The following is a 143,639-nucleotide window of genomic DNA, read 5'->3' as shown; positions in this document are numbered from 1 at the left end:
AACCATCACTGAAGGAGAAACAAAATCTAAACCATAAAACCTTCCTGATATCAACCTGACCACTGGCAATATAACATTGGTTTTTCGGGGGAAGAATTTTACTGGAAGATAAACACAGACTTGAAGTGCCAGTTTTCTTTGGGGTGTTCACATTAAGTCTCACAGAAATCAGTTTGCTGAATGATTCTTCACACCTCTGAAAAAGGAGCATTTTTCTTTTGTCTTTGGATTCTTTCCATTGCTATATTTTCACAGTAATTCTGCATATCTTTTTGCATCTGTTCCCACAAACTTCCAATGAAAATTCCCTTGCAGAGTCTTTTATGCAAACTGGTACTCTTTAGAAGGAAGGGAATAAACAAGGTGCAATACTTTCTTTTAACTAAGAAGAAAGTCATGACTGCCCTCACTCATACTGCTGTTACTTCATCTGTTGTTAACCACAATACATGCATGAAAACCTGTCTGCATTTTCTGTTTGTTGTACAGGAAGGTAATCGGGGGGGAAAAAAAAAAAGGAAAAAAATTACAATTTAAGTCAAGTCTCATTCCTCTGTGACTGCATTAGAGTAGCTACTGATTATACAATTTGCTCTGTTTCCTTTATTTCTCTCAGTTTCTATTCTAAACTTTTGATCTGTTTTGCCAACCAAGCTGCCCCTTTAAAGCACAGCTTTACAGTGAGCTTCCACCTTTTTACCATTCATTATTGCAGGTAAAGTATCCCAGCCAGGGCAACTTCACAATCAATGAGCGGTGGAAGAGCACATTTTAAAACTTTTTCTCTCCTTGAGAGCTTGCCAAGGAGACATTTCCACCATTTCATTTGGAAATTAATTGCAACCCTAAATAGAGCTTGACAACTAGTTCTTCCCTGAAGTAAGCAAATAGCCCAGCGTTCACAGAAGTTCTCTGAAAGACAGACAGGCACAACCAATCTGTGTGCTGCGCTCAAGGTGGAAATAACAGATGAGTGTATCCTAAGATTTTCCTCAGCTTGTGGGACAAACATTAGTAACAAGAAACATACCTGTAGTAGCTGCATCCATTGAGAAGTTGTGTTGTTCTGTGGACCCTTACAGAGGTTTTGAGGGAAGCCATTCCAGGGACCAGACCTGCCAGCTGGTCTGAAAGATGTGCCAGTTTGTACGTTACCTAGGACTCTCATCATAAAAGCTGTTTTGTTTCTGGTTTGGCAGTTACACTTATTTCCTGAGATTAGGTCATGATTTTTGGGCTTTAAGTGCAAACAATTCATCTATTATTTCAGGGAAAATGTAGTGAGTTCACCTCATGTGCAAGTTCACCTGGTACCACATTTTGGAGCTAAACAAAATGCTAAGGTCTGAAAGCAAGGACAAGTTCTTCATCTGTCACTGCTGACAAAGAAAATGTCCCTAGTTTTATTCTGCATGATCCCATTCTGCTGTTTTCATTAGTGGCTTCACCTGAAGGATGATGTGTTCAATGATAGATGAGCTAGTGATGTCTATGGTTCTGGATCAGGTCCTGTATTTTCCCTCCTGGTTGGCATGTGGAGAGTGCACATCAAGTATCTGATTGTCTAGGAGTTTGTATGACCAGTGATAATATTTGGACTCTTTTCTGCTCTGGCCCTTCTAAATCCTTCCATTTCTTTAACATCCTTTTTTTCCCTAGGCAATATGCCCTTAACAGGTTCAAGGACACGGTGGCAATGTGCTTTGTCAATAGTTCATTAAAAATGAGTGTAGAATTAACAGACACTTTGGAAAGCAGTAATCCTACCAATGGACTAAAGAACATAATCAAAAAAATCCAAGAAATCACTGGACTATTACAGTTTTTTTCCAGGATACTTCATCCCTCTAACAATGTTAAACGTTCTGAGAAATTCTCATTTATTAAACTAGAAAATAATAGGAACAGGATTGCAGATTGTGTCCACTACACAACAACTGCCATAGTTGTATAGTATTTCCTGCCATACTGAAAAGCTTTGATGTCACTGTGATTACATACTTACATCCTTTCCACAGGAGACCTGTTTCATTCTGTGCACCTTATGGGTGCATGTGAGAATCAGTTGTTTAGCTTCCAACCTACACAGCATTACTGTCATCTATCTGGGCAGGTTGTAAATACCTTATAGAAAATGAGGTTTCAGGTTCACTGATACAAATCTATCCCAAAACCATAATTCACTCCAATTTTACAGAAGTGTCTACAATAGAAAGTGAGAAAGAGAACAAAAGGTCTTACTTCTGCAGCTCCTGAAATTAAGTGTCTTATCAGGGAACGTGCTAGTGTCCTGTTGTTTACTCTATGAATAAAATTGAGGAATTAAGACCTGAAGAAGAGGAAACATCTTCTCAAGAACTTCTCTGATTCCTCCTCTGCCTGGAAGAGTAAGAAAAACAGAGGCTGATGGGAATTAAGCTATACAAGATACAGGCAAAAAGAAGCAGGACAGATCTGATCTGATTTATCACTCCTTCAGTGAGATATAACAGATATGTATAGTAAGACTGGTATACTTAGTGAATATTATAACTAATCAGATTTAAATGCTGTTGTTTACTTTAATAACTTCATTTTCCTGTTCAAATGATTTGAAGGTGAGAAGGGCAGAGAGATCTGTAAGCAAACTGTACTATGGGTACATGAAAAGGCAGGTGTTATGGTTCTCAGTTCACAGAAAGTTACTTTGCTGGACAAACATCTTTCAGGACCCAGGCACACTCTTCAACGCCAAAAGCAGCCAAGATGGTGTGGAGGTGCAGCCCCCGGGCCACCGTGAGATCCCAGGATAAGCCCTATTGTGCTGTATCTTGGTCACAAATGCAGTGACTCGGGCGCCAGGCAGTCTCTGTCCACACCTGGGCCATCTGCTCCCTGAATTGTGTATCAGAATGACTCAGCACAAATTGTGGCCGGAATGTAAAATACTGACCCAAGTCAATCATCTCGAGATCCTATAAATAGCAATCCAAAAGAGGAAGGTTTTTGAGCTCTCCAGGACTGCAGGGGGCTGTGTGACCCAGTATCTCCCCCAGAGCTGGGATGCCTCTCAGGGTAGATTTGGCGAGGGTTGAAGGATCATCCGTCGATGATTTTGCAAGGACTCAAAGGCTTGATTTCACAAGGTTCACTGACCGTCTGTTGATGAATGCCAGCACGTAAAAATGAGTAATTCATGAAACTCATGAAAAAGGAAATTTTAAACACAGGTTAACCTCAGGGTGTGGGGGTGTGTGTGTAATTTGACCCAGAACAGTTTGTCTCTGGGTATGTGTGTGCACGATTTGATTTAGAGTTGTTTGTCAGTCTGTGTGTGATTTGATTTAAACCCCATCTGTGTGTGCAACCCTGCCGTAAGTTTCATTTGACCCTTGCCATTCCTGAATCTTTAACTAAGTCGCTATTTTGATTGCAACAAATTCCATCAAATTGCTCTTTTAAATTGGCTGATGCTTAAGTGTTTTTAAGAATTACACAACTAATTCTGTGATCTCTCTCAAAAATATTAATAAATCTTAAATCGCTGCTAAACCAAAGCCATATAAAAAATCATGTTCATGACAGATGGCAGAAAAGGTTTGGGCTTACTCACTTCGGAGCCTGCTAACATGGGCAGTTGTAGATCTCCATGCCTGGGCAGTGCGCAACTGACTGTGTCAGCACCACGCTGTGTGTGCTCACATTGTTGAAAGCAGCTGGAAAGAGAGCGTTCAGACTCTGCAGCCAGAGGGCAAGGGGGACTGCATACCTTCCTGGGACCAGGGCACGAGCACAGACAACCGACATAGTATTGATTTGGTACACTCAGGGCATCTGCATGCGTGAAGAAACTTTTCCTGGTCTGTGCATTGAATTCACCCAGCCCAGAAAAATGTGTACCTGTCAAGTGAAAAAGTTGTGGAAGCTGGTTACATTGTTTTTTTACAGATCTATAGGAAATGATGCTGGCTAGTAAAAAGCTAGGAATGGCTGTTATGAAGTCCAGAGCACCAGGCTTATTCTTCTGTGCAGGGCAGTAACCCGAAGCAATAAGCAGAAAATAGTAGCGTGGCTTGAAACAACGGTACCTGACCTATACCTGAGCCAGAAGGTAGACTCATGTATTCACCTACCTTTGTGGTTGTGCCCTCTAAAAATGCCTATATGAAAAATGTGTGACAGAAATGAGTGAAAATTATGTGAATGAAGTGATAAAGTGGGTGACCTTCTATTCTGACCTATTTGTCTCCCTGTAGAAAACCAATGGCTGTGGTTACGCTTTTCCCCATTATATTACAGAAGTAGAGGGTCAGGAAATGAGAAAGACGTAGGCAGCATTTCTACACCCTGCCGCATGAGCAGTTCACAAGAGCTTAATAAGGAAACCAATAGTCAAAGTACAAAGGCGAGGTCACAGCTTCCATCAGTTTTGTGCCCCATTACTGTAACTGCCAAAGGAAAACAGGTTTTCAAGGAGCAGGTAGGTTTACTTTTCTCTTTGTCTGTTGTCTACTTTTACTCCAAAGAAGGTAGGCAAAGAAATAATGCATTTTGTTACTTGTGCTAGTTTTAATGTTAAAATAACTGTGAGGGGTAGATAGATACTAGCTGCAAATGCATGCTTTTGTCTGATGAATGTCTTAGCAAAAAATTTTGATGGTGTATTTTTTCTACAGTCTGAAACTAATTATATAAAAACATTTTAAAATTAGCAGAATTTCCAGTGTTACTGGCCTCGTCTACATAGCAGAATTTTGCTTGTTAAATTAAAACCTGCAATTTGGCATTGAAGAGTGCCTGTGTCACTTTCTGTATTCTCTTGAAATCACAAGAGCTGGCTCCCAGCCAGCATGGGTTCATGAAAGGCAGGTCCTGCTTGACCAACATCATCTCCTTCTACGACCTGGTGACCAGCCTAGTGGATGAGGGAAAGGCTGTAGATGTCACTTACCTTGACTTCAGTAAAGCCTTTAACACCGTCTCCCATAGCATTCTCCTAAGGAAGCTGGAGGGTCATGGCTTAGGCAGGTGTACTCTTTGCAGGGTAAAAAAACTGTCTGGGTGGCCGAGTCCAGAGAGTTGTGATGAATGGAGTTAAATCCAGGTGGCGACCTGTCACAAGTTGTATTCCCCAGGGCTGTTTTGGGGCCAGTCTTGTTTAATATCTTTATCACCCATCTGGATGAAGGGATTGAGTGCACTCTCAGTAAGTTTGCAGATGACACCAAACTGGGTGGGAGTGTCGATTTGCTGGAGGGTAGGATGGCCCTGCAGAGGGATCTGGACAGGCTCAATTGATAGGCTGAGGCCAATTGTATGGGGTTCAACAAGGCCAAGTGCTGGGTCCTGCACTTGGGTCACAACAACCCCATGCAACGCTACAGGCTTGGGGAAGAGTGGCTGGAAAGCTGCCTGGCCGAAAAGGACCTGGGGGTGTTGGTTGACAGCCAGCTGAACATGAGCCAGCAGTGTGCCCAGGTGGCCAAGAAGGTCAACAGCATCCTGGCTTGTATCAGGAAGAGTGTGGCCAGCAGGAGCAGAGAAGCGATCATCCCCCTGTACTCAGCGCTGGTGAGGCCGCACCTGGAATACTGTGTTCAGTTTTGGGCCCCTCAGTACAAGGAAGACATTGAGGTGCTGGAGCGTGTCCAGAGAAGGGCAACAAAGCTGGTGAAGGGTCTGGAGCACAGGCCTTCTGAGGAGCGGCTGAGGGAACTGGGATTGTTTGGCCTAGAGAAGAGGAGGCTGAGGGAAGACCTTATTGCTCTCTACAACTCCTTGAAAGGAGGTTGTAGTGAGGTGGGTGTTGGGCTCTTCTCCGAAGTAGTTAGCAATAGGATGAGAGGAAATGACCTCAAGCTGTGTCAGGGGAGGTTTAGGCTGGATATTAGGAAAAATTTCTTTACTGAAAGAGTAGTCAAGCATTGGACCAGGCTGCCCAGAGAGGTGGTGGAGTCACCATCCCTGGAGGTGTTCAAAAAACGGGTAGATGCAGCACTTTGGGACGTGGTTTAGTAGGCATGATGGTGTTGGGTTGACGGTTGGACTGATGATCTTAGAGATCCTTTCCAACCTTAATGATTCCTCATTTTTACTTTCATTAAAAATAATCCAGGCACCAAGCCAGGAAACATGAAATTATTACTCTACCCTTAACTGGTTTAGTGGTGGACTTGGTAGTGGTAGGTTAATGTTTGGAGTTGATCTTAAAGGTCTTTTCCGATCTAAATTATTCTATGATTATACTCTAAGAAACACACAAGGAATTCATTCCTCATGTGAATACACCTGAATAGTCTTTTCATTTAAGCAAGCTGTCAACTTCTGCTTCAGTTTTGTCTTGGTTTTACACTAATTACATGGATATCCGGCCTGCTTCTATCAAGTTCAGTGCAAACAAAATCCCGCCTATCCTTGAATCCAAAGTGCCAGAACAGATTATCAACCATTTTCAATTCAAGATTGTCATTCTCTCTTCAAAATCATGACACTTCTGCAGGGGCTAGCTTCAGGAAGCAGTCTCAGGGTTAGGTTGTAATCACAGAGCTTTTACACAGAAGAAAGTGGTGGACAGCTGATTTTAAATCCTTAGTCCTTTGTAAAGTCAACCAAGGGTCAGAGTGCTTAAGACAAACACAGCAGAGCGAACTTGCCTTCCTCATCATTGTCGAATTTATATTCCACTCTAGACTGGACCTTAGATAAACAGGGGATCTAAACAAAGGACGCAACAGTGACTGTTATTAGCTTCTGCTACATCACTGTGCCTGAGTTGATTAAACAGTTGATTAAATCCTAGTCACATCTTCAGCACCTGTAACAATGGTAGATTATCCTCATGGCTCAACACAAATAAAATCATTGCTATCTTAAAGTAAGCGTGTAACTGCAGGACCCAAACAATATGTAGCTGGATTTACTAATCAGGTGGCTAAAAATTACTAAATGAGCTTGCAGAGATCTGCATGGTTTGAGCAGTTTTACCGTTGCAGAGTGGACAAGTGGACATGAGATATTCTTCCTGTGTTTGCAGTCATGAGTGGGACAGCTATTGAAAATTTTGCCTGCATAATTTTTAATGTTTCCTTCATGAACTGCACTTGGCATGTGAGCTGGACTGCTTCAGGAGATACCCAATATTTCCTCTACTGGAAGACCTCAAAGTAAGTAGGTCTGCTTGAATCTAGAGAATTTTGATTTCTGGTCTGATATGTGACATTGTCAATATTTAACTGATGCAATATGTCATCTAAAGGAAAGAAAATTTCACAGAATGCCAGAATTACATCAAAGATAATCATGGAAGGCACACAGGATGTAGATTCCAAAATGTGACAATAGAAAATAAGAGAGCTTCTTTCCTGGTAAAAGGGCATAGAAGTGGACAAAACATTCAGTTGTATGAGAAGACAATTTCTCTGTATGAAATTGGTAAGGATTTTTTTTTTTTTTCAACTTTATTTCCAGTTTTATGCTAAAGGAATGAAGAATTCATCTCTGGAAAAAAAAAGGACATTTTAAAAATACTGTTCCTCAGAACAGTTAGTTATTTTTCCCAGCCTTGGTGGCTGAAAAGACAAAAGTATAAGAATGAACAAAGACGAATGCAGAGACAATCTGAAATCATAGGTCGGAGAATTGTGGACATTCCAGTCAAATATTTATTCTGTGAAAGAAAGGTGTCATGTTCTGGGATTAAGTAGCTAAGGATGCCTGAGCGGGACTATCTAGATGTTGGTCTTATATAATTACCTCATAATTATGTTCATTCACATAATACAAAAGAACCAATTACCTTAACACTGTGAGCAAAACCTTTCATTTTTTTAATGGAAGAATGTTGTTAACAAAAAAAAAACCAAAATTATTTCTGTTTAATATGAATAGAGTATTAAAAAAAAAAAAAAAAAGAAAAAAAACAACCCTGCACAGATTATATGCTGAAACCAGTTAAATCTAACAAATGGTTTGTGTTTTTTAATTTTACCTACTGTTGCTGCTGATACTCCAGGGTCCTCAACTGGAGTGTTAAATCAGGGAGTCGTGCTTCAGAATACAGGGTGAATATAGCAGCTCAGGTAAAGCTGCATTACATCTTTTTAGACAGGTTCCTTGAACATCTACCTATATTTTAAAAAGGCAGAGTGAAGAGAACTGATTATTAATCAACAGTATTTCTGATTATATTATAGAAAAACTCACCCCTCCATTAAATGTCACTGTGAACTGTACAGAAGCTTCTCATGGTTGTGAAATTCGGTGGCAACCACCTCACACAAGTCATGTGAAAAAACATGATTGTTTCAAATACCAAATTGTCATAGAAAACAAGGTAAGAATAATTATGACTCTTTATAGCATTTTTTATGCTCATATTTCCACACATACTACCATACATCCAATACCTTGTTTTCTTTCCCTGTTTAACTAAACTCTCCTTTTTGATATGTAGTGCCCCTCTTGCATGTGAGCTGAGGACTGCTGTCACTCACAAATAGGGGCAGCAAATTGAGGGAATGTTTTCAGTCCACTGTCCACCTGGTCCTTTAAAGAAACTGGGCAAGTGATCCCCTACACCGAGGGTGAATAGCTTTTCTAGCACATACAGGGGGATGGACCATATTACCTGCCAACTTTATTATGTACAGTTATAGGATACATCAAATGACTCTAGATATACTACAAAAAAAGCAAAGCTACTGTTAAATTGGATACAACCAATTTTATGTGTCCCTGTAAGGCAGTTTGGGTCCCAGTGTAATCTTTCAGTCCTACTGCTGGTTTTTGATGAAGTTAGGTCAGGGCATTCTGTTCTGTGTTTTTTCCTCTCTGTAGTCCTCTATCCCATCAGTCACTTTTTATCATGTCTTTCACAAACTCACTTTGCATTTGTTCCTACTTCTTGTAGTCATCATTACTGATCAGTCAGGTGTATGGTATTACTGAATTAGGTCCAAAGAAGTACCACATGCTTTATTACAAAGGCACACCTGTAAGTTACGATGTGCTGCAAGACCACTTAGGGATCTCCACCTGGACCCCTGTTACCTTCATGTATCCAACAATTGTGTATCCAACCTGCCCTTTGTGTATCCAACCTCGCCGCCTTCTCCTATTGCCTCCATTTACTGACACCAGCATGGTGTTGCTGAAGGAGTTTAGGTTTATCTAAAGTAGGTCTGCAACATATACAATCAGGATGGTTGCACCATGGCTGTCACAATCAGATGTAAGGGGCAGTAATACAGCATCTGTTATTGTGGGGTTTTATTAAGTTCTGTGTCCTTTCTTTTTAACTTAAAGTGGAAAGAGCCATCCATGTCTTTGAATAAAAACAAATATTCTGTCAGGTTATTGGAACAGAATATCCAGGTTTTCCACATCTTAACTGTATATGGTTGTTATTACACATTTCAGTAACTGCAAGTATTTTGAAGACTGGGATGAATATGGAAAGTAGTATAATATCCATAAAAAACAAAGTTTGAAATATTTGCAGAAATATTTGTGAGTTAGTTGTTCCAACAGCAAAAAATAATAATAATAAAAAAAAAGAGACATAATGTAGCTAAATTAAATGTTTAAGAATGTAAAAACTACACAGACAAAAGTTTCAATGAAAAAACCATTGTCCCAGTTTACCAGTACTTTTTAGATACTTTGTTTGGTACAGGTAAAACATACAATTTTAATTGGTGGGCAACCTGAGCCTTTTTTTGTTTAGTTCTTTGATATTCAGTTCTGTAATCATATTTAAAGGGTACAGTGTTTCAGAGCACCAGTGATGAGGAAAAATGTTGTAGTGGAAGAACAGTGTGGTGGGTTGACCCTGGCTGGACTCCAGGTGCCCATCAAAGCTGCTCTATTACTCCCTTTCTCAACTGAACAGGGGAGAGAAAATATAAGGAAAGACTCGTGGGTCAAGATAAGGACAAGGAGAGATGGCTCACCAGTTACCATCACTAGCAAAACAGACATGGCTTGGGAAAAAAAATTAATTTAATTTATTACCAATCAAATGAGAGTAGGATAATAAGAAATAAAACTTGAATCTTAGAACACCTTCCCCCCACGCCTCCCTTCTTCCCTTACTTAACTTTACTCCCAATTTTCTCTACCTCCTCCCCGCAAGCAGCACAGGGGTATGGGGAATGGGGGTTGATGTCAGTTCATCCCATGATGTCTCTGCCGCTCCTTCCTCCTCAGGGGACGACTCCTCACACTCTTCCCCTGCTCCACCATGGGGTCCCACCCACATGAGACAGTCCTTCACGAACTTCTCCAATGTGGGTCCCTCCCACAGGCTGCAGTTTTTCATGAACTGCTCCAGCGTGGGTCCCTTCCACGGGGTGCAGTCCTTCAGGAGCAGACTGCTCCAGCGTGGGTCCCCCATGGGGTCACAAATCCTGGCAGCAAACCTGCTCCAGCCTGGGCTCCTCTCTCCATGGCTGCTCCACTGTGGACCTCCATGGGCTGCAGGGGTACAGCCTGCCTCATGATGGTCTTCACCACGGGCTGCAGGGGAATCTCTTCTCCAGCACCTGGAGCACCTCCTCCCCCTCCTTCTTCACTGACCTTGGTGCCTGCAGGGTTGTTCCTCTCACATATTCTCACTCCTCTCTCCGGCTACAGTCATGCAGGTTTCTTTTTTTCCCCCTCTTAACTATGTTATCCCAGAGGTGCTACCACCGTCGCTGATTGACTCAGCCTTGGCCAGCAGCAGGTCCATATTGGAGCCGGCTGGCATTGGCTCTACTGGACATGGGGGAAGCTTCTAGCAGCTTCTCACAGAAGCCTCCCCTGTAGTCCCTCCGCTATCAAAACCTTGCCGCTCAAACCCAATACAAACAGCTTAACTTCATACTCTTTATAAGAACACATTTAAATTATTAAATGTACTCCTTTTTTCCTGAAAGTCAAACATTCATAAGGCAGGATCCCTCATTATGTAGTAACAAAATGAATAATCATAAAATTTGAAATTTTCTCTTGTTGCTAGGCTGATCCTGAGAAAAACATCAAAACCACATCTAAAACTGTAAGTCTTTATTACTGTATTAATCTAATGTTTATGATGGGTTGAAATGTCACTGAATCACTGAATGTCACCTATATTCAACCAAATTGTTTTGGTTTCACAGTACCAGTTTATACTATGTATGGTCTTTATTGACAATTTTCCTGAACTCAAAGTTTTAGACTGTTATTTATAAAACATAGTACAAAAAAATACCTGCACATATGGAACTCTATATTACTTCTATGCAAGCCACAAAATCCTCCATTTTACAGTCTTTTGTACTTCCTAACAAATTCATATATATGTATAAATACGGATCATAATTCCACATTACACTTAGGCACACAAAATTTGGAGAATTTCTTTCTTTCTTAATGGTCACTGGAAGGGGTTGAGATGCAGGATGCAAGAAACTATAACAGAAAGATTAAGCCAGTATAAAGGAAGAAGACAAAAAGAAAACAGGTTTTCAAGAAGGCTCAATATTCTTCTGAGAAGGATTTCAATATATGTCAACTTTTTCCCCTCTGTATAATCTGGCCGTTAAACTCTGCTTCAATTTTGAAAACATCCATGGTAAGGGAATGCCAGATCTTTAAAAAATTACCTTAGAGAACAATAAAACATTTAGAGACTGAAAATAAACTATTGATTTTTTTCCCCTCAAAGTCCCATTTTTTAGCAGAGGTTAAGGAGCCAGGGAAGAATACTGCAAAATTCATCTTCATATCACCAATAACAAAAATGTTCAAACAAAAGGAATTAGGATGGAACAAGATAATTTATTAAGAGATAATTTTCTATTTGTTATTTCACTCCAGTCTGTTCACAGAAGTACATGTAAAATTTTCTTTTGTAATTGTTTGCCTCATTAAATGAACCTGATGCATTCTTAACATATGTACATCTAGTGAATAAAAAGTTCTCAGTCCAGTTGTTTTGTATTTAGGAAAGAAACATCATAGGAAACTCTTACATATTTGAGAGCTTCAGTGCAGGAAAAAGGTACAGCATCAAAATCAGAGCAACTGACAATGACTGTTTAGTGAGTGCAAGCTGGGGAGAGTGGAGTACACCTGTGGAATTTGGTAAGAATGAAAATCACCTCCTTGACTTAGTTTTCCCTCAGTTACTATTTATCTGCCTCATTTGTTACTTCATACTTACAGATGGAAAAACATTGATATTTGCACATTAATTTGCTAGGATAAAAAGGAGCTAAGACCTCCTTAATAGGAAGGAGGTCTTCGAGCATTCTGGTGTGACAGTGGATGCTTCTAGCAAGGAGACAGTGAATAAAGTAGGACATGGTTTAATAGGCATGTTGGTGGTGGGCTGATGGTTGAACTGATAATCTTAGAGATCCTTTCCAACCTTAATGATTCCTAATTTTTACTTTCATTGAAAAATAATCCAGGCACCAAGCCAGGAAATATGAAATTACTACTCTACCCTTAATTGGTTTAGTGGTGGACTTGGTAGTGTTAGGTTAATGGTCGGACTGGATGATCTTAAAGGTCTTTTCCAACCTAAATGATTCTATGATTCTATGATTCTAAAGCAGTTCTTTCTGAAGTCTGTTGCCAGCCCTTTTCCTTCTTTCATTTCTACTTACAGCTTTATAAATTTCTCTTTTCCCCTGTTACTATCTGCCACCTTGGATTTTGGAGTACTCTCGAGGCCTCAGTGCCTCGCAAAATGCTCGGTGAGGTCTCAAGTTACTGTATACAGTCCACATACTGTCATCCACCCTGTTCCTTCACATGTTACAGGGAAACAAGGTACTAAGCTAAAGAAGAAGCTACTTCATACCCGTGCCTGACGCTGTCATGCAAAGCAGATTGCACATAGCTGTGTAATGATTCCTGTTCTGTGATACTAATCCACACTTTGATGATTGCTTGTCTTTCAGGAGAAGAAGAGCTTAGAGCTACTTCACCATGGATATTATTTCTAATACCTGTGCTGGCAGCAAGTCTCATACTTTTTCTCTGCAGAGTGTAAGCCTTATTTCTTGGGCAAAATTTTTATTCTGTAGTTGAAATAACACTTCTTTCCCCAACAGAAATTTTCTGGCCTCCTTTTAAAGGAGAGGAGGGAGGGGGTAAATCGACACTGAACTATAGTAGGAATCATGGCCTGCTGGATGTTCCTCAATATTTCTGGTTCCCAACCTTCCCACCCACTTGATCAATATAACACAATGCTTTCCAATACTGGGTCAAGGCCTTAATCAGTGCTGCTTTCCTGCCACCAAACCCTGCAATGCGGATGGGTAGTACATGAAATTGTTTCCTTGTTTTGAGGATATTTCCCTTTCAGATACTTAAAAAAGCAACTTCCTATGATTCTTTAACAAGTCATAAAACACATCATTATCATCCAAATTCTGAACAATGAACTGATACAATTGTATACAGCCTATGCAATTTTTAGTTACTCTTTCACTACTTTTGGCTTAGAGGAATAAAATAATACCTCAGGAGTATTATTATATAGTACGTGTTCATATGTTTGCATACTGTCTTTTCTTCACCAACCCTTTTTGTCATTGTAGAAGCATTTATTTAAAAAAAAAATCTGCTACTGTACCACAGCCAAGAGACCTATTCCATGAGATCTCTCCAACAGATTTCCAGGTATATTTTCTTTCCATTTCCCTAAAATTTGTGGTAAACAAGGATCCACTACAGTCTCAAAGGTATGACCTAAGTGTCAGAAAGATGCACAGAAGCAAGGATAAATTTTCTTTCTTTTTCTTGTTCTTGGGGTATTGAAAGAGAAGGTCCATATGCAATAATTCTTCTGTTTTTCCTTTTCTATTCTGAAACACTTGTCATCTGTCTACATGGAGCATTGGAAAAAATATACAGTTTCACCCTGCTCTCCCTATAAGCCATATGCTATCACTAGAATAGTGCTGAGCCTAAGCTTCTCAGCCCAATAATAATGCAGAATCAGACTGTTGGTCAGCTGTGGGGAGAGAAGGGGCAAAGAAATCTACTGCTGGCCAAAAATAGTAGTGCAATTTGCTGAAAGTCTTTAAGTTGGCTACAGCCAGGTCCGGAAGCAAGAATGTGTCTGCAAGGACACACTGGATCACTGGTGAGCCTTTATAAATACTTTTACTTTCTGTTCCTTTGTCATGTTAATTTTCCTATGTTTAAAAAGATGAATTTTCTGGCTTTTGAGTTGAAAAGTCTTTTGTTCCTCTTTGGGGAGCTCGTCATGGAGGGAAGACCTAGACATGTCTACTTCAGTCCTCTCATTGACAGAGTCCCACTACAGCTTCTATGTAATAAATAATAACTCTCTGAATAACAGGAGATTCATAAATTGTAAACTCATGGTTAATCTCATGCATGAAACACTAATGAAATGTTTTATTCTTCCTTTAATAGGCAGAATATAAGAATCAATTAACACATGAAACTGAAGAAATAATAATTATTGAAGAAGTTGCATAATAACATGCAAGTGAAACAAGCAACTTGAATTTTTTCCAACATATATATCTTCTTGGCAGTAGTTTACAGGTTTTTCGTATTCTCTCCCTCTTGCAAGCAGAGAAAATAGCATTGCCTGTAGAAAAAAAGTTCCCCCAAAAGCTGTCTTTAAAAAGCTTCTTTGTATATGATTGCGTATTACATAAATAATTTCAGTGGTTTGGAATATTTTTTTTTCTTATGATGATGAATATTCTTGCAATGTTTAAGCAAAAATATTTCAGTAGTGCTTTGGAAAGTATTATATTGTTTTTCAACACCATGCAAAAGATTAAAATAAGAACAACCAAACTTAAGGGTTTTGTACAAGATCTCCAGTGATCCAGTGACTTGGAAAAGGTAAAGCTATATTGAGATTGTGATCAAGAATAAAAATTTGTTATCTCTGTGAAAACCCAATGAAAACTGGCCAAGATTAAACCCCTTTGAATTCGGTTTGCGTGGCAAGGTTTCGGTAGTGGGGGGATGTCCTGGTTTCGGCTGGGACAGAGTTAATTTTCTTCCCAGTAGCTGGCATAGTGCTGTGGTTTGGATTTAGTATGAGAAGAATGTTGATAACACACTGATGATTTAGTTGTTGCTAAGTACTGCTTATGCTAGTCAAGGACTTTTCAGCTTCCCATGCTCTGCCAGGTGCACAAGAAACTGGGAGGGGGCACAACCAGAATAGTTGATCCAAACTGACCAGAGGGCTATTCCATACCATATGATGTCATGCTCAGTATGTAAACTGGGGGGAGTTGGCCGGGGAGCAGCGATCACTGCTCTGGGACTAGCTGGACATCAGTTGGTGGGTGGTGAGCAATTGCATTGTGTATCACTTGCTTTGTATATTATTATTACTATTATTATTATATTGTTATTATTATTATTTTACTTTATTTTATTTCAATTGTTAAACTGTTCTTATCTCAACCCAGAAGTTTTCTCACTTTTACTCCTCTGATTCTCTCCCCCATCCCACCGGGGGCAGGGGGAGTGAGCGGGCAGCTATGTCGTGCTTAGTTGCTGGCTGGGGTTAAACCACAACAGCCCTTTCTGGTGCCCAACGTGGGGCACGGAGGATTTCAGATAATAACAGATTAACCACAGTGTATTAAGGTTTTTGTTAACAGTTGCCGGTCACAATATTAGTTCATCTGATCTGCACCATGCTCCTGTTTTTGCTGTACATGTTAAACATTGGTGTTATTTTGTGCAGTCTGCTGTGCTCTGCAGTGATTAGTGATGTTTTTCCTGGGAGATTTATTATTAAAACACTGACCTTGAGCATTTTTTGGTATCTGGGGTTTGTACTGAAGCCAACACTGTACTTCGGGTACCACCTCATGGAGAGAGTTAGCAATTATACCTCCTCCTCTGAGAGGTTTGTTGTGGAGGAAGTACAGAATGACACCTTTGCTACCTTCTTCTATAATGTTTCCTCCTTCATTACAATAACTTCAGTATCTTGAACACCCCTGGGCAGTTAAGATACTTCTATTGATACTTCTTGGGAATATTGTTTCAGTTTTGATAAAGGTTAGTAAGCAATTTAAGAATATCATCCAGAGATCTGCCCCAAGGCTGGATAGTTATGAGTGGGATATGTGGGATAGTATGGGCAAGTACCTAGGGCAGTGGGCACCTCCAGTGTTTTGGAACTTCACCCCTGAACAAGTGCAGAATCCTGCAGAACTAGTAAAGTATTTGGAAAGAGTATGCTGTCACCCTGGCAACTCCAGAGAGACACAACTCATTGCAACATGCTGGGGGCTGTCCCATGCCTATCAAGCCCTGTTCAACACTATTCAGTACCCTCAAGGGAAAGAGAAGGTCTCTGGATCTGATGACAAGACATCAAACACTGTGGCCACTCCAACCCCAGTGACAGGCACCATGGCTAAATGAGAGAATCATGCTGGTATTAGTTGCCCCTATACAAAAGAAAAAATACACAAGAAAATCAGCTCGTTTAGTAAGACATGAAGATGAATCAGAGCCATCACAGGAACAGGAGGAGGAAGAGGCAGAACCTATAAATGAGATGGTGACCACCCAATTCCTATCCCTGAGTGAGCTGTGAGATATGCGAAAAGATTTCAGTCATCGTCCAGGCGAGCACATCATCACCTGGCTGCTCCGATACTGGGATAACGGGCCCAGTAGCCTAGAATTAGAGTGTAGGGAAGCTAAGCAGCTGGGATCCCTTTCTAGGGAAGGGGGCATTGACAAAACGATTGGAAAAGGGGCACAAACCCTCAACCTCTGGAGGCAACCTCTGTCAAGCATGAAGGAAAGTTATCCCTTCAAGGAAGATGTTATGTATAGCCCAGGCAAATGCACCACCATAGAGAGAGGTATCCAGTACCTGAGGGAATTAGCTGTGCTGGAGGTGATTTATAGTGACCTGAACAATAAGCAGTTACCCAAAGATCCAGATGAAGTCAGGTGCACATGACCCATGTGGCAGAAGGTGGTACAGAGTGTACCAGCATCGTATGCCAACTCATTGGCAATACTGGCCTGGAAAGATGAAGAGGCACCAAAGGTTGATGAAGTGGCCAGCCAACTCCAGGAATATGAAGAAAATATCTCTTCCTCCCTACAGGTCTGTGTCTTGGCTGTGGAAAAACTGTCCCAGGAGGTTCAGCAACAGAAAGAGGATAGGTCCTACACCCCATCTGTGCGAACCAGTATCTCAGCCATTGGGAGTCAACGTCCTTCTGCTCAAGAGAGAGGATATAGAGGATACACATCATGGGGCACCCTGTGGTTTTACCTGTGTGACCATGGAGAGGACATGAGGAAGTGGGATGGAAAACCTACCTTGACCCTAGAGGCACAGGTGTGTGAGTTGCAAGGAAAAACTATTACAAAGGGCAGTTCTTCCAGGAAAATTGCAGCTCTGGTTTCCAGTGAGCAGTTCTCCAGACAGTGTAAGAAGGCTAATTTTATTTCCAATCTTAATCAAGGGACTCTTGATTCACATTTACAAGAAGTGAACAACAATTACTATGACCAGGACTAGAGCGGTCCTGCGTCCAGCCAGGTGGAGGAAAGGGACAACTGGGTTTACTGGACTGTGTGGATTCGATGGCCTGGCACATCAGATCCACAGGAGTATAAGGCTCTAGTGGACACCGGTACACAGTGTACCTTAACACCATCATGCTATAAAAGGACAGAACCCATCTGTGTTTCTGGAGGGACGGGGGATCCCAACAGCTAACTGTATTGGAGGCCAAAGTGAGCCTAACTGGGAAGGAGTGGCAGAAGCACCCTACTGTGACTGGCCCAGACACTCTGTGCATCCTTGGCATAGACTACCTCAGGAGAGGGTATTTCAAGGAGCCAAAAGGGTACTGGTGGGCTTTTGGTATAGTTGCCTTGGAGACAGAGGAAATTAAACAGCTGTCCACGTTGCCTGGTCTCTCAGAGGACCCTTCTGTTGTGGGGTTGCTGAGGGTTGAAGATCAACACGTGCCAATCGCTACCACAGTGTTGCACCAGCAGCAATATCGCACCAACCGAGACTCCCTGATTCCCATCCATAGCTGATTCATCGACTGGAGAGCCAGGGAGTGATCAGCAAGACTTGCTCACCCTTTAACCATCCCTATGGCCAGTAAGAAAGTCTAATGGGGAGTGGAGACCAACAGTAGACTATAGTGTCCTGAACGAAGTTACACTGCCACTGAGTGCTGCCATGCCACACATGCTAGAACTTCAATACGAACTGGAGTCAAAAGCAGCCAAGTGGTATGCCACAATTCATATTGCTAATGCATTTTTTTCCATCCCTCTGGCAACAGAGTGCAGGCTGCAGTTTGCTTTCACTTGAAGGGGTGTTCAGGACACCTGGAACTGACTGCCCCAGGGGTAGAAACACAGCCCCACCATTTGCCATGGACTGGTCCAGACGGCACTGGAACAGGGTGAAGCTCCAGAACCCCTGCAGTATATTGATGGCATCATCATGTGGGGCACTATACAGCGGAAGAAGTTTTTGAGAAACAGAAGAAAACTGTCCAAATCCTTCTGAAGGCTGGTTTTGCCATAAAACAAAGTAAGGTCCAGGGACCTGCACAGGAGATCCAGTTCTTAGGAATAAAATGGCAAGATGGATGTTGTCAGATGCCAATGGGTGTGATCAACAAAATAACAGCTATGTCCCCACCAACTAGCAAAAAGGAAACACAAGCTTTCTTAGGCGTTGTGGGTTTTTGGAGAATGCATATTCCAAATTACAGTCAGATCAAGCTGCCTGGCCGAAAAGGACCTGGGGGTGTTGATAGACAGCCGGCTGAACATGAGCCAGCAGTGTGCCCAGGTGGCCAAGAAGGCCAACAGCATCCTGGCTTGTATCAGGAAGAGTGTGGCCAGCAGGAGCAGGGAAGTGATTGTGCCCCTATACTTGGCACTGTTGAGGCCGCACCTGTAATACTGTGTCCAGTTTTGGGCCCCTCAATACAAGAAAGACATTGAGGTGCTGGAGTGTGTTCAGAGAACGGCAACGAAGCTGGTGAAGGGTCTGGAGCACAGGCCTTATGAGGAGCGGCTGAGGGAACTGAAAGGAGGTGGTAGTGAGGTGGGTGTTGGTCTCTTCTCCCAAGTAGTTAGCGATAGGACAAGAGGAAATGGGCTCAAGCTGCGCCAGAGGAGATTTAGGTTTGATATTAAGAAAAATTTCTTCACAGAAAGGGTAGTCAAGCATTGGAAGAGGCTGCCCAGAGAGGTGGTGGAGTCACCATCCCTGGAAGTGTTCAAAAAATGGGTAGATGTGGCAGTTCAGGACATGGTTTAGTCTAGTCTACCCTGGATTGGTTTAGTGTAGACTTGTTAGTGTAGGTTAATGGTTGGACTGGATGATCCTGAACCTGGTTGTAAAAGTACATCACGTAGATGCTCATGTACCCAGGAGTTAGGCCACTGAAGAACATCAAAACAACCAGCAGGTGGATCAGGCTGCTAAGATTGAAGTGGCTCAAGTGGATCTGGACTGACAACATAAAGGTGAATTATTTACAGCTCAGTGGGCCCATGACGCCTCAGGCCATCAAGGAAGGGATGCAACACATAGATGGGTTTGTGATCGAGGGATGGACTTTAACCATGGACAGTATTGCACAGGTTATCCATGAATGTGAAACATGTGCTGCAATCAAGCAAGCCAAGCAGTTCAAGCCTCTCTGGTATGGTGGGCGATGGCTGAAATACAGATATGGGGAGGCCCATCAGATTGATTATATCACACTCCCACAAACCCGCCAAGGCAAGTGCTATGTGCTCACCATGGTGGAAGCAACCACTGGATGGTTGGAAACATATCCCGTGCCCCATGCCACTGCCCAGAACACCATCCTGGGCCTTGAAAAGCAAGTCCTGTGGCGGCATGGCACCCCAGAAAGAACTGAGTGAGACTCATTTCTGAAGCAACCTCATAGACACCTGTGCCAAAGAGCACAGCATTGAGTGGGTACATCACATCCCTTATCATGCACTAGCCTCTGGGAAAATCAAATGATACAATGGAGTGTTAAAGACTACCCTGAGAGCAATGGGTGCTGGGACATTCAAACATTGGGATGCACTTTTAGCAAAAGCCACCTGGTTAGTCAACACCAGGGGATCTGCCAATCGAGCTGGCCCTGCCCAATCAAACCTGTACTGTAGAGGTACAGTAGTACTGTAGAGGGAGATAAAGTCCCAGAAGTGCATATAAAAAATATGCTGGGGAAGACAGTCTGGGTTACTTCCCCCTCTGGCAAAGGCAAACCCATTCGTGGGATTGCTTTTGCTCAAGGACCTGGGTGCATTTGGTGGGTAATGCGAAAGGATGGGGAAGTCCGATGTGTACCTCAAGGGGATTTGGTTTTGGGTGAAAATAGCCAATGAACTGAATGGTATGATGTTAATTGCTATATAATACTGTATGTCATCTCTTTGATGGTTGCTATATGTCACATCAATGGTATTACAGTAAGAATTACCCAGATTAATGAAGAATGAACTTTGATGAAACCGAGCAAAGTGCAGTAGTGTTGGAACCAGAACTGGCTTCAGCATGCAACAGTTCAACACCGCACACCATCTCTCCTGCTTTGAAAAGACTGTGATGACAGGTGGAACCCAAAGTCATGGACTAAATGAACTCAATGGACATTTTAGAGGGATGGCCGATAAAAGGAATGGTATCTCTGTGTATATATCAAGAGAGGGAAAGTGGTCATGATTAATTACAATGCATTGGAAAAGGTAGGACTTGTGCATGACATAGATGGTATAGAGTAAGGGGTGGACACTGTCCTGGTTTTGGCTGGGATGGAGTTAATTTTCATCCTAGTAGCTGGTATAGTGCTGTGTTTTGGATTTAGTATGAGAACAATGCTGATAACACACTGATGCTTTAGTTGTTGCTAAGTACTGCTTATGCTAGTCAAGGACTTTTCAGCTTCCCATGCTCTGCCAGGTGCACAAGAAACTGGGAGGGGGCACAGCCAGGACAGCTGACCCAAACTGGCCAAAGGGCTATTCCATACCATATTGACATCATGCTCAGTATATAAACTGGGGGATGTTGGCTGGGGAGCAGTGATAGCTGCTTGGGAACTGGCTGGACATCGGTTGGCAGGTGGTGAGAAATTGCATTGTGGATCACTTATTTTGTATATTCTTTTATAGTTATTGTTATTATTATTTTGTCTTCCTCTGCTGTCCTGTTAAACTGCCTTTATCTCAACCCACAGGTTTTACATTTTTTTTTTCTTCTTCCAGATTCTCTCCCCCATCCTGCTGTGGGCAGAGGGTGAGCAAGCGTCTGTGTGGTGCTGGCTGGGATTAAACCACAACAACTTCTTATCTGTGGTAGATAAAAAAGTAGCTTAAAATGTGACTGCTAATAAGTAGCAGATAATTATGTGTATATGTGTGGGGTGGGAAATGTTGGAAATTGAACTTCTGAACTCTCCAACAGAAGCCTGCCACTTGCTAGCTGCAAATAGTACAGGCTGGTTGTGTGGTTTCATAACACGTGGACAAAACATAAGTGGCACATCCTGAATCCTCCAGTTAGTAAGGAAAGATGAGACAAAGCCACCAATTTGGAGGCTAATCACACATTGTGCTTCTGTGGATGGATTATTTAGATTGGGAAAACCAGGGGTTAGAGGCCATTTATAGCCATGAAGTCCCCAGCGCCATGCCTGTGTCCCACCTCTTATCCAGCCCCATGCTTCTACGCCTCTGTGCCATGTCCTTGTGTCTCCACTTCTAAAGGCCTCAGCCATCATCTAGACCTACACTGCATCAGTGCATTAGAGTTGTAAAACCTTCATGGTACCATACAAAGACAAACAAAGGTAAAACAAATTAGCCATGGACACCTGGTCAAACAAAACTACAAACAGGTCAAGAAAAGTTCAAGCAGAGCAAGCCTGACAAACTTCAGCCCTGAGGCTTTGCAAACTCATTAGAAAGCTTATGGCCTGTTACTGGCAATGCAATACAATATTACAGGGGTACATGTTTACAACAACTAAGTTCAACTAATACTGCTGGTACAAATTATCTGTTTTTTCCTCACGTCAGCATTACTTGGAGAGTGTCTCTACAGAATAAACACTACAGATCACCCATGCCAACTAGGCAATTCTGTTCCTGACTGGCTTTTCCAAAGCTCTGCCTTAAGATGCTAAAATTACTACTGAAATTGGTTTGATCTTTGTTTCTGCATTTCTGCCAGAAAAAAAACCAGAACAGACTCTATCACAGGGGAATATCTCAAGTGATTTGCATGTTCTGGTAAATTGAATCTCTGCAAAACAGAAGAGATGGTGCCGAGGTTAAGAAAAGACTATGCCAGATGAAAAAAAACTTTAGTATGGTAGCCCTTAAACCAAGAAGCTGATGCTGATGTAGTTGCCAAGTAGGGCTGATGTAGTTGCCAAGCCACTCTCCATGATATTTGAAAAGTCATGGCAGTCAGGTGAAGTCCCTGCTGACTGGAAAAAGGGGAATGTTGTGCCCATTTTTAAAAAGGGAAGAAAGGAGGACCCTGGGAACTACCGCCCTGTCAGCTTCACCTCTGTGCTTGGGAAGATCATGGAGCAGATCCTCCTAGAAGATATGCTCAGGCACATGGAGGACAGGGAGGTGATTCGAGACAGCCAGCACGGCTTCACCAAGGGCAAGTCCTGCCTGACCAACCTAATGGCTTTCTATGAAGGAGTGAGTGCATCAGTGGACAAGGGAAAAGCAATGGATGTCATCTACTTGGACTTCTGTAAAGCCTTCGACACAGTCCCTTACAACATCCTGCTCTCTAAATTGGAGAGATATGGGTTTGATGGGTGGACTGTTCGATGGATAAGGAATTGGCTGGATGGTCACATCCAGAGGGTCATGGTCAATGGCTTGATGTCAACATGGAGACCTGTGACAAGTGGAGTCCCTCAGGGGTCCATACTGGGACCGGTGTTATTTAACATCTTCCTCAATGACATAGACAATGGGATCGAATGCACCCTCAGCAAGTTTGCGGACGACACCAAGCTGAGCAGTGTGGTTGACACGCGAGGAGGACGAGATGTCATCCAAAGGGACCTGGACAAGCTAGAGAGGTGGGCCTGTGTAAACCTCACAAGGTTCAACAAGGCCAAGTGCAAGGTCCTGCACCTGGGACAGGGCAACCCCCAATATCAGTACAGGCTGGGAGATGAAGGGATTGAGAGCAGCCCTGCAGAGAAGGACTTGGGGGTACTGGTGGATGAAAAGCTGGATGTGAGCCAACAATGTGCGCTTGCAGCCCAGAAAGCCAACCATATCCTGGGCTGCATCAAAAGCAGCGTGCCCAGCAGGTCGAGGGAGGTGATCCTGCCCCTCTACTCTGCTCTGGTGAGACCTCATCTGGAGCACTGCATCCAGTTCTGGAGCCCTCAGCACAAGAAGGACATGGACCTGTTGGAGCGGCTCCAGAGGACGGCCACAAAAATGATCTGAGGGCTGGAGCACCTCTCCTATGAGGCCAGGCTGAGAGAGTTGGGGTTGTTCAGCCTGGAGAAGAGAAGGCTCCAAGGAGACCTTATTGCGACCTTCCAGTACTTAAAGGGGGCCTATGGGAAGGATGGGGGCACTCTTTTTAGCAAGGCCTGTTGTGACAGGACATAGAATAATTGATTTAACTTGAAGAAGAATAGATTTAGACGAGACATAAGAAAGAAATTTTTTACAATGAGGGTGGTGAAGCACTGGAACAGGTTGCCCAGAGAGGTAGTGGAGGCCCCATTCCTAGAAACATTGAAGGTCAGATTGGACGGGGCTCTGAGCAACCTGATCTGGTTAAAGCTGTCCCTGCTCACTGCAGGGCAGTTGGGTATTCTATGATTCTAAGCTGGAGTTAGCTGTCCTCATCAAAACAGAGCTTCCTATGGGATTTTCTCTTCTGTCTGGAGCAGAGCCCTGGCTGGAGGGAGGCATACCTTGAGCCATCCCATACTGTGAACTGAGCTGCAGCAGACAAGACACCAAGGGAGGTCCTGCAGCAAAGGAAATGCACAAGGTCAGGAGGAAGCAAGTGGAGGCAGAGGACACAGAGACCTGGATCTGTGAGGTATGCAAGAACACCTCTGGCATATTAGATTGTGTGCCAGGGCAAAGGTGGAACACGTCATGAGCTGTTTAGAGAGGTTACTTGGGACTGCAAGGGATGAGCTGTGGTCCATGTGATGGTATCCAAGACATAGGAAAAAACAGAAAGGATGTGCTGGAGGCTAAACCCAAGCTGCTGGCAGGAGACTTCAGTCCGGCACATCCATAGTGGGAGTCTCTGAATCACTGCCAGTCTCTAAGTTAAGGGCTGAGAGATGGGCAGAGCAGTGGATCTCAGGTCGTATCCTGCCCTGAGCAAGCTGAAGTCTGCTCTCATGATATCCAACATACATAATATGCTATTTGACTTCCTCCTTTCTCTCAAGAGCTTAAAGTCCACCACATCATGATCCTCGCAGTCAAGAGTGTCAATTACTGTCACATCTATGATCAGTTCTTTGATGACTTGCAGAACTGGCTGACTACCTCTTGTAGTTGTCTTGTCCAGCATCTGTAGCAAAATATTGTTCCTGATGATCTCTATAATTCTCCTGGCTTGCTTTTACCCTGCCATTTTGCCCTTTCAGAGGTCTCAGGATGGTTAAAGTCATCTCAGGTAGCTGAAATTTACTCATGGTAGATAAAGTTCTCTCAGGGTCATAAAATTCCACTAGAACAGATGACCTCCAAGAGGCCACTTTTGAAACCATTTTTTTCTGTGATTCTGTGTTTCTAAATAAGCTTTCATTAACAATTTGTTTTGAATAGTTTTTTAAAATACAGCCAAAGAAGGAGCCTTCTGTTTAATTTATAACTGCCAAGAGATAAGAGCACCTTCATCAGAAGTGGCCAACTAAAACCAAAGCTTTAATCTAAATGGAATGAAACAGATAGGGTCTACTGGATCCTCTCCATCCTGCTTTCACTCACAATCGATCATGGCCATTGGTGCACCCCTTACATCCCCACTGCTTCCACTACAAAAGCTGCTGAGGATGCAAAGCCATCCAGAAAACAGGGATTCACTACTAGCACTTTGATGAGAACAACAGAAATCCTGTCCATGAGGTAGTGAAGGTGGGAGTTGGAGTTGAGTGAAGGTATCCCTTTCCCATCCCTGGGCAAAGGCCCAATATAACCCTCATTGGGAAAGGATGGTCAGGCTACATAACCTTCTACTCAAGTGGTTCAGGTATTCACACAGACACAAGTCCTGTATTCTGGTCTCCTGTGGCTGTTCCTCTGTTCTGTGGAGAAAGACATTTGCTAAAAACTAGAAAGTTCTTGCTGCAAGGACCAAAGAGAAAGCCTTGTCTCACATTTTTTTTTGTGTGGTCTACACAAAAGCTGTAAGACACCGGCATAGCAAAATGCCCAGACAGTTCTTGTGAGCACTCCTGTTGTTGTTGGAGTAATAAATTATTCTTCAAGCTTTTGGGACTCTTAAGAAAGGTTGGTTTTAATCACTTTCCTGCAGTGACTCTACTCCTTGTAGAGCCAAAAGTTGGAAAACAGACCTAGTGTCTCTGCGCAGCTTTCTCTTCTCTTTCTTTTCTTCTTTCTCTTTCTTTTCTTCTTCTCATTTCTCTTCCAATTCCTGGCAAGGTCATTCAACACTAGTTTTCTGGCCTGTAAAAGGTAAGAGACTATGGTAGCACTAGCATTGCTTGGGGTTTTTAATTTTTTTTAAATTTGTTTGCATTTTTGAAACCCTTAGGGCAGGATTTGCCCTAAATATAAACAAGCAAAGAAATCCCCTGGGTAGGAGAGTTTCTTGGTCTGTGGTAAGATCACTGTCTTTGTGGGCTGTTTGGATTGTTCTGCTGCAGTGTATTTGAGTTTAAAAACAAAAAGTACCCAAACCCCAAAACCCAAAATCCCAGACTTCCTCATTTTGCTACAGAGGTGCATAATCTGAGGGAGCACCAGAGAGCATGCTGCTCCTCTGCTGCCCGCTATACAGGCTTGGAAATGCTTCAGAGTGGAACATGGGGCTTTGCCTGGGGTCCATAAGTAGTCACAGAGTTGACAGTTCAACTGGAGAAAGAGAACCCAACACTGGACAGATATGTTTGTCCTTGTCCATCCATTGCAAGATGTGTAATTAGGATGACACAAAGGTTGGAAGTTGATGGCACTTCCCAGGACCAGATTTAAGCACAGAAAAAACACACAGTTGCCCAGGGCAGTCAATGTCCCACTGCATCAATGCTAAAGTGTGATGAAAAGCTGTCTCAGATACAGACACTGCCCAGCAATCCAGCAACAGCCATCAATGGGCACAGCCTTGTGGTCCAACTACTTCTGCCAACCAATCTCCATGGGAGTGTGGAGCTACACCCCTCTCACAGCAACAGCTGCATTAAAGACCATCCCTCTGGTGCAGGATCAGCAAATGCAATTTTGGTGCAATTGATCCTAGCCTTCCTCCTCCCCAGCCCAACGTCTGGGTTGCATGGCTCACCTCAACTCCCTTCCTTCTCTGCCTCTGCAGTGTGAAGTGCCAGAGGGTGAGAAGAGCTCCTGGTTTGGATGTGTCTGCTGCAAGAGTGGGTAGGAGACTGCCTAACACTCTGGGAACTGACCTGTTGGAGGAGGGAGACCAAGGGAGGTGAAAGGCTGGGGGAAAGGAGAGAGAAAGGAAGATGCATGGAAACTGTCTTCCTTCATTTCCCAGCACTCCATATGATTCTCTGTGACATTTCCTACAGTTCTGATTTTATTACCCTGGGCACTTACCCATCCCCCCCGCCCTTCTCCATGAAATGCAATCTGTTACCACCACAAAATCCAGTGCTTTGCTTTCAAAGATGAGGACATGATGAAGTGTGTGGGTTTTTTAATTCTTTGTGATCAGAAGTCCTTTCTTCCACCTTTACAGCACAGTGTTAAAAAAATATCTATATGGATAACTATGGAATTTCTTTAATCTGGAAGTGCAGTGAAACTTCTGGCAATGGACTATTTTTTCCTCTGAATGACTATCATGAGCCCAGACCTGAAGTCTAAACTTTCAGTTGCTTTGTCTGTCAACCCTTTAATGCGATAAGGATAGTGATTCTTATAAAAAGAGCTGCTTCTGTGACTAAATCTACTTTTTGGTAGAATATCCACCTGTTCTTATTTGTTCCTCATTCCCACTGTTTGCTTCACAACTATGCTTCAGAAAAACTTTGTCACATTTTTATTTGTTCCTGGCACATGAAGAAATTGAATTCCCATGAATTTGTCCTTATAAAGCCACCATTGCCTTAGACCTTTCCCTTTGAAACCACAAAAGACCAGGCCAAGCTCTGTTGATTCTCTCATGATTACTGTTTCTAGGGATAACTGGAGCTTTTTTAAGTTCTGGATGCTCAAGGTGAGTTGTTCGTCTTCTCAATCAATACCGAGTTACTGACAGGCATGATCAAATGCATGAACACATCATAGGGTGTCACTTCATACACTGCTTTTCAGTTCAGGCTTTGCTCTATGCTTCTAGTACTGCCTGTGAGCAGAAGTGGAGTTCGTTCAATTTTTATTTTTCTACAAAATATTTCTGCAGTCAAAAAGTTGCTAATATCATGAGTACACTTGCTGTGCTACACCTGTTCCCTTTATATGGTGTGAGCTGCGGAGGAGAAAGCAGGTTGGATGTCCACCTTGGGGCGTTGGCTGGTCTCAGTGACAACTCTTTATCATTCATGTTTATAATCAGGCCCAGCCAGCATGGGTTCATGAAAGGCAGGTCCTGCTTGACCAGCATCATCTCCTTCTATGACAAGGTGACCAGCCTAATGGATGAGGGAAAGGCTGTGGATGTCACCTACTTGGACTTCAGTAAAGCCTTTAACACCATCTCCCATAGCATTCTCTTAATGAAGCTGGTGGCTCACGGCTTAGGCAGGTGTACTCTTTGCTGGGTAAAAAAAACTGTCTGGATGGCAGAGCCCAGAGCGTTGTGGTGAACAGAGTTAAATCCAATTGGCGACCTGTCACAAGTTATATTCTCCAGGGCTGTTTTGGGGCCACTCCTGTTTAATATTTTTATCAACAATCTGGATGAGGGGATTGAGTGCGTCCTCACTAAGTTTGCAGATGATACCAAGTTGGTCGGGAGTGTCGATCTGCTCGAGGGTAGGAAGGCCCAGCAAAGGGATCTGGACAGGCTGAATTGATGGGCTGAGGCCAACTGTTTGAGCTTCAACAAGGCCAAGTGCCGGGTCCTGAACTTCAATCACAACAACCCCATGCAACGCTACACGCTTGGGGAAGAGTGGCTGGAAAGCTGCCTGGCTGAAAAGGACCTGGGGGTGTTGGTTGACAGCCAGCTGAACATGAGCCATCAGTGTGCCCAGGTGGCCAAGAAGGCCAACAGCATCCTGGCTTGTATCAGGAAGAGTGTGGCCAGCAGGAGCAGAGAAGCGATCATCCCCCTGTACTCAGCGCTGGTGAGGCCGCACCTGGAATACTGTGTTCAGTTTTGGGCCCCTCAGTACAAGAAGGACATTGAGGTGCTGGAGCGTGTCCAGAGAAGAGCAACAAAGTTGGTGAAGGGTCTGGAGAACAAATCCTATGAGGAGTAGCTGAATGAACTGGCGCTGTTTAGTGTTGGCATGGTTTAGCCCCAGCCAGCAACTAAGCACCACGCAGCTGCTTGCTCACTCCCCCTACCCCGATGGGATGGGGGAGAGAATCGGAGTAAGAGTGAGAAAACTTCTGGGTTGAGATAAGAACAGTTTAATAATTGAAATAAAGTAAAAGAGTAATGATGATAATAACAATATAATAATGATGATAATAATAATAGTATACAAAGCAAGTGATGCACAATGCAATTGCTCACCACCCACCGATCGATACCCAGACAGTTCCGGAGCTGCTCCCTGGCCACCCCCCCCCCCCCCCCCCCCAGTTTATATACTGAGCATGATGTCATATGGTATGGAATAGCCCTCTGGTCAGTTTGGATCAGCTATTCTGGCTGTGCCCCCTCCCAGTTTCTTGTGCACCTGGCAGAGCATGGGAAGCTGAAAAGTCCTTGACTAGCATAAGCAGTACTTAGCAACAACTAGAACATCAGTGTGTTATCAACATTCTTCTCATACTAAATCTAAAAAACAGCACTGTGCCAGCTACTAGGAAGAAAATTAACTCTATCCCAGCCAAAACCAGTACAAGCGTGGAGAAGAGGAGGCTGAGGGAAGACCTTATTGCTCTCTGCAACTGCCTGAAAGGAGGTTGCAGTGAGGTGGGTGTTGGGCTCTTCTCCTAAGTAACTAGCGATAGGACAAGAGGAAATGGCCTCAAGCTGTGTCAGGGGACATTTAGATTAGGTATTAAGAAAAATTTTTTTACTGAAGGAGTGGTCAAGCATTGGAGCAGGCTGCCCAGGGAGCTGGTGGAGTCACCATCCCTGGAGGTGTTAAAAAAATGTGTAGATGTGGCACTGTGGGACATGGTTTAGTGGGCATGGTGGTGCTGGGTTGACAGTTGGACTGATGATCTTAGAGGTCCTTTCCAACCTTAACGATTCTATCCTAGGTTTACTTTCATTAAAAAATAATCCAGGCTCCAAGCCAGGAAACATGAAATTAACTATTACTCTACCGTTAATTGGTTTAGTGGTGGACTTGGTCATGTTACGTTAATGGTTGGACTGGGTGATCTCAAAGGTCTTTTCCAACCTAAACGATTCTATGATTCTATAAACAAGGTAAGAGAATGAACCTGGAAAATGACAGCACGCTTATAGCTCATCAGTCATCAATCTCACACTCTAGCAGAAATCTAGGAAGCAGAAATTCTCATGAGCCTAGGCATTGCTGAGTCTCTAGAAATTAAGCTGTCTTTGTCCTCAAAGGTGATCAGCACTACACTGTCTTTGGTTTTCTCTTTTGTAAATAACTATAACTTGGTTATATATGAATAGCTGATATATAAGCTACTGCTGATATGGTTATATCACTCCATATATCAATAAAGAAGCAGTAGGATAGGAATCACCTTGGGATTTTGATAAGGGCCCTGCCATGACCTACCGTGGGGAGCCCGCACTGCTCCCATCCCCCAGAGATGGTTTGTATTGCAAGATGTTTTGTACTACTCAATATTATTTAGAGCTAGAGAGAAATACCTGTAAAAGAAAAGATTTTTATGCACTTGACAGATTCTGAAGCAGCAGTGGAATCTGTACAACAGAAAGGAAAATGTAACCAGCTAACTGCTTGTTCATTTTATATGAAATCGTGAGTTGTGCAATTACGTGAATTTGGTAAGAATCAGGAGGGAAGTGATGAACATCATATCTTGCAACACTTCCGATGGTAAGATAGTTCCCCAAAACACAAGCGGCAAGGGAGACAGCCCTATTTATAGCTATATAGCCATTTGAAATATGAGTCTGTCCATCTTCTCTGAGCCTGAAGACTATGATAGAAAGATAAACGAGATAAAGACGTTTTGAAATAGAAGGTAGGTCCATCTTTGTCTTTCTGACTATCTGAGGTACTCACTGAGACTCTAGGAAGTCCAGGACTGGAGGGGTGATGTCCCAGGCAAAATCTAAAAAGCTGTCAGAGGAATACATGGAGCTAAATTGAATGAAATTTTTGCAAGTAAAGTACCTACTGCCTGCTAAGAAAAGTCCTAAGCACAATTTTGATTTTCTTACTGGGTTTGGTACTGACTTTGTAGAAGTTAGACACTGCTCCTAGATCCACTTTTAAGCATATACTCAAAAATATCCTTGAAAGTACATGTACTAATGACCTCAACAAACTTACCATATTCACCATTGGGTAAGTTGAGCTGATTGATACTGCTGTGACCCATTCTGATATTTTCTGTTTGCATCTGTTTACGCACTTGCTTGATGTATATTCATCCTAACTTCTGTATATAGCAGATAGACAAATAGTCTTTAGACCTTAAGATAGTAGTCATCAAATGTATGTATGTAATGTTTTTACAGAGCTCCCAAGATCACCAGCTTTATGAATCATCACACAAATTGTTTTGTTACAGAAAAGGACAATTTCTTTAACTTTGTTACTGTTTATTTGAACATTTCTCTGCCTGCTTGAGAAGTCCATCTAATCTTTCCTCCCAGCAGAACTGAGAGATGGTCAGATCGTGTAGAAGCAGGCATATGAACAGATCAGACTAGACAAATTCGGAGGAGAGTGGTTCACGCTGGCATCTTTCACCTTGAGCAAGCTTCACTGTTCTCTGTCTCCAGAGAGGAAGAGATGGTTGCTCCTCTTGCACTCATCTTCATGACCCAGTGGATGCTGCTGATCACCCACTTGTGCGTCGGCTGGCACTGCACAGGCTGTGAGTAAAACACTTCCATGCGGCAATCCTATGAGGTGGAGTGGAACATGCTTCTCATTATGGGTAGTTGTTCTTAAGTTGCCTTCTGTCTTAGATGTGCCAGGTAGTAAAGTCTGTACCCAGAAATCTGGGAATCAGTCCTGCACCTTACTGATCCCATTATGTAACACTTGCAGTGGAGCTGCCAGACTCACCTATTAGAAATTTGATGTTGAATCAGTGGAATATGGAACTGAGTTGGATGAGCAGCAGGAATTTCACTGAGGACTGGTGTTCAGTGACTGCAGGAGATTTTACCAAGACTATAATGGTAAATTTGTTATGTACAGTTTTAACCAAGATAAATCATTACACTTACTTCTTTTTCTTTCATATCCTTAAGTAACTGAAAAAAGTATCCTTGGTAGGAACAAGATAGTTTCTGTTTTAGCAGTCTTTCCTAGGTTTATTTGAGACCTGTCGTGGTACTGAGGCATATCTGTCTGCTCTGGCTATTCTTGTGAAATTCTTGCCTTCAGAGGACTCTTGTGGAATCAGGGCCTTGATGGTACTGAAGTGTAAGATTGTCTCTTTGCCTGCTTTCAAAGGAACTTTGGTGAGAGGCATCTCATACTGTGCAGATGAGAATTTTTAGGTACAAAGGACAGACTGAATTAAATACAAGGTTCCTTACTGACTTACCTAAAAACAAGACATAAGCATTCAGGGAGATTGGTGTTGCAGTGATGTGCTTACTCAGGGCTGATTGGTGGGACACAAAAGCCTGCGAAGACACAATATGTCTGGATTGGCTCCTGAGAGCCAATCATACATAGAACAATCATACATAGTACAATCATAGAATGGTTTAGGTTGGAAGGGACATTTAAAGATCATTTAGTCCAATATCCCTGCTATGGGCAGGGACATGTTTCACTAGATCACATTGCTCAAAGACCCATCCAACTTCACCTTCCACACTTCCAATGATGAGGCATTGTCATGACCCAAACTGGGCTGCCCAGAGAGGATGCTGGATGTTCTGTGATTCTGTTGGGCTAAATTAAGATGAAATAACACCAAACGATCAATTCAATACTTTATTGATGGTAAACACCAACCTGAACTTGGAAAGCGGTAGGCAACCCGAACCAGGAAAGCACAACGATAGGCAACATGGGTTCTAACTGAAATACTTACAAGAGGAAAGGAAAAGGAAGGAAGAAATATGGGAGAGAGAGAGAGAGATCACCACCGTTGGCTCCAGTGATGTCGATGGGAAACGTGGCAGTCCTCCAGTGGTGGGTGCATTGCTCTTGGGGCACACGGCCTCTGGCTATGCTGGCAGTGGGTGGGGGAGGAAGATCCAGAGCAGAAGCAGCGTAGAGTCTTCTGATGGTGGGGGTGCGCATGTGGCTCCTCGAAGTTGTGTCTTTTATAAGCTAGTCTTGTCCCCCTTGAGGCTTGTTCCAGAATGTTCTTCGTCTTCTGTGCAGGTGCCACGGGGGGGGAGGGGGTGGTTGCGAGGGGTCTTTTGGGTGGTTGTGAGCCCCTTCCTCAAATGAACTCCGCATGACCTTCGGCCATCAGAAGGCGAAACTGCACATCTTCCAACAGGCCCCCTGGCTCCGCGCCAATCGGCTTCTCACCTGTGGCTCAGTGGCATTATTCAGACCTTAATTTATCACTATGGAGACCTTAACTTGTCTCTATGCAGACCTTAACTTGCCTCACCATAACGTTTGAGACATTAACTCTTTCAGTCTCTCACAGGCATCCATAAATTCTCTGGGCATCCTGTTCAAGTCTCTCACCATCCTCACATAAACAATTTCTTCCTTATGTCCAATATAAATCTACCCTCTGTCAGTTTAAAACCATTGCCCCTTGTGTTGTCACTACAGGCCCTGGTAAAAAGTCTCTCTCCATCTTTCTTATAAGCCCCCTTTATGTATTGAAAGGCCACAATAAAGTCTCCACAGAGCCTGCTCTTGTGCAGGCTGAACAGCGTAACTCCCTTGGCCTTTCTTCAGAGGAGAGGTGTTCCAGCTCTCTGATCATTCTTGTGGTCCTCCTCTGGACCCATTCCAGCAGGTCCATCTGTTACTTGTGCTGGGAACCCCAGAGTTGGAATGCAGTACTCCAGGTGGGGTCTCATGAGAGTGGAGTGGAGGGAAAGAATCTCCTCTCTCGACCTGCTGGCCATGCTTCTTTTGATGCAGCCCAGATGTGATTGCCTTTCTGGGCTGCAAGCTCACACTGCTAGCTCATATCCAATTTTTCATCCACCAATATCCTCAAGTCCTTCTCTGCGGGGCTGCTTTCAATCTGTTCATCCCCGAGTCTGTGTTGATACTGGGGATTACCCTGACCCAGGTGCAGGTCCTTGCACTTGGCCTTATTGAACTTCACAAGGTTCACATGGGCCCACTGCTCAAGCCTGTCAAGGTCCCTCTGGATGGCATCCCTTCCCTTTAGCAAATCAGCTGCCTTACTCAGCTTGGTGTCATCTGCACACTTGCTGAGGCCAATTCCTTATCATCTAAAAGTCCATCTGTCAAACTCATCTCTCCATTTTAGAGGCAAGAATGTTGGGGAGGACCATGCCAAAAGTCTTACAGAAATGCAAGCAGATTACACTGTTTCTCTTCCCTTATTGACTGATGCAGTCACTCCATTGTAGAGGAGCACTAGATTACTCAGGCGTGATTTGCCCTTGGTGATGCCATGTTGGCTTCCTCTAATCACCTCCCTGTCTTCTATATGCTCCCACGTAACTTCCAGGGGGATCTGCTGCATGACTTTACCAGGCATGGAGGTGAGGCTGAGCGGTCGGTAGCTCCCAGGATGCTCCTTATGACCCTTTTTAAAAATGGGTGCGATATTCACTTTTCTGTAGTGACTGGGGACTTTGCCTGGCTGCCATGACTTTTTAAATATGATAGAGAGTGGCTTGGCCTCTGCATCAGCCAATTCCCTCAGGACACTAGGATGTGTCTGGTTGGGTCCCGTGGACTTACGTATGCTCAGAGTCTTCACGTGGTCTCAAACCTGATCCTCTCTTATGATGGGAGAGGCTTTGTTCCTCCAGTCCCTGCCTTGAGATTCAGGCACTTGACAGATATAGGAAGAGTGATTTCCAGTGAACACTGAGGCAAAAATTTATTGAGTACCTCAGCCTTCTCCATGTCAGTTGTTTCTACTTTTCTTGTCTTACTTACCAGGGGCAGTACACTTTCTTCAATCTTTCTTTTCTGACCAGCGTACCTACAGAAGACCTTATGATTATTATTTTTCACATTCCTTGCCAAATTCAGCTCCAGATAAGATCCAAACTTCAGCTCCAACTCATATCCACACTTCTGATAGCAGACAGGAGGTCTAGAGGTCAGTTCTTGTATAAATGGATTACTTGAGAAGCGTCATGACTTTATGAAAAGGCAACTTCTGCTTCTAATTTAGTCTTTTTTCAGTGGTTATGCAGAGGAGACAGCAAGCTAAGCATTTCCTATTTTGCAACTACTGTGTTCAGCAAAATAGTTTTTTCTTTCACTGGCCGCTACAAGCTGCACAGACACGTCAAAGCAAGTCATGAAGTTGTCCTCTTAGGATTTTTCTTTTCCCTCTACGTGTATTACTCCTGTCTTAGCTGAGTTCTCTTCCTCTAGAGCCCAAAGCTGTCTGCATCCATTTGGCCAATATTTCTTGTGCATCTGGTTGGGTAGGTAATGTCCAAAACAAAGTTGTTTCAGGAACAGGACCTCTAACAGGAAAGTATTGGTTTTGACAGTCTATTTTGCATGAATAGAGAGGAGAATTTTACGCTACACTACTGTGTCAAGCAAGATGTATACCACGTCTATGGTAAAAAATGTTTCTATAGGCAGTTTCTAGAAAATTCTGACATTTGAGGACTCCTCTGATACTCCATGCAGTTATATCTTCTGTATCAGTAATCACAGATTTGAATAGATTCATGTCACCCTCACTTCAACTATTTAAGCATGGAAATTATAGTCTTCTAAGCTCTGACAGGAGCTAATAGAGAGGTACAGCCCCTGCCTCAAGGCAGTGTATCTCATGCATCTGATATGCCACTGTGTGTCTTCCTTCACCGCTGCATAGACAAGGCACCTATATGACTTTCCCAAACTAGGTGCTAGTTTTTAGAAAGCTAATGTTAGTGGAGATGAAACTCAAGCCAGCTCCTTGCCCAGGCAGTCATTTGTGGCATATCTCCCTTTGTCTTTCAAAGGAGTGTAAAGCATGTTATAGCCATCATATGCTCTATTTTGAGGCAGTTCAACTGATTTGATGGACTATTGTGGACTATGGGTAGAAGGAGGGGAGGAACCTGTATTCCTAACACTGCCACGAGCTTTTCTGGAGGGGACCACTGAACTCTTCACCTCGCACTGGTAAAGGTTCATTACCCAAAACTTTTGGGAAGAGAGGTCTCGAGCCTGGAAAGACATCAGTACCCACTTCTCTTATTGTAGTGGTCCCACTGTTATAAATCAAGCACAAGCTTAAGCCCTTTCTACAGGGAGTAGCACAGTGTAAACCAGTATATGAAAAACTAAAAAGTAAACCTTCTGCATGACATTTTTCAGACAGAGAATATGAAATGCATGTTTGGAAATACAGTACCTCCTCTGCACAATGGGGCAAGCTTTTCTGTTACAGCAGTGAACACGAATGGCAAATATTCAAGCATATGCAGATATATTCCTCAAGGTAATATGCTAGGAAAGGATTTGCCTACTTCCAGTGGCCTGGGGGTAAAAGGAAAACTGAAACCCTTCATTCTTTAACTCATTTGTTTCCTGTAGGATGAACAAGTTCTTGTTCACAGCCTTGTGACATTGTGTGAAAAGAAAAGGAGTTTCCTACAACTAGCTCAGCAATTTTTTAGTCCTCAGTTGCCACTTTTCTTGGTGCCTTCTTTTTAGTTGTCAATTCCCTATTAATTGTTTGTGCTAATGTTTTATTGACTGTATTTGAATGTCTTTAAAATGTTATTAAAAATCCAAGTGAAACAGGCTTCAGGCTGTAGTTTTAAAATTCTTCCTTGAGAAACCTGTGACAACTTGAATTTTGTCATGGAGTAACTCATGGTGTAATGCCCAAAACTTTGCAGTGTCCCATCCACAGTAATGAAAGGCCTGACAGAATTTACTCCTCTTTGTATGAGAGGGGTAATACATATGAGACTGTTAAAAGAAAGAGGTACAAGTTCTGTTCATTTAAGCAACATGGAATTGGCATATACAAAACAGCACTATTTCCTGCCTCATCAAACTCAAAGTACTTCTTGATTCCTTATAAAAGGATGGATAACTAGTCCTTCCTTTTAAAAGGTATGTTTATTCTCCTTATTGGGTTTTGTTGGGGGTGGGGGCTAAGGAGAACATTGATATAGAATCACAGGATCTTTTATGTTGGAAAAGACCTTTAAGATCATCAAGTGCAACCACTAACCTAACACTACCAAGTCCACCACTAAACCAATTAAGGGTAGAGTAATAATTCCATGTTTCCTGGCTTGGTGCCTGGATTATTTTTTAATGAAAGTAAAAACGAGGAATCATTAAGGTTGGAAAGGATCTCTAAGATCATCAGTCCAACCATCAACCCAACACCATCATGTCCCAAAGTGCCATGTCTACCCGTTTTTTGAACACTTCCAGGGATGATGACTCCACCACCTCTCTGGGCAGCCTGTTCCAATGTTTGACCACTCCTTCAGTAAAGAAATTTTTCCTAATATCCAATCTAAACCTCCCCTGACGCAGCTTGAGGCCATTTCCTCTTGTCCTATCACTAGTTACTTGAGAGAAGAGACCAACACCCACCTCACTACTACCCAACATCCTTTCAGGCAGTTGTAGAGAGCAATAAGGTCTTCCCTCAGCCTCCTCTTCTCCACGCTAAAAAACACCAGTTCCTTCAGCAACTCCTCATAGGATTTGTTCTCCAGACCCTTCACCAACTTTGTTGCCCTTCTCTGGACATGCTCCAGCACCTCAATGTCCTTCTTGTACTGAGGGGCCCAAAACTGAACACAGTATTCCAGGTGCAGCCTCACCAGTGCCGAGTACAGGGGGATGATCGCTTCTCTGCTCCTGCTGGCCACACTCTTCCTGATACAAGCCAGGATGCTGTTGGCCTTCTTGGTCACCTGGGCATGCTGCTGACTCATGTTCATCTGTCTGTCAACCAACACCCCCAGGTCCTTTTCAGCCAGGCAGCTTTCTAGCCACTCTTCCCCAAGCGTGTAGCGTTGCATGGGGTTGTTGTGACCCAAGTGCAGGACCCGGCACTTGGCCTTGTTAAACCTCATACAGTTGGCCTCGGCCCATTGATCCAGCCTGTCCAGGTCCCTCTGCAGGGCCATCCTACCCTCCAGCAGATCGACACTCCCGACCAACTTGGTATCATCTGCAAACTTACTGAGGACACACTTAATCCCTTCATCCAGGTCATTGATAAAGACATTAAACAAGACTGGCCCCAAAACAGAGCCCTGGGGAACACAACTTGTGACAGGTTGCCAACTGGATTTAACTCTGCTCACCACAACTCTCTGGGCTCTGCCATCCAGACAGTTTTTTTTACCCAGCAAAGAGTACACCTGCCTAAGCCATGAGCCACCAGCTTCATTAAGAGAATGCTGTGGGAAATGGTGTTAAAGGCTTTACTGAAGTCCAGGTAGATGACATCCACAGCCTTTCCTTCATCCACCAGGTGGGTCACCTTGTCATAGAAGGAGATGATGTTGGTCAAGCAGGACCTGCCTTTCATGAACCCATGCTGGCTGGGCCTGGTCCCCTGGTTGACTTGTTCATGCCTGTTGAGCATACTCAAGATGAACCGCTCCTAATCTTCCCTGGTGCAGGCCTATAGTTCCCCAGATCCTCCTTCTGGCCCTTCTTGTAGATGGGTGTCACATTGGCAAGCCTCCAGTCATCTGGGACCTTCCCTGTTAACCAGGACTGCTGATAAATGATGGAGAGTGGCTTGGCAAGCTCCCTCTGTACTCTCTCGGGTGGATCCCATCCAGCCCCATAGACTTGTGAGCATCCAGGTGGCATAGCAGGTCATTAACTGCTTCCTCCTGGATTATGGGAAGATCAGGAGAATTTTCCTCATGTTAATCCCAGGTATCACTGCGGAGCACAAATACCTCATAAGTTTGCATCTACATCTCCCTGAAGTCTTGAAAAAATTACAGCTATGCACTTTGGTTTTTCACCCTCTCTGGAGTCCACAGGGAAGCTCCTCATGGTCTCAACTCAATTGACAGGGTGTTGAAGAACATCCTTCAAATAGAAATGCTACAACAGAGTACTGAAGGATGACACACAAATGTTTCAGTTTGTGGCATTGTGGCATCAGTGTCTCCTTTTGAATAGGAACAATTCAAAGCACAGGGGTAGCCACTTCAGGTGTCAGCTTATACTAGATCATTGTAGGCTCCCCTGAGGCTTATTCTAGCAGCCGAAGCTATAATCATATCTTTGGAGGATTTATCCATGACAAATTCTTCATTGAATCTGTCAGTGCAAATATCTTCCAGTATTACTACCTAAAATGAAGCAAGTCATTCCTAACCCAAGCAATAACCAGCTGGAGTTGCAGGTGTCTAACATTTCTAAGCATGTGCCAAGATCCTCCAGTTTGGAGCAGTCACACAATTTTTCCTCATCACAGATACTCCTGTGTTTGCAGGCACGACTGGGTCGGCCATTGAAAATTTCTCCTGTGTGATTTATAACGTTTCCCTCATGAACTGCACTTGGCAGGCAGGCAGAGATGCTCCAGAAGATACCCAATATTTTCTCTACTGGCAGAACTCGAGGTAAGTAGGTCTGCTGGAGTCTAGGGAAATCTGAATTCTCATTTGACACATCACACGGCCCACGTTTAACCAAAATACCTTGCTATATACAGAGACGACGACCAGGTGGAATGTGAGCTTTACATGAAAGGTGAAAATGGCAGAAACGTGGGATGTAGATTCAAAAATGTGAGGATAGAGATTGAAAAAGCCTACTTCCTGGTGAACGGGTCTAGCAAAGACTCCCTGATCGAGTTCTATGATGAGTACATTGATCTGTATAAAATTGGTAAGTAAATAATTGCTTTCTGCTTTATTTTCATTGTTACATGAGAGTAGTAGAGCATCTGTCCCTGAGAAGGAACCAAGTACCCTGTCTCACCTAAAGCTGAAAGTAAGAGACTGTGACCTCTTCAAGAAAACCTATTCCCCAAGCAAAAGAGAAATGAGGAACATTAAGCAACAAAGCTCCACAGCTGCAGCCTGCCTCAGATTCTTTAGCAATCTACCCTTATTGTTTTTAGGTGTTTCTCCAGCAAGGTCCACAGAACTAAAGAAATTGTACTTCCCCCTTCTATCATTTCAATGATGGTCACAGACCTTTCAACAGAGGAGACTTTTCAGGCAAAATTTATGAGCACTGATTTCTCCTTCTCATTGCCCGTGGGGAAGGCATACACTGACATCATACCCATGATTAAAGAAATTAATATGTATACAAACGTATTGAGATTGCATAGCAAGGTTTTGGTAGTGGGGGGGCTACAGGGGTAGCTTCTGTGAGAAGCTCCTAGAAGCTTTCCCTATGTCCAATAGAGCCAATGCCAGCTGGCTCCAAGATGGACCCACTGCTGGCCAAGGCCGAGCCCATCAGCGACAGTGGTAGCACCTCTGGGATAACATATTTAAGAAGGGTGGAAAAAAACCCAAAGGGACAAAAAACTGCAGCTGGAGTGAGGAGTGAGAATATATGAGAGCAACGACTCTGCAGACACCAAAGTTAGTGAAGAAGGAGGAGGAGGAGGTGCTCCAGGCACCACAGCAGGGATTCCCCTGCAGCCCCTGGTGAAGACCATGGTGAGGCAGCTGTGCCCCTGCAGCCCATGGGGGTCCACAGTGGAGCAGATATCCACCTGCAGCCCTTGGAGGACCCCACGCCAGAGCAGGTGGATGTGCCCAAAGCAGGCTGTGACCCCTTTGTAGGAAGCCCACATTGGAGCAGGTTCCTGGCAGGACCTGTGGACCCATGGGGAGAGAGAAGCCCACGCTGGAGCAGGTTTACTGGCAGGACTTGTGACCCCATGGAAAGGACCCACACTGGGGCAGTTCATGAAGAACTGTAGCCCGTGGGAAGAACCCACATTGGAGAAGTTCATGAAGGACTGTCTCATGTGGGTGGGACCCCATGCTGGAACAGGGGAAGAGTGTGAGGAGTCCTCCCTCTGAGGAGGAAGGAGCGGCAGAGATGATGTGATGAACTGACTGCAACCCCCATTCCCCATCCCCCTGGGCTGCTTGAGGGGAGGAGGTAGAGAAATCGGGAATGAAGTTGAGGCCGGGAAGAAGGGAGGGGTGCGGGGAAGGTGTTTTAAGGTTTAGTTTTTATTTCTCATTATCCTACTTAGTTTTGACTGGTAACAAATTAAACTGATTTTCTGTCTGTTTTGCCAGTGACAGTAATTGCTGAGTGACCTCTCCTTGTCCTTATCTCGACCCACGAGCTTTTCGTTGTTTTTTCTCTCCCCTGCCCACTTAGAAGGGAAGTGATAGAGCGGCTTTGGTGGGTGCTAGGCATCCAGCCAGAGTCAACCCACCACAACAAATTGTCCCAGGTTTTCATGCACTCTTTCATATGTGGTGCTCTACTTGGAAGCATCCTGTGCAATTACTTTTACTGTGGCAAAGCCTTTTTAACAAATTCCCACTATTTTTGGTATTGCCTCCAAAAAATGGATAAATAAGGCTCCATTCTATAATGAGAAGGAATTGAGCTGTAATATCACTTATGGCAGATGAAACCAAGACTGTTCTTTGACCAAACAGCCCATCACAAACAGGCCAGCCCTATCTCTAAATATTGATGTAAAGTAGCAGTCTAGCTGAAACTAAGGTTTCCTCTATCAGCCTTTTATCAACCTTTCTGTCATGAGTGGCTGTCTTTTGCTGCTACAATAATCAAGTCCTTGGTGATGACCAAAATATAAAGGTCCTCAAATGTTTGCTCACATCTGTGAACTTAGGGAAGATATGTGAAGAAGTTGGCTGGATTCTTAAAACTGAATTGTCATTCTTAAATTTGTATGGGTAATTTTTTGGAAGGGGGGGATAAACTGCATAGTTCACAACACCAAGCAAGCAACACCTTCATGTTACAGAAGCATCATGTGAGGAGGCTTGAAGAAAGAAATGACCTTTGGACTTCTTACATTAGGGTTAGCATCAGCTTGTTCTTCTGCTAAGTTCTTCTTCTCCTTATAAAAAGAAGACAAGACTCTACCTTATTCATCCAGAAAAGTAGATGGAGGGGGTTTGTATCTTTGTATGCTCCTAAGTCATGTTTCCTGGCTTAGTCCCTGTTTTTTCTGATCCTGGGGACAGGATTTAAAGAACTTTGGTCTTTCAATTATTTCTAATACAGTTCCTTAGAAAAATAGATACAAATGAGTACCTTTCTTCATAGACATGTTACTTGCAATTGCACTCTCTTTTATCAAAGCAAAAAGAGATCAAGTGATTTTAATTATTTGGATTCTTGGTTATATCCTTTCAGAAAAGCTCACGCCTCCATCAAATATCACTGTCAACTGTGATGAAATGAAAAATGATTGCATAATTCAGTGGCAACGACCCCAAATAAGTCATTCTAACAAAGACAAGTGTTTTAAATATGAAATCAACATAAATTATAAGGTAAGAGGAATTTCTTCACCTACCTTTAATATTAATACATGTGTTTGCAGTTACCAATACACATGGATAGAAAGAAAATCAATCTTTCTTGTACGGTGTAGCCTTCTTCATATGTAGCACTATATTCCTTTGTGCTTGTGCCTTTCAGGCACCCTGTTATGCCATACTGCCCCATTTTTTTATCCCCGTTCCCCTGTGTGAGATATTGCTGGAGATACACTGGCTGACTGTGTGTGAGAGTAAGAGGAGAAATGCGATTAATCAAGACTTGAACTTATCACAGCTTTTGCTGTGACAAAACTCAGAAAAGGCACTTCTTTCACTAGACCTGTTGGAGCTGTCCTGGACTACGGTCCTTCCAGTGATGACTGCATCTCTGTGAAAGGGCAGAGCCCAGCTGTAAATACTGGACAGAGAAATGTGCATCCACTTAACAAATATGAGCTGATAGAGGTGAATGAAATTTCTATATATATGAAATGTAAATAGCTTATCTAGATGTCATATAAAAGCAACACACCTGTTGGTCCAAGAGTTGAAGATATATAATATTAAATAAAAGGAAAATAAATGTGAGAGAAAGCAGAAAGGCAGTGTGAATAAGCAGAGGTTACTGAGGGAATCATTTAAGCTACTGAAAGTCAAACTCAGACCTTGGCTTTACAAGTCTTTTTGCAGTAATAGGGAAGGAGATTGCTGTGTTCCGCTACGAGAGTAGACCTAAACTACTGTAGCTGTGGCAGCAATTGCGCCAAATGACCACAGGGTGGCAGATAGTGACTACAAAGGGAAAACCTGCCTGTACTACAACCAGCCTTGGCCACTTAGTGGCTGATTTAAGGCATTCCATAGATTTCTGTTATTTGGAACTTCTTCGTATGGATCGAGCTTGCTATTTCATAGATGAGTTTTTTTACAAGTCCAACTAACTGCTACAAAACTGCATTACTTCTCCGAATCCCTTGGCCTTTGCAGCAAAGAAAGCTTATAGAGAACTCTGTGTGACATTGGAATAAAAGTATATTCCAGTAAAGCAATACATGCTTCTTAAAGTCTTCTAATATGCCTAATAGTCAGTTTATAAAGAATATTCAGTTCAAAAGTGGTCTGAATTGCTTAGCATTTTTTAAATTATCATTAGAAGTTTTCGTGTTACTAATTATGTCAAGGTCCAGCAATTACTGTATTGCAAAATTTATTGCTTTACCACTGCCACGTATAAACTTGTATTGTTTTACTAATACACTGTGACCAACATATATTGGATTACAGTTAGCCTTTAAATTTTGTTTTCACAATTGGCAATTACTTGCATTGGGAGCAAACAAAAAGGATAACACCATAACATAATTTCAATCACATTTTTTCATGTCTGACACCAGTAAACTGAACTTGCTGAGAATCTTGGATTCTTCTTCAGTGATGTTTTAAGTTAACGCTTTATAGATCAGGACATCTGGGAAACCTGAAGGCAAACCTTACCAGTGAAAACTGAGCTAAAAATGCGCCAAATACCTCAGCCTTTCCCATGTCCCTTGTCACTAGGTTTCCCCAACTCAGTGAGCAACAGGACTGCATTCTCCTTAACCTCCCTTTTGCTGCCAGTGTACTCATAAAAACCTTTCTTGTGTTCACCCCCCTCACTAGTCTCAACTCCAGCTGAGCTTTGGCTTTCCTGACTCCATTCCTACATGAGCAGATGACACCTCCCAAATCCCTTCTTCTACCCTCTGCATACTTCCTTTTTGTCTCTGAGTTCAGACTCAAGCTGCATGTCCTGCCGTGCTCACCTGGCACACTTGCTTGATTTTCTGCACACCGGAATGGACCATTCTTGTGCTCTGAGAAGGCTGTCTTTTTAAATCAATGAGCAACTTTGCCCTCCAGGACAATTTCCCTTGAGTACCAAGGGCTGTGGCTGTGAGGCTTTCTCAAGCTGCCTGAAAAGCATCTCATCTGCTTCCTTTTCTTGATCAGGAGATCTGGAACAAACACCTACTACATTGTCACCTGTGTTTGTCTGTCCTTTGATGCCTACTCACAAGCTCTCCTACTCTCTCGTTCATCATTTGTCCCAAGACAGAGCTCTGTGTACTCAAGGCACTCTTTTACATAGAGCACAAGGACCAGGACAATGGTTCTTGCCTGTTTGCAAGGACATTCTCACCCCACTTGGTGATGTGCATCCTATGCCTGCTCAGTAGCCTCTGTTTCTCAAAAAGGGTCCCAAGGCTGTAGAAGCCAAAGCCCTGCCTGTGACACCAGCCACTCAGACAGGTGTTGACCTGCTGGATGAGTTCAATTCTACTCAAGCCTTTCCCTGTCACTGGAAGGGCTGAGGAGACACCATCTGGGCTTCCTGCCCTTCACCATCCCCCCAGTGTTCTACAATCACCCTTGAAACCATCCAGGTTACCCCTGGCTGTATCATTGGTGCCCACACAGAAGAGCAGGAAGGGGTAATAGTTCAATGGCCAGACAAGTCCGGCAGTCCTTCTGCAGCATCCTGGATCCTGGCCCCTGGCAAGCAACAGACCTCCATCAGGTCAGGTCAGTAGATTGGTGCCACCATCCTCTGCAGAAGGGAGTTTCTTTTAACTAACATACACATTTTCTCCTTCATTTTTTTGAACACAGTGCCCTTTAATACATCTCTTCTTCCAAAATTTTTAAAAGACCAGCTGTCCTTCTGGAACTCCACTTTCTGAAGTCTTCCATGACCTAATTGTTTTCATTTCTCATATATTATTTTAGTTTAAACACAAAAAAAGGGAGACTATGTTGTTGTACTTTCTCCTAGATTGATCCCTGTGCTTAAGCTAGCTTGTTTACAGGTTCTAGGAGCCGTCCTGTACAGCAACATACCTTGCAAACTCATGTTCAGGTGCCACATGAGCATGCATGCAGTTATTTGATAAAACAAGTTTGGACTAATATAATTTTGTTTTAAAATGGAATAATACAGAATGCAAAATAATTAAAAAAATACATAACTGGCAGGCTAATGGACATGGTATAGTCTGCAGTCATTAGTTGTATGTGGTCACTACATCACATGGTAGTCATTATGGCTATTCAGAAGAGAAGAGTGAATTTTGTTCCAGCTATCAAAAATGTAGTTGGAGGGCAGCCTAAAATATCTGACAATCCATGTCAGTCCTGAATATTTTAATCTGAGGGAAAAGGAAACAATATTTACCTAGTATTTGCAATTAAATATAGTGACATTTATTGTAAAATATAAACACTAGATGTAAACTAAAAAGTTTATTTCACAGATTTTTATCTTTTTTTTTTTTCTTTTCCTGGTGTTTGTAAGAATAAAGTTACAGTTTTCATTCAGGTCTGGTTTGCTTGTGTTTCTGTTTAATCACCAATCTGAAATAAAATTTATTTCTCAACTCTGGTAATAAGGAAAACAAATACTTTTCCATAGAAGAATTAGTTACTACATAAGCCTGGCATTGTAGAAGAACTACATATTAGATACTAAATGTTAGACAAATTACTAGTTCTTTTGAAAAAATGTTGAGTAGATAAGAGTGATGCAGAAAAAGGGGACACTAGATAAAAATTACTTATAGTCTAAACACAAAACAAGCAATCATAAAAATAAAAGGTTTTTTTCTCAATTTACAGGATAATGCTGAGGGAAGAACCAAATATACTTCTATACAAGTAAGTCTGCTTGTTCTATTAATCAGCAATATGTGTTAGTTTCATAGTCATTTCTGAAAAGTAAATAGTGTGCAAATGCCTTTAAATCAGTGTGTGTTCAGTGTTCTATGCTTTATGGGATCCTAATTTATAAATTTCATGAATGTGTCAAACTGCTAAATCACCATGACATACAACATTTATTCTACAGTCAAGGCAGAACTTTATTACTATTCTCTAAGTATTTTGAAAACCCTTCCATTTTACATTATATTTTCCACTCTCCCCCTCAAATATTTGGATCAGAATTTGAAGTTACACATCAGTGACAGCAGAGAAAAGAGACACAAAGAAAAACACCTCCCAGGAATTTAATTTTGTTCATTAAAAACAAAGACTGCAAAAGTCCTTTGGGATCCTTTGGGATGCTTTAGGATGAAGGCTGTCCTCCAGGGATGCAGCACCTCTTTCTAATCGCTTGCACGTCCCACCTCTATCCTGAAAGTACCCAAGAGCAAGCATGTTTTGGCAAACTGTAGTACCACTAAGTATTGCAGTCTTCTGCTTGTTTTACAGGTTTGGCTGGAAAGTTATTCTTTTCCTGAAAAGTCATAGTGCAAAGACTGAGGAAGGTGAAGTGCATGCAGACAGTTTATTCCTCAAATCACTCAATTCTAGCAGTATTGAAATGAGACAATTCAAGATATTTTTCTGCCTCTGTCAATGTACCAAGGGAAATTATCAATAGATCAGACTATATTGTAAGAAATTACAGGATATATTTTAAAAGACGAAAACCTTCTAAACACAAAATGTTTACTGAGTGACAGGTTATTTTTTAAAGGAGATACACAGAAACATACATAGTATATACATAACAAACATGCATATGTTTATTTTTTGCTTTGTAACAGCAGGTGTCTTTAACAAGCAGTGCTCTCCTAGCCTTGTAAAGGTTTTGCTGGTAAATGGCACTTGCATATTATGAACACCTAGACATGCAACAAAGAAAAACAACTCAGTTTTGCTTTGTTTTTAGGAAGGGGGGAGTAGTCACACATTTCCAAGACCCAATACAAGAAAGAAGTACCTCTTGAAAATGAGAACAGCTGGCAGTGCCTGCTTCGTGAGCCCAGCCTGGGGGGAGTGGAGTGCGCCTGTAGAGTTTGGTAAGAATGCAAATCCGTGCCTTGGGCTACTCTTCCCCCAGTGATGTCCTGTCTACCTCTCTCATTGCTGCTCATCTGCAGACACACACATATATAAAGGCTTGGCAAACATTTTGTTTCCCTCCACGTTACCGAGAAGAAGAGGACGAAGAGAATTAATACATCCCTTAGCACTCTGACACTGGAAATAAATATAAAAAGTTACACATCTGCAGCTGAAGTGCATACCTGCTTACTGCATGGAATGGGCAAACAGGCTCAATGTTAATCCCTCTGAGCAGACATTACTGCTAAATTGGTAAATTAAAGAGCTGATTTTTATTCTGAGACAAACCTTTCAGACTGACATTCACCAGTTGGTCACCAGAGTAAATGTTTGACCCAGCTGTGCATCTATTCCTCTTTATTAAAAATAATACTTTATGACTGTTTCTCTTTCAGGGAATGAAGAAATTATTTCTTCTTCAGTATGGACTTTACCTGTGGTAGCAGTTACAACACTCTTAGTGGCAATTGTCACAGTTTTGTTCTGCAAAAGGTAAACTTAATTTTTGCATTTATTTTATTTTGTGTGGGTGTGTGAAAAATCTGCAGTTCTTAAACAAATAAGGTAGACGTGTCTGTGTAGTATAGATAAAACATTTTCACTCACACTGTAGTAGAAATTAACCCAAATGAATGATCCTGAGGCAGGTACTATAATGGTGATGCCCAGAGTCCCTCCCCAGCTGATCCACACAACTTTTTCCAGGGCCTCTTCTGTCAACATGGCAAGGAGAGGAATTACATGCAATTACTCCTACAGCTGCTCTGAATTTTTGCAATGTAGACTGTCTATGCCATAGGTTTTCTGATTTCTTGAACTGCTGAATTTATTACAAACACACAGGTTGACTGTACTTACTAGTAAGGATTTTGCAACATTCACTAGAATTGCCCTAGCGAACTAAATGTATCCGAAAGCACATAAGCGAAGCAGCTTGTTTCTTGAAATAAACTATGGAAGTGAAACAGGAAGAAAAAGGATATTCTGCCATATCATACACTTTGTGTAGAAATATACAGTAATTCAGAGCAGATACTGTTCTTCCAACTTGTAAAAATTTTTACATCCACTTTTCACTGGTTGTAGTGACTTAAAGAGCACAATTGGGAGTTGCTTTTCCTTTTAAAAAGGAAATAACTACTAGTGAAACTTTAATCAAAAATGAAACTATTACCGTCCAATTTGTGTTTTCCTGATATGTGTTCATTCTGTGCTGAGATGATATATATTTTTCATTTCTCTTCTATCCTGGAAGACAAAGGTAAGAGATGGTTCATGGGTGCAATGGTTTTGACACAGACAGTTATTTAATTTTTATTTTCTATTCCATCCTTTTGATCTCCAGGACTGGCTGTTGGAAAACAGCATTTCCACAAATCCCAGAACCAAAAAATGCATTTCATGGACTGCATGATACAAATCCAGAGGTATGTTCTCTTTCTATTTTATACTAAATGTGTGAAATGCATACAACACCCTACTGCAAGTATTTTGTTAAAACGATAAGGAACTTAACACAGAGAATAACTCATCTCTTTGCCATACTTTGAGGAATTACAAGAGAAAATCAGCAGGCAAGTTTTTTAAGGGAAGTTAAATGCAGTGCTCTTCCAGAATCAGGGGGTTTCTCCCATTTCAGGCTCACAGATGCGGGCGCTGATGCTCCCATTGGTAGGTCCAGACAGCAACAAGGGCTGTATGTTTTCCCAACACGTGGCACACGCAGGTACAAAGACAGACACACAGGACACTAATACAGCCAGCCACAGAGACCAGAGCAGGTGCCTTTGTTGGCACCAGATCAACACCACCAGCAGTCACATAAATAGGGTCACACACATCCCAGTCCTCCTGCTCCTCTCCAGCTGAGCAGGGCTGAAGTTTGCCAGTGAGATGTGCATACACCCTCACTCTCTTCATTCACAACAACCATAAATTCGCAAGTTCCTCACATCTGATCTCTGTGTCCGGACCCCGGGTGCCCCCACCAGCTCACCAGCTCTCACCTTCTGTCTCTCCAGGTACACGTCTCTCCTACTCACCCACTTGTCCACCTTCAATGAAGTTTGCTAGCAAGTTAGACATACAGGATAGAAAGCGAGGTGACACAGAAAACATACAGACTGTGGTGGTCACACACAGCATTTGACCAGACCAGCATAGCAAACATCAGCTTGCTTGCACCCTTTTCTTTTCCAGCAGTTTATCATGATATGCCTAGTAATTTCTCAGGGTCTGTTCAATTAGCTAAACTTCAGACTAATGTGTATTCATCTGCTTTCACACCTTAGCAAACTTAATCCTTTTGTATTAATTCGACATGAGTTTTGGTAATGTGTGTGGTGCATTGGAGAAAAGCACCTGTTCGCCCTGTCCATTTCCAGGCCAGTCAAAAATCATCTGTCAGCATTACAAAGTTACTGAAGTTTTACTGTTATGTCCACCTAAGGAAAGCTTATCAGCTAAGAAACAAAACAGGGAAATATTTCTATAAAATATGCAACAAAAGTTGAAATTCTCTCAGACTTGTTCATAAGTAAGTAGAGGCTAACCTAGCCTTATGTATAAAACTAATGGAAGTATATATTTTCCTTTCAGCTGATGGAGAGCAAAATTCAGTCAATAACATCTGAAAATGAAGAGATAATATTAGTTGCTGACATAGTGAAATAACCACGAAAAACTGAGGAATGTGAAAGTGTATTTCTTAGCTCAAGCAACTGTATATTCCTGTGGAAAGTCTGGAGAAATATATAGGCATTCTACATTTCTTCCTTTTCTGGGCAAAATCAGTGGTGCAGCCATGATACTTCACATGTAAACTTTTTAAATGCCATTGTATTCACTTTTAATTTTGACTAACTTTAATTGTTTGTGTAACTTGTAATTATTGGATATTGACCATTTTGTGAATATGATTGAAATACTCCAGAAAACAACTTCTAGTTAAATTTTAATTTGTTTAAGGAAAAATAATGGGTTTGTCTCATATCAAAAAGAATAAGAATGAATTTATTGAGACAAATTGTCTTGGGTTTGCATGGCAAGGTTTTGGTAGCAGAGGGTCTACAGGGGTGGCTTCTGTGAGAAGCTGCTAGAAGATTAGAACAACCCTACAGACAGCAAGGTCAGTGAAGCAGGAGGGGGAAGAGGTGCTCCAGGCACCACAGCAGGGATTCCCCTGCAGCCCCTGGTGAAGACCATGGTGAGGCAGCTGTGCCCCTGCAGCCCATGGGGGTCCACGGTGGAGCAGATATCCACCTGCAGCCCTTGGAGGACCCCACGCCAGAGCAGGTGGATGTGCCCAAAGGAGGCTGTGACCCCTTTGTGGGAAGCCCACGCTGGAGCAGGCTCCTGCCAGGACCTGTGGCCCCGTGGGGAGAGGAACCCACGCTGGAGCAGGTTTGCTGTCAGGACTTGTGACCCCATGGGGGACCCATGCTGGAGCAGTTCATGAAGAACTGTAGCCCGTGGGAAGGATCCACGCTGGAGAAGTTCATGAAGGACTGTCTCGTGTGGGTGGGACCCCACACTGGAGCCGGGGAAGAGTGTGAGGAGTCCTCCCTCTGAGGAGGAAGGAGCGGCAGAGACAACATGTGATGAACTGAACACAACCCCCGTTCCCCGTCCCCCTGCACTGCTTGGGGGGAGGAAGCAGAGAAATCGGGAATGAAGTTGAGGCCGGGAAGAAGGGAGGGGTATGGGGAAGGTGTTGTAAGGTTTGGGTTTATTTCTCATTGCTCTACAGATGTTCTCACTCCTCTCTCCTACTCAGTTTTGATTGGTAATAAATTAAACTGATTTTCCCCAAGTCAAGTCTGTTTTGCCAGAGATGGTAGTTTCTGAGTGATCTCCCTGTCCTTACCTAAGCCCACGAGGTTTTTCACTAAATTTTCTCTCCCTGTCCAGTTGAGAAGGGGAGTGATAGAGCGGCTTTGGTGGGCACTTGGCATCCAGCCATGGCCAAACTGCCACACAAATAAAAATGTCTTGTGCCTGAATGCCATTGTTCTACTGTCAAGAACAGGCCTATTCACACTTGAAGTTTCTTGAGATCTCTTAAAGTACACATGGGCAACTAGAAAATTAAGAATAGGATTGAAAACAGGCTGACATATTGAGTGGTGGCCTGGAATCAACAGGAATCTCAAAGGACAGGAGTATGTCTAAAACACTAACTAATCGTAGAGCTGAAGTGTGTTACTTACAAGTTAAGAGATCAGCCACCACTAACTTGATATCAGCCCAGAATTTACTTCTGTCGGTATCTAGCTCTTGGTGTTCTTACTGCTCACTTGCCTTTTTACTACTTTCATTTCTCTTTAACTTCTTAGTATTTTAGAATATTGAGTGAATGACTCAATCTGTGTGTCCCTTTGTCCAAACAGAGGCCTTTACTACTCAGCTGGACAATAATTTTTCACGGCCATAGGGTTAGGACAAGGTATTAGGAAAACAGCCCACGCTGTTGTTGAATGCAATGACCGGTTATGAGCGATGCTCCTCAAGGATCAGTGCTGAGACTCATAGTGTAACTTGGACAACGGGATGAAATGCGGTCTTAGCAAGACTACGGATGACAGCAAACTGAGGGCACTGCCTGATACACTGGAGGGCAGGCCTGCTATTCAGAGGGCTCTTGACAGGCTGAAGAAATGGGTTGATAGGAGCCTCCTGAAGCAAATGCAAAGCCAAATACCTGGCCAAAACTAACTGCGTGTATCCTAGAGAGTGACTGACTGTCAAATCTGCAAAAAAGGCTCTGAGGTCCTGGTGGGCAGCAAACCGAACACAAATCAGAAGTGCTTCTTTATGGCAATGAAAACTAGACACATACTAGGCTATACTGGGAGGCATGGACCCAGCAGGTCAAGGGCAGTGATTAGTCCCTCTGCTCAGCACTCAGGAGTCTGCAGGTGCAGTTTCATGTCCAGATTTCAGCCTCCTAGGACAAGGAAGTTATTCACAAACTGGGTAAGTTCAGCAGTAGGGCACCAAGATGATTACGGGGGTCTGAAGGAACTGGGATTTTTCAGCCTGTAGAATATAAGCTAAGGAGATAAAATCACTAATATTGTTATTTTTATTGTTATTATTTTATTTCAATTGTTAAACTGTTCTTATCTCAACCTACAGGTTTTCTTACTTTTGCCCTTCTGATTCTCTCTCCCATCCCACCGGGGGGAGAGTGAGCGAGCGGCTGTGTGTTTCTTGGTTTAGCCCCTTGCCGACAGGGGCTAAACGACAGCAGTCCTTTTTGGTACCCAACACGGGGCTACAAAGGGTTTGAAGTCATAACAGGTTAACCAGAACTTACTGAGGAATTTGTATCTGTCAGTAGTTGTGGGTCACAATATTGATTCACCTGTTCTCGATCTTAGTTTACCTGATCGGCACCATGCTCCTTTTTTGGGCTCTACATGTTAAAGATTGGTGTTGGTTTTTGCAGTTTGCTGTGCTCTGCAGTGATTAGTGATGTTTTGCCTGGGAGATTTGTTATTAAAAGCCTGTAGAATATAAGCTAAGCGGATAGAATCATAGAATCGTTTAGGTTGGAAAAGAACATTAAGATCATCAAGTCCAACCATTAACCTAACACCGCCAAGTCCACCACTAAACCATATGCCTAAGAGCCACATCCACATGGCTTTTAAATACCTCCAGGGATGGTGACTCTACCACTTCCCTGGGCAGCCTCTTCCAGTGCTTGATAACCCTTTCAGTGAAGAAATTTTTCCTACTATCCAATCTAAACCTCCCCTGACGCAGCTTGAGCCCATTTCCTCTTGTCCTATCGCTACCTACTTGGGAGAAGAGACCAACACCCACCTCACTACAACCTCCTTTCAGGTAGTTGTAGAGAGCAATAAGGTCTCCCCTCAGCCTCCCCTTCTCCACACTAAACAATCCCAGTTCCCTCAGCCACTCATCATAAGACCTGTTCTCTACACGCTTCACCAGCTTCATAGCCCTTCTCTGGACATGCTCCAGCACCTCAATGTCTTTCTTGTACTGAGGGGCACAAAACCGAATTACAGTATTGGAGATGTGGCCTCACCAGTGCCGAGTACAGGGGGACAATCACTTCCCTGCTCCTGCAGGCCACGCTATTTCTGATACAAGCCAGGATGCTGTTGGCCTTCTTGGTCACCTGGTGCACACTGCTGGCTCATGTTCAGCTGGCTGTCGACCAACACCCCCAGGTCCTTTTCCTCTGGGCAGTTTTCCAGCCACACTTCCTCAAGACTTTAGCGTTGCATGGGGTTGTTGTGATCAAAGTGCAGGACCCAGCACTTGGCCTTGTTGAACCTCACACAGTTGGCCTCAGCCCATCGGTCCAGTCTGTCGAGTTCCTTCTGTAGAGCCTTTCTACCCTCAAGCAGATCGACACTCCCACCCAACTCAATCGCCTTGTCAAGATCATTGATAAAGATATTAAATAGAACCAGCCCCAGAACTGAGCCTTGGTGGGCACCACTTGTGACCGGCCACCAGCCGGATTTTAACTCCATTCACCATAGCTCCTTGGGCCCAGCCATCCAGCCAGTTTTTTACACAGTGAAAGGTATGCCCATCCAAGCCATGAGCAGCCAGTTTCTCCAGGAGAATGCTGTGGGAGATGGTGTCAAAGGCTTTACTAAAGTCTAGGTAGACAACATCCACAGCCTTTCCCTCGTCCACTAAGCGGGTCACCAGGTCATAGAAGGAGATCATGTTGGTCAAGCAGGACCTGCCTTTCATGAACCCACACTGACTGGGCCTGTTCACCTCGTTGTCCTGTATGTGCCACGTGATGACACTCAGGATGATCTGCTCCATAACCTTCCCTCGCACCGAGGTCAGACTGACAGGCCTGTAGTTCCCCGGATCCTCCTCCCAGCCCTTCTTGTAGATGGGCGTCACATTTGCTAACCTGCATTCAACTGGGACCTCCCTGTTTAGCCAGGACTGCTGATAAAGGATTGGAAGTGGTTTGGTGAGCGCCTCTGGCAGCTCCCTCGGTACCCTTGGGTGGATCCCATCCAGCCCCATAGACTTGTGTGTGTCTAAGTGGTGTAACAGGTTGCTAACCATTTCCCCTTGGATTATGGGTCTTCATTCTGCTCCCTGTCCCTGTTTTCCAGTTCAGGGGACTGGGTACGCCAAGAACAACCGGTCTTTCTATTAAAGACTATGGCAAAGAAGGCATCTAGCACTGTCTTTCACTGTGTGTAATGGAGACAGAACAGACTTGTCTGGGAGTTGCACAGTGTGAGGATGAGAGGGAGCAGTCACAAGTCGCAGAAAGAGAAAGTCCAATTTGATATAAGGAAAAAAAATCACCTATACATGGGAGTGGTTGGTTGGTCTCTGGAACGGGTGTCCAGAGGGGCTGTGAAATCTCCATCCTTGGATATATTCAAAACACAACTGGACAGGCAATTGGATCTGACATTGAAGTTGGCTCTGCTTTAAGTGGGAGGTTGGACCCAGTGACCTTCAGAGGTACATTCCAACCTGAATATTTCTCTAAATATTTCTCTAAATGGCTCTTGTCTAAATAGCTCTAAATGGCTGGTCAGCCTTTCTAAGTCCCTGTTGTGAAACAACAGTACTCATTTGTACACTTAAAGCAACTGGGAGAGCTGGATTCGTACCATGTACTGGTACAGTTGCCTAGAGAACTACTGCATAGCACATGCCTCTTCCACTTGGGAATGGGGCTTGACTCAGAAGGATCCTGTTTCTTTTCAGTGCTGAGTTGTCAGTTTGAGCCAGCATGTCTTTTTCTTTTTCATTTCTGGATGCATTCTCCACCTAATACAAAGCCTCAGGATTAGGGCTTGGGGAAGCATAGGAGAGACGAGTATTGGAAAAGATGAGGAGCTCAGGCAACTCATGTGTTTTGGTGGTCCCTCTGAGGCAGGAAAAGGAATAATGTCCTTCAAAGACAGTTCTTCATTTTCTGTTTCATTGACTGGAAGGGCCCTTTGTCTCTCATGAATCCTGAAAGGACTACTAGTTTTTGTAGTCAGAAAGCATCATAAATTGTGATACTTATTCAAAGCAGAAAGCACTGAGGTGTAGTAGCCAAAGCGGGGTCCTTAGGTCTTCTTATTGTGGAGGAATGTAACCCATTTTGATAATATGCTCAATTTATATAGATGTAGGAACATTTGGCCATGGATGTCTGATGTGGCCTTACCTTGCCATAAATTCATTTGTATGGATGGAGCACTTTTGAAAGGACTAGTAACAGCCTTTTCAGGTAAGTGATAAACATAAGAGAACCATTTCTAAAGAGATGTGAATGGGGATATCTTCTGGGATATTGTTCTTGATGTAGGCTCTGTTAGGCCATTTTTAGAGAAGCCTGGGAGACCAAAGGTTTACTTTGATATATTTAAAATTTGAGATTGTGTTCTGCAGGAGAGGCCCCGCTTTAATGTTGCTGGGTAGAATACTATAAAAGCCCTATTGCCTGTTTCCTCTGCTTAGAGCAGCAGTATCTAAATGCAGCGGGCTTGAGAGGTTTTGCCACTAAATGTTGGATTTAGTTGACCATTGCAGCCAATCTCTCTAAGTGAGCCTTAGAAAACTGTTATCATTTCAGCCCTTAATGTTCTGCTCTCTTCCTAATAACACTGGGCCGGGTTCTGCTAACACTTTTATTAACTCACAAGTGGTTACTCTTTCCAACGTTAGATTGCTGGGTTTCTTCACATTCTCGCTTTGCTGGATCCCTGCACTGAACTGCTCGTGCAATTTATCAGCACAAGTGGTTTCAGAAGAGATTCTGTCCTGCTGGTGGTGTCTTCCTTGTTCTAGAGGACAGACGGAGTTCTGTCATGTTCAGATGACGCAACCTCCCAAGTCAAGCAGTTTTAAACCAGACAGAAAAATCTTTGGAAATTTATCGTATAGCAACAGCAATATACAGGGGCATAAAGGCCATACCACATCACAGTAAAATGTCTGGCCAGCCAATCCATTGCATCAGCATATTAGGATTTTTCTTCATCTTCTGTGCAAATTTACATTTTTGTACACTGTACATGGAATTGGCATTTAAACTGCCAATTTAGCATTCAGTCACTCATTGTTATCAGGTTATTGAACTTCCTCACAGTTATCTTTGGCTTCTATTATCTCAAACTACTTGTAATTATTTATCCATGTGAGGATCCTACTCTTATCTCAGGGCAGCTTAGGCTTTTCTGATGATCTAACAATGAGATGTTGATTTTTTTCTCTAAGCCCTTTGACTGGCACTTCACTTTGAGCCTGATCTTCCTTTGGGTTCCTCTGGAAGAAAAGGGCTAGCATGACAACATTCTTTAGGGCGTTGGTAGTACCAAATTCTCACTGATACTTTCTGCTGTCACCTTACCTCCTTTAACAAATCTTTTAATTTACCTTAATCATCTATTTGCTCATTGGTTTCTGACAAGATTACTTTTTTGGGAAATGATTTATTATTAGATTTCTTTTATTCCTTTTACAGGTTTTGCCGTAAAAAACATTTATGGCCTGACTTATCTTGCTCCTGCATTTATCCTGTCAGTATTCACATGCTTTTCTGTTTTCCTTCTGTGGCAAGGGCTCCAAGTTTTTGACAAATGCCTTCTTATTTTGTACAGCCTCTCTCACCCTTTTACTTTGCTAAGCCAGGATCCAGGAGATTTTTCTTTTTAAAGAGGCAAACCCCCCTACTGCTTGACCTGTTTCTATTATGAATGGGACCCAAAGAATACATTTCAACGTTTGGCTTAACTGTGTGGGAAGATTCCAGAGTGGGCATAGCCATGTCTTTATCATGTACTGCCATAGTGGATCCACGTGTGAAGGCTTTGTAGAAGCAGAGAATATTAGGTAACATTTCTACAGAATAACAGTATTATTAGCACTTGGCAAAAACCTAATTTCTGCATCCCTTACGAAGTGTCGCAATGGGCAATGTAAGCCCTTGTAAGTCCTTGTTAGAGCTAAGTAGTCAGTAGAGACCATGAGGTCAGCACAGAAGACAAGAAGCAAATGCCCTCACCTGATGGTGTGTCTCCTGATAGCCTTGACAGAGATCAGGAGCACAGCAACAAACTTTATTTTACCGATATAATTTGATTTCTGGGTTCCTTTCTTTGGGAAAGAAGCATATTCCAGCAAGGAAGTCAGAATTTGAGCAGGTAATAGCAGAGCACAGACAAAACTTCCATCTTCAGTTAAAGTCTAATTCCACACAAGGCTCAGCCTTCATCTGGAGTTATACCAAAAGAGCCTTATCATCTCAGTCCCCAGTTTGGATGGCTGGCTGGTGAACCATCTACTTGCTCCTACCTGAGGATGTAATGCTGGAAGCTCACCATGACTTCTAAAACGGTCTTAAGACTCAAAGAGAAAAGGCTCGGCAATTCACCCCCTTAACAGAATTAGCCTCCGAGAACCTTCATTCACAAGAAAAAGAACTTCATCCTCTGAGTAGCCCCACTAATTTTGATAACTCATATATCTTGCTGCTCCTTTTGGTCTCTGAGATTCAGGTTCTGGGGGCCTCACAATGTTTTCCATAATTGGGTGACGAATCACTGACATATCAAGTTTACGCTTTGGTGTACAATTGCTTTTCATTTTGAGACTCAAAGGCTCAGATTTCTATACTAGACATTTGAACATAACTATCTGATTATTAGACTAGTCTTATAATGATACTAGCCGTTTGATTATTAGACTAAAGACTCCCAGGACTACTTTCTTGCACTGAGACCAATTGCCATGTAAGAGGCCAGATACATTTTGCTAAACCTTTAAATAAGGTGGACACATGCAAACTGCCTTTAGAAATTAGCCCTGACCTGAGCTAACCTCTGGACTACGTCCAGGAGTTATTCAGGGCATTGCTTCCAAATCCTGGCCAAACCAGTGCTGGGAACAGTTGTTCCAGACATGTTCCAGGGCTGGGGATCCTTCCAGTTACCAGTGCAGTCAGGGACGATCCCCCACACTGTCCAGCTTCTACTGTAGCTTGATGCAAACAGCTCTTGGCACACCTACTGTCTTTGACAAAGTTAATGATTGCCTTTTAGTCAAAGACTCACCTGAAGCTTTTTGCAGCGGATCAGAACAACAAGGACAACTTCTTAATGAGGCTGAGTTCAAGCTGGACACACATGCAAACCATCTTTGTATTTCTCTCAGTACGCAGCAGTGGCCAGAGCTGAAATGCTCACAATCACTTGCTAGGAGAGTGATGGGCTTGTACTAGACTACGCTACTCTATACAACCTTTCACAACATCTTTCCTCTTGGGCAAAATTGCCGGAGTGAAGCACAGCTTGGCTCTAATCCACCAAAACCTAGCCATGAGCTATGAACCATTCATTGGCTCTCTGTAGGGAAGGAAATAGGAAAGTTTAATAGAGACAATATTGAGACACTCAGGAGATGGCATTATGGTCTTGTTAAACAGACGCTATATAAACTCCTCATTTGTTTCCTGTTTTCTCCTGGAAAGGGATAACATACTTCAACTTATTCAGGAAAGGTGTTACACCCATGTTCAAAAAAAGGCCAAAAGTTCAACCCAGAGAACTGCAGGCCTATCAACCTGGGAAACTCATGGCATGAGTCCTCTTGGAGCACATTTCCAGGCACTTTAAGGAGAAGAAGGTCACTGGAAACAGTCAGTATGATTTTACCAAGGGCAAATGCCTGTGACAAGTGGGGTACCACAGGGGTCTATCCTGGGACCTATCTGGTTTAACGTCTTTATCAATGACCTGGAGGAGGTGATGGAGTGCATTGTCATCATGTTTGCAGGTGGCATCAGGTTGGGGTGACCAGCTGATTTTTCTCAAGAAGAGGCCTGCCATCCAGAGGGACACAGACAGGCTGAAGAAATGGTTCAAAAGGAACCTTGAAATCATCCACTACTCACTTGAAATCACATTGTTCAGAGGAAAAGGTAAAAAATATAACATTATTTTAAAACAGCTTTTTCAAAAACAGTGTTTTGACAAATTGTGCTGTGCATTTCCTAAAACTCTGTGCATTACACCAGCCCTTGTTAATCTGTTACGAAAGAGCTTCATACAACATTTGGCAACTTCTTGAAGTTGGACACGATTCTTGTTTGAAATTGGACACAATTGTCCCATCTACTCCTTTCTTATGAAAGGCTGGTAACATTTCTGAAGCTTCTATTAGCCTGGTGTTTTTCTTACAGCTCCTCCTAATGGTGCAAATGTTAATGCTAAACTGAGACACCATTATTAACAGATTTTTCAGACCATGTAAAGTGAATTTTCTGTCTTTCATTTATGACAAGGTATTTGTGAATTGGCTAGCAACATCTACATCAACAGTGTGGAGCACAACCTGCAGGAGGTCCCAGCAGACCACCCTACACCTGTGGACCAAGAGGTCTGGTGCTGGAAGGGGCTGTCTTGGGAGAACTGGAGAGCTCTCTGCCCATCCCTGACTACTCTTGGGGGAGTCTCAGTTACTCACATTGTAAATACTGAACTAGAATAAACCACAGAAAAGCACAGTAAAGAAAACCGCAATTGTTCCTGACATGAACACCAGGCTGTGGGCTGTGGCAGTTCACAAGCTGTTGAGATGACAGTTCCCAGGAGAAGGTGGGGCCTGTTGAAGGGGGACACAAAAGATTTCACATGTCCAGAAGGAAGCTGGTTCTAAAGAGATTCAGAGTCCTTGCCTTGTCCAGGACCTGAGGGCAGCCACGGTGCCAGCAGGGCCGTGCCCTCCCCGACCAGGGCCCATCCCACACCACCCAGTCAGGGAGCACGGGCAGCCAGAACCCAAGGAGAGGGCAAGGCTGGCTGCATAACTTGGTGCACACAGAGCCCTGATGAATTAATCCAGACTACAGTTTAAAATGGATCGGTTAAACTAATTCAACCACTGTTTGGGCAGCCTGAAGGTACTGGTCAGATGACACTGTAAGACCACCCTCAGGTCACTCAGAACCTGTCCAAACATGCCATCGCAAGGGGATGCAAATCCCTTCAACAAAACGAACCAGGCATACTGACACACACTTTGCATCACAAATATGTGTGGCACAGGAGGATGGTGCTATCAGAAAGTTAAGCAAGGTGGTAGTGGTCACTGAGGTGGCTGGCAGTACCTGAGTAGAGCATATTTGATGAACAGGCAATTCCAGACCACACTGACACATGCACCAGCTGTGTTCTTCTTAGGCTACATAAAATAAGCAAATTAAATCCTTTAGTGAGTAGAAGATTTCAAACATGCCAGTCCTGTTCCCAAGGTACTGAGAAAGCTGGCAAGGACTGCATCAACGCTAGGTATGTGGTTCTAGAGACCAAGCTCTGCAGCTGAGCCACAGCCTCACATGTGCTCTGCCTTCAGTATTACTTGCTTAACTTATCTGTAGTTTTTTCATCCATAACTTCAATGTTTTAAAATGGAAAATATTATTAACATGCCCTTCTGATGGGAATCACTGGGTAAAGGTGGGCAAGACTGATGTCCTGGTTTTGGCTGGGATAGAGTTAATTTTCTTCCCAGTAGCTGGCATAGTGCTGTGTGTTGGAGTTAGTAGGAGAAGAATGTTGATAACACGCTGATGTTTTTAGTTGTTGCTAAGTAGTGCTTATGCTAGGCAAGGACTTTGCAGCTTCCCATGCTCTGCCAGGTGCACAAGAAACTGGGAGGGGGCACAGCCAGGACAGCTGACCCAAACTGACCAAAGGGCTATTCCATACCGTATGATGTCATGCTCAGGATATAAACTGGGGGGGGGGGGGGGTGGCCAGGGAGCAGCGATCGCTACTCGGGAACTGTCTGGTTATCGGTCGGCGGGTGGTGAGCAGTTGCATCCCTTGGGTTTTTTTCCCCAGCTTTTGATTCTCTCTCTCGTTGTTCTCCTTTTCATTACAATTTACAATCACTATGATTATTACTTTTATTGTTATTATTTTATTTCAATTGTTAAACTGTTCTTATCTCAACCTATGAGTTTTCTTACTTTTTCCCTCTAATTCTCTCTCCCATCCCACTGCGGGGAGGGTGAGCGAGCAGCTGTGTGCTTCTTGGTTGCCGACAGGGGCTAAACCATAACAACTGAGCAGTGTGAATGGAAAAGCAGAAACATTTAAAATTTGAAATGTCTGTGAAGTACTGTTGGTGGATCTGACCACATACACGAGCAAAAAAAAAAAAAAAAAGGAAACATTTTGGTTCAAGGAAAGCAGGGTTAAGAATAGTTCTTCCTCTAACAGACTAACTAGTAAGGATCCTGTCTTACTCCTAAGAAGCCTGGGGAGTTCTTCACCTTCCTGCTATTGTGCCTGTGTTGGGAGTGGAAGGTAGGGGGTAATTGCAATCACTCTTGCTACAAATGTTTGAGAACAGCAAGAAATACAAAGAATTTGTTACATGAAGATTACATATCTGCATGCCAGATATCATGTAAAACAAACTAGGAAGTGGCTAACACTCAGCATGACCCAGAGACACATCTAAAGTTGCTGGAAATTCAAGCAAACATTGTGGGTTAGACTCTCGTATTTATATGACTGCAAAGTCTTTTAGAGTGACCAAAGACCTGGGCTGGTGCAGAGGTCACAAATGATGTATACAGGCAGTCAGGTCCTGACAGAATTAAGTGTCCATGCTGTAAGCACTTTAAACATGGACTAACCACACAACGCTGATGTTATTTCCAGAATATATTATTTATGAAAATGTGTTTATTTGTAGGAGACATATTTGTATGAGCATATTCATGTACTATGACTACTGAGCATTCATGTATTTTTGTATAATGAGTTTGCATTTTGTGACTATTAATGCTTAGTTCATCCAACATAACAGGAAGGGTTAGTTGCGTGATCAGTTCGTGTGAAATCATTAAGATCTGCAAATTAGGAAATTTAAGGAAGTTTGAAAGCAGCAGGGGAAATGATAAACTGAGTCACTTTCTTACTTGCAGCATTTGCTGCTTAATACTGGCTTGCAGCAAAAAAAGTTAACTGGCAGAGCAAAGCGCTTACTGATGCCTGCATGACCAGAGCTACAGGTTCAAGTGTCCTTGCTGCTGTGATCCAAAATCAAACAAGATAAAGGAGGAGGGTTTTCTCAAGAGGAGGTATGTCTCTCTTTGTTGTCTGTTGATTTTCTTGTGCCACAGAAGATTTTGTGCAGAATACAAAGTTTGCCAAGGATTAAGTTAGGTACAGTTATACTAGCAAATGTACAAAACCTGGAATACTTCCTGCTTAAGAAAGTGCAGGCAAAATTTTGGTGATGCTTTAGCCTATTTCATTAAAAATGTAAATCTGTGTAGATATAAAATTTCTAAAGATTTCTGCAAGATTCAAGGAAGACTATGAAATGTCTGTGACATCTGTTGCGCTATTTGGCATTTGTTACCTGACATCTATTTTGCAATAACTGAAAGAAATGCCATTTTCTGTACCCTTCCTATAAATTAATCTAACTAGAAATATGTGGATTTCTATTTCCTGAAAAAAAGTAACTCACAGAATCTTGTGATGGTTGAGGCTGGAAGGCACTTCTGGAGATTGTCCTGTCCCACCCCTTGCTCAGAGCAAGGTCAGCTACAGCAGGTTGCCCAGGGCTTTGTCTAATCAGGTTTGATTATCTCCAACATTGGAGACTCCACAACGTCCCTGGAAAACCTGTTCCAGTGGTTGACTACCCTCACAGTAAAAAGTGTTTTCTTGTGTTTAAATTTAATTTCCATTATTTCAGTTTTTGCCCGTTGCCTCTTGTCTGGTCACTGGGCACCAGTGAGATGGGTCTGGCTCCATCTTCCTTACTCCCTACAGCTGGGTATTTATACACATGGTTAAGATCAACCTGAGCCTTCATCTCTCCAGGCTGAACAGTCCCAGCTTTCTCAGCCTCTTCTCATATGTCAGAGCCCTTAATCATCTTTGTGGCTCTTTGCTGGACTGTCTCCAGTAGCTCTGTATCTTTCTTGTACTGGGGATCCCAGAACTGGACCCAGCACTCCAGGTCTGGCTTCACCAGTGCTGAGCAGAGGGGAAGGGTCACCTCCCTCAACCTGCTGGCAATGGCCTGCCTAATGCAGTCCAGTATGCCATTGGCCTTCTTTTCTGCAAGGGCACATTGCTGGCTCATGGTCAGCTTGTTGTCCTCCAGGACCCCCAGGGCCTTCTCCGCAAAGTTGCTTTCCAGCAGGTCGTCCTCAGCCTGTGCTGGGGCAGGGGGTAGTTCCTCCCCAGGTACAGGACTCGGCACTTCCCTTTGCTGAATTTCATGAGATTCTTGTCAGCCCATGTCTCCAGCCTGCCCAGGTCCCTCTGAAGCAAAATAGTGGTATATCAACCACTTCTCCCAGTTTTGTGTCATCTACAGAAATCAAAATAGTGATTTTGACTGAACTGATTCTGGGAAAGTTGCATTTAGGCAGCAAATTGAATGGAATATTTCACTGCCTGGTATGCATTGTAAGGTTTTTGTTCCTATTTTTATGCCTCCTGGTATGCTTAGCAAGTGTATGGTACTCTCCATATGTCTGCAATGTGTAAGCATCAGTTTGTCTGCAATGTATAAGCATCATTTTATCCTCACATTACCCTATGACTAAAATTCAGATTTTCATTTCTGGAAGTGTGTCATGAGCAGGTGTAACTTTCCCAGAGCCACTCAAGAAAATAAAGTCACTGGCAAAGCTGGGAATTAGAATCAAGGAACCTTAGTCTCAGGTGACATTTTCTGGTTGCATCCTGCACTCACAGCCTATGAGCAAAGACAATAAACTGTACAGGAAACAAGGGTAAGAATTGAAATTGCTTAAGTCAGTATTTAATGGATGTTTTCTGTAAAAACTACTATAGGCATACCACAGCTTTTAAATGTGACTGTTTTTTCCATCTGACACATTGATACTGAGATCATTCTAGAGCAGATTGATTTTGATCATGCCTTGCTACAAAAGACCAAATGGACTCATGTTTGCTAGCATCCAACTTACCAAGGATATGATCACTACTGCTAAGACACATCATACATCTGGTAACATTAGATAATAAGCTTAGCAATGTTTTCCTTGATAAGATTTTGCTAGTGAAAAACTTAAACATACAGGCTCTGCATCTACCTCTAAATAAAAGAAAGCTCCAAGGTCAAGTGTCACCAGTGGGCTGATATTCATACAGCCTAGGTGGATAGATTAGGTTTATAGCAAACCTGTCTTGGAGAGAGGTAGGGAGTGAGCTAAGAATTGAGGAGTGTAGAAACCAGGTGCTTGAGTCCTCTCTGGAGCCCTCCCCTATGCAGCAGCGTAGACACACGCTGAGAGGTCAAGACACTTGCGAGGCTGGCCAGGAGAGAAAAAGGAAAGAAGCAAAGCAAAAGTAAGCATAGAGTTAAGGATGAAGGTTTTCATCCTGATAGATCATATATTATCTCTTATATTAATGAAAGATGAGGAAATACCACTTACACAAGAATATATGTATGTTTCTTCTGGTCTGATCCTCCAGATAACACTCCCAACCAGTCTGGCATAAGTATGTGTTCCTTCTGACACCTTCAGTACTGAGGTCTGTTCAGAGCAGAGGGAGTTTTACCACACCTGTCTGCAAAAGACCAGTCTGGGAGAGGGTGGAGGTCCTGGAGGCACAAAGCCCCTACAGATGTGGTGCTGGAGCCATTTGCCTGGCCACTGGGCAGAAGGTATGGATGGGTCAGGCAAAGGGCTTAGAGCTCACTATAGCTCCTATGTCTCTTATCCTGCCTGCAGGCCAGAGGAAAGCCAGGGGACCTGGCTACATGTTGGCACCTTCAGCTGGGGCAATAGAGAGCATGTAGGCACAACCGAACACTAATCCCTTCTGGTGTAATTTGTTTGAAAAGTCAGTCAACCATGAAACACAAATCCTTTGAGAAGCAAACCCCCTCAGTGCTGTGGTCAATAGAAATGGTCATTTCTTATGAGGAAAGTGAACACCTACAGGCCCTGCTATTCCCACTGCAAGCCCAATGACACGTCCAGGGCCTGGAGGCAGTGGTGCCAAGGAAGCAATCCTCTAAGCAGGCAGAGCTGCACATGACTCCTTTGGCAGTGCTCCAGACAAGCATTTCCATGAAAAAAACATGGAGAGTGCTTGCAGCATAGGGCTGCTGTCATGCATAGGAAACCTGAGGGAGATTGTGAAAGCAGAGGAGTCATGAGAGCAGAGGGAGATGACAAGAAGAAAGAAGCTAAGACTGTAAAGGAAAGGTGAGCAGACAGCTGCCAGAGAATGAGAAAATAAATGCCTAAAAAGGAACATAGGATGAGGAAAGGAAGGAGAAAAGGTTAAGAATGACTAAACAGATGGCACAAAATGGAGAGAAACATGGTTGTATGAAAAGGGGCAGACTAGAAGGACAAGAGATCTCGAGGTTGCTATGTGCATTACTGGAGAGATCACCGAGAGCATGGGAGAGTGGAAATAACTGTTGAGACCAATCTCTCACATAACATTTCACAGCCAGTCCTCCACACTGTTTGTACTTAAGATTCTTCAGTATCACTTTCCAGCAGCTGTGGCCACATCCTTATTGTAGCATGATGATTTACAAAGAAAAGATTGATGCTGCAAGAGATAAGCAGAGAAGAACCAGGCTACAGTGAAGAGTCTCTGTTGCAACCCTGGCATGGGGTCCTGTCCTGGCTTGATTCCTGGAGACCATGATGGACAGGTCACATCAAGCCAATTTCCATGAAATGTGAGGTGCCTTCTGGAGATATTCAACACTCCAGCTTGCTTGGAGGGTCTGGCTGGGTTTTTGCTTTCACCACAAACGGAGTCAGTCTGGAATCAGCACTCTGAAATTACCATAAAAATTAATATAGAAGGACAGACAAGTAACAAGCTATCATCATGTTCCTCTTTTTCTTGAGTTTGTAAGGATTTACCTCACAGTCTTAGAATTAACCTTAAAAATAACTGCAATCAAGAAAATTGCTACTAGGAAGTTACACTACTAGGAAATACTAATAAAACCCCCATTAAACCAGTGTTGCTTCCTCACATAGAAAAAAACAGAAAAACAAATGCTGGGAATACAGAAGTCTCTTCCAAAGAGTTTTAACTTCCTCTGAGAAAAGCAAAATGGTACCTAAGCTACAGATATGCTTGACAAGAGCTGATGCCAGTGTTTGACTAGCTCTGCTCAGACCTCCACGCCACATGAATGAATGTGGAGTCACCCTTTGCAGGTACTCACACTTCCTTAGTAATTTAAATTTCCTACAGTGATCTGTAACACCTGACTCCTTGGTTTCTGACACAGCAAGAAACAAAACTATGAAGTAGACTGTTCTGGGGTGAGGGATGTAAACCTCTAAGAACAGAGAGAGTTAACTGGGTTTGAAAAGTGGAGAGCCATTTATGATAGCAAACAGGAAAAAAAATCCTGTGGTAGCTTGACCTTGGCTGGCTGCCGGCTGCCCACCAAGCCGCTCCCTCACTCGCCCTCTTCTTTATTCTCTACTTGCCATCAGCAGGCAATATCCAGCTGGGAAGAAGGGCCTCAGTACACACAGCAGTTGTTTTGGAAGACAAATGCCTTAAAACCAAATGCCTCCTCCCACCCCCTCCTCCTTTCTCTCACCTTTTATTGCTGAGCACGATGTCATATGGTATGGAATAGCCCTTTGGTCAGTTTGGGTCAGCTGTCCCAGTTGTGTCCCCTCCCAGCCTCTTGCCCACCCTGAGACTACTGGCCTTTGTGGGGTGGGTGGGGTGGGGTGGGGTGGGGAAGGAGAGATAGCCTTGATGCTGTGCAAGCACTGCTCAGCAATAGCCAAAACGCTGATGTGTTATCAACACCGCTCTAGCTACAAATACAAAGCACAGCACTATATGAGCTGCTCTGGTGAAAGTTAACTCCATCCCAGCCAGACCCAATGCAATCTCCAGCCCTTATTCCATACCATTTGTGTCAGGCTCACGTCCCACATACATTGATACATTTACATGGCTTCTGACCATCCCATTGTACCAGTTTCTTGCTCCTGAAATCCCCTCTTACCAACACTCACAACTTATACTACATACTTAAAGCATCTTTATGTCCAACATACAGTTTTATACATTCTCATTAATTAATATCCCCTGACCCCTAACAAAAAGCTAGATATTATTTCCCTATTCCATGGGCCTCTGTCCCTCCCCAAAATGTCCATAAAAACAGGCTTTGACTTTGGCCCATCTGTCAAAGTCGTTGCTCAGGACAGGGGAAGAAGCATGTTTGATTGGTGGGCTCCAACATCAGCTTGGTTTGGGTCATTGCTGCACTCAGTGGTTCCTTGCGAAGCTCACTCTTTGTCATTTCAGGGAGTTCCCGCTACAGTACTTCCTACAGCATACAATTCACATCATGGATTATGTTTCCCAGAGGTTAAATCTCCTTGAGGTACACACTGGGTCTCCCCATCCTTCTGCATTACCCACCAAGTACACCCAGGCCCTGGAGAAAAGACAGTCTTACAAATGGGCTTAATTTTTCCTAAGGAGGAAGAACACACACCGCCTTCCCCAACAACTTCCCTATGTGCACTATGGGGACCTTGTCTCCTCCCACAGTATGCAGGGACTTTGTCTGGGCAGGATCAGGAGGGTTAGCAGATCCTCTGCTGGCTTCTGCTAAATCGAAATCCCAGTGCTTTCATGCCCCAGTGCCCAATGTTCTCAGCATAGTCTTTAACAGCCCATTACATCACCCAATTTTTCCAGAGCCTTGTGGGTGCTAGAGGGTGTGATACACCCAATCAATTCTGTGTTTCTCAGCCAAGGAGTCTTTGAGGTTATTTTGGAAATGAGTCCCATTGGCTGACTCAATTCTTTCCGGGCTACCGTGTTGCCATAAAACTTGCCTTTCATGGCCCAAGATGGTGTGTCAGGCAGCGGCATGGTTTACAGGTATGTTTCTAGCCACCTGGTAGTTGCTTCCACCATGGTGAGTATGTCGCGCTTGCCTTGGCGGGTTCGTGGCAGTGGCCCCACGTAGCCAATTTGACAGGCCTCACCATATCAAAACCCCAGCCACCACCATCTATTCCAGGGAGACTTTACTCCCATGGCTCACTTGACTGTGGCAAATTTTTCACATTCATGGGTGACCTGCATGGTGGTCACCATGGTCATGTCCACCCCTTGGTCACAAGCCCATCTGTATGTTGCAACTCTCCCTAGATGTCCCAGCGTTTCATGGGCCCATCAAGCTACAAATAGCTCATCGTTATGCTCCCAGTCCACATCCACCTGAGCCACTTTAATTTTGGCAGCCTTGTCTACTTGCTTGATGTTTTGATGTTCTTAGCGTTGTGGTTCTTGGGGACATGAGCAGCTACATGACATAGCTTTAGAGCAATGTTTTCTACCCAGGCAGCGATGTCTTGCCACAATGTGGCAGCCCAGATGGGTTTATGTCTGTGCTGCCAATTGGTCTGCTTCCACTGCTGTAGCCACCCCCATAGGGCATTTGCCACCATCCATGAGACAATATAGAGATAGCATACTGGCCGCTTTTCTTGTTCAGCAATCTCTAGGGCCAGCGGGATGGCTTTCACTTCTGCAAACTGACTTGACTCATCTTCTCCTTCAATGGCTTGTTGTGCATGACTCCACACAGCAGCTTTCCACTTCTGATGGTTTCCTACAACGCAATGGGATCCATTGGTAAACAGGTGAAACATAATGCCTTTCAACTTCTGATAACTTATATGGTGGTGGCTCTTGGGCACGAGTCACCTCCTCAGGCTATGCTGCAAAATCTCTGCCTTCTGGCCAGTCCATGATCTCCTCCAGAATTCCTGGGTGGCTGGGATTCTGCATTTGAGCCCATTGTGTGATCAACACTAGCCACTTACTCCATACTGCATCGGTTGTGTGATGTGTAAAGGGGATGTTTCTTTTAAACATCCAGTGTAGTACAGGCAAGTGTGGTGCCAAGGGGAGCTGTGCTTTTGTACTGATGACTTCTGAAGTAGCTCAAACCCCCTCATATGCTGCTAGTATCTCTTTTCCAGTCAGGGTGTCATGGGTTTCCAGTCCTCAATACCCCCAGCTCCAAACCCCTAGAGGTCAACCTGGAGTTTCACCTGGTGTTTTCTGCCAGAGGCTCCAGGCGACACCATGCTCCCCAGCTGCAGTGTAGAGCACATTTTGCACAGCTGACCCTGTACAGAATGGCCCAACAGCTACCACACAAGCTATCTCCTGTTTGATCTGCTCAAAGGCTTGCTCTTGCTCAAGGCTCCACTCAAAATAGTTCTTCATCCGGGTCACTTGATGGAGAGGGCTCACAAGCTGACTATAACTTGGAATATGCAGTTGATTCCAGGTGTATTGGACACCCCTCGATGTGAAAGCAAACTGCGGGCCTGCACTTTGCTGCCAAAGAATTGTGAAAAATGCATTGGCAATATCAGTTGTAGCGTACCACTTGGCTGCCTCTAACTCCAGTTCATATTGGAGTTCCAGCATATCTGGTATGGCAGCACTCAGTGGTGGCATGACTTCATTCAGGCCATAATAGGCCACTGTTAACCTCTGCCCTCCATCACTTTTGCACTGGCTGTATGGGAATATTACCGCCCAAGGGTGAGTGAGTCTGCCTGATCACTCCTTGGTTCTCCAACTGATGAGTCAGCTCATAGATGCAAACCAGGGAGTCTCGACTGGTGCGATATTGCCACCGGTGCACCATCACGGTAGCAAGTAGCACATGTTGTTCTTCAACCCGCAGCAAACCCACAATAGAGGGATCGCCCAAGAAGCCATGTAAGGTAGACAGCAGTCTAATCTTCTCTGTATTCACCGTGGTGACACCAAAAGCCCACCGGTACCCTTTTGGGTCCTTGACGTACCCTTTCCTGAGGTTGTCTATGTCAAGGATACACAGGGCCTCCGGGCTGGGAACAGTAGGGTGCTTTTGCCACTTGACCCTGCTAAGCTCACCTCAGCCTCCAGTACAGACCAGCTGGGATAGCCCTGTCAATCCAGGTGCATTCTGTGCCCTTAAATCCTGATGGCATCAGGGTATACTGTATGCTGGTGTCTACCAAAGCCTCATACTTCTGTGGATCTGATGTGTCAGGCCATTGAATCCTCACAGTCCAATAAACCCAGTCGTCCCTTTCCTCCTCCTGGCCAAAGGAAGCGTCCCTCTGCTACTGGTTGGAGTATTCACTGTCTGACCTTTAGAGTGCCAGGCCAGAAGTCCCTTCACCAGAATCAAGGGAAGCAATTTCAGTCAGCCAAAGCGTTGGTGTATTAGCAACACCATTCTAGCTACCAATACAAAGCACAGCACTATATGGACTGCTCTGGGGAAAGCTAACTCCAGCCCAACCACAATCAAGTGTTTCTTCAGCTAGAGAAAGACAACACATGAAAGCACAGGCGTGAACCACCTTCTGGAATCAGTCAGCAGTGCCAACCCTCTCCTACACTCACACAGCCTGGAAGGGGAGGCATAGCCTCCTACACGTGGTCTATACGCTGCTTCACCAGAGACAATCTTCACACTCGCTGTGAGACACAAGAAAAGAAAAAAGTAGCCGATTCTTTTGACCAGGTGTAAGATTTGGTTGCTGCTTAAAAAAAAATGCCTTTAGGACAAAGAATTCCAGATCAAATAAACTCAGCAGCAGGAAACAGAAAATCAAATGTATGAAAAATAGGAAGATACTAAAAAGGTTAATAAGACTTCTATATAGCAATAGTCCAAGGCTTTAAAACAAGTAGTGAGAAATTATTTATGAGTACCACAAGCAGGGAATGGAATTCTACCAGATCTCCATTGACTATAACGGGAGCTTAAACAACTTGTGCTTATGTAAATACTGACTTGTAGTTACTTTTAGTTGTCTTAATATCAAAATTCATCCCACACAGGATATCTGCAGGTATGCTAACAGGTCTGTCTCATTACCAAGGCATAATGGAGGCGAGGCAAGAGGGGAAAGGAACACTGAAAAATATCTCATCTTTTGTAGCATTCCTTGTTGAAAAGGTTCGTTAGCATACACTATCTCATTGTGGGAAATTGGACCGAAAACCACACAAAGACTGAAGTCTGTTCTAGGAAATGTTGACAGCTTACAGGAAGAAAGTTGTAGGTGCAGAGGACCAGAATACCAAGAATGAAGGTGTACACTGTTTGTAATTATGTAAATCTTTGCTCAAATGAACTGTACATGAAGACCTGAGACTCACATTCTCTAAAATAGCTCTAAGCAGGTTCAGGACTGTTCCCTATCTCCTCAAGTATATCTTATAGCCCAAGTTCAATTGTGCATCACTGTGGTTACATTAGTTTAAAATTATTATGGACGCATTCTATGAGCTAGCACCATATTTTGATTACAGAGCAGACATCCGCAAAGTTTAATAATGTCCACAGTAAGATTCAACAATTTCTGGGCCCAAAATAAATAATAACAAAGAAAGCACTAAAAGAAAAAAAAAAAAAGATATCTTATTTAATAGTAAGATACAGTAAACTACAGCTAACAACTGGGATTCTTTAGTATATTCAGTTTTCCATAAAAAGAGGTGAGAAGTGAGAGACCACGTATAAAACCAGAAAACTCATTCAGGTTAGTAGGGAACTGACAGAAGTGTCATCAAGTTTATGGTGAATGCTGCTATTTGGGATACTCAGCACAATGGTAAAGCAGCTGAATCCAGGGCTATCCAGTGCCAAATGGCCTTTGGAAAGGCCTGTCAAAATTCCAGCTCCTAAGGTACTTTTCTGAATGGAAAGCTGTTCTTAGCTGATCTGTGGTCAGAAAAGAAAAGAAGAAAAGATGATGGAAAATAGCACTGAAACTGATAGATAACATGCATAAAACCAATGGTCTGCCTGCAGTCATCTTTGAACCTTGCCTCCAGCAAAAGAATGGGAAGTGATTCAGGACATTGCTCTAAACACTGTTTTAAAGGCTATTAAGACCTTACTACATGAAATCTTGAAATCAGCCCCAACAGCCTTTCAAGAAAGACTGTAGATTTGCCGTAGTCAAAAAAAGGTAAGCAGGTCAGCATTTAATTCCTGCTAAAACCTGACGAGGTTGAGACCTTTCTCTTCCTGCTTTGCTTAGGCAGTTCAGACCTCAGGGATGTTTTCCATGCACTTCTAAGACATGCTGGCAGGAGCAGGTGCAGGCTCTGAACATGCCTGGTGATGATGCTGGCTTTAACAAAGCACTCATGGAGAAGTGAGTCATCCACACCGTGACAAAACCAAAAGTCAAACCATCCACTTCCCAAAAAGTGCCTTCAACAAGTGGTTGAAAGCCAGTCTAAATGATCACTTTGCAGCAGAAGCTGGAACACTGCATAGGAAAATCTGCAGTGATGTTCACAGGACCAGAAAGCAAGAAAACCTCACTTTCTGACGGTATGGTTAGGATAGATATGTGCGACGACAGTAATCCTAAGGACTGCTCTCTGCACCGAATACAGTGAGCGTATGTGTCATAATGAGTGGCCTCTCTATCTCAGGCCACTGTGGTGTTGTAATAGACAACAGTGAGCCTACGCAGGTCTTTCAAAGAAGAGGTGCCTGCCAGAAGTCCTGAAGCACACCCTCTGCTTGGCTTTTCTAAAAAAGATTGTCTAGGGGTGAATTAGACAGCATCTTTGACTCTTCCCATGAAAAAAAAATGAAGCTTTGCAGAAAACAAAGTACCCTTGCACATCACTTTTCTTTTTTTCCTTTTCTTTTTTTTTTTTTTTTTTCCTGAAGCCTTCATTGTCTCTTTCCAGAGAAGAAAAGATGTTTGACATTCTTGGACTCATCTGCATGATTTGGTGGTGTATGATGCTATTTCATCCCTTGCATGCTGAAATCCAGTGTATGGGGTGTAAGTATGTTTTTGCAGGTATAATCTGAGAAACAGGGCTTAATGCTTCATTTATCAGAGAAATTTGCAATTAATCTGGCAATTGCCATCTTAAGCCTGACGGATACTATCCTCTGCATTCACCAAAACCAATAGCATGTCCTTACTGAACTTGGTCTGTAACCCTTCCAGCAAAAGCACAAGAATCACCTATTACGAATGTGAAAATGAATTGGATTAAAAGGGAACTGTCCTGGGAGAGCAGCAAGAATTTCTCTAAGTACAGATGTACCATCATGGACAGCAGAAGGGCAAGTCTACAGAAAGAGGTAAACTTGCTATTCTTTGAGATAAACAATTGCACCTTTTTCTTTACCTTTTATCAGTTTCACTTACTTTGAAAAAATGAATCAGTTGCAGGTAAAATCTGGTCAGTGATTGTTTGCAGTCTACAGCTTGATCTGTCAGGGGTTGTGGAAAGCTGCCATGAATGCCAGGGTGCCTTTGGTGCAGGAGGAGCATCCCTCCCATGCTGTCATGGTTTAACCCCAGTAGGCAACTAAGCACCACACAGCCGCTCGCTCACCCTCCCCGCTACCCTGCTGGGATGGGGGAAAGAATCGGAAAAAAAAGTGAAACTTGTGGGTTGAGATAAAGGCAGTTTAATAGGACAGCAGAGGAAGAGAAAATAATAATAATAACAACAACAACAACAATAAAGGAATATACAAAAGAAGTGGTGCACAAAATTACATTGCTCACCACCTGCTGACCAATGCCCGCCCAGTTCCCAAGCAGCAATCGCTGCCCCCTGGCCAACTCCCCCCAGTTTCTATACTGAGCATGACACCATGTGGTATGGAATAGCCCTTTGGCCAGTTTGGATCAACTATCTTGGCTTTGCCCCCTCCCAGTTTCTTGTGCACTTGGCAGAGCCTGGGAAGCTGAAAAAGCCCTTGACTGGTGTAAGTACTACCTAGCAACAACTAAGACATCAGTGTTATCAGCATTGTTCTCCTACTAACTCCAAAACACAGCACTATGCCAGCTACTGGGAAGAAAATTAACTCTATCCCAGCCAAAACCAGGACACATGCATACCACATAATTGAAGTTCTGGCACCAAAGTGGAAGGGAGGCAAGAGCCTGAACTGTGCTCACGCTGAATCGTGAATAGGGATGTAGCTGCTGAAAAAAAGGGACTGTGAGACTAAGAGAATTTAGAGAGACAGAGCAAGAGAGCCTTCAAATAAAAAGTGAATTCCCCAAACACAGCCATGGATATTCATTATCTCAAGGTCTTCACTTGTTTACCTGTAAATTGGATCATGCCTCTAGCACAGGTTATTTTATAACTATTCAAAGAGAAAAGTAGGAAGCTTGACAGACAGAGATGGCTTATTTAGCCTAGCAAAGCAGATGCCTTAATTAGAAATACATATCACAAAAACACATGACATCTTTATTGAAGATTATAAGTATAATGTCATAGACAACTTTCTGACCAGTGGGGAGGTCAGACAAGGACTTCTATTTTGCTTAATCCTTTGATTAAATTCCATTGTGGTTCCCCCATTTATTAACCATCTTCTGCTGTGCCACTGGGGTAGCATTAGCCTTCTCTAATGGTTGCACACTAGTGTAGAATCCAACTCCTGAGCTGCAAAGCTTTTTGTGTAGTTATGCTTTTGATCACTCAGCTCCATTCTACATCACCCTCAAGTGGTAAAGGAGAGAGTTAGCTCTTGAACCTAAAACACATACATATACACACAAGATTCTGGCCCTGCAAATTGAGCTTCTGAGCTGCATTTCCATAGCCAGCATCATCTAACACCAACAGAGGAAAAACAGAGAAATAAAATATCCACATGTTCTTTTTCAGGTGTATAGTCCACTATGCACGTTTCCAGTGGAAGTATACATGCCTCTGCACAAAGGGATAACCTTTATCATTGAAGTGCCAAACACAAACATCTCAGAAAAATGCACCTTTAACCCTGGAGGTAATGTCTATGGTCTGGGTAAGGTCTTCTCCATTTGTAATCTTTTAAAGGTAAACATTGCCAGAGAAAACAATTCCTTATGCAGTAGATAACTGCTTTATTTTCTATTAAAAATGCTTTTTGCAGATCTGCTAAATTATTTGCTCTGTAATGAATGTTTCCACAATTCTGCAAGAGATGCAGTACTACAGATGTATCAGTGATTGCATTATTCTCTTTCATACTAGGGCTCCAAAAAGCCACTAAATTACGGTGGTTTCAGGGTGGATTCAGATAACTCTTCTGGCTGTTACAAATCAAGATGTTAGTGCCTATTTCTTTATTTAACGCTTTTCTGCTGGGCTGTTGGTGAGTTTGTCAGGAGCCAGACCACAGAGCTAGCTAAAGTCACAGTCTGGGGATCAGCAAAACCCATAAAATGGGAGGAGGAGAGGAAAGGAAATGCTGGTGATAAGCAGCTAGGGGCAAACTGAACGTAGCAATCTCCTAATCGGGCCCTGGCGCGCACATGCACGTGCAGACACACACACGCACACACACCAGTTCCCTTGGCTGCTGTGCACCCACTGAGCTGAGGAAACTGTTTACAAAGATATTCCGAGCCTGCCCCATGTGGGAGTTAATCACAGTGGCATTTAGACAGATCCTAGGTTCACAATTCCAAACCTGAAGTTTTCACAGCCCTTTTCGCCCTTCCTTCTGAACTCAGAGTTCTCCACTACAATTGCCCAGTCGCCACTGCTCCTGCAGCTGCGCGTAACTGTGGTATTTCAGACTTGACAGAGGTGATGAAATCAGTAGCTTACTCGCATCCGAGCAGAGAAAGTAATCCCTACTCATCTCTGCCTGGGGACTTGGCAGAGGAAGCACTCTCACGGTGACCCTCAAAATACAAGCCAGGACACGCTGCCTCCTAAAACCTCTTGCTTTTGGTGTTCCACCCCACCTGACACTAGCCTCCAAGCATGCAGGATCCCTGGGGGAATCTCCCCCTAATTCCACAAGGGTGCCCTCAATACTGCGTGCTGGAGGGGGCTGGAGGCAGCAGGAGAGGAAGCTTCCACTACTTCTCTCTGTAGCACCAAGGATGATGTTAAAAGGATGATGTGTTTAAAGGATGATGTGCCTTCCTTTGCCTGTGTGAATGCTCTACTCGCTCCCAGGTTTCACAGTTCAGAGGCAGTCAAAACCGGGTGAGGGTCCAGCTTTCTCTCAGTTGTCATTCCCAACCCAAGCAATATCCAGCTGGAGTTGCAGGTGTCTAACATTTCTAAGCATGTGCCAAGATCCTCCAGTTTGGAGCAGTCACACAAATCTTCCTCATCGCGGATACTCCTGTGTTTGCAGGCACGACTGGGTCGGCCATTGCAAATTTCTCCTGTGTGATTTATAACGTTTCCCTCATGAACTGCACTTGGCAGGCAGGCAGAGATGCTCCAGAAGATACCCAATATTATCTCTACTGGCAGAACTCGAGGTAAGTAGGTCTACTGGAGTCTAGGGAAATCTGAATTCTCATTTGACACATCACACTGCCCACGTTTAACCAAAATACCTTGCTATATACAGAGACGACGACCAGGTGGAATGTGAGATTTACATTAAAGGTGAAAATGGCAGAAACGTGGGATGTAGATTCAAAAATGTGAGGATAGAGATTGAAAAAGCCTACTTCCTGGTGAACGGGTCTAGCAAAGACTCCCTGATCGAGTTCTATGATGAGTACATTGATCTGTATAAAATTGGTAAGTAAGAGAACTTTTTTATTTTATTACTGTTTTATAAAATAAGGAAGTGGGGAATTTTTCTCTGAAGAGAAAAGAAGAATAAAACAAAGCCTGTAGCCATTATAGGGTCCTGCACTGCAGGACGGACTTCACTCCTGATAGCTGACAGAATATAGTTCCAAAAATTGACTGAAACAAGAAAAGGCAGAGGCAGCCTGAAATAATGGCTCGGAGTAGTGGTGTGAACACATCTATGGAATCCAACGAATGAAATGCAATAGTTAGAATTTCAAGGCCACCTTTCCGATGGGCTCATTTGCCATCCCTTACTTCCATACTTCTCTGAGAGCCACAGCAGCTACATGTCCTAAAACCAGAGGGAGGGTTCAACTTGTAAATCAGGACTGCGTTAGTTAAATATGTGGGTACCTATGTGTGAGCCAGGCACTTAAGCTCTGATAAAGATCTAGGACAGGATTCACTTGCCTAAAAACATGCCTCTAGCGCCATTTGAGACACCCTCAGACGCTTGAGGCAGCTGCAAGGCTTGCAGATATGGCCCAGGACTGTGAGAGACCAGGGTCTTCCTGGGTGTCCTACGTGGTCTGAAAGGCACAGCATGAGACTGACTCCTGCCGGCAGCCGATGCAGGCTGTAAAGCCCAGAGCTATTCAGCCGAGCATGCCTGCTCCATGCTATGCCAAACAGCTCTGCAGACATCTTGGGCACTACTGGTGAGGTCTCCACTGACTCTAGCAGACACTTAGGTCACACCTCATCAACTATATTGCAGGCACCCAAACTGCAATGACTTGGTCTTCCACCTGAACACTACCACACGCACAAAACCTTCATCTTTTTTTCCCATGGAGACTTGCATTGTTGTCCTGTTTTTGGCTGGGATAGAGTTAATTTTCTTCCTAGTAGCAGCCATAGTGCTGTGTTTTGGATTTAGTAGGAGAAGAATGCTGATAACACACTGATGTTTTTAGTTGTTGCTAAGTACTGCTTATGCTAGGCAAGGACTTTTCAGCTTCCCATGCTCTGCCAGGTACACAAGAAACTGGGAGGGGGCACAGCCAGAATAGTTGATCCAAACTGACCAAAGGGCTATTCCATACCATATTGACATCATGCTCAGTATAGAAACTGGGGGGGGGTTGGCTGGGGAGCAGCGATCGCTGCTTGGGAACTGTCTGGGTATCGGTCAGCGGGTGGTGAGCAATTGCATTGCATTGTGCATCACTTGCTTTGTATATTATCATTATTATATTGTTATGATTATCATTACCATTTTAGTTTATTTCCATTATTAAACTGTTCTTATCTCAACCCAGGAGTGTTTCTCACTCTTACTCCTCTGATTCTCTCCCCCATCCCATCGGGGTAGGGGGAGTGAGCGAGCGGCTGCGTGGTGCTTAGTTGCTGGCTGGGGCTAAACCACAAAAATTGTCAATGTGAAAATTAGATGTAGAAGAAAATGGCACTGTGCTGATTGTACTACTGAATTACACAAAATTCTTTGTAGCTTTTTTTACATAAACTTCTATTACTTCAGATGTCCAACAACTGAAGTGCTATGTTCCCAAGGTTTGCTACTGTATTTTACTCCTGTTTACCAGATACCATGTGTTAACACCCGTAGCACGCAGCTGTACATCAGTTGCCTCAACTTCACATGTATTTTGCTATGAACATGAGTTGTAGCTGATTACTGACCATGTCTGCCTTTATTATTTCTTTTCTTTCCAGAAATACTCACTCCTCCATTAAATGTCACTGTCAATTGTACTGGAGGTCCAGCGAGTTGCAGAATTACATGGCAACCACCCCGTACAAATCATGTGGGAAAAGCAGGCTGTTTTCAGTTTCAAATTAACATACAAAATAAGGTAAAGACAGTTTCTCGGTTTGTATTTGGCACCATACCTACGTACATGCGTATCTATAACATGCAAACTCCTATTTATTAACTTCTCTCCCACAAGTGGTGGTGTCCTCCTGCTCCAGGCCTGCTTATGACCTTATTTCGAACTAACGAGAGGTGCAAAGCACAAAAACAGAGGAGAGCAGGGAAATGCTATGAGGGGTCTCTGTCCAAAGACTGGGAGAGCACCTGAGATGCCCTCCTGCATGAGCATGTCTCACAGGGGATGACCGTGTGACGGCAGCCTGTGATCTGCAGCGAGGGCGCTGCCTGGGCGACAGCTTCCAGCCCAGACCAGGGCCCCTTATGCTCGCCCTCCTCCCCAGGGCACCTTGGCTTCAGCCACCCTGACAGCATTTTGCAGATGATGGAAAGCTCACAGCTGCCCCTCTGTTTCAGCATGTGGGACTGTTTTGCCCCCCTCAGCCTCCGCACCTCTCCCCCACCACCTCTCCCACCGTCTGTTGCCCTTTGGCAGCCATCCCTCAGATGCCGTCCTTCCCCTTGAGCCTGGTTGAGCCAACCTCACCCCACCTGTCTATGCAGTGTCCACCAAAACTTCTGGTCTGAAACCAGTGCTGAAATAGAAACCACTCTTCTGAAAAATTGGGTACCAGCAACTCAGGGGAAAGTTCACGCGGGCTCAGGGTACACGTCGGCAATGGACGCGTTTGCTTTTCAGTGAGTTACACCTGCAGTCAGATGTGGTGTTACCCATCTCCTCCCAAGGTAGATGACAGACAAATCATGTCCTTAAAGTCCTTCTTTCTTTCCATTGGCTATAAGAGAGGAACCTAAGAAGGCTATCTCAGATGTAAACATGTAAGTACCCAAAGTGAGCTGGGATTTCTCCTACGCTACATGCACAGCACTACCAATTTACCACAGTGGCCACAGGAAAAGCGCAGGACAACACAGAGCATGCCATTTCAACTTGTATTGAAGTTGAGGTATGTCACACAGCTGAGATATGTCTGGTTTCCACCAAGTACAACGGAGCAGAGAGGCTGACGTATCAAATCCTCCTCCACAAATCTCAGTCCCCAAAGGACCTGATTTTAACACCCCTAAGGACAAAGGGCATGAAAATTCTTGGAGCCCACGAATTTGACAAGGAGGCAAGAGACCATAGAATCATAGAATCGTTGAGGTTGGAAAAGACCTTTAAGATCATCCAGCCCAACCATTAACCTAACATTACCAAGTCCACCACTAAACCAATTAAGGGGAGAGTAGCAATTTCATGTTTCCTGGCTTGGTGCCTGGATTATTTTTAATGAAAGCAAAAACTAGGAATCATGAAGGTTGGAAAGGATCTCTAAGATCATCAGTCCAACCATCAACCCAACACCACCATGCCCACTAAACCATGTCCCAGACTGCCATGTCTACCCATTTTTTGAACACTTCCAGGGATGGTGACTCCACCACCTCTCTGGGCAGCCTCTTCCAATGCTTGACTGCCCTTTCCATGAAGACATTTTTCCTAATATCTAATCTAAACCTCCCCTGGCGCAGCTTGAGCCCATTTCCTCTTGTCTTATCGCTAGCTACTTGGGAGAAGAACCCAACACCCACCTCACTACAACCTCCTTTCAGGTAGTTGTACAGAGCGATAAGGGCTCCCCTCAGCCTCCTCTTCTCCAGACTAAACAACCCCAGTTCCCTCAGCCGCTCCTCATAAGACCTGTGCTCCAGACCCTTCACCAGCTTCGTTGACCTTCTCTGAACACGCTCCAGTTAGCACTTTTCCTCCCCATCCCTGGAATACCTGTTTCACCATTACATGATTTCCACACGTGGATAACCTCTGCGCCGTGACAGATTAGGACTCCCTACCTACCCCATTTGCCAGCCACAGCTCAGAAGCTTACCGCAGTGGCAATTCCTCAGGCATTTGTAACACAAGACCATTACAGGAAAGATCAGCTAAGGGTTAAACATAAATATACAACTGCAATAAAGCAATACATCATTAAAACTCATTAATTTGTTCAAAACAAGGCCTGCAGCTTGCATGCTGTTTGGATTGGCTGGATTTTGGATCTTGCATGCATTAATGGTATCTACCTTGATAGCTCTTTCAAGGAGCAACTGCAGTACATGTAGCTTTCCAGCTGGCTGGTAGAATTTGACAGTACTAGGTCCTGTGTGAAGTACTTAGAATATTTTACATAAAGATAAAGGTTACAACGTAGGACTAAAGCAACATTATCAAAATGTTTCTTTTAAAGAAATACACGTTACCTCTTCTTTCCCGCGCGGCAGTCAGAACGGGTAGGGTTCAGTAGATTCCCACACGTGGGTGTGACATTCATCTCACAGACTGAGACACCTTAATGTAGGTGCACAGATATCCCATAACGCTCAATGCAGATCTAGGGCTCCCTGCAGCTGAGCAGTAGCTGCCTCATGCCCCTTTAGGTGCTATAGGTACTGCAGGTACCAGAGGTACCTAATGCAGAGATGGCAGCTATAACTCACACCTTTCGGGAGGGGCCATCAGAGGCAAGGCAGGATACCTAGCTGCAGGATACGTAGCAGCTAAAATGGCACTATACATCTAAGTTTAGGCAGCTCAGTTGCACCCTCCCTGTTCACAGCAAAGGCTGATGACTTCCATCACGTCCTAAATTGAAAGAGCTCAGCTGCCAGTGAGTAATGGGGAGATACAAGTCTAGGGGGGTTGGGCTAGATGATCTCTCAAGGTCCCTTCCAACCCAAAGCATTCTATGATTCTATGATTCTACTTTATAACGTGACATACATGGCAGGCATCTTTTCTGAAATGAGGCATTCCATAGCATCTTTCTGACTTCTCTGTAATGCCAGCTATCCTTCTGACATTACGTGCGATAGATGTTTCCAGCACCTCAGCTTTTCAGTTTTCTGGGATCCTGGCTAAAATCACTGCTGCTGATTTTGTTCACTCATTTTTGAATCCCTCCTTTTTTCAAAATTTTCAGCTTCTTTGACCCAGGTCAGTGCTTGATTCTAGTTAGTTAAATTTTGCTTGTATATGCCCTTGTGGAAGTTCTGTTGTGGGGATTATACATGAGTTGAATGTTAGGTCTTTGAAGTCTGTGTATTCCTAAGTTCAGTACCATTGGTGTCCGATGGCTTTTAGAGTCAGGTCAGGTTCATCAATTTTGTCTATTATGTACAGGATCTGTCAGGGTGGTAGGGCAAGCAGGATAAGAATGATGGCTGGGAGGATTGTTCAGATCAGTTCTACTTCTTGAGCATCAACAGTGTTTCAGGATACGTAAGTAGCTCTTCACAGTACTTTGGGGAAAGCCCCAGAGTATGGATCACTCCGATGTCTAACAGAGACTTTGCCTGGAAGGAGGGTAAATTTGCTGTTCACATCGGTTTTACGCCCCACATTATCAAACTGTTGAGGAATCACAGCTTCCAGACGTGCTCTGTTTGGAGGATGATTTGAGTGCTTGCGCAATTTGAATATACTGCTGCTGCAGGAGAATGCACAGTGAAAATACACCCTTAGAGGCAAATATAGTTTCTCACAACCACTGATAAATAATTAATGATTCCTTCCTTTTCTCAAATGGCATGGAGGAAGCCAAAACTGAATAAAGTGCTATATTCTGGGACATGACTAGAGCAGAAGAGCCAATTGATTTTCCAGTTTAAAATTACTTATGATCTTTATAAGTAAGAAAATGAGAACAAAAGAGGGAGATATATTTGATTACTTGACAAGAAAATAATAAAAATGAAGATTTGTCTTTGGTTTGCAGGATGACCCCACAGAAAAGAAAAAGAATCTGACTGTACAAGTAAGTATTCTTGTCCTCTATAAATTTGTGCTTTTGCCCACTTAAGCGTATAGATACCATTATATAGAACACAGTTACTTCTAGAATTATAGTTTTTGTATCAATAGAGCAATAAGAATTCAGGAAGGTATGTTCCTGTGGTATCTTTATGTGGAAACTTCTTAATATATCCCTTTTGGATAGGGTAGCTTACACTAGGCAAAATGTTCCACGAATTTCACAAAACTTCATACTTCCCATTTATCACACAAATAGATTTTGATTAAGACAGATGTGACATTTTGCTTAATACAAATTGGAAAAATTGTCTGTCTTCTATCTCTTGGTGGAAAAATACTACCGTAGTTCAGGACAGCTAGATAAAGGGAATGCTGAGATCTTCAAAACCTGTGGAAGTTAACTGGGATTCCAATACACACCGTCTGTCAGCCTTCCCCTGACAAATGAGTGGCCCTTTCAGCCCTGGAAGCGTCTTAGGCTTGGCAGGTTCCAGACTTTGTATAAAGTGTCATGAGGCCAGATGATACAAATCTGTTATTGGATTCTCTCAGAAACATTGTCTGTTTAGCAATCCAGGGAGTATTTGCATGAGTAGTCCCCGTAAAGGTTGCAAGGTGAATTTACAGGGTGTTTCTCCAGTTTCAGCTTTCTGTCCTTCCGGTTCTTTTAGGATCCATAAACAAGGACATGGAAAAAAGTGCCCTTAAAGCATCATAAATTAAATTAAATTAAAGACCAAATAAACTTCAAAATCCAACTTTAAGCTTCAAAAACCAGAAAGATTCGGTGGCAGGATGAACCAATTTTTCACAGTTTAAAATCTGGGGAGAAGAACATTTAACTGCTACATACTTACAGAATCTTACAAATTAGTTTCTTATACAAACCATATCAAGAAACTAACCACCAAATTTTATTAGTATTTCCCTATGGGGTAAAATGTATAGTCTGATTGCTTTGATTTTAGGTGCGGGACACCACATACGAATTCCAAAATTACAATGAGAAAAAGAAATACATTCTGAAAATCAGAGCACGTGGAAAATACTGTCCTGTAAGCTCAAACTGGGGGGAATGGAGTGAACCCATTGAGTTTGGTAAGACTGAAATACTATTTTAACATGGGTTTTTTTTTTTTTAGTATTACCATGCTTGCCTCCCTTTCTCCCTCACACTCACAGATATGAATAAAATCTTAATTCTTACCCAATGACATGGAAGGAACTGGGTGGAAATTATTAATGTGGAGGAGATACTTGAGTACTACAGCAACAGAGGCTGATACCAGCTTTTGATTAGTTGGGATTGTGAAAGCAGCAGTTTCTCAGATGCCAGGGCTACAGGAACAGGCTGAGAAAGACCCACTCTTGTCTTCAGTCCAGAGTGCTAAGGCTACCTTTCAGTTCTTTCAATTTTTGGCATGAATATCATCCTCTTCCTCCCACATCTTCCTTTTCACCGTTCCTCAACACTCTTTTTACAGTTCCACCACTTGTACTCTGTTTTTCATTGTGACACTGTTTCTCCTTCTCTGGATTTTTTTTTTTTTTTTTAATTCTCTACATTTAAAATGTTTGAAACTGTTTAAAATGCATCAAGTCCTTCAGTTTATTTGAAAAGGGGTGAAATTTGCATTCATTATTGACAGTCACCAAGGTCACTTTTTGGCATGCTAAGATATCTCTCTTTCTTGGATGTTTCAGGTCAAGAGAAAGATCACTTTATTTTTGTGATTTTATTTCTGATAGCACTTGGAACAATCTCAGTGACACTGCTCCAATATTGTCTTTTCAAAAGGTAAGTCAACCTTGTTGATATGGAAACTATTGATACAGTATTATTTCTATGAAACACATTCCTCCTATCTCCTACCTTCCTACCTTCAAACTTTAATTTTATTATTAATGTTAAAGCATTATTACCAGTATTGTTGTGGATGCCACTTCAACATGTAAAATTACTACAAGTGAAAAAAAGGGGGAAAGGATGTTAGTGATTGATTCCACTAGATCCTGCAAAAAACATTTCTGTTCTTACTTTTAAGCATTTAACATCCACATTACTTTGAAGCCACTGGCTTCATACAGTAGCAGACAAGAGGGGATGAGGACAAATGAACATGTCATTATTTTGATAAGACTTCTCACTTAGTGGTGGAAGCAAGTTATGTTGTGTGATTTATTGAAAGCCATTGTTTAATAAAGTATTTACTGTGACTCATCAGAAAATAAATTTTGGTTACCCAAGTGATAAGATAGTTACCCACCAGTCTACATGCAAAATGTTTTCCTTCTCACTTAGTGATTTGTAGAGCAATAGCTATTCAATCTTGAAAGTAAAAAATGTCCTTAAGGTAAAACACAAAATGTTTCTTTAAGTTATATTACGAGCATTTTTAATTTCTTCACAATCCTATTTTCTACGCAAAGGTATTGTAGCTTCAAAAGCATATTTTCTCCCGTTCCACAACCAAGAGACAAATTTAATGTATCAACTGATGAAGATATCCAGGTATGTTTTCTTTTCAATTCAGTCAAATTTTTTAACTATAAACCACAATAGGCCAAAGACTAGAACAATTGGCATATAAAGACAAATGTTAAATCTGGTCCATTAAAAACTAATTTGCTCCCATGCAGAGTATGCTGTTTTGAAACTAGAAATGCTCTATTGCCAGTGCTGAGACTAGTGATTATCCTGTACATATTTGCAGCCATACTTCAAGACCAGAGTTATCACTTTTAGTAAGACCAGTAATTTCTACGTGTACCAGTTTTGCTAGGTTGGTGTCCATACTTTGAAAATAACCTAAATGACAAAGCATTTGCCATTAGCATTTTCAAATATCAATGATGATAATACAATGTGAATATATACATTTTATAAGTCTGACCCATACCCATGTAAAAAAACCTGTTGCATTGAATCATGAAAAGCAGGGCTGGAAAGTCTCACCAGCTTAACCAGCCTTCCTCTCTGCTTCAGCATAGGATGAAGACAATTTTGATGTTTTGTGCAAATTGTGTTCCAATGATATTCTATAGCATCCCTATGCAGTCTATTCTAATGTTTAATTATCTTCACTTTTAGAGAGCTTTTTTAATAGCCTGTTTTACTGCACTTAAACATTACATCCTATCCTTACTCCTTTCCCGTTTACAGCATCTTACACACTTGCACACTGTCAGCAGCAACTAACTCTTCCAGTCTTTCTTCACATCATGACAACCAGTCTTCAAAGCCTTCATGCTTCTCTTCTCATTCGTTCATTTGAAGAGTGGTTTGCACGGTGCCTGCATAGTGAGGGAATGTTTTGTATCAGCTGGCTAAAGCAAAGATGTGCTTGTAAGTCAGTCAATGAGGCTAGTTGTTTATTGCCTGCAATGTTTCAGTGGGCAACACCACCCTTTTCAATGAGGCTTTCAAAAGTAACACAGAAATTTTCTATCAATCCTTTACAAAGAATCCTCAAGGCTATTACTACTACAACTTTCCAGTTTTGGAAACTATATACCAGCACACTGCCCTAACTTTTCTTGGGTCCTGCCATCCTAGGCTTTAATAGAAAGGCAGGTAGTGATGTAGCTTGGATCAGTTTCCTCATACATCTCAAGTCACGAATACATGACACCTCACTTCATATCAGGCTGCCAGAGCTAAGGCTACAGAACAGCAGTCTGTAGTCCATCAAATTATTAAATAGTAATTGCTAGTAAAGTAGCAAGCAGTCCTTCAAAACCTGCAGACCTTCCAGATTGCTTGCTTTTACTAAATTTGAGGGGCTTCCAAATTCCTGTACATACAGTACCAGAATTACTCAAGTCACTCCACTACAACCCAGAAGCCTTTGTGGATGTGGTTTTGTAGACTGTGGCACAGGCACTTCCATGCAGGCAGCAACTTATCAGCAGTAACTGTCAGAGTTCAAGTGAAGCCCTCAGCTCAGGTTGCCTCATGCCTGCCAACAGGCACTGCAAAGGTAATTCATAAGTCTCTGACGTGTCTGAACACCTTCTAGACTTTTCTTTGCCTATCTTAATCTAATCTTAAAGCCTATTTTACCTCTTTTCTCCACACTCGGGTATCAAACACAGATTGAATGCTGTAATTCTTCAAAGCGGGTAATAAAGCACAAATAGGTTATCTGAGGAGAGCTCTCCTCCTCCACTGAATACCAGGACTCGCTCTTCCTGGCATTCAGCACTCATGTATTTGTGAGCTATGTTGAACCTGTAACAGCCTTTAATCACACCTTTTTAAAGCTTGCATTCCTTAATTTTGTCCCTGCTTTACTACCTTTCACATTTTCTCATTATTTGTCCTGTTTCACAATACAACTTTTCCTTAGATCACCAAAACCCCTCATGATTTACAACCCTAACCTTTCTGCACTGAGTTTGCACTTGTATCCTTAACACTCATGCTAAAGAGCTGCCAGTTTTCCTATTTGCTGTGGGTAAGATCCTACCAACAAATTCACTCAGTTCATCAGACACCTTGCATTCCTCTACACCCCCCCCCTTTTTTTTTTTTACTCATCTTCCTTCACTTTTCAGTCATTGTCACCCAAAATGCTTTCTTCACCCTCACTCAGAATTAAACTTTTAATACTTGGTTTTCATCTTTTCCTGCATCAAATACATTCCAAGAACTTGCGAGACACACAGTTTACAGATGCATTGCTTTCCTCAGTGAATGGCCAAGAAGCATAAAACACCATGACCATGAAGCTCTGCACTGTTTACCACTCCCACAGATTTCCTAGACAAAATTCCCCTCCAAGACATCCTGGTTTGATGTTCTGTAACATACCCTCAATACGACAGCAAGATTGGTTTTCCCTTGCCTTTCTCCCCTGCCTCCCTTTTTTTTTCCTAGTACTATCCTTCCTACTTTTTTTAAAATAAAAATTATCTCCCCTTTGTATTTTAAGCCCCAAGTCCTGTACCAGGACTATGATCTTACCTAGCAACTTCCACTCTCACAGAACTCTGGGTTAACCAACATAAAACCATATGATAGAAACCAAAATGTTCTCTCTGTAAGTCTAGTTAATGCCTACATATGGCAAACTCAGGCAATACTCACTGAATAAATTTCTTCTATTGCCTCAGTTGAGATTGTCCAGCATTTCAATCAACCTTTATTCCTTTTCCTTCAGCTGACATACAGCTAGCACTGATCATACATGTTAAAAATCAAACAATCCTCAACTGTCCTTGAACTGTTTTCTCCTGCTTTGCAAGCATTTCTTAAGTATTAAAATAGCAAGACGAGGTGCCTCTGGTACTGGTGTGTCTAACATTTAGAAATGTTCTCTGATCATCAAGTGACTTTGTAGTTTATTGCATGTCACAAAATTTTCTCTTTAGACAGAACACATAATTCCACCAAAAAAAAGTTGTACAGAGGAAATAACTACAGTTGAAGAGATGACCTAACTTTCCAAAACCAAAACACACTTGGATTCCCCAATGTGAAAGAAAATCATGGATCCTCCTGATAACTAAGGAGTACTTCAGAGCATGGACTAAATTTAGAGTATCATCACCTAGAACTTTATCTGTTCCCTTTGTTCAAAACCACACCTGGCAGCTAAGCTTTTCTGCAAACACCTACTGTGAAGACTTGCTTAAACCCTGCTGAAATTTTCTTCACAGTGAGAGACAAGGCCTCGCATCCACAACACAGAAGCAGCTTATCATTTCCTGTCTTCATTGCTGTGATGCTCTTTCCTCAGAATATAGTATTTTCCTATATGGTAATAGGACTGCTCAAGAATGCCACAGTAATTAGTTTTCCCAGCTTATCATTTTTATATACCCAGAATATTTTCTGAAGGGGAAACTAGGTATTCAAAGTGTATTTAAAATTGCCCTTCAACCTTCAAACCAGCAGTACCAAACCATCTCAGTACATTCAATAAACTTTATGCAAAACAGAAAATAGGAAATAGATGAAACTTGCCAGAAGTAACTATTAATGCTGGGCTGCCAGTCAGCCATTTCATTAGTTCAGTACTTCCAATGCAAATGTGAACCTCTGCAATATTAATATGAACTCACATACTGTATTTAAGTCTTCAAAAAATCCAGTAAGTTGTGAGAATTGGAATAAAATCTATAATAAGATTTAATAACTGGATGTTAAATGTAAAGATTTCTTCACACCAGTGCATTTTATTTATTCCCTTCAAAGTGTGCAAGCCCTATTTCCAATGCCTTTTAAAAATAATATAGGCTTTAGATGCCAGTCTTATGAATTCCAGATATTGTCCTGTTAAAAATATTTTTCAAAATACATACATTTCATCAAATGTTTCAATAAGGCAGAAAACAAATGCTTTTTTTAAAAGTCTCATTTATTGTTTGCCTCTTGTGTTCCCACACTGCGTAATCACACACTGAAAATTGCTGCTGCACAACTAAGGGAAGCTATATACTAAAAAAATGAACACCAAGTAGTACATGCTGAACGCACAGCACAGGTAAAATGCAGTTCCACTTAAATAACCCCACACTTCCATTGATTCCTTTTCCTATGTCTTCTGGTTAAAACCTAGTTCTGGAGGGGAGGGATGAGGTGGGGTGAAACATCCCCTCCCCCTTTCAGGGATTGCTCAAATAATTGTCATGTTTGGTTCTTCCTCACGAAGCTGGGGCCACCACACACTCACAGTGAGGTTACGGGAGGTATTCTATCATTATCTCTACTTTCAAGCCACTAATACAGAAAATAAACCTAAGCAATGTATTTATATAAACAAAAACTCTCCCCCTGTCCCCCGAAATCAATATAATTACAACTGAAACAGCAGGTTGATTGGCAAGGCCAACACCGAATGACCTGCCCACACCATGAGAGCTACCATTACCGAACAGGATAAAAACACTTGCAATAGGTACACAAAGTTTGCTATTAGTCTGTGTACAAAGTAGCTGTGTAACATACTTACATTCACATACAGATGTTGAAAGCAGTGCTGCTGCACAGTGAAAGGAAAAAGGTAAATTATGTTTGAGAGGAAGGTAATAATCAGCCAAAGCAAATTAATTTAGTTAATTTAAATACTTCATCTTGAACAGCAACCTCAGAAGGCACACAAAAGAACTCAAGACAGCTCAGTCAGCCTTCAATGACTCATACAATGACACACTGTCTCCTTCTCAAGATATAGGGAGAACTCTTAAAAACATGATTGGAAGATGAACATCTTGTTTTCCTTTACTGGTCCCCCTACCATGTCTTTGCAGATTACAAAGTACAAAACTAAGATTATATACATAGGAAGAATGGCACATAGGTATTACATTATGTCAATAGCAGTATGAGAAATTATTCTATCTAATTTTGGTCTTCCAACAATCCCCAGAACTACACATCAATCAGTTAATATTGAAGGCTGACCTACCTTGATCTATATTTTACAGCTACACTGAAGTATACATATTCCCTCCCACACACCCCATCAACTTCACCTCTTAGAATGAGCCTCATTTCAGATTAAATTCACTTTCCACAGAGGTATGGACCACTGCTACAGATTAGGCCAAACAATACCCTGAATGGCACAATCAGCATTTCCAAATAGCAGCAACAATACAATACATAGGTTACTCAGAAGTTGAAGGCATTTACTAGGCTCCTGGGTTTTTGCATGAATGCCATGTTGCTTTCATTCATTTTGAAAAAAAAAATTCATTTTAAGCTGCTTTACCAAGGGCAAGAGGGTTACTTTTTCACTGTCCTTGGGACTCTGGGTTCTCCTAGCGCTACAACAGAAAAAAACCCATTTGTTATTGTACAAAAAGTTGCAAATCATTTTTTAAGAATCATGCAAAAAGCCACTTGCAGCAGCCCATCATACACTATCAGGCACAAAGAATGGGAGTGGTTTCTATTAGTTTAGCCCATGCTTCCCCCACAAAGTTCTCACATTCAATTATTTCTTAAAAAAAAAATCAAGCTTATTCTGTTACAGAGTGCAGTGTAAATGTATCAGAGGAACCATTATCTGAAACAAGTTTTCAAACAAAAGAGGCTTTCCCAAAGCTTTTATGTAATAATTTCAACACAGACAGAGTAAGTATGTTTATTGTTTTACAGCAGAATGCCCCAATTTAAGAACAAAATTGCTAGATGTTCAGCTGTGCAAAATGGTACATAGTGCTTCAGTACAAATGGAAAAGAACATGATTTGTTAGCAAGTACTTTCAAATACAATTTTATGGTCCTAGAAGATAGGACTTGAAACCGGGGACTGATCCACAGGCGAACAGTTTTTTCTGCCTAAATTGGACCCAGAACCAACACCACTTATTCCTCATTGCTGGAAAAGAAAAAAATCACCACACTGAATTGCCAGGTTCAGTGTCTTCATGCACATTACTGAGAAATGGATCAGTCCTCTATGTCAGTTTCTAGCCCCATCTACAAACATCATCTGGCTCCGATAAATAAGACTCACAGGAATTTCTTGAAGGTCAATGGTCCATAATGGTAGTTATTCTACATGATCTGCTCAACTTGATTTCCAACTCTAGTTAGGCTGCTTAAATGATTTTCTTGAATTCGTCGTACAGCACAAGCACAAAAGCACCCCCCATGCCTCTGAGAACATTAGACCATGCACCCTTGAAGAAGGCCTTTCCTCCCTCATCCCTTGCAATCTTCCGCCAGCAGTCAATTGTTCCAGAGTACATGATATCAGCTGTAGAAAAAGAGCAAAGAATCATTTTTAACTCCTATAATTGTATCCAAGATGTTTTTACCAACTGCCCTGTTTCGCTTCTCTAGCTACTTTGCGATGTCCCAAACCACATTTCAAGACAGTAACACAATACTAGCTCAGGCAATAGAAAAGCCTCCTATCTGCTTGCCTAGTTATTAAAAGCTAAGTCACAAAATAAAAATGTTAAGCGTTCTTTTTGGCAATTGTACTGTGTCCTAATTGCTTTCATTTAATCTGTCATTGCAAACAGGCAGTCCCATTTGCTCATTTCATATTCTATAAAGAAAAGTCCTCAGCATAATTCCTGACAAATGCTGCAAGTTATGACACTACTGCATTTCCCCATATCATTTAAATGTAACATAACTGAACTCTTAAGTGCTGAGGGATGACTATGAGGAAAAAAGCACTCCATTTGGTTGTGTAGGTTAATGGTTGGACTGGATGATCTTAAAGGTCTTTTCCAACCCAAACGATTCTATGATTCTATGATTTTCTTAATGCTGCTTCAACAACTGCACAAGTTAACAGCCTACCTCCTTTGCGTCCTGACTGCATCATCATCCTACGTCGCACTGTATCAAAAGGATAGGAGACCACGCCAGCCACAGCAGTCACCGTCTGGGCAATCATCCAACTGATAACAATATGAGTATTTCTGGGATCCGGGAGCATGCCTGCGATAAAAAAGTAATTAGCTTTTTACCTTGTACCTCCTCCTCCAGTTCACTCACTGCATGACACCTACTTTACTTAATGAGGTATTATGAAACACTGTAAAGCCATACTTTGAAGTTGCACCAAGACACCTGATTGAATTTAAACATACTGAAGCAATATTAAAAGAAAAAAAAAATCAAGTAAGTTCATAGGATTTTCTTCTCAATAATCAAAACAGGTAACATTCGGGCACCAGGATTCTTTTCAGACTGGCATAAGAGATCGAATATTCCCTACTCTTTTTAGAAATAAATGTCACTAAAATAAGTCATTGTCCCTTTGAATTACATTAAACTATATGCTAGCATCAACAGCCTCTACGCCCAAATGTCAAGCTTAACAAGCGCCTTCTAAAAGCGCCGCTTAATCCCATTCTGCTAGACACTCCTGAATTTATTTAATATAACTACAGTAATACACTGAACAAAAAAGAACTTGTAATTGCATACTGTTACCAACATGCTTTGCTGGCATTAGGAAAAACTCCTTTTAAGGAGAAGTACAAACCCAGGAATATTTGAAAGTACCCTGCGGCCATCAATACATGCCCAAGTTCTGCCTTGAACACTGCAAATGTCACTGATGTTGGCACCGATAACCCCCTTCCACCTCCAGTCACATAAATCATAGTTACTACAGACAGACACAGAGTAACATCCAAGAACAGACATGAAGAGAGAATACAATGCCGAAAACAGGTTTATCAGATCCTCTCTGAAATTTTACCTTTCGCTGTATCATAGATCCCAAAGTAGGCAGCTCTATAGATGATGATGCCTTGGACAGAGACATTGAACCCTTGATACAAGCCACGCAGACCATCAGACTTGGTAATTTTGACTAGACAGTCCCCTAGACCCGTGAATTCTCTGTCAGCACCAGCTTTTCCAACATCAGCAGCCAAACGGGTTCTTGCAAAATCCAAGGGGTAGACAAAGCAGAGGGAAGTGGCTCCAGCTGCACCACCAGAAGCCAGGTTACCAGCGAAATACCTCCAGAACTGAGTGTGCTTGTCTACACCTCCCAAGAACACCTGCTTATATTTATCCTTGAAGGCAAAGTTAAGAGCTTGAGTTGGGAAGTATCTGATGACATTTGCCAAGTTTCCTCGCCAGAAAGACAGCACTCCTTGTTCCTTTGGAATACGCACTACACAATCAATGATGCCCTTGTACTGCTTATCAGCGGCAATTTGTTTACTCGCATGTTGTACCTGCAAATAAAAAAAATATGCATTTTGACTATATGCCTTGGCAGGCCTGCACTACAGTTGGGCTTAGTCTGCTTATGCTGTAAAACAAAGAGCTGTTAAGCTTGAATGCTTGTTGGCAGTTGTACACAAAGAGTGAGCCTCTGTTTACCATGATAAACCAGCTGTGACAGCGAACTTCCAAGAAGCAAAAGCTCCTGGGTCAGCCTGAATCTTAAAACTAAGATGAAGTGACATTTACTTGTCTTTTGATGAAGACCAAAGAACTTGCGGATTAACTTCATTCTCAAGCATTAAAAGCTTAGATTGTACGCATGCACAGAAAAAAGAGAAGGTCTGTGAAGAGAGAGCCATAGATACAGGAGGTCTCGTACAAACCTAGGTAGCATAAAGAGGCTTTAGCATTGCTTCCCGGCTTCCTCAGAGCCAGGGACTTGCCGAACAAGCAAGGGCCAGCCGTGGGGAAGACAGGCAAGCGCAAGGCAAGTGCGTGAAGGCTGCGACCACCGAGAGCCCGTGCGGACGGAGGCGGCCTGCGGGCGGAATTCCAGCCAGCGGGGGGAGCGGGGGGAGGCCGGGGCCGGGGCCCGCTCCCGCCGGCGACCGCCGCGAAGGTCAGGGGAGTCACCTTGGGGCGCCGCCCCGCCCCGCCCCGCCCGCGGGGGTCACACGAGGCCCCGCGCGCCGGTCGCAGCCCCGGCCCCGCCCCGCCGGCGGGCCAATCGGCTGCCCGGCCGCGCCGTCACGTGAAGGTCACCAAGATGGCGGCGCGCTGCCGCCCTTCCCCTCCCGCCCCCCTCGCCCTCTGCGCGCTGGGCGCCAGGCGCGGGACGGGAGGAAGTGACACCGGGAGCCGCCCCCTCGCCCCTCCCCCCCCCGGCCGCGGCCCGCCCCCGCCGCAATGCCGCGCATAGCGGAACCGGCTTCCCCGACTCCGCGGGCGCCCGCCGCCCACGTGACCTCCCGGACAGCCGCCGCCGCCGCCTCGCGCGCCCTTTGTTCCGCGGGGGGCAGCGCGCGCGCCCGCCCGCCCTCATCGCCCCCACTCCCCCCGGCCCGGCCCGGCCCGCGCGAGCCTCGGCGGGCGCCTTCCCGCGGGGGAAGGTGAGGGGCTGCCCCCGCTCCCGCCGGGCTCGGCCGCGCCGCTGACCTGGAGCAAGAGCTTGACCCGCTCGATGGGCGCCACCGCGGTCTTGCTGATGGCGGCGGCGACGCCGCCCGCCAGAAAGTCCTTGAGGAAGGAGATGGCCTGGTCCGCCATGTTCGCGCCGCGCCGGAGCCGCTGGGAATGAGACGCCGCTGCCGCTCAGGCCGAAAAGGCGGGACCGCCGCCGCGCATGAGCTAAATGCCGGGCGCCGCCGGCCCCGCCCCCGGCGCCCCATTGGCCACACCGCCCCGGGGGCGGGGCCTCGGCGCCCAGGGCGGGAGGGGCCAGGTCGCCTCAGGACGGCGGTTCCGGCGGGCGGCGGGGCGCGCCTCCCCCCCCGCCCCTGCGGCGCCAGTGGCGCAGCGCCGCGTCGGCCGGGGAGCCCCGGGCCTGCCGCCCCCTCCGCCACCCGTGAAGGGCGAGAGGCCTCGCCTCCGCCCGAGCCCGGCCCCCGCGGGGCGGTGCGGCAGAGCCGCCACCGCAGCGGCGTCCGCACGGCCCGGCCCGGCCCGGCGCGGCTTCGCCCCGGCCGCGGCAGGATGTGAAGATCACCGCGGATCACGCGATTTTGTCCACGACGGCGGCTTTCTGACGCGTTCTCTGCCTTTGTGCCGCTCTCGGCAGAGCACGCGGGCAGCTGCACAGTTTAGCAGGGCTCATCCCGCGGGCGCGGCGTGCCCCGCACGGCCGGAGGCGGGGCGGAGGGCGAGGCGGTGCAGCACCGCATTTGGGGTGCGGGTTTGTGAGCCCGGCCAGCCAACGAGGCTGGGGCTGCCAAGCGAACCGGGGGGCCCGTTTGGCGGCAACTGGTGGAAGCCGGCGTAGGATGGAGGCGCTGCCTTCCGCGCCGGGCCCTGGGCCGCAGCGGCCGCCGGCGTAGGAGGAGGGGAGCGGATTTGGGGCGCTGTCGGGGCGCCGGCGGGTTTTGCTCCGTGCTCGCCACCCCCAGGGTGACGCTGATCGAAGGCATCTCCTCGTTTCCGGGTTCTGGTCCCATCTGCTCCTCCTCAGTGCCAAGTGTCACGTTGCCCGGCTTTGCCGTCAGCCACTGCACTGATCCAAGGCAATGAAATGCCAAAGAACTTAACCACGGCTTCTTAGAGGGACGATGGGGAAGGGTGGTCCCGGCTTCTTGTTTGGGTGCTCAAAGCCAGATGCTGTGAAAATCCCTTCTGCAGGTTGCCGGGGGAGGCACTCGGGGCAGGGCCTCCACCCCTACCAAGGCAGGCCTGGTCTCCGTCAGTAATTTCTGCTAGTTTTATGGCATGGTGAAAGCGAAATTTTACCCCTCACGGCCAAACTTCTGTCTGAAATTACACCTATTCTTTCTAAAAGTAAGTCTTGAAGTTGTTCTAGCTGGAGGGCATTCGTTCACACGCACCTTTTGTTATTGCTTTCAGTTTTAATGGATGTTTCCTACAAAAGTAAATAAAGCCAAACATTTTTTTTTAATAGATGACTGGTGAACCACAAAGTTGCAGCAGCTGAGGTGTCTGAAACCACTGCTTACACATGGATGTACTTTTCAGGATTTCAAAATGAGAGCATGTCTCTCGGAGGGCATGTTGTGAGAACAGGATGTGCCAAGCACAGCCTTTTCCTCTGCTGTAGTATGACAGACCATGTACTTAATACGTCACTACACCTTTTTTTTTTTTTCACATCAAAAGATACAAAGTTGTGTGCTATTTTGTATTCTAAATCATAGTACAGATACAGTGAAGTGACTCCTGTGCCCACACAGGGTTAGGCACATACAGCGTTACAAGACCGTATTTTAGATATAATTAATGAAAGGCTGTGGTGCATATTCTCAGGCAGGCACACACAGCTTAGTGTGGTATTTTTCTTTTAAAAAAAGCTCATAACTGAACATTAATACTCTCATAGCACAACACAATGTGTGCAAGGCTGGGATTTTTCTCCCCATAAAGTTTTCTGTTGACTGAAAAAGAATTTATACTCAGGGACTTTGAAGTGTTGTCGGTTTGAAAAATGAAGGTAAAACGTATGTAACTTTTTTGATATGAAACTGTTCAGTCAATGGTTGTCCTGTCCCGTTCACCTTGGGAGCTCAGATGCATCTGACTGGGGGAAATCCTTTTCTCTTTAGCACCACACTTTCCCTTCTGTTTCTGCACTTTTTTTCTTTTCTGTTCTTTATCTAATCTCATATTCTGCTATCCACTTTTCTCAGAGCTCACAAATTGAGTAGGGCTAAAAAGGAGGAGGAGGATGTTCTTGAACCAATGTAGTGCCCCCACATTTCATCTCCAGTTATAATCACAGGTGAAACTTGCGCTTTTATACAACTGCCTTCTCCAGAAACCTCACAGAAGGCAGCAGAGTCTGTCTTGACTCACTTGAGAAGCTGCTGCTCCAGTTCTCTTTCCCATCTTGACTATGCCATTGCAGTAGCAGTTTTCAGACTTCATTAAACAATGGTTCTTTGTTTACAGTAGAGAGTGTAACATAAAATGGTATTAAAATGGATGGTGATGGAGTACTGAAATGGTACCTGCATTAACCTCCTGAAACAGGGACAAAGCAATGTGTGCTGATCTAAAAACTGGGCTATTCTAATTGCACCAAATCTGAAGAAACTGATTTCTCAGCAACGTGAATATTGCTGTAGGGCTGCCAACACCATTTGTGGTTGGGGACTTGTTTCTGAGGGTACTACAAGTAGTGTGCACCCACAGTATCACTGCCATCAAACAATGCCAGAATCTTCTGGCATCATTTTACTCAAGTTCAAAATAAATGCAATCAATCTCTCCTCCTTTTTAAAAGTAACTTTGGAAAGCTGACATAACATTTCTTGTTTATGATATTGATGGGAAACTGAGAATGTATTTGCATAATTACAAAACATCAAATATGACTACAGACATCCAGATTTTACTAAATCCATTTTTTCTAGGTCTTAATGCAGAGAACAACATCTAACAAATTTCCTGTCAATCTGATTTTGACATTTGTGAATCCATGTTGTTCCAGTAAGCCTTGATATTCAGAGCCACTTCTCTCCTTTCCCTCTGTCTGCACAAGCATGTTCAAAGACTGCAGCAGAGCTGTGCTCCTGTTCTTCTTCTCATCATCCAATACCATTTCAGCCAGCAAAATCCCACAGCCTAATTTAAAAACAAATGCATGCAACAGTACTAATCCATTATCAGGCAAGAGAATTTCTGCTACCATATATAGGGTTGCAAACTACAAGACACAGGTGATTTCATTTACCATTTATGGATTTGCTCTGATATTAAATGTCTAATCCACTATTAAATGTATAACTCACTCCTCTCACAAAACCCAGGAAATTCCCTTCCACACTATGGAGGGATCAAACACAAGTCAAGTCACATCTCTGTTTTCAGGGGAAGAGGGGATGACTTCTGTAGACTTGGCATGAGGATTATGGAAAACAGTAAGACAGGAATAGTAGTTACATGTCCTTGGCATATATTGCTGCTTCACATTCCTACTGAGATGGTGCCAAGCAGACAAAACGGTGGATGGCGAGCATTATAGAAGCGGAGAAGATGACAACATTGTGTATTATTTCTGTAGGAACTGAGGTCTTTGTGGTGGGACTGACCTAGGGATGCGAGCAGAACTTAAATGATCCTGTTTACACACAGCCTCTTCCTCCGTCTTCAGACTCATGAGGGGAAACGGAAGACAAAGAGTGGGCTACTGATAAAATGAGCATTGTTTTACTCATTGTCTTTTGGCCTTGCACCTTATGTGGTGGTTTCTCTTGGCACAGTGGGTGTAGGAGGCCACCAACTCAGACCAAAATAGTAGCATTTTAAAGTGATTTCAGTACTACTAAGTGCTGCATAACATTCATATCTTTCTGACCCTTAAGACAAGATTTAGTAATGTAATTGAAATTTCTTCCTGAGAGGGACTGAAACAGAGCTAACTTTCAACTCTTTCAGGAAGCATAGTTTGATAAAGAAATTTTGGCCATGGCTTTATAGGAGATAAAAATTAATGGTCATAACAGTCTTTTCTGAATTAGCAAGTCATTTAATCCAGATTAACTGTTCTTTAGCAGGGACAAAATTTCCAGCCAAAAGATTGGGGGGGGGAAGTAAAGTGCCAACCCTCCAAAAACTTTTTTTAAAACAAAACAAAAACCCACATTAAATACTTCCACTATCCAGGAGTCAGCTAACGCATCCAAAACTTAACTAAGAGCTCACACAGAGGGGCTTAGCCATTAAACAGCTCTTCCTAAGCTTTTGTGCTGGGTAGCTCAGATGACATAATACCCTTTGCTTCTGTCCCATTACTTTTCCAGGCACTATTACTGTTAATAGCTGTAACAAGGTCAAAAATTGATATAAAAATGATTGAGCTAGGACAGCCGACCAAGCTGTGTCTCTTCTTTCTTACAAACTTCTCTTTCTATCTTCCTCAAGGATTCTTACCTCAGCATTCAGTGAGCAAGTGCTGAAGTTCTTGTTTCTATTACTCATCTATCACTCTTAAATCCCCCCATCCTCCACTTCAAAACACTGTTTTCTGTGTATCACATTTCCTCTAAACTGCTGTTAAGGCAGAATGTGGGTAAAAGACAGCATCCTCAAGAAGGCGTAGCTGAACGTCACTTCCCAAGGAGCAACACAAAACCTACAGGCTTTATTGGTGGAAGTTCATTTGGCTTTTAAAACTTCGCCCTCTCATTCTTCATGTCTTGATTAGTGAACAGGCCCAAATTTTCCTCAGTTATGCCTACTGCGTAGGAAGTCTTTTCAGTGTAACACCATTAAATCCATCCCTTCTACCACTTGGCAAAAGATACCAGCTTTCTCCAGAGCAACTGAAAAACTCAATTTGGACATTAATGAGAGAAGACAAGTTTATCATTTCTCAGGTGACTGGGCTACATCAAATGATTATAAAAGAGCTTAGGCTGAAATGGACCACAGGAGATCTCTATTCCAACCTTCCACTCAAAGCGGGGCAGCTCTACAGTCAGCTCAGCTTGTTCAGGGCTTTGTTCTCAGATCTTGAAACCTCCAAGGACAGAGATTCCACAACCCCTCTGGGCAACCTGCTCCAACGCTTAATTATCCTGAGAGTGCAAAGCTGCGGTGCATTACCACAGACACCAAGCCCAAGGGACTAATGCTTAGTGTGTATAGTGTTGTGCTTTAATCACAGAGTACATTGAGGTTGTGTGGTAGTCAAGCACATTCTATTTAAATTTTACAGTCAGATACATAGTACTTAGAGGCACAGTTTTAAAGTCTGTGACAGTTACAGGGGGTGTGCCAAATTTTCTGACTCAAACAGCTTATAGCAGCTTAAAGAACAGCATTATGAACAACTATGAAACGGGAAACGTCTTGATTGCTGAAATGAGTCTCTCTCAAAATACAAACCTGTTAAGCATAATGGCAAGGTCAATATGGGAAAGAAACATTTTAAATTTATTCAGTTGTTGAATATTTTGCCTCATCTCTTTAAATGTCTGTACAGATGAGATGAGTCAAATTTCCATTCATAAAAAATCTGCTAAGAATTAAAAACCCAATGTGGTAAAAGTCTGATGTTTCCCTGATTTTGTGTGGCTGAAATGCTCTGTAATAAGCATGTTTCTCATGATGAATTGAATCACTGTGGCACTTTTGCTTTACTCAGTGCTCAAAGAGCAAAGTAACTTCTGATTAAGTAACATAAGACAGAGTCTACCAGGCAGATGCAACTCTTGACCTTGCTCATCAACTCTCTTTGATTTGCTGAGGTTGGTGACTCAGCATAGGCACAGCCTCTTTCACACTGGCTTATTGGGATTATTGCTGTAGAAGTGTGACAGGCAAGAAACTCACAACTGATAGAAGAAAGCTAGTTTGAAAGTGCAACTTTAATCTCCAGGAAGGCTTCCACTACAAAGTCCACTTCAAATAGCAAAAAAAAAAAAAAATCAATGAAGTATCAGGAAAAAATAAACTTTTGGAGAGGTGATATTAGAGACAAATGAGAAGACTTGAAGAGATGGGATACAGTATGTACTTCTCCAATTAAAGACTGGAACATGAAATAACTTCTATTTTTAATTTTCATAAGAGAATTTATCCATAAATCCTAAAACTCATCTCAAGTAATGAGACAGAAAGCATATATATGGCCATATTCAGAAAAACCTGAAACTGATAGGAACTGATAGAAACAGCTCTCTACTGCAGCCTGTGTGGGTACATACTGTGACTGGAGGTCAGAGGGTGCTGAAGTTTCTCTGTGACATTACAGCTGCTGTAGGAACATGTTTGAGCTTTGTCCTATTTTCACTTTTGCCTGTGGAAGAAGTGCTAAAAAAGGGTATCCTTGAGATGTTTTTGAGTAAAGCCCCACAGAAAAATGAAAAAGAGGACTAGCATCCCCAAATTCAGAGAGATGGTACAGTATTTGTTTTTATTTTTTCATTTCTGATAAAAATGAGCAGTGGTACACTGAATACACTGCAGAGAGAGAATTCTCTTTAATTTTAAGGTCCAAGAAAACTAAGGTATTAATGTGGCTCATAAAAGCTTGTAATTTTAAATTGACATGCTATACAGCTATGTCAAATCTAAGCTTAATACGGTCTGCAAACTAGCCAAAAGAACTGGACATGAAGGTATTTAATACACAGGAGTTTCGGCCTGCCCCAGACACTTTTAAAATGCATAGAACTCACATCTGCAGAAGCTGCAGTCCAACTTTTATTCAAGGCCTGTAACAACTAAGCTTCAGATAAAGAGTCAAAATGATCGTAAACTGACAATATGTGCTGGTTGATGGTGGGTATATTGCACAAGTGGTGTAAAAATTCAGCATCCCAGTTTGCTTCTGGTCACACTACATTGACAGATTCTTCTTGAAGCACAAAACAGCATCTAATAAGTTTCCTGTGATCTTAATTTGTACACTTGTGAATCCATATTTCTGCAGTAGCTGTTCATATTCTGAGCCACTTCTCTGCTTGCCTTCAGTCATACTGAGGGACTGTAGTACAGCTCTAGGAGGGTGAGTCTTCTGTTCATCAAGCACAATTTCTGCCACTAGCAAGGCACTTCCTGCATTTCCAAAACAACCAAAAGTGGTTCAGTAAAGTATTTCAAGCTTCAAGTTTTTGGTGTTTTGTTCAGAGACAATTACAGAGGTCCCTCAGACCAGTGTTTTAATGGTATTCAGTGGAAATCAGTGACAGAACTTTATTTTCAGTAATCTCTTCCTGGAAGCAACCATTTAATTGCTAAAAGTAAGGGGGAGCATAGAGCACTGTCTCCACTTCAATGAAGTTCAGATCACTTCCTGACTATGCTCTTAAACTCAGTCTTACTGTTTCCATTTGAACCAAGCAACTGCTGTAAGCATCTGTCATACCCCAATCTTTGCATAAGAAGATTAAGTCACCCACAATTTTCTTTCATAAACAGGATTATGCTTTTTGGCATACATCTAATTTTGAACACTCTCCTATGAAACAAACTTCATAGCTACAGTTAATCCTGTTGGATTAAGGAATCAGTTGATCTTAGCAGTCAGGCTTTTCTGCTTTTTGTCTTCTCCTTTGATCTTTAGTACTGTCCAAATATGAGCCAACAGTGTGCCCTGGCAGTCAAAAGGGCCAACCATGTCCTGGGGTACATCAAGCACAGCATAGCTAGCCGGTCAAGGGAGGTGACTGTCCCACCCTACACTGCACTTGTGTGGCCCTATCTCAAGTACTGTGTGCAGTTTTGGGTGCTTCAATATGAGAAGGACATCAAACTATGAGAGTGTGTCCAGAGGAGGGCAACCAAAATGGTGAAAGGCCTCAAGGGCAAGACTTAGGAGTGGCGGCTGAGGTCACTTGGTTTGTTCAGCCTAGAGAAGAGAAGGCTGAGGGGAGACCTCATCACAGTCTACAACCTCAAGCAAGGACAGTGGAGGGGGAGGTGCTGCTCTCATCGCTGGTCACCAGTGATAGGACACAAGGAAATGGAATGAAGCTGCATCAGGGGAAGTTCAGGTTGGATGTTAGGAAAAGGTTCTTCACTGAGAGAGTGGTCAGTCACTGGAACAGGCTCCCCAGGGAAGCGGTCATGGCACCAAGCCTGTCAGAGTTCAAGGAGCATCTGGGCAACACTCTTAGTCATATGGTTTAGTTTTAGGTAGTCCTCTGAGAAGCAGGGAACTGGGACTCGAGGATCCTTATGGGTCCCTTCCAACTTAAGATATTCCATGATTCAAATGTAGGGGAAAGCAGAAGAGGCTACATATTTCTCACGAAATCTGTCCATAAAGTAGTGCTGAACTCCAGTTTACCATATTCTGGGCACTACTGAGGTAGCAAAACAAACCACTTCTTCAATAGTAAAACAAATTGCTGCTTCTTGATTAACCTAAAGGAAATTTAGTTAGATTACTTGTATGTATAGAAATAAGCACATGCTTAGTTATTTGATGATACAGGGCTTAGTCAGAAAGACTGGGCATGGCAGAGAGAGTGGAGATGACACAGTTGTGCAGGAAGCCTGCAACTATAGAAAGACTGGGCATGGCAGAGAGAGTGGAGATGACACAGTTGTGCAGGAAGCCTGCAACTATAGTAAGGGCTTATTTTATATAGTTTTATTAGCAGCTTTGTTTCCATTTTTCTTAGTAGGTATTACCACAATGCAAGCATAGACATTCAAGCAAAGGCTACTATGATTGGACAGAAAAATACACTTTTTCAATATGAACTTCATATGATTACTCATTATGTTAATGCATTAACATGCACCTTTAATCCCACAAGATGAGAAAACTTACCTGGCTTGCATACAGCTGATATCTTGCTTAACAGCACATGTATCTTTTCATCAGGCCAGTCATGAAGAACACGTGAAAGGATGTAAAGATCTGCTTCCGGAAGATTATCCTTGAAGAAGTCACCTGTTGGAAAGCAGAGTTAGTACATTCCTACAGAAACCACAGAGTACATTACTACAAAATGAAATGTAAATATTGTGGAGCAAGTAGGAGCTTCAGCAGAGGTAAAGAAAGAAACAAGAATGAACAGGTATAGGGATGCAATGATTTGCAGATAAGCAAAGTGTAATTAAAGAGAAGAGCAGATCACAGGTAAGTATTCTGTAACATGGAGAGAAAATGGAGAGAAAGCCTGTAGTAAGGAAGGAGACAAAGTCCTTTGCAGCCACCATGTTGATTTTGCCTAGAAAAGAAAAGCCTGAGACAAGGACATGCAGCCTCAGAAATGACTAATTCATCCTTCCTTATTTATGCACATTTTCCAGCCATAGCCAGTTTGATTTTATCCCCACAGGATTGCAAAATACAGTGTCCCTGTTGCCTTGTACTGAGACACAGGTTTGGGCTCAGAGCAGGGTAGCACACCATTTTCTGTAGTGAAAGAGCCTGCTCTGTGCTCCAGGATAACAGAAATAAGACAAAAGATCATGTGTTACATTTACCTGATACAAATGTTACTGGAGCTGTGTGTTGTCCTGAAGGCTGAAAGTAAGAGGTGTTTGCAATGACTTCTGGAAGGTCAAATACTGTGACCTTGAGATTTGGGTATATTTGTACTAATTCATGAGCCAGAGCTCCAGTGCAACCTGTTGAAAATTTAAAAAAGTCAAATCAAGTCTTTTCTCCAAGCATTTCAAGACATTTTTGAAGACAAGGCTGTATATACATTAAAATAGAGACATCAAATCAGAATTAGAGGTAGACAGTCAGTTCACAATGAACGTGGACAATAACATTTCCTGGTGGACAGAGCAACGCTTTAAAGCTTAGGAAATGCAGGCATGACTCCTTGCTGTCATAGAATTGCTAATATGACCTTTGATACCAGTACCTCAGGGTTTTTTGGAGGGGGGAAGAAGAACACTAATGAAAAGGCAAGGACTTGTAATTTGTGGATGAAGAACTATAGAACTATCTACCATTTACAAAGCACTGATATAGGAAGTTTGACAAATACTCTCCAGCATAGTGAAGGACAGGGATGGTAAAGTCTTGGAGTCTCTGCACAAGTGGCAAAGTTTGCACCAGTGTTGTGTTAATTCTTCTGACGTGCTGTCCACCTCCCCAGGCACTAAGTAAAGTTTTCTTCCTTCAGTGGATCTTTCCCTGTGTAATAACACTCTGTGCAACCCCAAGCACAGGGAAAAAAAGGACACTAACAAGCAGAGTTTCTTCAGGTGTATCATTGCTCTTAAACATTTTGGTGGTCATCTTAGATATTAGTAATCAAAACACCATACAAAACAAACCCATTCTAAAAGAATCAAAACTTTTTGTTCTGGCAGTGCAGTGTTTCAAGTTTGACACCCCAATATAGAAGTATTCAGAAATAAAACCTTCATTACTTTTGAAAATCTTAGACATGCCAAAGGACAGCAACAGCACAGTTGAAAATGGAGCTCCCAGCCCAATATTCTATCAGCTGAGCCACAAACCATCTTGTTTTCTGTGTTGAGCTGTGTCAGTATGTAACTGATTGTGACGAACACTCACTTATTTCAAACTACTGAAATACCATTTAAGTAACTCTGCTTCCAGTTAACTTCACTCAGTCCTTTTATTCTGACACTACAATACCAGAAAAATAACAGTAGATAATATTACTGGGTTCTGGTACAAATATACATATGTTTTAAGTAATAAAATATAGAACTGAAATCAAGCTTTTCCATTTAATTTGTATACAAGTTCAATTACAGGCAATACCTCCTAAATCACAAGCACATTTAAACTGTGAAAGATCAAATGCTGTAGCCACGTCTCTTGCTGTCAGGTGGGCAATGCTGTGCATGGCAGCCATAAAACGTTGCTTCACCTCCTGGCTGTGATAATAGTCCTAAAAAGGGGGGTGGGGGGGAAAAGCACAGTAATTGAAGTTTATTTGCATTACTTAACTAAAACTATGTACAACCAAGGAAGTAGGTACACACCATTAACATTAGAATTCTAAAATTAAAAGATCAGTTAAAAAATGCCATTGACTAGTTGCTCATTCAAGTCCTTTGCTGTTTCACTGTAGTGATAAGCAGATTTTTGCATCCTCTCCAAAATTCTGATCACACAGACATCTTTTGCAGTGCACCTCAAAGGACATACACTTGGCTGGTTTGAAGCTGGTCCTGGTGATGTCCCAAGGGCTGTTAAATTCAACACTTCTACCCACTGAAACTGAGGCAGCACAGCAGGAAGAAGGGGTAATCTGAAAAGTGGTTTTAAAGAAATACTGTGCCTTTGATATACATTTACTAACACATTTGCTCCACAGCAAGATTTCTCCAGACTTTAAACTGCTTGAAAGGGCAGACTGATCTTTTTCTTTCAGTCTCCTAAAGTGTTCCTCCTTCTTCTTGATATACTCACAAATTGCTTTCATTTAATTCTGACATTTATTCTCCCATGATGGGAAAATAACTAGATGATTGGACGATAAACTAAAACCAGCAACATTAAAGCTCATACTGGGTTTTTTTGATTAGGTGAGATGCAAGCATTCAGTACTAGAACCTCATGCCTTTCCCTTTGAAATGATACATAAACATGAAGCCTTTTATGTCTCACTTTCATACACACTTCATCAGTTATGTCTGGCTTTATAGTTACCATGAAGTGGAAGTATCTCCAGGCTGTGGTATCCATAGAGCCGCAGGCAGCCTGCATATTCTGTTTGGACATACTACCCTGTACACATAGAGCCTAGGCCTGAACGGTAGTGACTCCTGCTGCAAGCATCACCCAAGCAAACTCAGGTTGGTAATCCAGATGTTTAACAAAGGATGAGATCCAGTTCACCTGCGTTAAAATGCTTAACTTGCACATAAATTTAAGCATCTAATGCAGTATCTATCCTAAAGCAAAGTTTCTAAGCTCTGTTTAAAAAAGCCTTTGAAGGATTCTTAAAGGAGGTTCTGTCCACCAGTAATCTAGGTACTAACATTAGGCTAACAGGACCTTCTTAAGTTCCCAAAAGCCCTTATTTCCTTCCATCAGCTGTATATGAGGGATGCAGACATCTCCTTTAGGAGACTGGCTTCATCAGCATCTAGAAGTTAAGTATAAATTAAGAACCTCAGGATGTAGTCTAAAGTACACCGTAAGCCAGCACTGCTGTCACAGATGAAGTCCTGACATATTCTCCTGCTCACTCTACTAGCACTCTCCTTAAACAGGCACAAATATTTATGCCCCCCCAAACTGCTTCACCAGGTGGATAATTGACAAGGTAGACTAGTTATAACTCTAAGTGATTCCCCAGTCTGAACATATCCACCTGGACTAGCATTGGAAAAGGGATGCTACAGAGATGAAAACAGATAGAAGAAAGGATTACAATTCTTACCAGCCATATATACCAGCTTGAAACATATACAAAACTACAAACCTTCATAAAAGAGATTGGATCCCTTCTCCACTGCATCAACACAAATCAACTTTGAAAACAGCTTTGATTACACTGTCAGCACAGATTGAACTGGATGCACATCAGCACTAAGTGATTGGCATTCAATATGGAAGGAGTGCATATGTGATAAGGACCTGGTGTTATAAAAAGGCCACATAAACGTAAATTAAACAGGCCCTGAGGTTGTTCTGAGAGGTTGTTAGCTGGATGGGCAGCATTTTAGCCAGAGAATTTTCATCAGCACTCAAATTTCCCAGTATATTCTGTGATTGCTCAAGCATTTTAGAGCCTAAAGTTGAAGGGAACGTAAGTCTGCGATTAGTGAGCTGCATTGTGTTTCTACCATTGCTGAGATTGCCCAAATTTCTTAAGACAGCTCAGTCCCCATTTGCCCCTAGATCAGTTCTGGGCTTCTCATAGCTAGTTTTGATACTAATAAAAATTTACATTACCTTAAATAAATCCTCTGCTTTCTTTCCAAAGGCTCGATGGTTCTGCCTGCTGCCTTCTTTGACAGCAGACTCCAAGTTTGTGAAGAGAGGCCAAATGTGGTCATTAGAGTGGATAATATAGCCATGAAGTGAGTATTCACCATCTGAGGTCAGGTAGGTATTTGCTGAATCTGAATTACTGTAACCTTATGGGAAGAAAACAATTGTAACCAGCTTTGTTTCAGTACTTTACAACTGTCATTTAAAGTCTGAAGGCATGTTTTCCTGTGTAGCTGTTAAATAGCTAGCAAATCCTGATCTTAGGATTGTATTATTTTTATGCGCAAAGATTTCTATGAAATAATTCTAAATGTCTTCTCATTCTTAAAGGAGCAGGTACTTTGTTTATAAAAATAATTTAGATGCTGAAGGATATAGATAGGCACCAATTTTTTATTTCTGTGTTTGGTTGTTTTTTTTTTTTGGTGGTGGGTTTTTTTTTCAAAAACAGAGTACCTCAGTTACTACACCTGATATTCAAGGGAGAGTATCAGAAGTTCCTCATTCTTGACTGCAATTTTCTTTAGATTATGGCTTCTTTTAAATTCAAGCTTTTTCCAGTATGTTTTGCCTTTAGGGCTTTTTCTAACAGAGCTGAAAGCCGCCTCTATTTCCTTTTCTTGGCACTTGACCATTTCAAGTCTTACTATGTAAATGATGTATATGGAAACTTGTAACTACATAGCGCAGACTGAAAAAGTTAATCCTAATACTGACTCCCTCGCCTACATACACCTTCGAGCGCTGTTCCTGTTGGGCACCAAAATTTAAGCTGTTGTCCATGAAGAGGGACACATTCCAGAGCTCTCTTTGTTAAAACCCTGATTCTCTGCTGAAGATTGTGACTCTGCATTGCTGCAGCAGGGAATGGAGTTTGGTCCTTAGTTTAGATAGAATCATAGAATCGTTTAGGTTGGAAAAGACCTTTAAGATCATCAAGTACAACTGTTAACCTAACAGTACCAAGTCCACCACTAAACCATGTCCCTAAGCGCCACGTCTACAGGTCTTTTTAATACCTCGAGGAATGGTGACTCAATCACTTCCCTGGGCAGCCTGGTCCAATGCTTGATAACCCTTTTAGTCAAGCAATTTTTCCTAGTATCCAATCTAAACCTCCCCTGGCACAACTTGAGGCCATTTCCTCTCATCCTATCAGTTGTTACTTGGGAGAAGAGCCCAACACCCACCTCAGTACAACCTCCTTTCAGGTAGTTGTAGAGAGCAATAAGGCCTCCCCTCAGCCTCCTCTTCTCCAGGCTAAACAACCCCAGCTCCCTCAGCCGCTCCTCATAAGGCCTGTGCTCCAGACCCTTCACCAGCTTTGTTGCCTGTCTTTAGACATGCTCCAGGACCTCAATGTCTTTCTTGTAGTGAGGGGCCCAAAACTGAACACAGTGTTCAGATGCAGCCTCACCAGTGCCATGTACAGGGGACAATCACCTCCCTGCTCCTGCTGGCCACACTCTTCCTGATACAAGCCAGGATGCTGTTGGCCTTCTCGGCCACCTGAGCACACTGCCGACTCAAATTCGGCCAGCTGTCAACCAACACCCTCAGGCCTTTTTCCACCAGGCAGATTTCCAGCCACTCTTCCCCAAGCCTACAGTGTTGCGTGGCATTTTGTAACCCAAGCACAGATTATACACCTGAGCTGCTACGCTGCTCACTGGGACTGCCCACACAACTTTTTCTTTGAAATTTGGTCCGTACTATGTCCAGAAAGCAAAAGGAATCTAGGGATTCTTCTAAGACCACCTGAATGTGTTCGTTAGATAAAGCCTGCTCCCAAATGACACAATTCCAGCTACTACTAATGAAAGCAAAGAAGCAACAATCCATTCCCCCTTCCCCCAGATCCAAGTTACCCACAATATCAAGTCAGATCCTGTGACCTTCAAAGCATCTCCTCCAGTCCTGCATGTCTTTCAGTACTATATGCAGTTGCAGGGAGGAGAAATTAAGTCACCTTGTGGTGTTTTCTCCAGTAATCCAAGAGCAGCACATGCATCAAGGAGTCTTTCTGTTCCACCCACAGAGGTTCCAACCTCATTTGCAATATCCACAGCCTTCAGTGGACCTTTATCTTTCAGATGATCAAACACCTTCAGCTTAGAGGCTACAAACAGAGCCTACACATGGGAAAAAAAAACCTGTTAGCATGTTGTGTTTAAAAGACTGCAATCAAGAAGGAAAAGAACTATACCTTTGGCCTAGAATTATTCTACACAAGTACTGTTCTTTAAGAAGTGCAACACAGTTTAACAAAACTCCTAAAAATTGCTATGATACCTCTCCTTCCCTCCTAAGGGGTTTCACTATCTTAGTGACAAGTAACAGAATTTTTAACAGAGGTGTTTGGGAGAGAAGGGAACTCAAAATATACTGGAACTCAGCCTACAGATTTCATACAGAAGATCACCTCTTCATTCAGATATTTAGCATATCCCCATCCATAAGCTTGTTCCGTAAGGAGAAAAAGAGATTAACTTTGAGAGTAAGGTCTGGTACTATGTGTCTATATATTGTATCATCTTCATCCTCTTTTCACATTTCTAATAAGATCATCGAGTTATTCTTGTTGAATATGTTTCCTCTGTTATTCTAATAAGAACATATAGCTGGGATTTATTATAATCCAGGCTTTCACAATACTGAGCCACTTGCATCTAGTCCACAACCATTTGGCTTCCAAGACCTGCCCAATCTTTGGACTGATATCACCTGGAAAGTATAAGAACAGGAAAGAGAAGGTGAGAAGATGATAAGGTCAAAAACTTGGCTGACCCAAATCACTCTTTCTACCATTCTGTAATTCTCAGTTCAAGGAGGATGGGGGTGGGGAATAAAACAAAGAAGAAAAAAACCCAGAGGTCTGAGTACGGATCAGACTATGCAAATTCAGAACATATTAAGTTTGAGAAAGTATAGTTTAACCCTGATCCCCTCCTGTTCTGCAACAGCAGCTGTTCAGAGTAAAATAGGTGGCAACATCTTTGCCTGCAGGAGATTTCACTCTGCTTTATGAAGTCCTTGAAACAACACTCAAGAATCAAAATGAAATAGAACTTGAGAGCTTTTGTGAACTAAATGCTTTTGTGCTCTTATCCCTATTTTACAAGTGAAGAGATGATGAGTTTTGTCAGATCACAGCAAGTGTTCATGGCAACTGGTAATTAATTTTGCAAAGATCCAAGCCCTGAGGAAAAAAAATTCCCACTAGTTCAACATGAAACTCAGCACTTCATACTATGACTTTACCCTGGATTAGTGGGAAAGGAAAGCTTCTGCTTCTATTTACGGCCTCCACCATCCTTCACTGCACAAAACCAAATTTGGCATCACATCACTGGAAACAGTGTACATAATGTGCAACAAAATGCTGATGATTCTCTTTTTTTTTTTTTTTCTTAAACTGAAGAAATGCTAAGCATCATCTCACCCATTCAAATACATCAAGACTTGCTCCTTGTGTATCTATGGATACACAAGGAAGTTCACAAACGTGGAAATCTCAAGGCTGCTTTATTCCAAATCTCTCAATACTGCTTTGCATGCCTGCAAGCAGCATGCCCACAGGTCTACAGTGACCACACTATGGTTTTCCTTCAGATCCAAGTACAACTTTTCAATGTTTCAGCAAAACCACTGTGCACTGTCTTGTGTGTTTCCCTCCATCCTCTCTCAAGTTTTAACTTTAGTTCCAGGTTTGTCATTTCACTGCCACTTTAGCAGTTTTTTCACCTCTTCCTAAAACATGAATGACTTGATGGAGATCAGTGATCTATTAGAATGATTGGTGTTCATTTCTCCTTCACGTTCTTCACTGTTGTCTTCACTACACTGGAGCTGTGAGTAGAAAACTTGGCAGCACTTAAAACATCCAGCTACTTGTTTCCCATCACACTTGGCTGCTACACAGAGCATGTGACCTTCTGTTTCTAAGCTGTTATGTGTATGTCTCCATCAGATACTGCATGGAGATTAGCAGCTAAACATACCTGGAACATGAAACAGGGTATAAAAAAATAATCTCCTTGATAGGGAATAAAAAAATTAAGATCTTCCACAGAATTCTAATGCTAAGCATTAAAAGTTATAATAGAAATATAAAACTGTGACAAGAATTGTGTACGTTAAGTCAGATAAATTAACGATATTAAATGCTTTCTTTGCAGAGTATATAAAGGTAACTTCCTGCTTGATTGTGCTCTTGTGATCAGTAAAAAAAAACAAAAAAACAATCAAGAGACAAAAATTTTTATCAAATAGGTACTTGAAATTTCATAGAACAGACAAAAGCAAATACCAAAAAAACCCAGTGTTTGCCATGCACCAGAAGTTTCAGCTATCTTAGATTCTCTGGTACTTCAGTGGTCCTTTTATACTAATTATTAATACATTCTTACACTAGCTCAAGTATTTGACATTACCTGCTATATACTGAAGTCAAATGAAACAATCACATCAGTCAGCAATGTAATGAGTAGTTTTATTTTTTCCCTTACCTTTGAAGCTCTAAAACCATCCAACAGCTCTAGAATTTTAGACGGAAGTTTTGCTCCACTTTCTGACACTCCATTCTGATTTTCCAAAGGTACCATAAAACCAGTTCTGACACTAGAACTGGTTTCGAAATTGTAAAGAGCTCCAGAGGAACACATCCCACTGCTGTCCAATTTACTAGTACCTTTGTGCTCTGTGAAATTTGAAGATTCACTTTCTCCATCACTTAGGTTCTCAAAAGTATCCACGGAAGGGATAGAGTCATACTTTTTACGCTGTACATTATGTTTAGGGGGCGGATAGTACAATTCTGCTAGCTTTTTGCAGAAGTGATTCAGAGGAAATCCCACCACATTCAAGAAGTCTCCGTGGACATACTCAACTAACATTCCACCGAGGGCCTGGATTCCATATCCACCAGCCTTGTCCCTAGTGGAAAGCAAGCAAAAACGACATACATCTAATTAAGGTTAAGAGTAAAGGTAGCACAGAACACAAATAATCCACCAGTACTGCAGAGTCTAGAATAAAGACCAGTGTACTCAAGTTACAGGTGGATTAAATCTACTAGTTAGGCTCAACACTTCAATTTATAAATCATGAAGTAAATATAAAGGTCAGTATTGCTACTTGTCGTGGTTTAGCCCCAGCCAGCAACTAAGCACCACGCAGCCGCTCGCTCACTCCCCCTACCCCGATGGGATGGGGGAGAGAATTGGAGGAGTAAGAGTGAGAAACACTCCTGGGTTGAGATAAGAACAGTTTAATAATTGAAATAAAGTAAAATAGTAATGCTAATAGTAACAGTATAATAATGATAATAATAATAATGATACACGAAGCAAGTGATGCACAATGCAATTGCTCACCACCCGCCGACCGATACCCAGACAGTTCCCGAGCAGCGATCGCTGCTCCCCGGCCACCCCCCCCCAGTTTATATACTGAGCATGACGTCATATGGTATGGAATAGCCCTTTGGTCAGTTTGGATCAACTATTCTGGCTGTGCCCCCTCCCAGTTTCTTGTGCGCCTGGCAGAGCATGGGAAGCTGAAAAAGTCCTTGACTAGCATAAGCAGTACTCAGCAACAACTAAAAACATCAGCGTGTTATCAACATTCTTCTCCTACTAAATCCAAAACACAGCACTATGCCTGCTGCTAGGAAGAAAATTAACTCTATCCCAGCCGAAACCAGGACAGTATCCACCCCTTATTCTATACCATCTACGTCATGCACAGGCCCTCCCCTTTCCAATGTGTTCTAATTAATCACCACCGCTTTCCCTATCTTGATATACACACAGATATCATTCCCTTCGTCTATGGCCCATCCCTCTAAAATGTCCATTGAGTTCATTTAGCCCATGACTTTGGGTTCCATCTGTTATCACAGTCTTTCAGAGCAGGAGAGGTGGTGTGCAGTGTTGGACTGTTGCATGCTGAAGTCAGTTCTCATTCCAACATGGTTTCATCAAAGTTCATTTTCATTAAGCTGGGCAATTCTTACTGCAATACCATTGATGCGGCATATAGCAATCATAATATATAGTATTATATACTTAATATTAACCTACTATATTATTATATTAACATGCAGTTAAGAGATAACATATAGTTAAGAGATAACATACAGTATTATAAAGCAATTAATATTATACAATTCAGTTCATTGGCTATTTTCACCCAAAATCAAATTCCCTTGAGGTACACATTGGGCTTCCCCATCCTTTCGCATTACCCACCAAATGCACCCAGGTCCTTGAGCAAAAGCAATCCCACGAATGGGTTTGCCTTTGCCAGAGGGGGAAGTAACCCAGACTGTCTTCCCCAGCATATTTTTCATGTGCACTACAGGAACTTTATCTCCTTCTACAGTACGTAGAAGTTTTGATTGGGCAGGGCCAGCTCGATTGGCAGATCCCCTGGTGTTGACTAACCAGGTGGCTTTTGCTAAATGCGTATCCCAATGTTTAAACGTCCCACCACCCATTGCTCTCAGGGTAGTCTTTAACAATCCATTGTATCGCTCAATTTTCCCGGAGGCTGGTGCATGGTAAGGGATGTGATACACCCACTCAATGCCGTGCTCTTTGGCCCAGGTGTCTATGAGGTTGTTTCGGAAATGAGTCCCGTTGTCTGACTCAATTCTTTCTGGGGTGCCATGTCGCCACAGGACTTGCTTTTCAAGGCCCAGGATGGTGTTCCGGGCGGTGGCATGGGGCACGGGATATGTTTCCAACCATCCAGTGGTTGCTTCCACCATGGTGAGCACATAGCGCTTGCCTTGGCGGGTCTGTGGGAGCGTGATGTAATTAATCTGCCAGGCCTCCCCATATTTATATTTCAGCCATCGTTCACTATACCCAAGGGGCTTGAACTGCTTGGCTTGCTTGATTGCAGCGCATGTTTCACACTCATGAATAACCTGTGCAATACTGTCCGTAGTTAAGTCCACCCCTCGGTCACGAGCCCATTTATACGTTGCATCCCTTCCTTGATGGCCTGAGGCGTCATGGGCCCACCGAGCTATAAATAATTCACCCTTATGTTGCCAGTCCAAATCCACCTGAGCCACTTCAATCTTAGCAGCCTGATCTACTTGCTGGTTGTTTTGATGTTCTTCAGTGGCCCGACTCTTAGGTACATGAGCATCTACATGACGAACTTTTACAACCAGGTTCTCTACCCGGGCAGCAATATCTTGCCACAGTGCGGCAGCCCAGATTGGTTTGCCTCTGCGCTGCCAGTTGCTCTGCTTCCATTGCTGCAGCCACCCCCACAGGGCATTTGCCACCATCCATGAGTCAGTATAGAGATAAAGGACTGGCCACTTTTCTCTTTCAGCAATATCTAAAGCCAGCTGGATGGCTTTCACCTCTGCAAACTGACTCGACTCCCCTTCTCCTTCAGCAGTTTCTGCGACTTGTCGTATAGGACTCCATACAGCAGCTTTCCACCTCTGATGCTTTCCCACAAGACGACAGGACCCATCAGTGAACAGGGCATATTGCTTTTCATTTTCTGGCAATTTATTATACAGTGGGGCCTCTTCAGCACGTGTCACCTCCTCCTCTGGTGATATTCTAATGTTTTTTCCTTCTGGCCAGTCCATGATCACTTCCAAGACTCCTGGGCGACTGGGGTTTCCTATTCGAGCCCGTTGTGTGATCAGTGCCACCCACTTACTCCATGTAGCATCAGTTGCATGATGTGTAGAGGGGACCCTCCCTTTGAACATCCAGCCCAACACCGGCAGTCGGGGTGCCAGCAGGAGCTGTGCTTCAGTACCAACCACTTCTGAAGCAGCTCGAACCCCTTCATATGCTGCCAGTATCTCCTTCTCAGTTGGAGTATAGCGGGCTTCGGATCCTCTGTATCCCCGACTCCAAAACCCTAGGGGTCGACCTCGAGTCTCCCCTGGTGCTTTCTGCCAGAGGCTCCAGGTAGGGCCATTCTCCCCGGCTGCAGTGTAGAGCACATTTTTAATATCCTGCCCTGCCCGGACTGGCCCAAGGGCTACTGCATGAACTATCTCACGTTTAATTTGTTCAAAGGCTTGTTGTTGCTCAGGGCCCCATTTGAATTCATTCTTCTTCCGGGTCACTTGATAGAGAGGGCTTACGATCTGGCTGTAATTTGGAATATGCATTCTCCAAAAACCCACAACGCCTAAGAAAGCTTGTGTTTCCTTTTTGCTAGTTGGTGGGGACATAGCTGTTATTTTGTTGATCACATCCATTGGGATCTGACGACGTCCATCTTGCCATTTTATTCCTAAAAACTGGATCTCCTGTGCAGGCCCCTTGACCTTACTCTGTTTTATGGCAAAACCAGCCTTCAGAAGGATTTGGACTATTTTCTTTCCCTTCTCAAAAACTTCTTCTGCTGTGTTGCCCCACACAATGATGTCATCAATGTACTGCAGATGTTCTGGAGCTTCACCCTGTTCCAGTGCTGTCTGGATCAGTCCATGGCAAATGGTGGGGCTGTGCTTCCACCCCTGGGGCAGTCGGTTCCAGGTGTACTGAACACCCCTCCAGGTAAAAGCAAACTGGGGTCTGCACTCTGCTGCCAAAGGGATGGAGAAAAATGCATTAGCAATATCAATTGTGGCATACCACTTAGCTGCCTTTGACTCCAGTTCATATTGAAGTTCTAGCATGTCTGGCACGGCAGCACTCAGCGGCGGTGTAACTTCGTTCAGGCCACGATAGTCCACTGTTAGTCTCCACTCCCCATTAGACTTTCGCACTGGCCATATGGGACTGTTAAAGGGTGAGCGAGTCTTGCTGATCACTCCCTGGCTCTCCAGTCGACGAATCAGGTTATGGATGGGAATCAGGGAGTCTCGGTTGGTGCGATATTGCCGCCTGTGCACAGTTGTGGTAGCAATCGGCACCTGTTGTTCCTCAACCTTCAGCAACCCTACAATCGAAGGGTCCTCTGAGAGACCGGGCAAGGTGGACAACTGTTTAATTTCCTCTGTCTCCAAAGCAGCTATACCAAAAGCCCACCGGTACCCTTTTGGGTCCTTGAAATACCCTCTCCTGAGGTAGTCTATGCCAAGGATGCACGGAGCATCTGGGCCAGTCACAATGGGGTGCTTTTGCCACTCATTCCCAGTTAGGCTCACTTCAGCTTCCAGTACAGTTAGCTGTTGGGATCCCCCTGTCACTCCAGAAATACAAATGGGTTCTGCCCCTCTATAGGTTGATGGCATTAGCGTGCACTGTGCACCAGTGTCCACTAGAGCCTTATACTCCTGTGGGTCTGACGTTCCAGGCCATCGAATCCACACAGTCCAGTAAACCCGGTTGTCCCTTTCCTCCACCTGGCTGGAGGCAGGGCCCCTCTAACACTGGTCACAGTATTCGCTGTTCACTTCCTGTAAATGTGAATCAAAAGTCCCCTGATCAAGGTCGGAAGTAAAATTAGCCCTCTTACTCTGTCTTGGGAACTGCTCACTGGAAACTGGAGCTGCAATTTTCCTGGGAGAACCGCCTTTTCTAATAGTTTTTCCTTGCAACTCACGCACCCGTGCCTCTAAGGTTGAGGTGGGTTTTCCATCCCACTTCCTCATGTCCTCTCCATAATCACGCAGGTAAAACCACAGGGTGCCCCGTGGTGTGTATCCTCTATATCCTCTCTCTTGAGCATAGGGACGTTGACTCCTAATGGCTGAGACACTGGTCCGTGCAGGTGGGGAGTAGGACAGATCCTCTCTGAGTTGTTGGAATTCTTGGCACAGTTTTTCCACAGCCGAGACACAGGCCCGTAGGGAGGAAGAGAGCTTTTCTTCGTAGTCCCGGAGTTGTCTAGCCACTTCATCCACCGTTGGTGCCTCGTCGTCTTTCCAGGCTAGTATTGCCAACGAGTTGGAATACGATGCTGGTGCGCTCCGTACCACCTTCCGCCACATGGATTGTGTGCACCTGACTTCATCTGGGTCTTTGGTTAACCGCTCATCATTCAGGTCACTGTAAATCACCTCCAGCACGCCTAATTCCCTCAGGTACTGGATACCTTTCTCTACGGTGGTCCATTTGCTTGGGCGGTATAAAACATCCTCCTTGAAGGGATACCTTTCCTTCACGCTTGACAGAAGTCGCCTCCAGAGGCTGAGCGGTTTTGCCCCTTTTCCAATTGCTTTGTCAATGCCCCCTTCCCTGGAAAGGGATCCCAGCTGCTTGGCTTCCCTACCCTCTAAATCCAGGCTACTGGCCCCGTTATCCCAGCATCGGAGCAGCCAGGTGATGATGTGCTCGCCTGGATGACGACCAAAATCTTTTCGCACATCTCGCAGCTCACTCAGGGATAGGGATCGGGTGGTCACCATCTCATTTATGGGTTCTTCCTCCTCTGGTTCTCGTGATGGCCCTGGTTCATCTTCATCCCTTACTAAACGAACTGATTTCCTCGTGTATTTTTTCTTCTGTATAGGGGCAACTGATACCGGCGCAGGTTGGTTCTCTGGTTTAGCCACAGTGTCTGTCACTGGGGTTTGAGTAGCCGCAGTGCTCATGGCTGTGGCTGGAGTAGCCACAGTGCCTGGGGCAGGGGTTTGAGTAGCTGCAAGGCCTGTAGTGGGGGTTGGAGTAGCCGCAGGGCCTGTAGTGGGGGTTTGAGTAGCCACAGTGCTTGTTGTTTTGTCATCAGATCCAGAGACCTTCTCTTTCTTTTGAGGGTACTGATTAGCGTTGACCACGGCTCGATAGGCATGGGCCAGTCCCCAGCATGTTGCAATGATTTGTGTCTCTCTGGAGCTACCAGGGTGACAACATACTTCTTCCAAATACTTTACTAATTCTTCAGGATTCTGCACTTGTTCAGGGGTGAAGTTCCAAAACACTGGAGGTCCCCACTGCCCTAGGTACTTGCGCATACGTTCCCACACACCCTGCCACTCATAACTATCCAGCCTTGGGGTAGATCTCTGGATGGTATTTTTAAACTGCTTACTGACCTTTATCAAAACGGAAACAACATTCCCAAGAATTATCAATAGAAGTATCTTAACTGCCCAGGGGTGTTCAAGATACAGGAAAGTTGTTGTAATGAAGGAGGAAACATCATAGAAGAAAGCAGCAAAGGTGCCATTCTGTATTTCCTCCACAACAAGCCTCTCAGAGTAAGAAGTATAATTGCTAACTCTCTCTATAAGATAGTACCAGAAGTACAGTAGTGACTTCTGTATGAAACCCAAATACCAAAGAATGCTCAAGGTCAGGGTTTTGATAAGGAGCCTCCCAAGCAAAAGATCATGAATCACTGCAGAGCATAGCACACTACACAAACTGACAGCAAGCTTTAACGCATGCTGCAAAAAAAAGAACATGGTGCAGATCAGAAGAACTAATATCGTGACCGGCAACTGTTAACAGACTCCTTAATACACTCTGGTTAATCTGTTGTTATCTCAAACCCTTCGAGCCCCACGTTGGGCGCCAAAAAGGACTGTCGTGGTTTAGCCCCAGCCAGCAACTAAGCACCACGCAGCCGCTCGCTCACTCCCCCTACCCCGATGGGATGGGGGAGAGAATTGGAGGAGTAAGAGTGAGAAACACTCCTGGGTTGAGATAAGAACAGTTTAATAATTGAAATAAAGTAAAATAGTAATGCTAATAGTAACAGTATAATAATGATAATAATAATAATGATACACGAAGCAAGTGATGCACAATGCAATTGCTCACCACCCGCCGACCGATACCCAGACAGTTCCCGAGCAGCGATCGCTGCTCCCCGGCCACCCCCCCCAGTTTATATACTGAGCATGACGTCATATGGTATGGAATAGCCCTTTGGTCAGTTTGGATCAACTATTCTGGCTGTGCCCCCTCCCAGTTTCTTGTGCGCCTGGCAGAGCATGGGAAGCTGAAAAAGTCCTTGACTAGCATAAGCAGTACTCAGCAACAACTAAAAACATCAGCGTGTTATCAACATTCTTCTCCTACTAAATCCAAAACACAGCACTATGCCTGCTGCTAGGAAGAAAATTAACTCTATCCCAGCCGAAACCAGGACAGTATCCACCCCTTATTCTATACCATCTACGTCATGCACAGGCCCTCCCCTTTCCAATGTGTTCTAATTAATCACCACCGCTTTCCCTATCTTGATATACACACAGATATCATTCCCTTCGTCTATGGCCCATCCCTCTAAAATGTCCATTGAGTTCATTTAGCCCATGACTTTGGGTTCCATCTGTTATCACAGTCTTTCAGAGCAGGAGAGGTGGTGTGCAGTGTTGGACTGTTGCATGCTGAAGTCAGTTCTCATTCCAACATGGTTTCATCAAAGTTCATTTTCATTAAGCTGGGCAATTCTTACTGCAATACCATTGATGCGGCATATAGCAATCATAATATATAGTATTATATACTTAATATTAACCTACTATATTATTATATTAACATGCAGTTAAGAGATAACATATAGTTAAGAGATAACATACAGTATTATAAAGCAATTAATATTATACAATTCAGTTCATTGGCTATTTTCACCCAAAATCAAATTCCCTTGAGGTACACATTGGGCTTCCCCATCCTTTCGCATTACCCACCAAATGCACCCAGGTCCTTGAGCAAAAGCAATCCCACGAATGGGTTTGCCTTTGCCAGAGGGGGAAGTAACCCAGACTGTCTTCCCCAGCATATTTTTCATGTGCACTACAGGAACTTTATCTCCTTCTACAGTACGTAGAAGTTTTGATTGGGCAGGGCCAGCTCGATTGGCAGATCCCCTGGTGTTGACTAACCAGGTGGCTTTTGCTAAATGCGTATCCCAATGTTTAAACGTCCCACCACCCATTGCTCTCAGGGTAGTCTTTAACAATCCATTGTATCGCTCAATTTTCCCGGAGGCTGGTGCATGGTAAGGGATGTGATACACCCACTCAATGCCGTGCTCTTTGGCCCAGGTGTCTATGAGGTTGTTTCGGAAATGAGTCCCGTTGTCTGACTCAATTCTTTCTGGGGTGCCATGTCGCCACAGGACTTGCTTTTCAAGGCCCAGGATGGTGTTCCGGGCGGTGGCATGGGGCACGGGATATGTTTCCAACCATCCAGTGGTTGCTTCCACCATGGTGAGCACATAGCGCTTGCCTTGGCGGGTCTGTGGGAGCGTGATGTAATTAATCTGCCAGGCCTCCCCATATTTATATTTCAGCCATCGTTCACTATACCCAAGGGGCTTGAACTGCTTGGCTTGCTTGATTGCAGCGCATGTTTCACACTCATGAATAACCTGTGCAATACTGTCCGTAGTTAAGTCCACCCCTCGGTCACGAGCCCATTTATACGTTGCATCCCTTCCTTGATGGCCTGAGGCGTCATGGGCCCACCGAGCTATAAATAATTCACCCTTATGTTGCCAGTCCAAATCCACCTGAGCCACTTCAATCTTAGCAGCCTGATCTACTTGCTGGTTGTTTTGATGTTCTTCAGTGGCCCGACTCTTAGGTACATGAGCATCTACATGACGAACTTTTACAACCAGGTTCTCTACCCGGGCAGCAATATCTTGCCACAGTGCGGCAGCCCAGATTGGTTTGCCTCTGCGCTGCCAGTTGCTCTGCTTCCATTGCTGCAGCCACCCCCACAGGGCATTTGCCACCATCCATGAGTCAGTATAGAGATAAAGGACTGGCCACTTTTCTCTTTCAGCAATATCTAAAGCCAGCTGGATGGCTTTCACCTCTGCAAACTGACTCGACTCCCCTTCTCCTTCAGCAGTTTCTGCGACTTGTCGTATAGGACTCCATACAGCAGCTTTCCACCTCTGATGCTTTCCCACAAGACGACAGGACCCATCAGTGAACAGGGCATATTGCTTTTCATTTTCTGGCAATTTATTATACAGTGGGGCCTCTTCAGCACGTGTCACCTCCTCCTCTGGTGATATTCTAATGTTTTTTCCTTCTGGCCAGTCCATGATCACTTCCAAGACTCCTGGGCGACTGGGGTTTCCTATTCGAGCCCGTTGTGTGATCAGTGCCACCCACTTACTCCATGTAGCATCAGTTGCATGATGTGTAGAGGGGACCCTCCCTTTGAACATCCAGCCCAACACCGGCAGTCGGGGTGCCAGCAGGAGCTGTGCTTCAGTACCAACCACTTCTGAAGCAGCTCGAACCCCTTCATATGCTGCCAGTATCTCCTTCTCAGTTGGAGTATAGCGGGCTTCGGATCCTCTGTATCCCCGACTCCAAAACCCTAGGGGTCGACCTCGAGTCTCCCCTGGTGCTTTCTGCCAGAGGCTCCAGGTAGGGCCATTCTCCCCGGCTGCAGTGTAGAGCACATTTTTAATATCCTGCCCTGCCCGGACTGGCCCAAGGGCTACTGCATGAACTATCTCACGTTTAATTTGTTCAAAGGCTTGTTGTTGCTCAGGGCCCCATTTGAATTCATTCTTCTTCCGGGTCACTTGATAGAGAGGGCTTACGATCTGGCTGTAATTTGGAATATGCATTCTCCAAAAACCCACAACGCCTAAGAAAGCTTGTGTTTCCTTTTTGCTAGTTGGTGGGGACATAGCTGTTATTTTGTTGATCACATCCATTGGGATCTGACGACGTCCATCTTGCCATTTTATTCCTAAAAACTGGATCTCCTGTGCAGGCCCCTTGACCTTACTCTGTTTTATGGCAAAACCAGCCTTCAGAAGGATTTGGACTATTTTCTTTCCCTTCTCAAAAACTTCTTCTGCTGTGTTGCCCCACACAATGATGTCATCAATGTACTGCAGATGTTCTGGAGCTTCACCCTGTTCCAGTGCTGTCTGGATCAGTCCATGGCAAATGGTGGGGCTGTGCTTCCACCCCTGGGGCAGTCGGTTCCAGGTGTACTGAACACCCCTCCAGGTAAAAGCAAACTGGGGTCTGCACTCTGCTGCCAAAGGGATGGAGAAAAATGCATTAGCAATATCAATTGTGGCATACCACTTAGCTGCCTTTGACTCCAGTTCATATTGAAGTTCTAGCATGTCTGGCACGGCAGCACTCAGCGGCGGTGTAACTTCGTTCAGGCCACGATAGTCCACTGTTAGTCTCCACTCCCCATTAGACTTTCGCACTGGCCATATGGGACTGTTAAAGGGTGAGCGAGTCTTGCTGATCACTCCCTGGCTCTCCAGTCGACGAATCAGGTTATGGATGGGAATCAGGGAGTCTCGGTTGGTGCGATATTGCCGCCTGTGCACAGTTGTGGTAGCAATCGGCACCTGTTGTTCCTCAACCTTCAGCAACCCTACAATCGAAGGGTCCTCTGAGAGACCGGGCAAGGTGGACAACTGTTTAATTTCCTCTGTCTCCAAAGCAGCTATACCAAAAGCCCACCGGTACCCTTTTGGGTCCTTGAAATACCCTCTCCTGAGGTAGTCTATGCCAAGGATGCACGGAGCATCTGGGCCAGTCACAATGGGGTGCTTTTGCCACTCATTCCCAGTTAGGCTCACTTCAGCTTCCAGTACAGTTAGCTGTTGGGATCCCCCTGTCACTCCAGAAATACAAATGGGTTCTGCCCCTCTATAGGTTGATGGCATTAGCGTGCACTGTGCACCAGTGTCCACTAGAGCCTTATACTCCTGTGGGTCTGACGTTCCAGGCCATCGAATCCACACAGTCCAGTAAACCCGGTTGTCCCTTTCCTCCACCTGGCTGGAGGCAGGGCCCCTCTAACACTGGTCACAGTATTCGCTGTTCACTTCCTGTAAATGTGAATCAAAAGTCCCCTGATCAAGGTCGGAAGTAAAATTAGCCCTCTTACTCTGTCTTGGGAACTGCTCACTGGAAACTGGAGCTGCAATTTTCCTGGGAGAACCGCCTTTTCTAATAGTTTTTCCTTGCAACTCACGCACCCGTGCCTCTAAGGTTGAGGTGGGTTTTCCATCCCACTTCCTCATGTCCTCTCCATAATCACGCAGGTAAAACCACAGGGTGCCCCGTGGTGTGTATCCTCTATATCCTCTCTCTTGAGCATAGGGACGTTGACTCCTAATGGCTGAGACACTGGTCCGTGCAGGTGGGGAGTAGGACAGATCCTCTCTGAGTTGTTGGAATTCTTGGCACAGTTTTTCCACAGCCGAGACACAGGCCCGTAGGGAGGAAGAGAGCTTTTCTTCGTAGTCCCGGAGTTGTCTAGCCACTTCATCCACCGTTGGTGCCTCGTCGTCTTTCCAGGCTAGTATTGCCAACGAGTTGGAATACGATGCTGGTGCGCTCCGTACCACCTTCCGCCACATGGATTGTGTGCACCTGACTTCATCTGGGTCTTTGGTTAACCGCTCATCATTCAGGTCACTGTAAATCACCTCCAGCACGCCTAATTCCCTCAGGTACTGGATACCTTTCTCTACGGTGGTCCATTTGCTTGGGCGGTATAAAACATCCTCCTTGAAGGGATACCTTTCCTTCACGCTTGACAGAAGTCGCCTCCAGAGGCTGAGCGGTTTTGCCCCTTTTCCAATTGCTTTGTCAATGCCCCCTTCCCTGGAAAGGGATCCCAGCTGCTTGGCTTCCCTACCCTCTAAATCCAGGCTACTGGCCCCGTTATCCCAGCATCGGAGCAGCCAGGTGATGATGTGCTCGCCTGGATGACGACCAAAATCTTTTCGCACATCTCGCAGCTCACTCAGGGATAGGGATCGGGTGGTCACCATCTCATTTATGGGTTCTTCCTCCTCTGGTTCTCGTGATGGCCCTGGTTCATCTTCATCCCTTACTAAACGAACTGATTTCCTCGTGTATTTTTTCTTCTGTATAGGGGCAACTGATACCGGCGCAGGTTGGTTCTCTGGTTTAGCCACAGTGTCTGTCACTGGGGTTTGAGTAGCCGCAGTGCTCATGGCTGTGGCTGGAGTAGCCACAGTGCCTGGGGCAGGGGTTTGAGTAGCTGCAAGGCCTGTAGTGGGGGTTGGAGTAGCCGCAGGGCCTGTAGTGGGGGTTTGAGTAGCCACAGTGCTTGTTGTTTTGTCATCAGATCCAGAGACCTTCTCTTTCTTTTGAGGGTACTGATTAGCGTTGACCACGGCTCGATAGGCATGGGCCAGTCCCCAGCATGTTGCAATGATTTGTGTCTCTCTGGAGCTACCAGGGTGACAACATACTTCTTCCAAATACTTTACTAATTCTTCAGGATTCTGCACTTGTTCAGGGGTGAAGTTCCAAAACACTGGAGGTCCCCACTGCCCTAGGTACTTGCGCATACGTTCCCACACACCCTGCCACTCATAACTATCCAGCCTTGGGGTAGATCTCTGGATGGTATTTTTAAACTGCTTACTGACCTTTATCAAAACGGAAACAACATTCCCAAGAATTATCAATAGAAGTATCTTAACTGCCCAGGGGTGTTCAAGATACAGGAAAGTTGTTGTAATGAAGGAGGAAACATCATAGAAGAAAGCAGCAAAGGTGCCATTCTGTATTTCCTCCACAACAAGCCTCTCAGAGTAAGAAGTATAATTGCTAACTCTCTCTATAAGATAGTACCAGAAGTACAGTAGTGACTTCTGTATGAAACCCAAATACCAAAGAATGCTCAAGGTCAGGGTTTTGATAAGGAGCCTCCCAAGCAAAAGATCATGAATCACTGCAGAGCATAGCACACTACACAAACTGACAGCAAGCTTTAACGCATGCTGCAAAAAAAAGAACATGGTGCAGATCAGAAGAACTAATATCGTGACCGGCAACTGTTAACAGACTCCTTAATACACTCTGGTTAATCTGTTGTTATCTCAAACCCTTCGAGCCCCACGTTGGGCGCCAAAAAGGACTGTCGTGGTTTAGCCCCAGCCAGCAACTAAGCACCACGCAGCCGCTCGCTCACTCCCCCTACCCCGATGGGATGGGGGAGAGAATTGGAGGAGTAAGAGTGAGAAACACTCCTGGGTTGAGATAAGAACAGTTTAATAATTGAAATAAAGTAAAATAGTAATGCTAATAGTAACAGTATAATAATGATAATAATAATAATGATACACGAAGCAAGTGATGCACAATGCAATTGCTCACCACCCGCCGACCGATACCCAGACAGTTCCCGAGCAGCGATCGCTGCTCCCCGGCCACCCCCCCCAGTTTATATACTGAGCATGACGTCATATGGTATGGAATAGCCCTTTGGTCAGTTTGGATCAACTATTCTGGCTGTGCCCCCTCCCAGTTTCTTGTGCGCCTGGCAGAGCATGGGAAGCTGAAAAAGTCCTTGACTAGCATAAGCAGTACTCAGCAACAACTAAAAACATCAGCGTGTTATCAACATTCTTCTCCTACTAAATCCAAAACACAGCACTATGCCTGCTGCTAGGAAGAAAATTAACTCTATCCCAGCCGAAACCAGGACACTACTAAGGGTGAGTAGCCTAAGGTCTTTATGCTTCAGATGGTCCAAGTGCCAGTCACCTAAGCAGGAGGTACCTCAGCTGACTGCAGTCAGATTGCATTACCACAGGTTACCCGGCAGTCTCCAAGTCCTGACTACCAAAAAGGTAACAGCAAGCAGAGCAAGCGCCACTGAGACCAACAATGCCACTGGGTCACCCAGCTGCATACTGATCCTAGCTCTATTCCTCAGGAGGCTGACAGGCCTTTAAGAATACGTTAGCTCCGAAAGGAGCTCACACTGAAGAAGACAACTTAGAACTCAAACAATTTTAGTATGCATCTTGCGGATCTCAGTCATAGGAATACCTCAAATGAGGCTCAGGAAGACAGCACTTTCTTGGGGAGACAAAACCTATTCAAATACAAAATCCACTACTGTCCCATTCAGCCCTATCCAATTTTTGTGTAACTCTCTGAGATACAAGTAGACTTGTGGTTCACAACACTGTGCTCTTAGATGTCATGGTAATAGCAGTAATTTTGCACAGGAATGTACTTTCACAGAAAATAACCATGGAAATCTAACTTGTCTTTAGGTGCAATTATGCAAATTCCACTGTGTGGAATGAAAATGCATACAGGCAGATAAGCTGCAATAGACCCAACAATTTTACTGTTCATGTTTAAGGAACAAGGCAGTTAGAAGTATGCTTACTACATGATAACACCAGAATCTGAAAGCCTAAGTCAGCAAGCTTTGAAACCAAAGGTCAGTCAGGCTCAGATCTATTAACCTCAATAGTACAGAACTACACAAACTACTTGTGAAAAAAGGTTACTACACAAAGAAGATTGTAGCTTTTTCATCTTACGATTTCATCAGAACAAGCTAGTCACATTTTTAGAACTTATTTCTGGATTCAACTTTCCGATCATCTCCTAAGAGAAACAGAGGAATCAGTATCCCAGCAAATAGCATTTTTGAATTGCTATAAACTAGGGAATGGGTCTTTTCTTCTAATCTTGCATTTTAAGCACCACTGTATAGCTTTGTTGTTGCTTACATTATTCCTTCTTTTATAACATTAAGACCTACACCATCTAAATTAGGAATATTGTAATAACTAAAAAGTCTTTTCATTTTCAAATGAAGTAGCAGTCCAGTAGGATGAAGTCATTCTGGTATATGCTGACAGGGAGGCAAAAGCCACTGTGACCATCAAAAGTAGTGGTATCATACTGCCAGCAAGGCCATTAACACAATTGGCCACACCTTGTTTATTATACAGAACTTTTATGTTCTGGCATTGGATCCTGAGTAGGATTCTCTACTACAGCTACAGCTTCTAGTCCAAAAGCATGAGGCTATGTAGTCAGTAACAGTTCCATTGATTTTTCAACAAGTGTCTTCCATGCTAAAACCCAGAATGTATCAGTATTTACACAGCTCTCGTAACTAGCTCTGGCGAATATGACTGGCTTTTGTAACTGGATACTTTTATTAGCATAGCACTAACTTTAAGGCTTCATTTATAACACTACGCACAACATCAGTTAATTTCTATTATATAAAAAAATACAAGTCACTTTAAAGGCCTTTTGACAAACAATAAGATCACTGCTGCAACCAAAACATTTTTCAGTAACTGACTGTTGTAGGGGATACATGATTTCAGCAGGAATGTGTGCAACATCCACTGATTAAAAAACAAACAAAAAAACCCAAATTGGTTTAGCGGTGGACTTGGTAATGTTAGGTTAATGGTTGGACTGGATGATCTTAAAGGTCTTTTCCAACCTAAACGATTCTATGATTCTAGATGGCTGGTCAGCATACACACATCATGGAACCAGTCAGAGGTGTTTCCATTTGCAAAGAAACTTGCAAAGGAGCAGAGGTAGGCAGGTACAAGAGAAAGATTTGCTAGTAAGTTCTGGTGAATGTAGAGCAACTATTACATACAGAGGAGTCAACCGTAGCAACATGATAGGTTAAAAGCAAAATTCAAAGTTAATTCTAGTGTAAGAACAGTACAGCTCTCCTTACTTTTGTAATCCTGCACCTGGAAGATTTTTACTCTTATGCTTTAAGAGCTGATAACCTCAAGCTATCCATGAGCTAATTTGTGCTGTGAGACTATAATTATTCATAAAATCAAAAAGATACATTTGCTATAGCTTTGAAGGAAATAACTCTTAAGAGAAATCATACAAGGGAAGAAAGTTAGACATTTACATTCTACATTTTGAGATAGTGCTTCTCCCTCCTCCCTTGTTCATACTTTAAGTCAGCTATATACTTTTAGAATTAGTTCCTCTGTCACTAGTGACTGACTTTTAAAATACTATCTGCCACTTTTGTCCTTGCTATAAAAAGAACTCAAACCAATCCTCAATAGCACAAAAGAGTCAATTTTCTTTTAATTTTTCATGCGATCATTAACTCTTGTATGACTTCACAAAATTAAGTCACCATTAAAAAAAAGAAACAAATCATCACTTGAACTGCAACAGTGTTTAGAAAAACCTGTATGCACTAATGTGTAAACAGTATGGGTGGCCATGGAAGAAGGGACAGAAAAAACCCAACCAAACAAAAATCTCCATAAGATACTTACTGCTTTGCAAAATTTATAGAACACTATATTTAGTAGTTCCTTCCCAAGGCCAGAGCAAATGCTTCCTATCCTCCTGATTATATGAATGAAGGTTGATTGGCTTCTGCGCCAGAGTCATGAAATACATTCTTTGAACCTTTGGTCCCTGAGAAACCCTTGCTGTCACACACCCTGTTTAGCACAATGAACAGAATTACCCAGTGCTGCTCATGAGCCATCTGGTGCAGCACAGCACTACTAAAGCATATTTTCTTCCAGAGGAAATAATCAGAATATTCAAAAATATTTTTTAACCTGACATTCTTCCTAAAAATCCATGGTCATTTCTCCTTCTAACTGCAACCTTCTCATCAGCTGCATACTAAAGATCACCTTCCAGAAACCTAACTAGGAACTTCTGTTACAAATTGTATTCTTGCCAAAAGATTCTTCTCTGCATGATCCAATTTCGCTTCAGTCTCGTTAATAAGCTGGGAACTTTACATGTTCAGAAAGCACGCCTCATTCACACATAAGCACTTAAATAAATCCAAAGTCTACACTGGTTTCTCTTTCCCCAGTAAAACATGACTATATTGTTTTATAGCACAAATTAGTATAAAAAACACCACAACTGATACTCTTACACAGTCAGAATTGAAGTTACAGAGCCAAAAGTTCACCTCAGATCACCAGCTATACAGTCCACAGTGCTAACTATGGCCTGATATGCCTTCACTAAGCTTCAGCTGACACAAATGAAAAGGCAAATTCCATAAAGTCAAAAAATATTCCTTGTCTCCAAACAAGTACTTTTTTTTTTTTTTTTTTAAACAATCTAGTCAACCTCATCTTAGGAGTAGTTAAGCATTCTGTTCTCATCCTATTTCTCCTGTGGAATCAATGTTGTCTGTATGTAGTATATTGCAAAGGCAGAGGAAACACATAAGCTGAGAGAGAATTATGGCATAAGAACACGTATAAGCTGGCCACAAGAATAAGTGAAAATTAAGTTGGCATTTCTTGCCTCAGAACAGTGCTATTTTGATAAACTAAATAAACCAAGTTGCAGCTTCTTTCAGTAAAGTAATACAAAGTAATACCCTGATTATCCAACACTCACTCTATTCAACTGTTTTACAGTGAGAACTATCCATTGTCTCAGGTATCCAAGCTCCCCAAATGCCTCTGTTAACAGGGAGGTAACTGTATATTGCATGAGTGCTTGCTCTAATCCAGAGTACTTCAACAGTCTTCACTTTTCAAATTGTTAGGGTACTAAAAATGTAGCTCACTTTTCCTGGTGGAATGATAGTTCTAGACAAGAAAAACAGAATAACCACCTTACATCACCCATACTATCATTTACCATATATACACAGCAAAATTTCACAGAACACAGGACAGAATGTTTTATGCTGGTGGCTAATAACATACCCTAAGGCCTATTCTCAAGTACTGTGTGATAGCTTCAGGGTCTTACTTACATTGGCTCCCCACTATGAATGTACTCCCATAAGAGCTCTTCAGACAGGTCAGAAAATTTTACTTTAGTCTCTTCATAGAAATCAGTAACTTCTGTCTCTAGCTGATTATCTACAGAAAGGAAGAGGTCTTATTAGAAACAGAAACTGTAGTTTAGAGAGCATAACATCTCAGTTTTATTGCAGTTTGTATTCATTTGACATTTTTGCTTGGAAAACATTAAAGACACTACACAGATGTATGAAATGACTAATGCTTTTTAGGGACAGTGGACTCATAACTTCCCCCAAAAAGGAAAAGCTTGCATTTTCAGCCTCTGCAGTCCTATCTTGGGGCTAACAGGTTGCCCTCCCTGTGTGGGATGCACTCTTAAATTAGCGATGCTTATGCAGAACTAGCATACACATCCAGCACTGAGTACAAAAAGGACTACAAACACCCTTCTAACTTTATGACTGTTGTCAATGAACTCTTTAACAACACATCATAGTTAAACATGTAGCTGTTGCAAATGCTTGAATGTGAATGTGCAGCTGTATCTGGTACTGCAGTCAGGCATCCCAACTGAAACTAGGACATAAGGTAACTCTCATCTTGAGTAGGAAGCCAAGTCAGACTGTATATGAAAAATTTCCATCCTGTTTCTCCACTTGTACAAGTTCTTATGAGAATAACTTTTAATGAAAATACTGAGTTTTAATAAAATGACACATGTACCTTTACTGCTGCAATGTACAATAGCCACTCCTGTGAACACACTGTGCTCTTTCCCACTCAACCTGTCAGGGAAAAAATGTGCATTAAGCCACACTTTTAGGAAATCGGTCACGTGCAAAAATGTTCTACATGATTATGTTACTACAGTCTGACAAACAGACCATTATATTAATACATCACTTGATGGCTCTGACATGTATCCTAAATAAATACATTTTATACTATTTTTTTATTTCAATTATAGGTGAAAAGACATTGGCAAAACAAAAAAAATACTATCAAGAGATTTAGTCATTTCAAGTCTCCAAAATCTCACTCGTACCAATGTCCACAATTTAGAAAAGTAGTCCATGGTATCAGCTTATTTAGCGTACATCAAGAGAATTGACTATTTCAAATGCATAAGAAAAAGCCAATCAGCATAAACACTACGATTACAGGCACCTTCACTGAAAGCTGGAAATAAATAGCTAGCTGATGCAAGTTAGACTAAACAAATGACAAGCAACTAGAGCTTTCATACTCATTTAATCCAGACTGGCCGCCAGGGATCCCATGGCAAGCTAAAGTAACACATCCAGAGTACAGAGGAAGAGAGCCTATATGCACTTACCCCAGACCCATGTGCTCGCTCTTGCAGTGGCTTCAGAGCGCCACACTGTGGCCGATTAATTTTGAGGCCTTTAAATTTATTAAGCCAATGTGTAAGCAATGGAAGTATAATAAACAGCATGAGAACTTGAATCTTTGACGACACTAATTAAGGAATAGTCTCTTAGAGATTAGCCAGGCTATTATTTGATGTGATCAGAAGCATCTCGCACTCTTACTATCCCCCCCAAGATTCCACATAATTAATTTTAAGATGAAAGAGTGAATGAAAAGTTTAATCTGACACCTTGCATATATGCAAACAGAATCATAGAATCATAGAACGTTTTGGGTTGGAAGGGACCTTTAGAGCTCATCTAGCCCAACCCCCATGCAGTGAGCAGGGACAGCTTTAACCAGATCAGGTTGCTCACAGCCCCATCCAACCTGGCCTTGAATGTTTCTAAGGATGGGGCCTCCACTACCTCTCTGGGCAACCTGTTCCAGTGCTTCATCACCCTCACTGTAAAAAATTTCTTCCTTATATCCAGTCTAAATCTATTCCTCTTTAGTTTAAATCCATACATTGTCTGCATTTTTTCCTGTTCATATAGAACAAAATTAAGATGAGTTCTAAAAACCAAAATTTTTAGCGCATTTCATATCCATGATTCCATGATTAAGAGACTGACCTACTGAACTTAAAAAAAAAAAAAAGCCAAACATTTGAGTGTGTTAGAAGTAGACTAAGCACTGTAAAAAAAACCCTAAAACAAACAAACAAAAAAAGTACTGGTTTTGAACTAACCAAACTTGGCATGATTTCAAGCAAAAACAGTGAGAAGTCTTTTGGCAGACAGACTCCTTTGGGAATCTCCTACTAATAACATATGCTGCTTTTTTTTTTTTTTTTTTAAAGACTGCTACTTTTACGTTAGCAACATGCCATAAAGGATCAAAAATTCAGCCCAAGTCATCAATGAAAAAAAAAAAAAAACCAAAACTAAAATAGACTTACAGAGCAAAACTCCAAAAACTACTAAGCCACTTGTATTCTTTCTTTATGAGATGCCCGAGTTAGAATGTAAACTAGTAAAGCAAGCAGTGCACCTTTTGTGTATTTCCCTCATAAAACAGAAGCGTGACTAGTGGATTCATCACACCTCATCCTTCAGAAAGGAGGTGACTAGAGTTATTTAGTTATCCTTAAAGCAGAATCCTCAAAAAACTCCAGCCCACCATCCATGGAGAACACTCATGGAAGTAGATTTTTCTTCCTCAGTTAGAACTATAGAATTTAAAGCAATTGTCCATGGGCACATATCCCCATGTACTTTCTCGTACATGCAATATTCTTCCATTAAATGTCAAGCCTCAAACCACTTCTACGATGGTTCTGTCCTCTTTCCCATCTCATGATTCCTCTCCATGTCTCCCCTTCCTGTACCAGCTGAAGCATGCATACAGTCTTGTGATAAGTGACTCTGAAAACTAATCCAAGTGAAAACAAAATGGTTCATTATGTCCCTATCAGCTTCCTAAGGTGAAGGGGCAAGAGCAAGCAGCTGTGGGTAACATAAAAGCTGGTCTAACTTTTTCAGTGGCAGAACTGGCTTACACCATTTAAAAATGATTGAAAAATTTGTGTCCATGGAGTTCTTCATATACAACAAGGAATCTGTACAGCTCCTTTTAGAACAGCTTAATAGACACATTTGGAATCTTACTTGAAACTACAGACCTTGACAGCATCCTATACGCATCTTGCTTATCAGCTGGTTTCTCCAGGATCTGCTCATCCACAGTCTAAAACAGAAAGACAGAGTGAGCGTGCTGCTTTTTTTTACTTTTCAGAAACTGAGGTCAGAAAGGACATTTAAACCATGATTTCAGCCAGAGCTTCAAACATGAGTCTATGGAGTAGAGCGAGAAGCACAGACACTTTGTAGAACAGGTAATTTAGTGTCAAGCACATGATGAGTGCAACACTCTACCCTCCAGTGGCTGCAGCTCTCAAACCAAAGGGTAATTCAACAACTTCTGCCCTTAACCGTTCACTGTCTCTGTGGAGACAACAGGTATAAAGCAATGCCCGCTACAAGGCACAGCATTGAACAGTTCACATAATCTGGACTTCCTGACAGTCAACAGTTGCCTGAGAACAGAATTCCCATTACATACTAGAGGATCCAAGTCAACAGTCATGCAATACTATTGTCTCTGCAAAAACAGCAGCAAGGCTTCTAGCACTCAAGATACCCAAAACTGCCTTGTTGGGGAAAAAAACCCTTAAAACCCACCCCCACAAAACCTAAGAGACACATCATATTGCAGGTATAACTTCTCAGTGAAGACGGTTTCCAAACTTTAAGTTTGAATCTCAAGATACAAGTATTTTCTACACTTGTCATAAATTAAAACAATGCTAAACCACGTAAGACTTCTTACCACAATAGTGTCTGCTCCTATGACAATATCAGGTGTTCTCAGGTGTTTCTGCAAAGGCATAAAGAAAGAAGGTATTTCTCAAAAGAGGTAGAAAGAACAAAACATTTTAAAACTTAAGGTAAGAAAACCTAAGTTGGCCGGTTTACAGGTAGGGCTCTACACTGACCTGAAAACAAGACACTGTTTCTCCTTTTGCACTGTTTACAAAATAGTAATCATTTATATCACCATAAAAGTGAGGAAAACAGGAGGCTTGAGCAGACCATTCTCAGGTCACAGTTTTGCCCAAATATGTTACTGATGAACAAATGTATTCAGTAAAGAACTAACTGCATTCTCAAAGGTCAACCTGATCTTCAAGGTGGCATACAGAATTCCTTTAAAGGAAGTGCCCAGTGTGTGGAAGTCAGGGAGTACAGCACTGAAGCCCTCTAGCATCATTTTTCCAAGCAAGTTTTGCTGAAAAAAACCCTTTATTTAGCTACACTTTGCTTATCTCTCTCAAAAGGGAACATATATATACAGTCCATTCTGGGGAATTGAGAGGTAGGGGTATAATAAAGATTCCTTGCAGCCTTTTTTTGGCTTTAAACTGTAACCTGTTCTTACACTTGGGTTTTGATTTACTTGCATGTTATGAGGTACATAGTTATTATTTAACACAGCAAGACAGGAAACTTGTCTGTAACTGTGATCATTATATTAAAAACTTTGTAGGGAGGTGATTCTCCTATAGAAAGGCTGTTGATGTGCTTTAAATAGCACAACTAATTAAAGCTATCAATAAAAAAAATCCTGTATGAAGAAGCATTTTGAAACTCACTGAACTAGCATTATTGCCAGCATAGTGTTTTGCAATGAAAGCCCAATGTAAATCAGTTAGCAAGACTGGGTTTAAAATCCACTCTCCTAACATCACACAAGTCTCTGAAAAGAAGTCGACAGAAACCTGGATAACGATTTACATTGGAGATCATGCAATATTTGCTTTGAAGAATGGTTGTTGGTTTAGAGTGTTCGACATTCCTTTTCTGCCATCAGTATAGCTTTGACAAACATACTCCTCTCATTCAGAGCTATATGATTCAGAAATTACTGCAGTATATTTTGTGGGATCTGATCAGCTAAACTTCTAAATAGGTTCTGGTAGAGAACAGCCTTATGTGCTCAAACACAGTGATCACAGCCAAGGACAGAAGCCAAATATGCCACTGATGGTGTAAGTTGTACCACTGATTTTGATAATATTTAGGATACAAAATGGATGTCTCGACTACAGAACCTGAAATCTCACCAGCTTCTCCCTTCTTAAAATGAAATTGCCCATTTCTTTGTCCACAATGCTTTAAAACAGAACATGGCTTCTTTTTCTGCTTTCCTCCAGCACCTCTATACTCACAAATTCTGAGCTATTCTCTTGTCACAACTGTTCAGCTCAACTACTCTTCAATGAAAACTACAGCAAAGCACTGGATTCACATCAGTGTGTTTTTCCATAGAATCTGCCTCCACAGTCAACAAATACCTGGAATGAACAGGTACAATCCTGTGCCAGGGTAAGATCCAGTCACACACCTGACTGTTGGACAGAACTACCAAGTATATATCCCAAGTGAGAGTAGGTGCGCTGCTGACAAGAGATGCAGGCCACTTTTGTTTGTGGAAAGCCCAAACTGCCAAACGAAACCTTCTTTTAATTAGGTGAGTTAATTTCAGGAAGCTATCTTTCACAAATGACAGACAACTTCCATTTCCCTTTCGTGGGGAAAATGCACTCAGAGACCACCTAAGCAGCACATGCAAATTAAGTCACAGTAACATGCAGCACTTAAAGACAAAAATCTCATTGCCAAAATAGCTTGTAACTTACCTCATGCATTCTGTTTGCTACTTCAAGAGCCTTCTGTTTTGCTGTTTCCACAGCATACTCATACGGGGCTGCAAAAGATGACTTTTCAAGTGTCTCCTTAAACCAGGATGGAACTACCTCAAATCGCAGGCCCTGTTAACAAAGGAAAGCAATGCAGTCAGCCTCATCTTGTTGCTAAAGGGTGTTCCCAAGACATATTAAGCAAGTAAGAAATTTGATTTTTTTCTCTTTCCACTTTAACACCCCCACCCACCCCCAACACACAAGGGAAAAAACAGTGCTTTATTAGGATGTTTGGTGTATACATATCATTTGCAAGCAGTCCAAAACAAACAAACAAAAAACCTCACCAATCAGAAAGAACTTTTAAACTGGTACACCCTTGATTTTACCCTTATTGTTTATTAGAACCTAATCATAATTTCACCATTCTTCTCCCATAAAGATCAAACAGTATAAAGCTTATGCACTTCATAAACAGACTATTCTACTATTTTTATTTGTTTTTTTTTTTTTAATCCATCCATAGCACTACTTACGCACCAGTAGTACACATTCTTACAGGTTCTTTACCACCCACACTTTATGTGTTATTATACACGTAATAGACAGAAAACAAGAAGAACCATTTCTGCATGGTTTTGTCAGAAAACCTATTCTTCCTACTTCTCGCTTCCAGGTTATACCTGTAAATTTACTACACGCAGCAGGCAGATTATGTTTCTCATACCGTTGTGCATGCTTGAACCTTGGTGCTTCTCCACATCTCTGTATTTTGAAAAGAATATGCTTTTCCGCATTTAAGTTCAACTTCTCCCATGAAGAATAATAACACTAAGCAATCTAAATTAGATGCATTATAATACTCAAGTGCCATTCAATAGCCTCCTGCAGCCCAGTGAGGTCGACATGTTCCTCCACCGGGGCTGAATGGTCCGAATTAAGGGTCACGGCTTCCTTTGTGCTCCACAAGTGCTATACAGAAAGGAGACAGCTACCTTATTCCTACTGCTTCCCCCCCCCTCCCCGCTAATGCTACTAATCCTATTAAGTTTTCATACATTTCAGAAGCCTAAGTCAAATTTTTGTAAGTTTATGTATTACGTATGCAAAGTAAGGGCAACAGCAGCACATTTTTAATTACTTCACTCTATTATAAGACCTTCCAAACTTGACCATTATATGCCATAAGTAATTACGCCGGCCTTTTTCAGTCCGAGCAAGTCTTTTATTAGCTTGATTACACCATCTCCCTGCCGGCAGAATACTTTAATCCACTCTCATATTAATCTGATCACATAAAAAAGTGACACACACGTGCTCGCTTACAGAGAAAACCTGACCAGGAAGGACTGGGGGGGGGGAAAAAAAAAAAAAAAAAATCGTATGTAAGCCGGCGTGCCGCTCAGGGGACAGAAACGCGACGGCAGCCGTCCGGCCTCGCCGCTCGGAAGCTGGCCAGGCCCCCGGCCCTGCAGGCCGCCGCCCAGGCTGGCAGGCGGGCAGGGGACCCGGGAAGCCCGCCGGCCGCGCCGCCGCCGCCGCCCCCAAACCCACCAAACCCAGCCGCGGCGGGCGGCACGGCGCGGCCGTGTGCCCGCCCTCTGCCACCAGCCCCCGGCGGCTGAGGGGCGGCAGGGCCCGGCGCGCCCCGCAGGCCCGGCCCGGCACCGGGCGGCCGCCGCCCGCGCCCGGAGCCTGCGCACCCCGCAGCGCCCCGGGCTGCGGGGCCCGAGGGGCAGCACCGCCGGCCTCGTCCCCCGCCCGGTCGCGGCGAGCGGCCGGCCCGCACTCACCACGTTGGTGAGGATCTCCTGCCGGCGCGGCGAGGCGCTGGCCAGCACCACCCTCTTGCTGACCAGCTTCCCCAGCACCGGGTTCAACACCATGGCGGCGGCCGCCGCGCCTCAGCCTCCCGCGCCGCGCAGATCGGGGCCGGGAGCGGGTGGTGGCGGAGGGCCCTTATACGGCGCCGGGCCCGCGGGGCGGAGCCGGGCCGGGACCGTCCCAGCCAGCCGCGGAGGCCCCGCGGGGCGAAGGCGGGCGGGGAGGCCTCGGGGCCTGGGAGGGGAGGGTTGGGCCGGCCGGCCCTCTCCGCCCCTGGCCCCGGCCCCGGCCCCGGCCCCGGCCCCGGCCGCTGGGCCCTGTCGGGGTGGGCGGCGGCACCTGCGCGGCGAGGTGCAGCCTCACGGGTCATCCGCTGCGCAGCGCCTGACGGCGGCCTTACACGAAGGGGACATCACAGCGGGGTTTCGCGTCGCAGAAGCCACGTTTAACACCCCGCCTCCCCCGCTCCGGTAATTCTGGGATGAAGTATTTGGCAAAGAGGCGGTATCGTTCATTTTTTTTTTGGTCAGAAGGAACTATTATCGTCATCAGATTTGATGCAAATCTTAGATGCCCCCTACTTGGCCTTTTAAGCAAATAGTAGAAGTTCACCATAAAAACTCAGATTTATTCCCAGTAACTTGCAACTAGTGTGATGCTATGTGTTTTCTCAGTTGGATAGTAAGAAAGTGAAATACGTGCTCTATCATTAATATGTAAATACCCAGTTAAATTTCAGTTATACTGAAATTGTAATTTGAAATTGGGGTTGTTCAGCCTGGAGAAGAGAAGGCTGCAGGGACACCTTATTGCCACCTTTCAGTACTTAAAGGGGCCTTATACAAAAGATGGAGACAGACTTTTTAATAGGGCCTGTAGTGATAGGACAAAGGGTAATAGGTTTAAACTAAAAGGGGGTAGATTCAGACTAGGTGTAAGGAAGAAATTTTTTACAGTGGGGGTGGTGAAGCACTGGAACAGGTTGCCCAGAGAGGCAGTGGAGGCCCCATCCCTGGAAACATTCAAGGCCAGGTTGGACGGGGCTCTGAGCAACCTGATCTGGTTAAAGCTGTCCCTGCTCACGGCAGGGGGGTTGGGCTAGGTGACCTTTAAAAGGTCCCTTCCAACCCAAAGCATTCTATGATTCTATGATGTTATCATTAAAAAATATATCCAGTCATTAAAATAGCACTTTGCATTGAATAATGAGGTCTCTCAACAGTCATCTCACAGACCGTGTGTCTCATGGGTTGTGTTAGGGGTTGCCAAATCTGGTAGCCCAGTGGAGGCGAGGCTGCCGCAGCTCCGTGCCCCCAGGTGCCGCAAGCGGTGAGGCTGGGCACGTATTGCCAGCAGGCACACGCGCACGCACTGCGCAACACCTACACATGGATGCACGGCCAGCTGCACAGAGCAACACGGGCAGGCACGCTCAGCCCTCGCACAGGCACAAACAGGACCAAAGGTCTCTTCCTGTTCCCCTCGCTGGCTGCTCAGGATGGAAGTCTGTTAGTGGGAAATACATACAGGTTATACAGTATCCTAAGTATCAGAATTTAAAAGAGCATCTTTGGTCATAGGCTTGCCAAGCTGGTGAAGGGGGCTTTAAACTACAGTTGCCGGAGGAGAGGAACCTCAATCCATCCCACTCCTACCAGTTTGATGCCAGTGCCAGCAACAGATGCCCAGAGGCTGGAGAGGGATCACAGGTCAGCAGGAGAGCACCTGAAGGGCAGCACAGAGGAATTCCAGCCACTCCAGCCAGTAAGTCAGATTCATCGGGGGCCCAACTTCAATTCCTCTATGCAAACTCTTGTAGCATGGGGAATAAACAAGAGGAGTTGAGACGTGCACACACCTACAGGGCTATGTTCGTATTGGCATCAGAGATGTGGTGGGATGGCTCCTATGACTGGAGCGTCGGAATGGAAGGATACAGGGTCTTTAGGAAGGACAGGCAGGAGAGACGAGGAGGGGGTGTCTCCCTGTATGTCGATGACCACCTGGAGTGCATGGAGCTCTACCCGGGGGTGGATGAGGAACCGACAGAGCTTATGGGTCAGGCTTAAAGGGAGGGCAGGGACAGGTGGCATTATAGTGGGGCTCTGCTACACGCCACCCAACCAGGTGGTTGCCCTCTATAGACAGATAGGAGCAGCCTCACGTTCACAAGCCCTGGTTCTCATGGAGGACTTCAACCACCCTGATATCTGTTGGAGGGGCAACACAGCAGGGCATAAGCAATCCCTGAGGACCTCGGAATGCATTGATGATAACTTCCTTCTCCAAGTGATAGAGGAGCCAACAAGGAGAGGTGCTATGCTGGACCTTGTTCTCACCAACAAGGAGGGGCTGGTGGGGAATGTCAGGCTCAAGGGCAGCCTTGGCTGCAGTGACCATGAAATGGTGAAGTTCAAGATCCTTAGGGCACCAAGGAGGGCACACAGCAAGCTCACTACCCTGGACTTCAGGAGAGCAGACTCTGACCTCTTCAGGGGTCTGCTTGGTAGAGTACCATGGGATAAAAGCCCTGGAGGGAAGAGGAGCCCAAGAAAGCTGATTAATATTCAAGGATCACCTCCTCCAATCTCAGGTGCGATGCATCCCAACAAAGAGGAAGTCATGCAGAAACACCAAGAGGCCTGCATGGATGGACAAGGAGCTCCTGGACAAACTCAAACACAAAAAGGAAGCCTACAGAGGGTGGAAGCAAGGACAGGTAGCCTGGGAGGAATACAGAGAAATTGTCCGAGCAGCCAGGGATCAGGTTAGGAAAGCTAGAGCCCTGATAGTATTAAATCTGGACAGGGATGTCAAGGGCAACAAAAAAAACTTCTATAGGTACATCAGTGATAAAAAGAAGGCTAGGGAAAATGTGGGCCCTCTCCAGAAAGAAATGGGAGACCTGGTTACCCAGGATATGGAGAAGGCTGAGGTACTCAACAGCTTTTTTGTCTTAGTCTTCACTGGCAAGTGCTTAAGTCACACCGCCCAAGTCACAGAAGGCAAAGGCAGGGACTGGGAGAATGAAGAACCGCCCACTGTAGGATAAGGTCAGGTTCAAGACCATCTAAGGAACCTGAAGGTGCACAAGTCCATGGGACCTGATGAGCTGCATCCCTCGGGTCCTGAGGGAACTGGCAGATGAAGTTGCTAAGCCACTATCCATCATATTTGAGAAGTCATGGCAGTTCAGTGAAGCTCCCACTGACTGGAAAAGGGGACACATAGCCCCCATTTTTGAAAAGGGAAAAAAGGAAGACCTGGGGAACGATAGGCCAGCCAGTCTCACCTCTGTGCCCAGCAAGATCATGGAGCAGATCCTCCTGGAAACTAAGCTAAGGCACATGGAAAATAAGGAGGTGATTGGTGACAGCCAACGTGGCTTCACTAAGGGCAAATCGTGCCTGACAAATTTGGTGGCCTTCTATGACAGGGTTACACCATTGGTGGTAAGGGAAGAGCAACTGACATTACCTGGACTTGTGCAAAGCATTTGGCACTGTCCCACATGACATCCTTGTCTCCAAATTGGAGAGACATGGATTTCATGGATGGACCACTCGGTGGATAAGGAATTGGCTGGATGGTTGCACTCAGCGAGTTGTGGCCAGTGGCTCAATGTCCAAGTGGAGACCAGTGACAACTGGTGTTCCTCAGGGGTCGGTATTGGGACTGGTGCTGTTTAACATCTTTGTTGGCAACATGGACAGTGGGACTGAGTGCATCCTCGGTAAGTTTGCTGATGACGCCAAGCTATGTGGTGCAGTCGACATGCTGGAGGGAAGGGATGCCATCCAGAGGGACCTTGACAGGCTTAAGAGGTGGGCCCATGCGGACCTCATGAAGTTCAAAAAGTTCTGCACATGGGTTGGGGCAATCCCAAGCACAGATACAGGCTGAGCGGAGAATGGATTGAGAGCAGCCCTGAGGAGAAGGACTTGAGGGTTTTGGTTGATGAGAACCTCAACATGACCTAGCAATGTGTCCTTGCAGCTCAGAAAGCCAACCATATCCTGGGCTGCATCAACAGAAGCGTGATCAGCAGGTTGAGGGTGGTGATTCTCCCCCTCTACTCCACTCTCATGAGACCCCACCTGGAGTACTGCATCAAGCTCTGGGGTCCCCAGCACAAGAAACACATGGACCTATCGGAGCAAGTCCAGAGGAGGGCCACGAAGATGGTCAGAGGGCTGGAACACCTCTCCTTATGAAGAAAGGCTGAGAGAGTTGGGGTTGTTCAGCCTGGAGAAGAGAAGGCTCTGGGGAGACCTTAAAGCAGCCTTCCAGTACCTGAAGGGGGCCTATGAGGAAGAGGGACTTTTTACAAGGGCATGTGGTGATAGGACAAGGGGTAATGGCTTTAAACTGAAAGAGGGTAGATTTAGATTAGCTATAAGGAAGAAATTCTTCACTATGAGGATGGTGAGGCACTAGAACAGGTTACCCAGAGAAGTTGTGGATGCCCCATGCCTGGAAGTGTTCAAGGCCAGGTTGGATGGGGCTTTGAGCAACCTGGTCTAGTGGAAGGTGTCCCTGCCCATGGCAGGAGGGTTGGAAATAGATGATCTTTAAGGTCCCTTCCAACCCAAAGCATTCTATGATTCTGTGAGTCTATGAAAGTTTGATTTTTTTTATGGATAGCAGTAACGTGAGAGCAGAATCGAAAATTTATCTTTAAAGACATTTTTTCTCAAATAACTAAAAAACACTGAGAACCTAAGGAAACTATACTAAATTGAAAATGGAAATAAAATGCTTAAATACAACTGTGAATGTAGGCAGCTGTCCTCAGCAAATCCATAATATTGAAAATAGTTCTGGCATATCTGGAGAGCTGACTAGAAAGAAAGGGCCTGTGTGAAACAGAGAGAGGAATAGTCTGTGCTTGTCACAGAGCTTGTCAGAACAAATTCACTGCTCTTTTTTCAGAGCTATGAACTGTGACACTGCCTCTTGCAAGTAAGGAGGCTTGAAAGGTACTACAGAAATGGAAACCAGAGTATCTTTCATATGATACTAATGTAATTTTTGACTCAATAAAGGAAAGGATCTCATCAAGTAACAGAAACCTATGTCTCCTGGCACACGTAGGACAAAGATGTGGAGTTATTCCTCTTGGAAAAATATTACATCCCTACCCCTAATACCTGCAAGTTCAATGTAATTGTAAATCCTAATACGTGTACATCTTCAATGTGACTGCAATACTAACCAAAGAAAAAGGAAATTGCAATTGTATGGATGCTCTTAGAATTTGGGACATGCTTCTTATCCAGAGTCATCTATCTATACTATGCCTGTCTTTGTGTGGGATATAAGCAAGCTTTATAAACTAAGTTCAGACACTCCAGAGGAGTAAGACAATGATGCAAAGTTCTCCGTCTCAAACCAATGGGCCTGATTTTCTTCTTTTTCTCATTTTATTCAGTCTTCCAGTGTAGTTTCACTGGCATAGAAATGAAGCAATGAAGTTGTGACTCCAACGCAACACGTGTACATGTATAAAGAACAGCCTTGACAAGAAAGAATGCCTTCTGTTCCTGCCAAGCTGTTCTGATAGACAATAACAGAACACAGATCTGTCTCTAGTCATCTGTAGAGCCAGTAGAGGTGCATGCGACATAGCTCATCTTTCTTACGTGTGGCATCCCATTAACTCCAGAGTAAGACAAACATGACTTGCCTCCCTTGGCTGAATTCTGCTTGTATACTGTTCCTCTGATTTGCACAACAGACTTTTTGAAGGTAAAATAAATAAAAAATTAAAGTAATATGTGGTATTTCTATAGATTATTTTCCATTAAAGTTCAGACAATGTCCAAAAATGGAGATCACTAAAAGAATTTTTTATGTGAAGAAAATGAGATGTGGCTTTTTGATTAGTATTTTTAAGGAATGGTAATTACTAAATTTGTTATTCTGATGAACTTATGTGATGAAGAGTGATTTAGTTTATTTAAAAGACAAAACAATTAAGCTGTTGAAATACATGTTTTCATGTACCTTTATCTTATTTATGCTGGTCTAAATGTCAGTCCAAAGAACCCTATGAGAAAAGCTAAACTACATCCCATAAGCTACCACAGCTAGGAGAAGTCTGACAATTAATCATTATTAACTGCTCCATTGCAGCCTTGCAAGAGTCAGGCAGAACAAGTGTGAGGCTGCAGCGAGCTGACCAAGGTGAAGAGCAATGACACCAGCAGTTATCAGAAAACCTTCTGTCTTGGCTGACTGTGCTAGTCAAAGATTAGCTTGTCCAAGGTTGGTTATGAAACTGTTGACTTTTTCAAATACCCGGGGTATTTTGAACAAAAGCAAAATAGCAGTTAGAGCTCTGAACTGCAGAGACCTTTTCTCGATATTTTTGTTCTGGACTTCTCTACTTTTCTGTGTATTTACACTATGGCCATCACAGTAATACCTGTGTAAAGAGGTATATAAAGCATGTAAAGAACACTATGATAATAAAATTCTTGTGCCTACTTTTATGTGTACCGCAGCAAGTGTATGTATTTCAACCTGAATGTATTATTTGGCTGAGTCACCCATGCAAGCACAAGATCAACTTGTTTGGGGAACAATGCATTTCCATTGTGAAGAAGTTAGTGAAATCCTAGGGACGTTGCTATGAAGGGAATGAACATTTCACCTTTCACAAGGCAGCTTGGCTTTTCTAGGATAATCTCATTAATTCCGAGAGCTCAGACTTATGTTTTTCAAGGAGCCTCTTTTTGC

General features: G+C 43.5%; 5 protein-coding genes across 10 annotated transcripts; 3 read left to right on the top strand and 2 right to left on the bottom strand.

Annotated features, from left to right (window-relative positions):
- Window positions 1-7,014: 7,014 nt before the first annotated feature.
- LOC142596055 (granulocyte-macrophage colony-stimulating factor receptor subunit alpha-like) lies at window positions 7,015-14,466 on the top strand. Its single transcript, XM_075724979.1, has 8 exons — window positions 7,015-7,142; window positions 7,235-7,410; window positions 8,172-8,311; window positions 10,979-11,017; window positions 11,949-12,087; window positions 12,912-12,999; window positions 13,557-13,638; window positions 14,401-14,466. The coding sequence occupies exons 1-8, from the start codon at window positions 7,015-7,017 to the stop codon at window positions 14,464-14,466; spliced, it is 858 nt and encodes a 285-aa protein (XP_075581094.1).
- Window positions 14,467-31,186: 16,720 nt separating this feature from the next.
- Window positions 31,187-49,908, top strand: LOC104037503 (granulocyte-macrophage colony-stimulating factor receptor subunit alpha). Its single transcript, XM_075724967.1, has 11 exons — window positions 31,187-31,389; window positions 31,566-31,699; window positions 35,982-36,105; window positions 39,100-39,229; window positions 39,322-39,497; window positions 41,979-42,118; window positions 45,758-45,796; window positions 46,815-46,944; window positions 47,386-47,482; window positions 48,336-48,417; window positions 49,589-49,908. The coding sequence occupies exons 1-11, from the start codon at window positions 31,305-31,307 to the stop codon at window positions 49,661-49,663; spliced, it is 1,212 nt and encodes a 403-aa protein (XP_075581082.1). The 5' UTR covers window positions 31,187-31,304; the 3' UTR covers window positions 49,664-49,908.
- Window positions 49,909-62,088: 12,180 nt separating this feature from the next.
- LOC104037501 (granulocyte-macrophage colony-stimulating factor receptor subunit alpha) lies at window positions 62,089-88,272 on the top strand. The gene is made up of 12 exons (XM_075710972.1): window positions 62,089-62,102; window positions 72,752-72,869; window positions 73,041-73,177; window positions 74,734-74,854; window positions 76,202-76,331; window positions 76,424-76,599; window positions 78,334-78,473; window positions 82,270-82,308; window positions 83,276-83,405; window positions 84,012-84,105; window positions 84,738-84,819; window positions 87,681-88,272. The coding sequence occupies exons 2-12, from the start codon at window positions 72,782-72,784 to the stop codon at window positions 87,747-87,749; spliced, it is 1,206 nt and encodes a 401-aa protein (XP_075567087.1). The 5' UTR covers window positions 62,089-62,102; window positions 72,752-72,781; the 3' UTR covers window positions 87,750-88,272.
- Window positions 88,273-88,563: 291 nt separating this feature from the next.
- On the bottom strand, window positions 88,564-94,258 carry SLC25A6 (solute carrier family 25 member 6). The gene is made up of 4 exons (XM_075710963.1): window positions 94,120-94,258; window positions 92,486-92,972; window positions 91,576-91,716; window positions 88,564-91,018 (listed from the first exon to the last, which is right to left on the bottom strand). The coding sequence occupies exons 1-4, from the start codon at window positions 94,228-94,230 to the stop codon at window positions 90,861-90,863; spliced, it is 897 nt and encodes a 298-aa protein (XP_075567078.1). The 5' UTR covers window positions 94,231-94,258; the 3' UTR covers window positions 88,564-90,860.
- Window positions 94,259-96,292: 2,034 nt separating this feature from the next.
- ASMTL (acetylserotonin O-methyltransferase like) lies at window positions 96,293-136,960 on the bottom strand. Of its 6 annotated transcripts, XM_075705477.1 has the most exons (14): window positions 136,868-136,960; window positions 135,072-135,203; window positions 133,202-133,249; window positions 132,495-132,559; window positions 130,163-130,224; window positions 129,448-129,556; window positions 111,645-111,958; window positions 111,532-111,599; window positions 108,993-109,155; window positions 106,985-107,169; window positions 104,840-104,969; window positions 103,576-103,719; window positions 102,914-103,036; window positions 96,293-97,251 (listed from the first exon to the last, which is right to left on the bottom strand). In XM_075705477.1, the coding sequence occupies exons 1-14, from the start codon at window positions 136,958-136,960 to the stop codon at window positions 97,037-97,039; spliced, it is 1,851 nt and encodes a 616-aa protein (XP_075561592.1). In that variant the 3' UTR covers window positions 96,293-97,036. The 6 variants fall into 6 exon arrangements, with proteins under 6 accessions (XP_075561592.1, XP_075561585.1, XP_075561601.1 ...); XM_075705470.1 differs by having other exon boundaries at window positions 111,532-111,958; XM_075705486.1 differs by lacking the exon at window positions 133,202-133,249.
- Window positions 136,961-143,639: the final 6,679 nt, after the last annotated feature.

Source organism: Pelecanus crispus, chromosome 1 (genome assembly GCF_030463565.1).
Source record: "Pelecanus crispus isolate bPelCri1 chromosome 1, bPelCri1.pri, whole genome shotgun sequence".
In the NCBI taxonomy this organism is placed as follows: Eukaryota; Metazoa; Chordata; class Aves; order Pelecaniformes; family Pelecanidae; genus Pelecanus; species Pelecanus crispus.
Note: the sequence above shows the minus strand (reverse complement) of the source record. Positions and strands in the feature narration are given on the sequence as shown.

Excerpts from the sequence above, each read along its gene's own strand:
- LOC142596055 (XM_075724979.1), top strand. The coding sequence starts at position 7,015 with ATGAGTGGGACAGCTATTGAAAATTTTGCCTGCATAATTTTTAATGTT. Across the intron at positions 7,143-7,234 it reads CTCTACTGGAAGACCTCAAA|GAAAGAAAATTTCACAGAAT; the intron begins GTAAGTAGGTCT and ends TGTCATCTAAAG. Across the intron at positions 13,000-13,556 it reads ATACTTTTTCTCTGCAGAGT|AAGCATTTATTTAAAAAAAA; the intron begins GTAAGCCTTATT and ends TTGTCATTGTAG.
- LOC104037503 (XM_075724967.1), top strand. The coding sequence starts at position 31,305 with ATGGTTGCTCCTCTTGCACTCATCTTCATGACCCAGTGGATGCTGCTG. Across the intron at positions 39,230-39,321 it reads CTCTACTGGCAGAACTCGAG|AGACGACGACCAGGTGGAAT; the intron begins GTAAGTAGGTCT and ends TGCTATATACAG. Across the intron at positions 45,797-46,814 it reads CCAAATATACTTCTATACAA|GAAGGGGGGAGTAGTCACAC; the intron begins GTAAGTCTGCTT and ends CTTTGTTTTTAG.
- LOC104037501 (XM_075710972.1), top strand. The coding sequence starts at position 72,782 with ATGTTTGACATTCTTGGACTCATCTGCATGATTTGGTGGTGTATGATG. Across the intron at positions 73,178-74,733 it reads GGGCAAGTCTACAGAAAGAG|GTGTATAGTCCACTATGCAC; the intron begins GTAAACTTGCTA and ends GTTCTTTTTCAG. Across the intron at positions 83,406-84,011 it reads GAGTGAACCCATTGAGTTTG|GTCAAGAGAAAGATCACTTT; the intron begins GTAAGACTGAAA and ends TGGATGTTTCAG.
- ASMTL (XM_075705448.1), bottom strand. The coding sequence starts at position 135,948 with ATGGCACTTGAGTATTATAATGCATCTAATTTAGATTGCTTAGTGTTA. Across the intron at positions 132,560-133,201 it reads TAGGAGCAGACACTATTGTG|ACTGTGGATGAGCAGATCCT; the intron begins GTAAGAAGTCTT and ends TTTCTGTTTTAG. Across the intron at positions 103,720-104,839 it reads ATGTGCTTGTGATTTAGGAG|GTTGCACTGGAGCTCTGGCT; the intron begins GTATTGCCTGTA and ends AATTTTCAACAG.
- SLC25A6 (XM_075710963.1), bottom strand. The coding sequence starts at position 94,230 with ATGGCGGACCAGGCCATCTCCTTCCTCAAGGACTTTCTGGCGGGCGGC. Across the intron at positions 92,973-94,119 it reads GGGTCAAGCTCTTGCTCCAG|GTACAACATGCGAGTAAACA; the intron begins GTCAGCGGCGCG and ends TTTTATTTGCAG. Across the intron at positions 91,019-91,575 it reads GCAGTCAGGACGCAAAGGAG|CTGATATCATGTACTCTGGA; the intron begins GTAGGCTGTTAA and ends CTTTTTCTACAG.